Consider the following 143774-nt stretch of genomic DNA (forward strand, 5'->3'; position numbering starts at 1 on the left):
TTGCTTCCACTACTGCATAGAGCTGAATATTGACCCAAACCTTCTGGAGATTTTACATTTCCCACTTCCTAATGTTAGTTTTTCCTGATTTTGTATAATAGGAAAGTAGAAACAAATCACTTAAATAAGGCTTTCTTTTCTGAACAGTTCTTAAATTTACATTTTGTGGGAAACTTCCAAATTTCACCTTTTTATCTTGATTCAATAACAAAAGGAGCTGGGGAGTGTCAGAGCTTCTCCTACAGGAAATTCCACCTTCTGAGCAGCTCCCATTAACACCCAGCCTGACCCAGCTGCAACCCTTGGGTCTGTGGGAAGGTCCAGGGCAGATTTGCTTCCCAAGCCCAGCAACAACCAGAGAACACAACTGGCAAATCAGCCCTTTGTGAATCATCACAGCTCTGATGGAGCCTGTCCTCCGTGCAAGGAAAATGTACCTCAGCAACAGAAATAAGATCTTAAATCAAATCAGACACAGCTTGAAATATTTATCTACTGTTCTGGGAAGAGGGATTGTAGTGGAACAAATCCTCAGAGTTATTCTACTCCTAAGATGGAAAGAAGAAAAGAAAATCTGAATGCAGTTTTACCAAAAATGAGGGAGATGACACACAACTGTGAAGAAACTCTGGCCACTGAAGTGTCATATGACACTGAACAGGCAGCCTCCCCACAGGCTGAGGAGCTAGAACCCACACAAGATAGCTCCAAAACCAGAGGAAACACTTGCTGGTGTAAGTCACAACACAAGTGCTTGTGAAACACGAGGCTGCTCAATGCAGAGGATCAGATCTGGGTGAGATTTAGCCACTCTCCTCTTCCAGAGCAGCACTCTTGGGTCAGAGATGCTCCATTATTTCTGAAGGTGCCCAGTGACTGCTGGAGCTCATCTGCCATCTTAGCCCTGTTTCAGATGCTGCAGCTCCTTGCTGTGTGTTTGGTGATAACCTGGCAGGGCAGGAAGCAGAGGATGGGTGACCATACAGGCTGTGGCACCATGGGGTGACAGTCATCTGCAGAAAGACAGAGGAGCATGAGCTGGTAGGATGAGACATGATCCAAACCACTGATTCCACCTTCTCTAGAGGAGCCATCCCAGAAATCCAGTAGCACCCATGGGATTGTTTGCCTCAAAAAAGGCTTCAATCATGTTCCAGGGGCAGTTTCTAAGATCACCCATAAAATTACTTCACCTCTGCAAGGCAAACTGGGGGTTACAGTCCTAGGAGATGAAGAACCTGGCCTGTAAGACAATTTAAAGTATCAGCTTGGTTGATCTTGACCAAATGGCTCCAGTTCCCTCAGCCTTTGCTCCTACACCCACCAGCATTCTGTTGCACCTAAGCAGGTTACAGCCTTTGGATCCCATTCAAGAGAAATGTGTCCAGTCTGTGACTTGCTCTTCTCTCCACTTCTCTCCAGCCTTTTCCCTGCTCATCCAGCTGGAGACGAGTCCAGCTGTGAAATGACCACACTCCCAACACAAAGCAGGGACAGTGAGTTTTCCCTCTCATGGGTGCCCATTCCCAGCCAGAGGGTTACGAATTGCAAGGTTAGATCATAAGTAAAACAGGGTGGGAACTTCCTAGCAGAGCAAGGAAGCCTCTCAGGGCAGTCTCAGTGCAAATAAACAAACAGTATATTTCAAACGTGACTGATGTGGAGCCCCAAATATTTGAGGCTGGGTACCCTGAAGCAGAGCCCTGAGGACCAGAGGCCCCTCTGAAATGCAGTGATTGGATCTCATGTGAAAGCAGAGCGCAAAGTGACAGAGCCAGGCTGTGGTTTTGCAGCTGCACTGGCCTGGGCGATGAAATCAGGCCCAGACAGGAAGCAGTTTTCCTCAACAGTAAGCTGCTATTTTTACCCATCTCAGTTCTCCGATCAACGAGACATTTGGAGTCAGTGGACTCTGTTCTGCTGCCTGTCACGACAGCACCAATGTCTGGAGTAGGGCTGGGCAATGAGCACTGCTGGCTCCCCTCTCTATCAGTATCCCTCTGCTATCTCAACACACCCCTGATCATCTCAACACTCCCCCTGAAGATCTCAACTGCGCCCTGGTCATAAACGTTGTCTCCACAGGTCCGATCACTCCGGCCTGAAGTCCAGTGGCTGCATCTGCCCTGTGGAAGAGGACAAGTTGGATTTCCCATGGATCAAACGGCCCAGGGCGAGCACAAGAGGCAGCAGCAGCCTCATCAGCCACTGACCCTGCTGCTGCACCACCCAACACACAGCGTTAGCCTCCAGGAATTACGGAGGAGGAGCTGCAGGGCATGGATGTGTCCAGTGCTTTCCTATCTCAGCTGCTATGTGAGGATCTCATGTTGCTATTTATACTTGGAGGCGATGGTTTCCTTCAGCTCCTGCGTGTCCTGGCCCTGGTCACAGCCCTGGCTCCCACCTCGGGGCTGCAGCTGGGTTGGGCAGTGCAAGCAGCTCCATCTGCCACTTTGTGCAAGGTGACAGCTCTGTTTATTCCCCAGTTCTCCTTCTCCCCACCCCACAGCAGCAATGTGGGCTGAGGGAGTGGCAGCACTTCCCAAATCCCAGAGCAATAGATCTGGAGTGAAGTCACTAATAACTGCTGCTTCACAGGAACGAGCTGGAAAATAGAGCTCGGAAGGGGGAACAAGCTGTTTATGCCAGAACCACTGACATCCAGTAACACCAAGAAGCAATGAGGGGGAACATTACCATCCCCTTCTCCAATGGTTGATTTTCTCCCAGTTTCAGTACTTGTCTGTGGGAAATGTGAGCTCAGCTGGAAGAAAGTGAAGTGAGATGGGCAGGGGTTTGCAGCTCTGGCAGCAAAGAGCCCCTGGCCCCAAGTCCCACCAAGGGCTGAGGCAGCTCCCTGCGGATCTGTGCCATCCTCCTCCCCACCAGGCACCATTACGGGCATTCTTTCAGCTCTTTGCTTGATGTCTGTGCACATGCAGTGACCAGAACATCCCATTACTCCTCCCTAACACTGTCACTGTCCTTTTCAGCAAAAGTTTAATAGCAGAAAATGCTCTGTTTCCAGCTCTTTCCAACACTCCAGGCCCAGCTCTGTCTCCCTTGCTCACTGAGGACCCTGCCACACTGCACAGACAAATTGGGAAGCTGAAGACTAGACTTAATGAAAACATATAAATTAACATATGCCTCCTAGGGGGGTTGTTAGGCTCAGCTCATTAGTGGTTTAAAGCATATCCAATGCTCTAAGTTATTTATTTGTTTGTATTTTTGCAGCTGTCCTTAGTTTTCTTAGGTCAAGTAGAGGTGTGAGGTCCAAAATAGCATCGGGATGGCTGAGCTTATGTTTCCAGCCCTGAAAAAACAATGAAGTGCTAATAAAAAAAAAACCTTGTGAGAAAGATTTCGCTCCAAAGCTCTTTGCAAACAACACACACAACAACATGGAAATGCAGGAGCCTCTGCTCCCCGGGGAGGGGAGCTGCTGCCAGCTACTTTGGGAGGAGAAATGGAATCTCGGTGGCCTGGAGAGAAATTTTGGACATAGATACCAGAGTAAGAGAAGTCACTGGATCTTTGCTCTCTGAGCATTGCAGCTCAGCTGGGCAGCTGATGGGGTCAGAGGAGCCCGTCCATCCAACCCTGCTGGTCACTAGCACTGAAAGGCAGCTCTGCCTGCAGCAGCGCTCTCGGCTCTGGGAGCAGCCCCAGGCCCTGCAGTGCCTCTCCCGAGCAGGCACTTTAGCCCAGGCTCATTCTCTCAATACAAAGCAAGGGGTGCATGTTCCCAAAACACAGGGACTGTGCTTGGGCTGCGGGGAGCAGCTCTTCCTCAGGAGAGCTGCTTTGCGTCCATACCTTGCCCTCAGAAAGAAAGAGGTGCTTGAAGCAGACCTGTCCTGCTTTGAAGTGCTCCTCCCTTTTCCAGCTGAGCACAGCATTAGAGATCTGGAAGTGCAAAGGGATAAGTAAGGCTTAGAAGCCTCAAAAAATGCTAGAAGAGCTGTTACCCCTCTCTGGAGTGCACTGAGCCCAGCAGCTCCTGCACTTCCCTGTGCAGGCTCTGAAAGAGAGATCTGACTTTTCCTCCAGTGACAGTGTTGGAGTGGACCTGCACATTTGCATCCTGGAGTGGACAAATACTGAACAGTGGTTGAAGATTCCCATTTCTGCAGGGAGCTAAGACAGTTCTCCAGTGGGTTTGGTCTCATTTGGTGACAACACCACTTGTTTGAGATCTGCTGGATGAGCAGCAGCACTGAGGGGGTGCAGGCAGCATGAAGGTGGTGTAAGGGCACGGTAGCACGTTCCCCTTTGAATGACATAAAATCAGACTGATGGTTCAGGCAAAGCCTGCAAACCAACTGGGATCTTATGAGAGGACATTTTCACTTGTTTTGGTTAACTCCACCAGGGACATGCCATCACTTTTAAGCAAAGAAACTCCACTAAGAATAAATGACGCCTCAGCTTGTGATGCCTCTCCATTCCTGTGTATAAACACTGCTGGGAGGTGATGGAAGAACAAACCATCAAGCAACACTCTGATGGAAACTTTATCCCTAAAAATTGCCCTGAGCACAGCAGGAATTACTGCTGAGTGTCCTACCTTTGAGAAGAGGTCAGGGAGACTCTTCCCACTAGATCACTCTCTTTCTACAGCAGTCATTAATTGCAACCCTCTTTGCCATCAAGAGAAAAAACCACATCTTTAGAGCCTCAGAGGTCATAGCAGAGGCTTTATCACAGTATCCAGGGATGGGGTGACTTTTTGAGCAACACTGGGGCAGTTGGACTGTCCCTTCCATTTAACAGGAGGCTCTTAAAAAGCAAAACCCTTTCCTCCCCTGGCACTCCTGTCCCCACTTCCACCTCACAAATTTAATCTTAAAAGTCACTAACAGTGGTCTCAGCCCAGGCAAAACTATGACTCTATGAAAGCCACCAAGATTCCCTTTTTTTCGGTAGAGCCAGAATCCCACCAGCCAGATTTCAGATGGGCAAGAAGAGGTTCACTCTCAAGTAGGAGAGATGCTGTTTGGCTGCAGGAGCAGTTAAGGAGACCACAGGCAAAGCTGCACACCCAGGCAAAGGCTGAGCCCCATTCCTACAGGCAGGACAGGAGCTGGGGCAGCCTTATCTCACACTGCTCAAACTCAAGCTCATTTCAGGAAAGTGTTGTTGTTTTGATCCTTCTTTGAGGGAATGAGCTCAGATGAAACGGAGGCAGGTGCTAATTAAAACCAGAACTATTCTTCAAACTGGGATTTTAATTACTGTAAATATATGTAAAGGAAAGTTGCAAAGAAAAATAGTAATTTCTTGTGCTACCTGCCATTTTCACTTGATTACCATCACACTTTTCTGTAGAGCAAAAACATCAGTCCTTCATAACAAACTCCTCTCTTGGGGGCTAGTGTGAATTGAGAGCTGTGAGGCCCTGCCATGGGTTCCAAAACTAGCAGCATAATGTCTGTAACAGACATGCTACCTAATTAAATTGTTAGGGAACAGGCTTTTATATCTTTAACACCTAATTTACTATTGTTTCTTTGAAAGTGTTTGGCTTCCCTGTGGTTTTTTGTGCCTCCCTTCTCAGTTTTACGATAGCTTTTAAGTTTTTCGTGTGTGTTTCTACTAAATAACCATTTTGGAAGTTTTGTTAGGGTCCCGGCTCGAGTCGGACCGAGGGAAACAGGGGCCTGTTTTACTGTTGTTCATGCTGGGTGAGTTACCACTACTGTGCTAATTATGTAATTACCCTATTTTAATAGCTATTGTACACTACTTTATTGCTAACAAATCTGATTTCCTCTTTCTTTGCTCACTGATCGAACAGTAAAGGCACAGGGACACACACAAACATTATACAACTCCATAAACCTCAGCACCAGAGCTGGCAGGGCTCTAACCATAAACAAGCATCTTCAAGGCAGCAGGTTTAGCCAAATCTACTTCACACTAATAACAATATAATTCTTACTTATTGGGAAGACACAAAATTGAGTTAATTTCTCAAGAACCAAGTGCTCCACAGCTGTTGCTCAGGGAGTGTATAATGTGCTCACCACAAAAATCAGGGGCTATACCTGAGATGTTTGGACTGTGCTGTACCAAAAATGAATAATGAATGTGTTAATCAGCTACTTCCTCCCTTGTACTTGTGGGGGGGAAGGAAATATTTGGCCCCAGAGAGGTGGGGGAACATATGTTCCAAAATACTCCTGAATTCTGCACAGTCATTTGGAGACTATGGCTGACAGGACAAGGTAGGGTACTCAGGGATATCAGAATGCAGATAGGCAGGATGAAAAGGGGAAATGTTACCCAACGTCTATCCCATACAAAATTCAGTCATAATAGCAAAACCTTATTTTTCTGCTCTCCTTGTCTGTGCCCACAGCCAGACCCAGGTCTCATTCCCAGTTTATCTGAAGGATAACCAGTCTTCAGGCACGTAAAACATACATTAAATTCATCTGGACTTTCAGCAATAAATAATTTTGCCTGCTCCTTTCCAATGGCACTGATAGGCCCCAGTGCCCTCCTCTGCACCAGGAAGATCCCTGCAAACAGCAGCAAGCTCTGACACTTCACATTCCTCCTTAAATCCATCCGTTGCCAGCATATCCACCAAAAAATTGACAGCAAGAAACATTGCATTAGGCTGCTGGTGTGCTAAGACCACTGTCTATCATAGTGAGCAATATTGGCTCGGCTCTCCCTGCGCTCGCTCTCTGTCTGCACCCATCTGCTGCCTTTCCTCTCCTGCTCGTCACTGGGTCAAGGACAAAAGCTTTGGGATGCTGGGAGGCTACCAGTGAATACAGAGAGGCACACACATATGTGTATGTGTATGTGTAATGGGTGTGTGGCTGTGTGTGCCTGTATGTATGTGTTTATGGATGCACAGACATGTGTATGTATATATTTCTAGATATATTAATATCATGCATCAAAAGCAGTGTGGGCAGCAGGGCAGGGGGGATTCCCTGTGTCCCTGTGCTCAGGTGATTTCCCACCTGCAGAGCTGCCCCAGCCCTGGCCCAGCACAGGCAGGAGCTGGAGCTGCTGGAGCCAGGCCAGAGGAGGCTCCAGGATGAGCAGAGGGATGGAGCAGCTCTGCTGGGAGGAAAGGCTGGCACAGCTGCCATTGTTCACCTGCACAGGAGAAGCTTTGGGGGGACCTCAGGGTGGCCTCGCAGGGCCTGAAGGAGCCCCAGGAAACCTGGAGAGAGACAATTGACAAGGGATGGAGGGACAGGACACAGGGAATGGCTCCCAGTGCCAGAGGGCAGGGATGGATGGGATATTGGGAATTGGAAATTGTTCCCTGGGAGGGTGAGCAGGCCCTGGCACAGGGTGCCCAGAGCAGCTGGGGCTGCCCCTGGATCCCTGGCAGTGCCAAGGGCCAGGTTGGACATTGGGGCTTGGAGCAGCCTGGGACAGTGGGAGGTGTCCCTGCCATGGCAGGGGATTGGAATAAGGTGATTTTTAAGGTCCTTTCCAACTCAAATCATTTTGTGATTCTCTGATTCCAGGACTCTGGACTATTCCAGAACACCATCATGACAACACTGACTGAGATCCACCTACAACCTCTGCCTTTCAGACCCCTTGTTCATTTCTCAGCCAGGCTTTTAGGGTGTCCTTCAGAAGGGTCCAAACCTGATCACTTGGTCACAGGCTGTGGTCCTCAGGGTTGTACAGATGTCAGGTTGCTGAGAAGAGATACTATGCACAAGCTCCATTCCACCAGCTTCTGCCTCCCACCCTGAAGGAGTTAAGCAGAACTTACAGCATTTTTAACTTATATTACTCACTTGTATTGAATTATTCTTGGATCAGATATTAAATGGAGATTTTCCATATTATATCTGTCACAGATGGAAAAAACCCCATCATCTATGGATGAGTGTAATCCATTCATTGGTTTACGGATACAGTCCTCTCCAGGGATTGTCAGAAATAAACACGATGTCCCTGTTTGCTGGATTTTTGCATTTGGATTGCTGAGCTAGCTGAAAAAATGTGTGAAATCGCATGAAAGCCGACAGCTCCCTATTGACTCGGCATACGAACAAGCTCCCATGTGTTATTTATTCCAGCAAGCCCATGGACTGTGGCGTGTACATGAAATGCAAGCCCGCTCTGAAATTCGAGGGGATAATAATCAATAATGCTTTGTTTGGAACGCAGCTTTCATCTGCAGAGCCCGGAGCGGTGGGAGGGAGCTGGGGGAGAAGGGAGGGGCAGACACACAGACCCTCACTCAAAAGACACAACTGGCACCTGTCTCTCCACCCTGCAAACTCCAGGGACAAGCTGCCTGCTGACAAGGCACCTTTGGCATCTCAGACATGCAAAATCTGTGGATTTTTGTTTGTTTGCTTGTTTTTTAACAAAACAGTCTCTGCCAGAGTAGCTTTCCAGTTACCTGCAAAGACCAACTGCAGTGGTTAAAAACTACTTGTTCTTTTGGGAATTCCTGGGAGGAATTAGGGATATCAGTGTGCCCAAAGCAAGGGTACGGCAGGATGGGAAAAGCCAAGCCTATTTCCAGTCCTTGCTTTGATTCCTGAACACGGGATTTGCTGCAGCATCCTCTTGCCAGGCTGGTGGCATCTGGGTCACCCCGGACGGGCTCACCCCGCTCCCTCGGCAGTGCTGCCTCGTGCTGAGCGGCGTGGCACAGCTCCAGGACAGCATCACCCTCACCACACAGCTACCACTCGCTCGGGGATAATTAGTATTTCCCCCATCTGCTAGATGAGCCTGGGGAGGGGAGGCAGGGGAGCGCTGCCAGGGTGTGCTTAACTCTTCCATCCTCAGGCGTTTCGCTGCCGCTCCCACTCCCAGGCTCGTGGCAAACCCAGCTGGAGCCTCAGGAGGTCTGGGAAAGGTGGCTGGATCCTGCCTCCCACCTGAGCCTCTGAGGGGCTGTTGGAAGGGGAAGGGTCTGTCCTGCTCCCATGGGAGCCACCACCAAATCCCTGCCATTCCCTGTGTGTGGCAAAGCACCCGCTGCTGTGCCCAGCATGGGTGGCCTCCAGGTGAGCAGGTTTGGGTTCCTCAGCTGCAAACCCCTGCCCAGCTGTCCCCTTCTGCCCTTCCCAGCCAAAGCAGGGGCCCATGTGCCCGGGACAGTGTGTGGGCACCCCATGGAATGGGGCCCTCACGTCCAGGAGACAAAGGAGGAGGTTAACAACCACAGCCCAAAAGGCAGATGCAGGATTAGTGCTGCTCCCGGCAGCAGGCTCCTTTCCTGCATTAAAGTCAACACATCACCCGACACTTACTTCCCACCTTCCCTGGGGTGGCCAGAGAGCTCCCTTTCTAAGGTTAATGCCTCCTCCTCCCCCAACACCCTGAAAGAAACAGGATTATTTCCTAGCTAATTTGTATGTGTCTAATTTTCATATCAAAAAAGCAAAGTCATGATTTGAGGCTTTTTCAGCTTTGCTTTCTTTCTCACCACATTCCCGCTCTTACTGAGGCAGTTTCCATTCCTCCACTCCTTTCCCAGATTTCAGTATCCACAGGTTTCTGGGTTAACAACAAAATAACACAGGCTGGAACCTGTTCAGGTGACTTTTTTATTAATTATTTTTATTTTCTTGCTTGGAAAACCTTTTCCCCTCTCTTTCACCCTCCCCGCCAGGGAGTTCAAAGGGACATGTTCGCAAACAGGGGCAGGGCAGCTCTCCACACCCACACTTGCCACCTTGAGGGAGGGAGCGGCATAAAAACTCTCTGGTGAACATTTGTGCAAATATTCATTTGGCATCTGCTAATGTCAAGTCTAGCTGGATTGGGGCTCAGAGCTGCAGAAAAGCATAAATGAGTCAGGCAGACAGCAAAAGCCGAGCTCTTCGTTATGCAAACAGGAGCCTCTCACAGCAGCTCTTGTGCATAGGGAAGGGGCTCATGCTCCTCGTAATTTCTGTCATGCTTTGTCCTGCTCTTCAGTTACTATGACTTTTCTCGTGCAAAGCCCCTGATGTGCTAAATGCTGGACAAACCTCTAGCCCCAAAAAGCACAGCCTCAATAAACCCCGGTCCGACACAGAGAGCTTGGCAGCCACAGGCAGCAGCAGCAGCAGCAGGGACAGGGGCTGCTCTTGCTCCTGCCTTCATGGCTGTTCTGCTTTATGGCTGTTACTGCCACAAAACCCTGGCAGGACCAAGTTCCTGGGACATACACGGAGCTCCACGAGCCTTTGGTCCTGCCAGCTCCCTGGCTATGGCAAACGCAGCAGAGCAGGTAGCAAGGAAGGGAGGGCTCCCTGCCAGCATAAGCAAAATGCTCAAACAAGTGCAAATAACCCGCTCCATACAATGTTAAGGGGGCAGCCACAGCCGGGGCATGTGGCTTGTTAGTAAAGCATCCACATGCAAAAACAGACCCAGGCCTAAAGAATGGAGTCAGTTCCCACTCACTTACGTGGTGACAAACCTTCCCTGAAATCAGCAGGACCTCATGGGGCAAAGTAGAGCTCCCACAGCCACAGGAGAGTTTCACTGCAGGAACTTCATTCTTCCCTTGTAAATTCAACAGCACCAATGTAGTGGCTCATGGACCACATAATCTATAATTTAGAAGTAAATTAAACAAGGAGCAGGATTGCTTCCTGGAAATAATGCCTCCACCAAGCACATGGATCCTGGGAAGGAGGTCACAGCACACCTTGCTCTGGGGCCTCAGATACAAACTGGTCACAAACATTTGGATGGCAAGAGCTGGACTGGCCATGTCAACACAGCCCTGATTCACCAAGCAGCTGACCTCCTCCCTGGTCCCCTGCTCTGGCTCAGTGCTGCCCTGCCTTGGGTGACACAGGGCTGGAGCCAGGAGGACAGGGCCTGGCACTGCACTGTTAACCATTGGAAAATTGAGCACTGCCATTTCAGATCTTATGAACTGAATAATCAGTGTAAGAGCTGGCTGGAAATCTCCACACGTTTACAGGTAAACAAAAATTTTGCATTGAAGGAAGCCTCTTTTTTTGTCAAAACCAGAAAACCTGGGACCTGAAATGCATTCGTTGCACTTTTCAATATTTTTAGATTTTGTTTCTAGGCTAGAAAAAGATAAATAATTTTTCAAGAAAAAAAAGGTTTAAAAATGCAAAACTTAATCCATTTCCTTTAGCTGTACTTTCCAAGGCACAAAGGACAAAATTCCCAGTCATATTTCACCAGACCCCTGGCTGATTCCTTATTTAATGTTTAGTCCTTGTTCAATCATCCCAGTCCAGCCCCAGGTTCAGCATGGCCTTGGTGAAGGTGTCCCCTGGAGGTGGTGACAGGACCAGGCACAAGGGAGGGTGTCCCTGTGTGCCCAGGGCAGGTGGTCACTGGTGTACAGCGGGGAGGGAGCTTCTCCAGGGCCCCAGCTGCACCCACCATCTTTGCCTGGGTCACACCATGGTCAGAGCAGAAAGGGGCTCTGACTCTCCCAGCAGCTCCCACCAAGTCTGGCTCCCTTCCTGCTCCTTTAAACAGCTTCCCACTGCCAGAGGGCAGGGTTAAATTAGATAGCAGGAAGAAATTGTTCCCTGTGAGGGTGGGCAGGCCCTGGCACAGGGTGCCCAGAGCAGCTGTGGCTGCCCCTGGATCCCTGGGAGTGTCCAAGACCAGGTTGGACAGGGCTTCAAGCAGCCTGGGACAGTGGAAGCTGGCTCTGCCATGGCAGGGGGTGGGACTGGATGAGCTTTAATAACTGAACCAGTCTGTGATTCTGTGACACATCCCGGCTAGAGAAGCCCTGGGAGAAAACCCGAGCTCCTCCAGGGTGGAACAGTGTAGGTGTAGGTGTTGGTTGTAGGTGTTGGGTGTAGGTGAGCAAAGACTTGTTCCTTAATGACACAAACAGCTGATGAGTCCATGGAGAAGAACGGGCAGGTGAGTCAGGTCTCCTGCTTTCTCCATTGCACCCACAGCCTGAGCAATGATGCCTGGATCCCCAGCAGCATCCCTCTTCACTCCCAGAGCAGCAGGGTCTTGGGTTCCTGGGTTTGACTGAAAACACTGGGGAGATGAAACTGAATTCCTCCTCATCAGCCTAAAGACTTCCTTATTATTTATGACTGGGAAAGATTCCCACCAGAAATGTGAGCTGGTTATAATTTAAATGTTTCTTCTAACTCGGGAAATTTCCAGGAAGGTCTAGCAGTAAACACAATAACGTGCACACAAGTTACAAGCCAGATATTCTGTTTTTTAAATTCATTTGCCCAGAAAAATAATGAATACAAAACTGATGATGATTTTTTTTGTTCCCTAAAACAACATTATTGGTAACTGCCCTGGTGCAGTTTTACTGCAATTATAAAGGTTTTTCCATCTGGAAAGTGAGCCAGCTTAACTTTCTTCTTTTAAACTAATGACCATTTAATGTCAGATAAAAGGTTTAATGGAAAGGATTAAGTACCACTTTCAACAGAGATGGTGGGAGATAATTGACTCAATTTACCCCAGATATCCATGCAGGACACTGAATGCATGTGTCTGAGATACAGCAGAGCAAAGGACCTCACCGGAGGGAGGCCTGCACTTTCCCCGTGCAGGTGTGTGTTCACATTGTCCCCCCGCATCGTCACAGCACAACCAGCACTCTAGTGGGTGTCCCTGCGCCCTCCAGGAAGATGCACTGCCTGCCCAGGAACCAGCTACACCTTTCAAACAGCAGAGATGTTGCTTGGCAGATGTGAAGCTGATAATGCACCCCAAAAGAAGATAACAGAACAAAATGCTCCAGATATTTGCCAGCAGACAGAGGCACAGCCCTACCCTGATTCTCTAACCTCCAGCCACAGTCACATTTTCACCTGCACCCACCACCACTTCTCTGGATCCCAAACGACTTTTAATCTTTCATCCTGTGCACTCCTTTGATCCATTTTTTCTGCCATTTTCAAGGACTTGGGGTAATTCCTCCTGGAGCAATGATTTTCTGACCTCTTTGAGCAGGATAGACCCTACCAGCAGGGCTGCTTCAGGTGTCATTGTTCCCCTCTGCTCACAGCCAAACCCACCCTGGAGCTTGCTGTCTGTGTCCCAGGTGCAGTGTGGCCCTTTCCCCTGTGGCTGTGAGGCTGCCAGGAGAGGCTTTGATTGCTGCTCTGGTGTAGGAACCTCTTGGCTCGGGTGGAAAGGTGTTTAATGAAGAACAACTGTAAGGCATTCACTCCATCACTGCTCCCTCCCTACACAGAAGTCACCTATAAATTTACATGTCATGAATTCCACCCAAGGGCAGGGTTTTGGTTTATTTGCGAAGTCAGTCACTTCCTGAGAGCGATCCCTGCCTCCTGAGGTGGCTGGGAGCTGCCTGTGGGATCTGGCTTGCCCCCTGCCCTTGGAGAGTGATGCCCTGAGAGGAAGAAGGACTTTGCTGGCTTGTGGCTCAGCTGCTGGCAGGTGGTCCCAGCACCTGAGTGAAGCCACCCCATGTTTGGAGGAGCCACCTGGAAAGAGTGAGGGTCTGCCCTTGCTGTGTTGTCTCACAGGCCACAGTCTGGGTTCACACCTTGCACAGGTACGAAGCAAACCTCCAGCCTTGAATAATTTGGCTGCTGCAGCAGATCGGAGATTAGGGCACCTTGGGCCGCGTTCAGACCACCCACGGCAGCGTCTGCCAGCAGCATGTACAGCCGGGCCGAGCCCACAGCCAGGCCCACAGCCGGGCCCACAGCTGGGCTCACTGCCGGGCTAAGCCCACAGCCGGGCCCACAGCCGGGCCCACAGCCGGGCCCACAGCCGGGCTGAGCCCACAGCCAGACCAACAGCCAGGCTCACAGCCGGGCCCACAGCCGGGCTAAGCCCACAGCCAGACCAACAGCCGGGCTCACAGCCGGGCCCACAGCCGGGCTGAGCCCACAGCCAGACCAACAGCCAGACCCACAGCCGGGCCCACAGCCAGGCTCACAGCCGGGCCCACAGCCAGGCTCACAGCCGGGCCCACAGCCGGGCTAAGCCCACAGCCAGACCAACAGCCGGGCTCACAGCCGGGCCCACAGCCGGGCTGAGCCCACAGCCAGACCAACAGCCGAGCTCACAGCCGGGCCCACAGCTGGGCCCACAGCCAGACCAACAGCCAGGCTCACAGCTGGGCCCACAGCCGGGCTGAGCCCACAGCCAGACCAACAGCCAGGCCCACAGCCAGACCACAGCCGAGCTCACAGCCGGGCTCACGGCCGGGCAAGGCCCACAGCCAGGCCCACAGCCGGGCTCACAGCTGGGCAAGGCTCACAGCTGGGCCAGGCCCACAGCTGCGCTGCCCAGCCCAGCCCCTGCTGCTCCTGGAGAAGACACCAGCCACAGCAGGGCCCAGAGCTCTGGAGCCAGACTCACTCCCGCCCAGCAGCTGTTTGTGGTGCTTCCTAGCAAACCATGCCATGCAGCCATTTAGATTCCCAAAGCAAAGGGCCTGTCATGTGCAAGGATCTCCTCCTGAAATCACGGGAGAAATCTGGCTGTAAGGTGCCAAACAGATGGGAATTGAGCACCTAAATCCTCCAGGTCACAAAAGATCTCAGCCCAAATGTGTGCAAGGAACTTGTAGGATCAGGCTGTGAAACACGGAGAACAAAAGTTGCCATGTTCAAGAAAAACAACCAATCCCAACTTCTCCACCTCCAGAATGGGACCACTTGTGCTCAGTTGTCTGGCTGGCTGATGTGAAAGGCAGTGAGGGCTGGGCAAGGTCTGGGTCACCCTGTGGAGGGGTAGGACAATTCTCTTCTCCAACTCCATGCAACACACGGCCATACATCCCTGCCACATCCCACACTGGAGCTATATTGATGGTGAGCAAATGGGATGGTCCCTCTTTGACACAGGAAGGGCCTTGGAATCTAAAAAGCGCCAAGAGAAAAGGCAAGGTAGGGTTTGCAACCAGGATTGCCACATCGGCAAAGGTCTCAAAGGTCTCATTGGAAATAGGTGCCTGTGGAGCTTCTTGTGGAGATGGAAAGGTAAAAGAGTGAGGATGGACCATACAAGTGTCCTGCAAGGTCATCATGGAGCATCTTTGCTGCTCCTTCAGGCAGCACAGGAGTGTGAGAACAGCAGGCCTCTGTGACACAGGACAAGGCAAGGACTCAGAGTCCACACATGTGGAGTTATTCTTTCTCCAGAGCTATTTAACGTAGGTGAAACAAGGTTGAACCCCAATGGTTTTCACTGGGTGGGATGGGTGAAGCACCAGTCTGTAGGGGGGTGTGCTGCCCAACACCCTGCCTCTCTGAGGCTGCTCTCCAGGCTCCCACTGTCTGAGCCCAAAGCTAATTTCCATGCTACATGTTAATTTTCCCCAAGTCAAGAACCCCTCTCTTTCAGCAGTTTTGATATTTGCTGCCTTTCTTTGAATTTCTCTGTGTTGGGAGGGCAGGTGAGTGGGAGATCCCAATTTACTTTCTCTGCAGTCTAGACTATTCATTACTTTTCTGTCTCTAAATGAAGCAGGCACAGTCCTTTCAATACCTACATAAAGCATTCCCTCACCAGGCCTCTAAGTATTTTCATTGTCAGCCTCTGAACACTTATTATTTCCACTATATCCCCTTTTGAGATCAGGTATCCAGAGAGAAGCTCGGTGTGTTAGCAAGGGTCTCCTCCGGAGCTATGCTGTAAGCAGACAGGAATTAGGGAATATTTTACATCCCTCTCTTTAACCATCCTCATATTTTGTTTTACTCTCACAATAGCAAAGAGGAAAAAAAACCCCAGAGTGGCTGTTATTGCACTCATTTTGTGAGAATAAATGATTACAATTAACATGGAACCCGACAGAGTGCAGGCACAGCTCGAATTATTCTTTGCCATGCCTTGCCTTGCAGTTATCAGGGGTGAATTTTATCTGCCATTGTGCTGCCCATTCACCTAGCTTTGTGTGGTCTGACAATATCTCAACCCAAGGTGGTATATGGTTGCAGGCACTGCCGCTCTCGTTATTTACAATGGCTAATTAAGATCCTGCTACAACCTTCATCCCACCCTTAATTCTTATGAAGCAGCCAACAAAAGGTTTTGATTTCCTTTTTGGCTGGAAGACCTTTTGGCTTCTGCAAAAAGGGGATTAAGAATGAAAGCACATAAAGGTATGTGCACAATCACAAAGTCATAACAGCTCTCCCAGTGCAGTCTCCCAGGAATGAAACGCAGCATTAGCAAGAAGGGCTAATTGGGACCGGTTTAAAGAGTGCACATTGTGTAGCTCAGTCCGGTAACACTTTTGATCAGGCAGACAACACAGCCACAAATTGCTTTCTTCCCCCTCCAAAATATCTGACCCTGCAGGAAACGGTGTTTTACCTTTCCCAAGGAATCCAGACAGGCAGGCAGACGGATGGTGCACATGGAGCTGTGTGATCACCCAGCTGCTCTGCAGGGCACAGCCTGCACAAGCCCAGCTCTCTGCCAGCTCTGGGCAGATGCAGGGTCCCTATCCCTCGCCATCAGGGTCCCCAGAGGCTGGTGCTGGCTCTGATGGTGATTGCCACTGTCACTGTCATGGCAACTTTAAGATCAGATGGAGTCACACACAGGCAACTCACCCAGACTTTCTCTCTAGGGAGTGCTTCAGGCACTGCCATCAGCTGTGGATTTCCAAGCAATTGCTCAATTCCAAGCATCACCTCTTTGCCTTCCAGACGAGCTGGGTCTCAGATCCCTGGTTTCAGGTTGCTTCTAGAGAGCTCCCCATTGCACACCTTGCTTCAGAGCCTCCTCACTGCCCACCTTGCTCCATGGGGATCAGCCCTCCCCACTGCCCTGTCCCCCCGTGGCCAGGCACCCCATGCAGGCTCTCCTGTGGTGCTATGGTCCCCAGAGCCTGTCCCCAGCCCGAAGGCCTTCCCTCTCTGTCCCTGCATCCCCAAGCCAGCTCTGCAAGTCAAGCCCAGGAATCTGGTTCGTTAGCTCTTGGCAATGCCACCCCCCAAATGTCATGGCATGCAGGCATCTATGAAAACCAGAGGCCTGGCACATGTGTTTTTATTTGTTTGCATGTGCCAACATTTCCAATGGCTCAGAAATGTGTGCCTGTGAAAGCTGCATGTGTGTTATTCATTTAGGATTATTTTCAGTCCTCATAATAGGAGGCTCATTTTATCCTTTTGAAAGCTCTCGAGCAGAGATGATCACAGCCCGAAAGCCTGCCATGGCTGTGAACAACATCTAAGCTCCACATAGCTCTCTCCTTGGAAAATGGTCCCACCAAGGAGTGGAAAGGTTTTCACTTTGTGCTCATGTCAGATACACACATAAAGAGCAGCTCATTTCTCTAGACTCCTTTGTAAACCCCAGCCAAGATTTTTACATTCTGATTCATGCAAATCCGATCATCTGATCAAAGTAACGCGCTACCTCCCAGGAACTCAGGCCCTGCTGGCTGGTCCATGGCCCATCCCTCACACACCAATGCCTTCCCTCTGGTTCCTGGCCGCTCCCTCTGGCCTCACACACAAATCCCTCTGGCCAGCAGCAGCTCCAGGCCTGTGCCATGGTCACCTCCCAGCTGGCCATGGTCACCTTCCAGCTGGCCATGGTGGGCTCTGCTCCTATCCAGCTCCAAACTGGTCACCACAGGGGCTGCTGACTCTGCACAGCCTCACAAGACACTGGGACAGCCTTTCCGTGCACCCTCGCTGCTCCACCCATGCCAGAGTTTCTGGTGGCACCTATCTCCTGGGTAGTCATAGGGGTGTACCCCAAAATGGGCACGTCTCTGAATCCTCAAGCTGCAAAGTTTTGAGGTGAAATTTCTCAATTACAAATTTCTCCCATGATTGCCATAGCTCATTGCATTCACTTGGGACAAAAGCAGGTTCAGAATTTCCTCTTCAGCAGAAAAAAACTGGCCCTTCCAAGACTGGGATTGCACAAGCCACTGAAAACACATTCCAAGGGAGGAAGAAGCCCTCAGCTGGGAAGGGGAACATCATCATCACCTGCAGTGCTTCCCCCAGCTGGGCCACACTGTCCTGCATCCAGGACATCCCTCAAAACATACTGCAAACCTCAGGATGCCTGCGCTGCTTAACCCAGGAGGAAACTCCCATCAGAGGCTTTGGTGCGGTTACGTCTTCTGTTATTCCTGGCCGCTGCGGTTGTTTTTTTCAAAACAAAGGCAGTGTTTTCTATCCTTTAGGCCTGAGCAGACCAATTCATCTCTCTTTATATGGGTTTGATGTGGCTTGGGAAACTCAACCAGTTGTTTTCCAAGCCCAGCATAACTCAGTTATGCTTCCTGTGGCTCAGCCACGGGTCCTCCAGCCTGGCAGCCACTGGGATGCACAGACAGCTACTCTTTAGTCTGTTCCAAGGCTGGGAATCAGCCCTTGCCCAGGCAGGTGTCAGCCACCTTCACGCTGCACTGGTTGGACTAAACTTTCCACAATTCTGAGTAGAAACGAGTCCCACCCACAACAAACAGTCAGGGACTGGTGACTACGAGCCCAGAGCTCACAGCTTGGCTTGTCTGTGTCAGTAACCACTAAATTCACAGGTCTTGATGGCCACGGAGGCCCCAGTATGTGCCAGACCTTGCTGAGGGACGGGGGACTCTGGAGGATGCTCACAGTGTAGATCTCCTTGGGTTGGCACCTTAACACAGACACTTCAAATGCCACAGGAGAAAGAAAACAGTGTTCTGAGCTTTGCTCCCATCAGCCAGTATTCAGCCTCTTATAAAAGGTATGGGGGCAGAAGGAGGGCAGCAGGAATGGGTGGGACAGGGAGAAGGTCTGGGCTCTGCACCCATCTGTGGGCTCCAGAAAAGGTTCCATCCAGGGCCTCAGCAAGTGGAGAGAGGCAGCATTAGCTAAAGCAACAGAAAACTGACTGAAGGTTCAGTGGGGGGCTCAAACCAGTTTCAACTGACAAATAGACAGGGGAGACTATTTTACTCATCACATAATTGTTTTTTACCTTCGAAACTTCTATTTCTCTTTTTTTCCCCTATGAAATCACATGTATTTAAAGAAAGTAAATAAATCCTTAATAAGAGTGAATTAAATGTCTCTGGTAAACCCAAATCACTCCACTCGGAACTTTGTCTCACTTAAAAAGAAAAAAAGGATAAGTTTCAGTTTGACCTGGTTTTTCCTCCCTAATTTTTCAGCTCACACTGTTGGAAATAACAGTCTACATAGGTTACATCATTTGTGAGGAATCTCCTCTCATCTGTCTCCAAATGAATAACAACAAACATTCAAAAAATAATTGAAGTTTTATATATATATCCCTTGGCCATTCAGGTGGTATGGCTGGCATAAGACATAGGCACTTTAAACAGCTGTTGTGAATCTTAAGTATAAACTTCCACCCTTTGGCACAGCACCAGGAAATTCTGCATAGGAATATACCTGCTCTGCCTCACAGCAGACACAACCCACGGTGTTTAATACCTTGAGAGTGGACAGCAGAGAAAAGCTGTTTTCCCAGGGGACACCCCTGCTTTGTGTGACCCTTTTCCCTCTATTGGATGAGCATGACTGAGCAGGGCTTGGGGGAATGTACAGACCCCCCCACACACAGAGCTCCTCTTCCTCCTGCACCAGCAGATACTTGTGTTGCAGAGTAATGCAATGGCCTAAAAAAGCCCAAACACCACTACACACACACACCCCCTATTTCACATACATGTTTTCACCTATTCCAACCTTATTTCTCAAAGGCAGGCATGGTAACACAGTGTGCTCTGGGAGCCAAAGTAACCCATGTTTTCTGTTACCCAACCTGTCCCACTAGAGCTGACTCCAATTGCTCAGTCAGATCTTCCTTGGTGGACAAACTCTTCTAAACAACCATGTTCTCCAGCTGGAGTCTAAAATCATGGCTGAACTCCCATTCCACTGCTTTTGTGAAAATACAGAGACACCAAATTGAGCAGAGAATCAGGGAAAGCTGATGGACATCACCAGGCAGGTGGTGCAGAGCACCACCCCTATGGCTACATGTGTGCCTGTCAAGCCTGGCTTTAACAGCTGGTCTAGGCTGGTAGTTTGCCTAGGCCAGACCTAACTTCCACCTTGCCATGTTTCCATAAGCAGGTAAATAAACTGCTGCAAAGACCGAGGTGGTGCAGCAGGCACGGCTGGGCTGAGCTCAGGCCTCACAGCGCTTTTAGGGTCCTCCCCAAGCTCTGCCCCACTCCAACACACACACACCCACAGACACACAGGGCTCACAGGCATGAGGGCATCCAGCCTGTTCAGATTATGGCTTTAACTCCACAAGCCAGGGACATAGAAATTGGGTCTTCTTGTCGTTTACCTACTAGGGCAGCACCCCTTCCCAAAACGACATTATTTTGACCTGACTGCTTCCTTCTCCCCTTGTCCCACCTCATGACATTTATTGGAGGATGGATCAGCCATGCTCCCAGAAGCTGTTATAATTACAGCTGCACAGATATCACACATGTTGATGTGTAAGAGATGCAGCTGAAGAGATCAGTTTCTATCACAGGTAGGCTACACCTGGGCAGGTGCAGTAGGGCAGGGCTAAATCTGCAAACATGCTCCTGGAAGAGGCTGCCTCACTGCTTCACATCTGTGAAAAGTTCATCCAAACTGTCTGTGTGACCCAGCACCAGGGGGGTGATCCTGAGCTAAAGACTGCAAGGACAGCACAGGGAAACAAACATGGGTTTCCCATGCCTGTGCTCCCAAGGGATTGTTGCCAAAAGCCAGCTGCTGGCCCAGAGGGGCAGATCAGGCTCTGTTGGGCACTTCAGGTCAGAGCCTGCCATGGCACTTGCAGACACAGAACAGAACAACTCTGCTGCTAAGGAAGAAAGACCACACCAGCTTTGGGGCTCCAGCTGCAGGGATGTGAACTCAGTCACGCCCTGACAGCTCTGTGGCAGGGGGTAGGAAGACCAGGGCAGCTTGGCAGGGGGTTGGAAGGCACCTTGCACAGGGACCAGGACACTCTTTGTCCTCTTGGCCAGTGGTAAGCCGCAGGCAGGGCAGAACACCACCATGGTTGGTTGTGGGGTGGAGGTTTTGCCCTGCCTGGACCAGACACTGGGCCTAGCTGAGTGGTGATCACTGACCCTTCACCCTCACAGGGACAGCACAAGAGATCCAGCACCCAGAAGGTCTCATCAAACAGCTCTGGTTCATGCAACATGCTCAAAAAACTTGCACCCACAAAGTTTCCCTCCTGGGCTCGGTGGCTCCTGCACCCGACAAAGCCAGCCTGGCATTAGCAGCCCGTGCCTCTCTCTGATCTCAGCTATCACAGCAGTGTGATTAATCCAGCAGTGTTTCTGAGGCAGTATCTCCAATACACTTGTATTAATGCCAATTAAGCAGAGTACTGGTTAAAGTGTGCCCGCTCAGAGCTCCATGCACATTAATGCCATCACAGAGTGTTACGTCCCTCGCTCTTGAGGCGAATCCCAGAATAGCAATTAAATCCTCATTAACAATCTTCAATTATAAAGTAAATCAAATGCAAAGCCTCCATGGGAAATCTCAGCTCATATTCAGGGTGATTGAAGAGTTTCTGAAAGGACAAAATTAGGTTAAACACCACAGACAAGCTACTTCTCTGCTCTGGATGTCAGAAAGGGACCTGTCCAGCAGGGCTGCTGACAACCACCTCTAACCAGCTCCTGGCCCGATCCCTGAGCACAGCCCAGGCAGGAGTACCATGTGCCCCACGCACAGGGCTGTCCCTCACTGGGCACAGGATGGATTTCTCCTATTTCTGTTCAGTCTTTGAATGTCTCCTACCCAGAGCACCCTTCTGTCCAACATGGAGGTCCTCTGAAGGGGAATTCTCACCTTTGCCCCTGCTTTTGTTGTTAATAAAGCCTGAAAGCAGATGTTCAAATACAAACGCTTAATGAGCACCATCAGCCAACAAATCCCTCCAGCATCACCTAATCCAGGTGAGCATCAATCTCCTCACCACACGGCCTTTCCACAGCCTGAGGGACCTGTCCCACTGCTGTCCAGGAAATACTCCTGTAAACCGATGACATGAGAGACAGAGGCCCCAGTTGTATACCAGTTGTATGACCCCTCACTCCCATGTGCCAATTTCCCATTGTGGGATGGGGAGCAGATCCTCCATGGTTGCTCCCAGCCCCAGTCTGGAAGAGGAGATCCCTTCTGCCCACACTGCTCCAGCCTTTACTGCCCCCACCCCTTTAAATTTCTCCAATAGCAAATAAACCCTGTTGTTCTAACAGTGAAACCATCAGGGCCATGGCAACATTTCAAGGAGAAGAAAGGCACCCATAAAACCTTTCTCACTCTGGAAATCAACTGGGTGTCTTCTCTTGGAGGTACTAACGCAGTAAATCTCCAGTTGCTCCCAATCCTCCACCCCAGCACTCCTCTGAACTTTCCCCAAATCCTTCCCACATGAATCAATCTGGAGACAAAGCTGGCAAAGCCTTCCAGCCCCCACCAACCAATTCCACCCTTGGGTCCCACTCCTGTGCTTGTCTCCAGGTGCCCCAGGAGAGCAGCTCCCAGTAATCCCCTGGGACAGGGGCTGTTGAGTGACCTCCCATGTTTAGCTGGTGTGAGGCATCACCTGTACAGCTCTCCAGCTCCTCCTGGAGCAGCATGGAGTGACCCTGCTTAGCACTGCTCATTTTTCTCCAGGCTTGCAAGGTTTGGAGATTGGTTCAGATAAGCATCCTCAAGCTTGCATGCTTATCTGCCCCATCTCCCAAACAGCTTTGATCTGCAGGATTTGGCTGCAGCTCTCAAAGTTATCTTGGGAAAGCTTGTTCTGGGGAGAGTCTCCTGATTAACAAGAAAATCTTTCTTAGTGGCATTGAGCATTTCCAGCCCTGGCTGTACCCAGGGAATGTAGCCATGTCTGCAGACAGAGAGAAGGAAAAGCCAAGCAAGCTTTTCCTTAAAACTCCACTTGGGCTCCATCAGCATTCCAGCTAAAATCTGAGGTCAGATATTTCATCTTGCTTCTTTTCCCCATTTTCTGTTTGTGGGGCACTTTACATCACCCATATCCTGTGCAAAATTCCTGGAAGGAAAGCTGGCTGGACTGACCAAGGAAACAAGTTCCTGGATGAGCTAGGTGAACCATGCAGAACAAGGGAAAGGGATTTATCTGGCTGAGGGCAAGTTTTAAAAGCCGCAATTTTGCATTAAACAGCTGAAAGCAAGAGCCCCTCTAAAAGCTCTAATGAAGGAAACACAAGTCACACGTAAGTATGTGTTAATGCAGTCAGATACTCATTTTCCAGTTTACTTTCTGCTTGGCCACAGCTTTAGGAAATATTCCTTGGACTGCAAGGTATCAAATGTGCCGCTCTTGAAAAACACTGGCGTGGATTCCCTCACACTCAGCCCACCACCATCACCCCACTGAAACTCTTCCTTGTGGAAACAACCAGGGAGGAAGAGGAAGATGGTATTAAGGAACAGGAGGAACTTCAGAATCAGCAATGAAGTTTATAGTGGGGAAACTGCCCCGAACATTTCCTGCCAGCCTCGCATAAAGGATAAATATGCATTTAAAAAACACTACTCAGTGAGGGGAAAGAAGTGTGAACAGCAAAAATATGTACATATGTTTTAAATAATTTTTTTTAATTGTTGAGGCAGTAATACTTGGTTCATGGAACTGCAATATACAGAGAGGTGAAATAAATAGCTTATATATATATAATATATATAATATAGCTGGTTTTAAAATATTCCCTTATCATTGGTGTACTAGGTCATCTTGTAGTCACTTGAATGTAGTTAGCAGCATTCTCCAGAAGTGAGCGGGATGCAGGATCACGGAGCCGTGACTCCCAATGTCGTCAGGAGGGGTACAGAGGGTCGGTGCGCCGAGAGCTCCGCGGGCTCGTCCCTGCAGCCGCCGCCTGTCCTGGCGGGCGGGCAGCAGGCAATAAATAATTACTGCAACCGGCACTTGGCGGGGCAGGGTCTCAGTAACTTTGGGAAAGAACTTTGGTTTTCTTTGGTTTTATTTATTTATTTTTAATAATTTTTTTTCCCTCTGGGGATATGCTTGAGAAGTTGTCCTTTCCAAAAAAAGCAAAAGAAGCACCTGTGTGTCATCAACAACAAGAAGTCAATTTAAATAGAGCAGTTAATTTCATTTTTCAAGTCACAATTAATCCCGAACAGCTTTCCCCAGCATTTGCCATCTAGTCTTTTATTAATTTTTTTTTATTTTTATTTTTTTTAAACACAATGTACAAAAATAGAGCTTCTTCCTTATTTTTAATGTAAAAATATTCCTCTGGTGCAGTTTTTTTTTTTTTTTCTTTTTGTGGTTTCTTATTGTGACACTATTTTTGTCTGGTTTTAGCTGGGGTTGGTGGGTCGTATTCTCTTAGTCCTCTTGGTGACTGTTGTGTACTTGAAAGGTTTCTGTATTTCCATTTGACCCTTTGGGTATCTCTTCATAAAGTGTACATCTTGCTGATTTTCCCGGGTCTTGGGCCCTTTCCGCGGCCTCCCTTTTTTGGTGAATCCAACATACCAGCCTGAATATTTTGCAGACATCAGTGCTGTGTAGTTGTTTTCTAGGACTTTTTCAATGAAGACACACTCCTTACTGGTGCCATCAGGCTGAAAAAGGAAAAAAAAAAAAAAAAGAAAGAAAAAATAAATAATTCAAATGCAAGCTCAGTGACCAAAACCCAATTTGGCATAAATAAAATCATCACATCTGGACCTCTTTTTTGGTTCAAACATTCTTAATAAGAGCCATAACAAGCATCAGCTAAAATAGATTTTTTTTTTAAAGCATGAAAGCGTGAGGTCATAATTTCTTTTTTTTAAATGCTCTTATCCAAGGGGAGAAAACTTTTTCAAAGACAACAATTAAGTTTATCCAGTCCAGTGCCTTCAACTGCAAGCAAAGCAAGACATCCAGCTTTGCTTTCTTCCCTTAGGGAGAGAGGATGAATTGAATTCGTGCCAGGGAAACATCATACTTAGTCAGAAAAAAACCAAACCCCAGAATCTCACATGGCCCAAACAACAGCGTTTCCCCTTCTACCCCTCACTCCTGAAATACCTCATGGGCTTTCACCCCCAACTACCCAAATCCCACTAAAATTATGACAAGCTTCAGTCTAAGCCTCCACAGCAATTTGAAAACTCTCCCCCATGTGATCCCAGGGCAACCCCTGGCAGATGGACCACACATGGTGCTCCAGGGCTGCTGGAACCACTGGGGTCCCCAGCACCACTCCAGTCCCTGGGACCCTGGAGAGCCCTGAAGCCAAACTGGGCTCAGCTCAGCCTGGAGATCCTACCAGACCCAGAACTGGGCTTTGAATATGGCAGAACAAGGATCTCTGCATTCAGGACTCTCACCCAGCACAGGCAGCACTGGAGGGAGTGACAGCATCACACAACTGCATCTTCAAGTCCTTGAGCATAAAGGAAATTCTTCTCACCCATAACCTTCTGCCAGAAAACATTTTGCCCTTTAACTGCTGAGTCACTGGTACTGTACTTAGAATGTCACATGATTTGATTTATGCATCAGAAGATACTCAGGAGTAGATACAGGATAAGTAAATATAAACCATCACACAGGACTTCATTTAAAGCTCAGCAAACTCAAAGGAAGTATTTCCATCATAGGCCAATTCAGCTTCTCACTGATATCAGATGAGTTTTTTGGAACTGCAGGCCTACATATACTACTATGAAACCCTGCCCACCCAAACTAAACACTTTACCCATCATATCCTGGGGGGGCAGGGAAGCGTGAGCTGCTCAGCCACCAGCCCCTGCTCTGCTCAGGGGCCCCTCTGGGCACAAGGCTGGGGTGAGCAGCCAGACCCTGCATGGTCACCATCCTTTCCCCAAGGACAGCTCACCCTGCCCTTCCAGGGCAGCCATCCTGAAATGTGCTGCACAACCCCTGTGGAGTTTGCTGCAGTTTGTGGAAGGGCAGGGAATCATGGAACAGGAGGGAACCCCTCCAGGCCATGCTGCACAGGGTTCCCTGCACCCCTGAGACCCAAACACACACGACAGGGGAATCATCAGGCACCATGACCCAGGCTGGAGGCAGCAACAGAGGAAAGCCAGGATGGCTGGTCATCACCAGCCCCCAGGGCCAGCCATTCCTCTAGGACTCCATGCCTTTAGCAGAGCTTTGGTTCCATCTGTGTGACAGAAGGTGATGTTTGCTCTGAAGTCAGCACCTCGAAGCTTTCAGCACCAGGTAAGGTCTCATTAAGAGGGCGAATTCTGGCAACTCTTCCAACAGTTCTGCTAATCCAGGGGCTCTGCCTTAGGACCAGCAGTCTCCATCCAGGATAGGCACAAAGGTCCTCATTTTACCATCCCCAACTGGAAGCTCACAAATGCTTTAATGAACAGCAGAACTGGGCAAAGCTCAGTGATTCCAGTTCCTGGGGGTGTCATTCTACAAATCCTGGGTTTGATCAAAGCCACATGAGTGGCAAAGGGGGAAATCAGTCAACACCACAGGGTTCCACCAGATTTCAATGGGAAGCCATAAAACCAGCTCCAGGTTTCTCAGGGCCCAGCCCACTACAAACCCTTCCCCAGTGAGTGGAGAATTTTTAAACAATACCATGGCTGGGATTCAAATCCACCCAAAGCCAGGTGCCTGTGAACCGACCGGATCTGTACCGCAGGTAATTGGAAGGGTTGTTCCCCCCATGCTCGTGGGAAGGGACTGGATTTGAGCCCTGACCTTGTTGCTAGGAGAATTAAGGGTTTTTCATGCAATTTGGGAGGGTTCCGCTTCTACTGCAATGTCAGTTTTTCACAGAAAATGAAGACTGGAATGAAAAGAAAACATGTGTGTAGGAGGGGGGAACTTATTCTATTAATAACAAAAAAGTATTTACTTATACCTTCAAATTTGCCGACAGAGCCTAAGACGGAGACAGGAGGTGGAAGATTAACAAGGTGCAACTTCAGGCCAACCTCAGGGCTAATTTGAAGTAAACAAGGTGCATGAGATAAAATAACTTCGTTCTGGAAGAGGAAGAGCTAAATGGTTTGATAACATGAAATTACAGCAGCATTTACAAGTACCTAGAGATAAATCAGGATAAGGACCTCACTTCCCCAAACAGAGCATTCCTGTATGTGCTAAGACACGTCACAGACACACAAATGATTTTCAAATACTGACAACATAATTTTACAGTTTCTTTTATGATCCCCAACAGGATAAATCATTCACACAAGCTACCTACACCATGAAGAACTGTACTCACAGCAATCTATTAGGGGAAAAATCAATTTGTGAGGGTTTTCAGTAATTTTTAAGCATCAGGTGACCAACATTTAAAATTTAATCAGTTCCCTACTTGAGCCATAGCAAAACACTTCTTGGGTCTGTCAGCCATCCTCTCACACCTCCAAAGAGAGGGGGATGAAAGAGAAAAGGGAGACAGTTTTATCCAAGCATCATTCCCTGCTCCAGCCACGGGCTCACCCTTCCCCAGGAGCTCCTGGTGCAACTGACCCAGGGCTGCACCCTCTGTCACCAACGCAGGCAGGTGGGAGCTGCTGCCAAGCCACATTTCATACACACTGTGCTGGCAGGGATGTGCCTGGCAGAGCACTCACTCTCCAAAACACGGAGCTTTGTGTTTTCAACTGATTCTTGACAATAAAGAAATTCTTGAAAGCCTCAAAGCTGCACAGGGGCTGTCTGGCCCAGTGTAATGGCCTGGCCACAGGACAGAGGAAGTCCCACGCCCAGCCCCACATCCCTGTCCCCTCCACGGCAGGAATGAGGGCTTCCTGTGCCCCTCATGTGCCCCACTGGCTGCATCTGCCTTTTGGCCTCATCATCCCACTGGCAGCAGCTCCAGCCACGCTCCCTGCTCAGAGCAGGACACGGCAGAGGCACAACCCTGCTCCTGCAAAGGCCCTCTGCAAGTCAGAGACCAAACTGTTTGGGTTGGCCAAGGGGCTGCTGCCTGGCTATGCAACAAGGCTGTGCCACCTGGCAGGTCAGTTCTTTGCAAAGAAATCATTCAGAGCATGTTTTTGTTTAAACACAGCCCAAGAACTTTGGGAAGATGTGGTATCTGTTAGCCAAATTTCTGATAAATGCCTTATAAAATGCCTCATCTAAATGCCACCTTCCAGGGAAAGCTCTGGGGCGTGGCCCAGGTCTGTGCAGAGTGAGGGGAAAGCCCAGCCTGAGCAGCACCCAGGGCTGGCTCCAGCAGAGTATCTCCTAAACAAGGGCTGGGGAGCAGCCCCGCTGGCACTGGGTCAGTGTCCAGCGCCAGGCAGGGACCTGAGCGGTGCCAGGGTTTTTACAGGGCAGGGTTAGAGCAGCAGCAGCCCAGGCTCACCCTGCAGTAAGGGGTTCGAGCAGACTTTCTGCACCGCGAGCCGGCTCCAGCCCGCGCAGCTGAGCGCAGCAGAGCCGAGGGGCCGCGCTGGGCCGGGGCTCTCCGAGCACACGGGGCTCACCGAGGAGCAGCCCCGGATTGTTTGTGCAGAGCATTTGGTGAGGGGCTCTCCAGTCTTAAACGTGAAACGTTGAACTGACACTAAAGCAGAATTAAGTGCCAAAGCATTTGCTGCTTCTACAATTACACTCCGGAGCGCTTTGGTGCTCCTGCTCTCCTTTTATGACCCAACTTGGTCTTATTGTAGTTTGGCTTTCTCGTTTTAAGTTCTCCAAATGGAAAGGATCAAAGAGCTCTTTGTTGTCGTAGCAGGAGCGCTCCTCGGAGCGAGGCATTCCTGCCACGAACAGCTTGCGGCTCAGGGGGAATTCGCGGCCGCTCTGTGCCACCAGCCCGAGCCAAAGCATCAGCAGGTGCAGCAGCCGCCCCCGCCCTCCCCCGCAGCCACGCCGAGCCACCTGAGCAGCTCTTTATGGCACACGGGGCCAGGGCAGGTTTTCTCATTTACGCTTCACAAATCTGGCGCAGTGGGCACCGGGAAATCCAAACTTCCCTCGGCTTTCACAGCAACAATGAGCTCGCGGCAGCAACTCGGGTAACAGCGAGGAGCGGCGGGAGAAGCCCCCAGGACGGAAAAGAGTTTTTCTTTTGCAAAGATCGGGGTTAGCTAAGCTTAGGTTAAAACACTTCCCCTCCTCAAGTGCTGCTGTATTTAGGAGCTCTCTGGGTGAGCGGCTGGTAATGTGCTGCAAATAACAAAAAACCCCAAACACAACCAAACATCCCAGACATGCCGGGTTGGCAGAGGGCACAGCGAGTCTCAGCACTCCAAGTGAGAGGGAGCTGAGTCTCTGGTTTAATTATCACCTTTTTGGCAGCTCAGCCCCCAGGCTCGAAGTCAAACCGTGGTGACACCAGCCCTCCGTACAATGGAGAGCATCTCCCTCTGCGAAGGAAGTAAGACCCCACCTCCCAAAAATTCTGGAGTAGGGAAAGCTACCACCAAGCAAAAGGTTTCCAAGAGGTGCACGCACCCAGGCTTTTACAAGGAAAACCGCTGAAAAGGGACCCTTCCTGCACCCATCCTTCTCTCTCTCTCACACACACACACACAGACAGACGGGGTTCCCAAGCCCTGGCACCCTACCGTGCTGGTTTTCATGCCACCCCCAGGTGTGAGGCACACCCACTGAGCTCAGCAATCATTTCAAAGGACTGCTGAAATTCCCTCGGACACTGACACTGTTAGATTCACCCACTGCATTACACGGACAAAATCCCACCTTGTTGTCTCCTAGATTTCACAGCAGTGAGAGCAAGGAAGGCTTGGGTTTCCAGGAGCAGCATGGCTCAGAACTCCCCATGAGCTGCTCCTGAAGGATGCCCAGCTGAGGACTCAGGGCTGGTGCCCCAAACACCACTGATAACCCCTGGCAGCCCCAGAGCTGTTCCCCCAGCAGTGCCCAGAGACGAGAGGCTTTCAGGAAGCTCCTTCTCTGCAGTTTTGCACAAGCTTAGCTCAAAGCCAGAGGGCCAATGCTCGGAGCCTCCTCTAGACTTGCTCCACATGGCTTGGAAAATCCCAGGTGGAAGGAGGCAATACAGGAGCAGTGTTAATGTCACAGCTTTTAGCACTGCCCCTCTCCCCCTTGACGGGCATGCGCGCACACACACACACACACCTTCTAAAGGCAGGTTGGAAAACACGATGGGGAGGTGAGCACAGCACTGCCAGAGCCCACAGTTCTGGGGTGGCAGAACCTGCTCACTCACAGCAGTGAGCTTGAGTGCTCAGCCATCCCCTGCACTTTATGGGCATTATCGGGACAGATCCATCAGCAGCATCCTGATGCTCAGCATCTTGGATTTATGACAAAGCATCCTGACCACAGAGACACCTCTTGACCCAAATGCACATTCCTGCTCCTAGAGCAGGCTGTAAATCAGGGAAGCTGCATCCATAACTGCCAAGAGTCACTCAGCCTCATGCGCGTTTCCTCCAGCTTTCTGCCCTCTGAACCTGCACAATCCTCCGAGGAAAATACTTAGGAGTCATGATGGGCAGTTCAATAAAAGTGTCTGCCAGCACAGCGGAGAGGTTAATTATGTATACAGGACATCTAAGTGCATTCACGAGGCAGGGAAGTAACACAAAACCATGCAGAGGAGATGCTCCGTGGAGGGCACATCTCCCTCCAGAGGCCCCGTTCCAAAGCAGCCCTGCCCACATTTGCCCCCAGCTGCCCCCATGTGCTGGGAACACCCCATCCCTCCCGAAAACAGGCAAAAAAGGGCACGGTCCTGCATGTGTGGGTCAGGACATGCAGGCTTGGCAGAGCCCTGTGCCTGTCTGTGCCAGGCACAAGCTGCAGGAACCGAGGAAGGAAGAGAACAGCTTAAAATTTTTCTTTCCTTCCACCTTCCCTTCCAAAATTCCCTTTTTCTAACTAAGTTCAGTAATCCCCACATTGCCCTGGGAGAGCTCTCTGTCACAGGATAAACTGGAGGACACAGATGAAAGGAGTCTCTGTAGGCTGGACCAGGCAAGGCTGGGGTTACACCAGGACAGGCCTCCTCACCTGCTCCTTCCGTCACTGCCACGGCTCCTGCCAACACTGCAGCAGGGTGGCCACAGCCTGAATTAGGGTAAACCAGGTGGCTTCACCTGGAAAGATGCACATTTGCTTGACAGACATTCCTAACTGCATCTCAGAGAGCTGCACATACTTAATGAGGAGAAATATCAACTGCTTTTTAAACGAACTTTATTAAACCAAGAGAAAATTTAGGAAACTTAAGTCAAAACTGCAGGTTCCCTGGAGCAGGAAGCTATTGCTCTTCAGGAGGTCTGAATCCCCAGGCAGGTTTCAGATGTGATATCTGAGCAGATCTATGGCATCTCTTGTTATCTGCACCCACCAGGTCCAGTTCCATGGAAGCTGGGAGGGGCTGCATGTGGTAAGGGATGGGAAGGTGTTTTTACCCCTCTGTACAAAGCACAACCTGCTGCTGAAGGGCTCTGCTGGGCTTTGCTGGGAGCTCTTTTCCAGCAGTCATTTCCAGCCTCCATAGGCCAGTCCTGAATTTTCTATAAAAGCCATCTAAGAGCAGCAGCATATTTCATGTAGGCTTCAAATCAATATATAATTGTAGCAAGGTGGGAGTCACTCTTCTCCCTGGGAACAAGCGACAGGATAAGAGGACAGAGACTCAGGCTTGGGGAAGATTCAGGCTGGGCATCAGGCGGAATTTGTTAAACATGGGAAGGGGCTGCCCATGGAGGTAAAGTCCCCAACCCTGGAGGTATCAAAGGAAGGCCTGGAGGTGCTCTGGGCTGGGGACAAAGTGGGCACCAGGCAGAGCTTGGACTCAGTGGTCTGGGAGGGCTTTTCCAACCTCAGTGATTCTGTGATACAGAGAGTTGTGCCACTACAGGCATTGTTTTCTTAAAAATTTGTTTAAAACCCAGGTGTAGATGATAAGTGGAGCAGGATAACAAGACTAGAAGAGTTGCTGACCTCATAGGAAGTTGTGTTTGTCCCAGATTTATTCACATTAAACAAACATGCACACTTACTGTAAGTTATCATTGCAAACAAATGCAATTTCATCCAGCCAAGATTCCAGTAGTGACACCACTTTCCATGAAGCAAGCTTAAATGGGGGAAATTTAGAACCAGAAAGGTCATTGTTTGTATGCAGGATGGCATTAGTTCTCTTCACGTCAAGTTATATTACTAAGAAAAGAGAGAAATCCATCATCAAATCAAGTGCCATCCAGAAAAAATTATCATCCAGATTTGTTCCAGCCTGTGAGTGACCAACTTCCATCCCTATGCAACAAATGCAAGGCTTGAGATTTGTCCTCCCTAGGCAAAATTCCATATCTCTGGGTACCCAAAAGATAAGGCAAGAGAATCTCAAGAACAAAAATGTATTTAAGCAGGATCTACATTTCTTGGACCTCAAATATAGTTCTGTAACTGACATATCAAATAGACTCTATTTTGCTACTGTTAGAGCACAGGTTTTATTCTCCACCGCAAAAATAGCCTCTGTCTTCTCACCTCCTCTCCAAAACCAAGCTGCAAGCCAAGGAGAAACAGCCCTTGAGGAGCAGGAGTCCCCTGAACATGATCTCAGCTGCACCCATTTGAGAGAGACAAGGCTGCACTTCTTCCTTCCTTCTTGCAGTTAATCTAAAATAATCTTGCTTTTCTGGTGTTAATAATTAGAATGCATTAATAGAAATCCAAGAGGTCTCATTCCAGCTTCATTTTTGGTAACCCAACAAGGCCCTTCCCTCCTAGGTTTTTAATGGTATTAGCAGTATCTTCACATATACAGGCTTCTTGTTTAATCATTCTGCTCTATAGGAAACCCTCTACAAACTCAGTCTTCCCATCCCTACTTGCTTCCAGGCCATGGAGAATGTACCACCATTTCACACACCAGTATATTTGCTAAGTAGTGCTTAGAAGAAACATCACCCTCAGCTTAAGAGATGCTCAAGACCAGCAAAAAATTGCACTTAGGAGATTAAATGCTGTGAGGAAAGCAGTTAAATCCAACTTGATAACTGTCAGCACAAGATGCATTCAGCAGCACCCTCTCCACCCACACAAGACAAGGCATGACCAGGGCTCAGGGATCCCCATCAGTAATTTTAATTTACATTAAAGCTTAGGGAACTGAAATAGTCCAACAGGACACACAGCTGCAGCCACCACAAAACAGAGGACAGGAGGTCAGCAGCTTTATGGTGACACTTGCTTCCTGAGGACAGCAAGGATTAAATTAAATTATCACACAGCTTTCAAGAAGATGGTTTTCTTCCCTGGAAGGGCATGGACACCTTCCAGCCATCGGATAAGGAAACGATTCAGAGGTCAAGCTTACAAGTTGGGGCTGCAAGTGAACCTTGACTTTGCAAAGCTTAGTCTGAGAGAGAACTGGGGCTTCTTAGAAATATCCAAAGGAAACATGGCATTTCCTAAAGAGGAAACACAATAAACCTGTACATGTGTTACAGAGCTCTCTGGTGCCCTGACACAGCCAGGACATACAGTGCTCACATCCCCAGCAGAGTACCTGCGAGTCCTTATCATAAAAATAATACTATGAAGAATGTTTATTTTTTTAAATAAAATGACCATTTGCTTTATTTCAGGGCAAACACTTGAAGAATTAGGGCTGTGCTGATAAGCTTAAGGTAACTGGAGATGTTCACATATAGATAAAAGTAGTTTTGGGCAACAAAACTGCCCCAGCACTGGAGGTGAGGCTGCCCCAGCCCAGAGCAGAGCCGGACAATCCCTCCCTTGCCCCTGATGTCCCAGGGCAGGGATGTCCCTCCTAGCTCCAGGGCACTGCTGACTCAGATCCAACTGGCCATGGACCAGGCCCCCCCCAGGTCCCTTCTTGTAGCTCATCTCCAGCTTCTCAATGATGTTTGGGGTCTGAGAATGGAGGAGTGTGGTTTAGCTTCCACTTCCACTTTTAATTTCATGAGACTCTCAGCTTCTAAATTTTCAGAAAAATAATTCAATTTTTTTTCCACAGGTTGTGGGGAAAAAAGCCTGATCAGATAAACGCAGAAGATTCTGATAGCCCAACCAAAATAAAAGTGGTTTTGTCATCTCATTGCTTTTAAGACCTTCGCAATCCTGCAGGCTCTGATTCCAGATTTTTGGACACTTGAGACAATTCCGGATCAGGTCTCCCTGTCCTAAGTATGGCAATGTCCAAAGCTGGTTGGCTTCAGGGTCCAGTGCATGTGTTTATTTAGATGACTTAAACTAAAAAAACCTTACAGGAAAGCGAAGACCCAGACTGCAGTTCCAAACGAGATCTGAGTGAGACCCAGCAAAAGCCATGTCAAGTTCTGCTTTTGCATGAGATGCCAAGTTGGAATGGTTTATGGCTGAGCATGTCACAGAGAGATCCACAAAACATGTGCTATTAAACCTGACACCCCACCAATCCTGCTCATGTTTATGTTGCAAATTCAGCATTCAAAAACGTAAGGTTTTACAAGCCCCTTTCAAGCAACCCGAATACTGTGCAACTCCAGGAAAAATTCTGGATAAGAATTTAACTCCAGTGAAACTTAGAGTTCTGCCCCAAATCCAAGATGCAGTTAAGTGTGGTTTTAAATATACAAGCTGAGCAGGGCAAACACCTCATGTACTGCACCAGAGTTCCAAACTGCAACCCCAGGGTGCCCCTGCCCTCTCCACACACCTCCTGGCACCTTTACAGCACCCCTGGCTGCCAGGATGGCCCTGGCATGGCAGGCACAGGAGCACTGGCACCCAAATGTCACACAGGACTGGGGCATGTGGAGGGCACTGGGCTTGGGGCTCATCCTGAAGTGTCCTTACCTCAGCCCCCAGCCCTGCAGTGAGGAACTGATTCTCCACCAGTAGCTTTTCAAAGACAGCTTTTCAAGAAAGCTTAACCTCACTCTCAGCCAAAGCCAACTGATGAAAACCTGCTCCAGGTATACAGCAAAAAGGCTTTGGAGGATCCCCTAGTGTCTCCCACCTAGGTGAGTCTCCTTCCCTACAAAGGGAGGCTCCTGCTGAAGCCTCCACAGCTCCTTCTCCCATGGGGCCAGTGGGTTTCAGGGGCCAAGAGCACATTTACAGGCCACAGTGGGCACCTTCAGTCTTTGATGCTGTCAAGAGTTTTTTTAGCCAACTTTCCTGACTAAACACACACATGCCTCAAGAAAACCCCTATTTTAAAGCTGTAATGTAAACAACTCCAAATTATTACTATCCCCTAAAGGCTACTGCTGGCAGGCATCAGTGATAAAGCTCTGCCAGAGCAGTCTGGCATCTAGCAACAATTTGTTTGTTGTCCTGCAAAAATACAGAGAGCCTTGCCATATGGTATTAGCAACTTTCTGGTAACATTAAGAAATATATTGGCTTGGAAAGCAGTTATCACACCAGCAAAAATGCTGTGTTCAGAGGCAGGTCTCTGCTGTGAGTGGCACCAGCACAGTGGTGCTGGTCAGGGCTGGGAGAGGCACTGGTGGCCAGCCTGGCCGTGCCACCTCCTGTCCCCTGTACCAATGACATGGCCCTGGCACAGCCAGGCTTTGGCTGGCACAGCTTTTGTTCAGGAGCTGGGCTGTGCCTGGGGCCCAAAGCTCAACACTGCTCGTTGGGACTGCTGGGAGGGCCCCAGTGCTGCAGACGTGGTGTCAGGGGACACATCCCCAGGAGGCACCCAAATGATCTGTCACCTGTCTGGAGGTCTGCCTCAGCCACCCAGCTGCCCACAGGCTCCTACCCTTCACCAAACAGCTTTTCTCCTCTGCTCACATTCAGCTCAGAGAATGGAGGAATAAACAAACTCATTAAAATGCTTTTACAAAAATAATGCCCCTATATGTCCCCAATACTACCATGATTTTGAGAGTGTGTGGACACCAGATCACTGAGGATCTTTGAAAGAAGGTGGGAGTGTGAAGAACCCTCCCCATGGATACCTGCTGCAGCCTGAGCACCAGCATTGACCAGACTGCCTCATCCCACGGGGGGTGTCAGGGAACTTCCCTGGAGACAGTGCTGGGGTCAGGAGATGCTCTGCTCTGCTCCCCATGCAGCAGCCACCGACCCTGGCTGTCCCCAAAAGAATGGCAGGCTCTGGCCTTCCTTTGATGGTTCAGGCTTCACACAGACCCCTGACTGCAAATGTTCTCCTAGCAGAGGACAGGACAGGGCAGTGAAGGGCAATCTCTGCAGCATCCTGCAGTTCTAGGGAGCTGGATGTGCTGTAAGGACAGGCTCAGCAAGAGCAGCTGGAGCCCACCTCAGGTAAGAGCCACCTGCTCAGCCCAGGCTGCTCCTCACTCTGGGAGACTTCAGTGACTCACCCTTGCCAGCCTTCAGCAAACACAAATGGCCTCATCTCAATGCAAATGCATGAGATAAGAGAAGCTGAGGCAGAGAGAGAAAACACAGAAGGACTCCCCAGGAGAACCAGTTAGAAGCTCAAGAGCACCTCCAAAGAGACCATCAGCTCCTCTTTGCCTCTAACAGTGAATTACTGCCAATATTCAGAGTTGTTGTGTTCTAGATGACTTGTCACAAGTGGACAAGTCACATTGTGCCTCTCCTTTGAAGAACTGCACCTTTGAGTCCTTTTCTCCTTGTGTTTGTAAAAAACCTGATATAAATAAAGAGGTTTAATAATTTTTTAAAGACAAAAAAGTTTCTCAGAAAAGCAGCTGGCATTCTTGTTCTGAATTTTCCTATTTTCATCTCTCTCCTGATTCCACCATAGTGTGATTCCACCATAAAGCCTGGAGAAGAGAGGGCTCTAGGAAGAACTTATTGCAGCCTTTCAGTATTTAAAAAAGGTTAAAAAAACAGGGACAAACCTTTTAGCAGGACCTGATGCAGTAGAACAGGGAGTAATGGCTTTTACTAAAAGAAGATAAATTTGTACTAGATATAAAGAAGAAACTCTTTGCTTTGAGGGTACTGGCACAGGGTGCCCAGAGCAGCGGTGGCTGCCCCTGGATCCCTGGCAGTGTCCCAGGCCAGGTTGGACACTGGGCCTTGGAGCAGCCTAGGACAGTGGGAGGTGTCCCTGCCATGGCAGGGAGTGGAATGGGATGAGCTTTAAGGTCCCTTCCAACCCCCAAAATTCTGTGATTTTATAATAAAGTTCAATGGTTCACAGAAAACCTCAGGAAGACCAGAAAACTCAGGACCTACAATTTTTATGTAGCTCCAAAACACCATGGTCTAAGAAACAGATGGGCAGAAGTAAAAAGAAAGAAATCTAAATGTTTCTTGGGCCTTCTTCAAAACAACACCAAGAATCCACAAAAAACACACTCTAGTTTGTTTTCCCCAAGCGCTGCTCACCTGTAACAGAGAAGTGACTGCTGTACAACACATCCCCTGTCTCATTTTCCAAAGCATCACAGAGTGCCAGTGACTGCAGCAGCTGCTGTTATAACAGTCAGGAGCCTGCCCAAACCAGCTCTGAGCCCTTTGGCCACTGCTGCCTGTGAACACACACAGCAGCACCTGAGACAGGCAAAACCCACAAGGTTTGGGGCTCCTGAGTAGGCTCCATCAGAGGGCTCTGCTGGGAAACTCGGGTGGAAGTGCAATCATCAGAAATAAGGACACAAAGGCTGCTCTTCTTACCCCTGGGGAGTTAATCTACTTCCCTGCAACACAGCCAGCTCCAAGGTGGGGAAAAGCCCGGTCCACCTCTGGAGCTCTTGTGTTCCAGCTGAGAACAACAACCTGCTCCTGACCGTGGCACTCTTTGTAGGTGATTATGGGATACAAAAGGGGCTAAATTCAAAGCAGGTTTTCAACTGGGGGGGATCCAAAACTGCTGAGTGAGGAGGAGAACAGAGCCAGATGGCATGTGCTGGTCTGGTTGGGGATTCTGCAGTGCAAGGCAATAGGAAACGAGCAGAGGAAAGGCCTGGGTTGGTCCCATGGCTCCTCTCCTGCCAAATGAACATAGCAGGACAACCATGGAACAATCACTTCGTGGGCTTCATTCCCCTCCACCCCCAGACTGAACTTAAATATTTGTATAAGCCCAGGCGTAACTTTTATCTCATGTTTTCCTTGGGGTTTACTGGCTGTTTAGAGCATTCAGGCTAAAAAGCATTCCCTCAAACTCTTGCCACAAAGAGAGCTGAAACCATGACACTAATTAAAACCACACTCTTTGGTATCAAGAAGACATGCTATTGTTTTCTTTTGTTGCTTATGAGGAGCTGTTAATATGGGCAACACGTCTGGAACATTTTCCTGCCCAGCGCCGCGTTCCCTCCAGCCCAGCTCGGCTGCTTTGGGAAATTGTCATAGGCTGGGCTGGGAGGGCAGCAGTATTTACAGGAACAGACTTATTTATTCTTTGTAACAAAACATTTACCAGCTTAACACCATGAAAAGCACACGGGGAGGCAGGTAAAGGTCACGCTGCCTGAAAGGTGACAAGTGAAACAAGTGACCTGCCTCAGTGCCCAATGGGCCAAATCAAGGGATGAGGCTTAAATACACACTCCATATAAATTTATGGTATGTTTGGAAAAACTGAGTGCCCAGGAACATCCTGACTTTGCCAGGATGCTCCTGGGCACTCCATTCAGAACAGGAAAGGCTGTGGGCTGCCCTGTGCCACTGCTGACCCACCTGGGGCAAGGTCTGCTGAAGGAAAAGGATTTTTCTAAGATTTTGTGCTCAATTTACCCCACCTGAGTGCTTCTAAGGTCTCCATGACTGGTATCAGCACCTCATAAACATCAACAACATTATCCTTACAACATTTCTGGGGAAAATGCTCAGATCTGGGGAAAATGCTATGATCACATTTAAAGGATGGAAAATTAGGGCACAGAAAAATCTAAGGTAGGTTTGTGTCCAATGCAACCTTCAAAAGCATCCAACATGGTTTAAAACCAGTTAAAATAATTTCCCTGTCCAAGACCAAACAATGGGGTCCCATGCAGGGTGGTAACCCAAGTGGAGGAAGCAGAGACAATTGGCTGCTTTGCCCCAGCCCTCTCAGAGTGCTAATTTCCATTTCTCCCTGATTTTAAGCAGTGCCCTGGATGCCTCCTGCCTTGACAAGTAGCTCCAAAGCAGGTCAGGCACAGGGCCCTGGCTAGCAGCAAATAACCTGGTCTTAGCCTCCACAGAACATCTGATCCCCAAGGACGCACAAGTGGAAGAGGGAGAGGTCCTCCAGGGAAGGCAGTGTCCCACTGTGACCACAACAGTAAATAATTTTTTATCAGAGGTGTCACTCCTGTGACCACAACAGTAAATAATTTTTCATCAGAGCCATTTGGTTTCTGGTTTCTGTTTGGGAGCACGGCTTTCACTGCCTTGACTAAAAACAAAACTCTGCTTCCATTTTTCACGGCCACAAAGATGCTCAATTTGAACTCCTGGTGGTGCAAAGTGAATGCAGTTGAGGTTTGAAGGCTGGAATATTCTATTTGACATTTATTTTTTGGTGGCACTTCAGCTTTGCACAAGCCTCTTCCTGGTTAGCAAGCCTCCAGCCTTTCCAGCCATAAAGAAGGACTGTGTGAATTACAAAAATACTACTTCAGCACACAAGTTGGGCTGAAGGGGTGAACACACTGTAATTTGTTACATGCTTCCATTGGGGAGGCATCCCCCAATGTTCAGATTCCAGATTCCATGGCCCTGGCTGTGCCATGCCAGTCCCTGGCTCCTGGAGGGCAGGAAGGAGCCTTCTGCTGCCCAGCACAAACCACAGCACAGTGCTCTGCTTGTGCTTCTACACTGAATTCTTCCCAAAAGGAATTCTGGGGGAAATTCATATTTGAATGTCCCCCCAAAGAAAGATCAGATGAGGAAGGTGCTGTGGAGGTGGCCATGACTCTGGGATGCTAAGGTGACATCTCACGTGAGGCACGACCCCGTGCACACCTGCAGCAGCACTGGAGAGCCCTGTGAGGCTGCAGGGCTCCTCTGGCAGCCTGGGGGGGCTCAGGAGAGCCCCTGGGAGAGCAAAAGCTTCCCTGCAAACCCCACATCCCCCGTCCTGCTCCTCATTTGAGGCTGACAGACGAGGCTCAAACACATCATTACAGCCTTGAGGAGGCTGCTCAAGGTAACACTCAGGTTACAGATGAATTAATAGGAAACACTTACCTTGCCCACTAGCTTGCCTTTCCTGTTCATGCAAAGGTAGAAATCTGTCTCCTTCCCTTTGATCCGGACTTGACTTCCAAAAGTGTCTGTTTCCACTAGAAGCTGGGCTTGGAAAGGAAGAAGAAAAGAAAGCATTTACCTGTGTGGTCCCATGAAGGCACAGGGTGCAGATCTCCCTAGGCACTGTCCCAGTGCCCAGCTAAACCACACCATGCCCAGGTGCTCTGCAGGGCACAGCCTCAGGCAGCACCAGGGCCGAGCTCATGGCTCGGTGCAGGACTGACACCTCTCCACTCACTCCCACACAGATACCCCAGGTTTAAAGCTGGTTTACCACAGAATAACCAACAATAAACACAATATAACCACACATGTGTGGGCTCCATCTGTCACACCAACGCCACCACCACCAGCAATATTAGCTCAGTGTTAATAGAACCAGAGAATTGCTTATATTGGAAAAAACCTCTGAGATCATCAAGTCCAAAACTGTTCCTCCAGCACTGTTGAGGCCACCACTACACCCTGTCCCCAGGTATCACATCTACACGGCTTTTAAACACCTCCAGCGATGGTGATGCCACCACTGCCCTGGGCAGCCTGTTCCAATGACAACACTCTCCTTCACGCTGCAGGAGGGTTCTTGGAGGAAAAGAATGTGGATTTTATTCTCATGAAGATGAAAGATTAGCATGACGAGAAAGAAAATCCTTTCCCCACAGCCAGCAGCCTTCAAACACTGCACAGAAGTGGTTCAGCCACACACTCCAGTGCAAAACATTACAGTGACCTCCTGAAGGTCACCACAACAGCCAGCAGGGAGAAATTTGGCACTGCTTGTTCTGTCTGATGCACACCCACCCTGCACATGTCCTCCATGCCTTGTTGTGCATCCAGGAGGTCAGAAATTTCTTTCTGGCAGTCCAGACTGAGGTCTCCAGCTCTAGCTGGGAGAAATGTGGCCAATCTCAGTGTCTTGCAGGGTATTGATGCCAGAGCTGGTTTGCAGCAGGAGCCAGGGTAGAGGACAGATTTCTGCTGCATCTCCATAAACGCCCTGCTCTGCCACAGCTGTACCTGCAGAAGGGGCCAGGCTGCCACCCAGACAAGCAGCATGCCATCATCATGATCATAATCATCATCATCATCATCTCAAAACCCCAGACAGATCCAAATCCAGCCTTTTATTTCATCTCTAATCTAAACACAAATTCCAGTCATGCTCAAGATTCGGATTCCAGGAATTTCCCTAGAGAGGCAGGAACAGGCAGACGGGACATTTTGGTTCAGATCCATCCCCGACATGGAGGAGGAGAAAGGAGACATGGTTGAAACACAATGCAAGAATGTGTGAGTGTCAGCAAGTGCAGCTCCACGCTCCTGCTCTGGAAATACTCACGCCTGTGAGTGCTGAGCCCCACCGTAGAAATACAGCTTTTGCCAAACTCTGGAGAATGTTTGATCTGTGCTGCAAAAAGTCACATTCTTTTTGGCATTCATAGTTCAAACTTTAAAGCCCTCTAAGAGCAAATATGTTCATTGTAAGGATTTACCATGGGGATAGAAATAGGAGTTTGTTTCATTTAAACACATTAATATTTTTCCCACTTGTAAAGTCAGCTTTTGGCTTCTGCAGCAGTGCAAATATCACAGACCTTTAACTCACAAGGGCCCTAAACAATTTTCCCCTCACAGCTCAGTCACATCTGTAAGTTCAGGGGTTTCTAGTTACTAGCTGCTTACATTTATTTAGATCTATTTGTTAAACCTGTTATCACTGGGGATATTTAAATTATAACTGCCTTCTGACAGCAAGTGGGATAATGTCTGTATTACAGCAGGATATTACTTGCAATCATGCACAGATATGGATATTTATGGAAGTTTTTCAGAAACACCTCATGGGTTTAGGTACCTGACAACTGGGTGCTGTCCACTTTGTCCTTTCACCTGCCAGGTCAGTATCCAACCTGTGACCACTTCTGTGAGGAAGGGCCCTGAGCCAGAAATAACCCCTCAAAGGGAGGCTATCAAGGTGAGCCAGCCAGGAGGGGAGTGATGGCACAGGGCCAGGCCAGCTCCTCCAGGGCAGGCTGAGCAGCACGGCTGGAACCTGGTGAGTGCCCACTGCTCCAGGAAGCTTGGGGAGGCTGCTCAGGTGCAATGCAGCATTAACAGACAAGAGAACAGCAAAGGTGGGACTGTCTGCCTTTGAAGAGGTGATTCTGAAAGGGCTTCTCCTCACATGAGCAGAGGATGGAGGTCAGCCTCAGAGCGGGAGTCCAGCAGCCAGCACAAGAGCAAAGGTTGTGGAGCCAGCAAAGCCTGGTCCAGGAGCCATGGCTGACACCCAGAGCACCAAGGAGCTGCTCACAGATGTGCAGTGGCCAAACCAGCTGGGCATGAACACTGGTGTGGTGCCACCCAGCACAGGGGTCAGAGAGGGCTCCACACAGGCCAGAACAGGAGAGCACAGCTCCCTCTGAGCTGTGAGGCATTCCCTGTCCACCCCAGCCTGAGAGTAAAAAGCTGCTGAGAGTGACTCTGAACATCAGATACAGCCTCTGGCCAGCCAAAGGAGGAGCTAACACCGACAAAACCTTCCAGCATGAGAGCCGTGAGCTGCGGTCCCACGGGACAGGCAGCAGCTCCCACCCCTCTGACGCAGGTCCCCGTGGCAGCCCGTGCTCAGATGGACAAACACGGGGCACACTGGCTCATGCTCCCCACCCCCTCGCTCTGCAGCCACTATGACTAATATCCAAGCTGATTTTAATTTGAAAAATATCACCTTAAAAAGATGCCGGTTCCCTGCTGTGAAAATTAAAACCATCTGGATGGAGTGATTTCAAATAATTAATCTAGGACTCCTTTGGCACCACTACTAATTAAAATATGATACCTTCCTCCCCTTTTTTAAATAAAAAATTTAACTAAAGTTTAAAGATCTAATAAAATAATGTCATAATTTAGAACTAGATGGAAGTCACCTTTCCTGCAGGCTGCAGAGGTTACAGCAGCCTGAGATCCCTCCCAGGCAAGTGCCACAGCACAGCCTGAGCACCAGAGGATAAGCAGGCATCCAGGGAGACATTTGTGCTGGCAAACACAGCAGCATCCATCCCAGGGCCCTGAGAGACAGCCCAAACCCCCAGGGACCAACCTGCACCCCATGCCGAGGAGTGGGAACAGAGGCCAGGAGGTTCAGATGTCTGATCCCTGCTGTGACCTGAGCCGCCCTAGGACAGGCCAAGGCCTCACAGAGGTTTCCCACTTCTGCAAAATCTGAGTCTTAAGATGTAGGAAACATCTTATTTCTAGGGATCCCTGACCCCCCCTTTCTACAAGAGAGATCAGTGCAGCTCTAGGGTGGGTTATAACCTATAACCCAGGGGTCTGCAGCACCCCTGACAGCTGATGCTTCTTTGTGCAACAGGCATCTCCCTAAGTTCTCTCAGGAGCAAGGACAGGCACCTTAAATAGCAAATCTGAAATCCTCTGGGATGGATCCCAGCCCTGAAGGATGCAACCAGAGTTCCTAGGGGGTGGAGGCTGAGCCAGCACCCAGGGGCTGCTCATGTCTCCCCCTCCACTCACACACAGCAGGAGAAAAGCTCAGCCAACATATTTTACATTAATTCAAACTGGACTTGAATGCTGTCCTGTCTTGTGATAGGTATGCCATGGCACAATGGAAGTGCCAGGGAAAATCCAAGAGAATGTACAGGAGAGTTCAGGTGAAATGAGAGCCACCATGCCAGAGCAGCAGCCCCACAGCACTCTGGTGCTCAGCACCCCTGACTTCCAGCCCCATCTGTCCCTGGACACACCACACAGAGATTACAATCTTTATTTTCAAAGGCCCTGAGCTCCAATCTTCAGATCAGGTGTTATTGTTTAAATTCTTTGACAGCTAGATATTCTGATATGTTTTCCAGGGGAATAAAATAAAGAGCAAAAGAGAAAAGATGTCTTTAGAGGGTGAGATCTCCTGCTACATGTTTTGCCTTATTGGCCCATTTAACCTAAACCTTCCTGAAAACTCCCACTGGAAGAGACTGGAATTCCTCACAAGTCTAGGTGAAAAGAATTACATATGTATGTATATATATATATATATATATATATATATATATATATGTTGAAAAGCTATCTACCAGCTAAGGAAACATGAAGTCAGGGAGATATGTGAGATATGTGAAGGTGGCAGAAAATGTGCCAAATTATCTTTCAGATATTTCCTGGGAGTGGGAGGACAGGAGCCAGAAAAGCACAGGGAAAGAGAGGAGAAAGAGGGCACCCGAGAAGTGTAAGGTTTACAAGTACCAATCACAAAATCCTCAGGTCCAGATAAAGAAAGAGATAAAGGGGAAAACACAAGAAGGGTGCAGAAGGACTAGATACTTCAAGTCTATCCACTGGTTTGTGGTTTTTTTCAGGTGAAACCTCTGCAAAGGGAGCCACAGGGAGAAAGAACACAGCTGCTTACACTATCCACAGGCACCTTGCAGCTGGCAAGACACTGGGGAAAAGGATCTCAGAGGGGACAAAGATTATGTTGCTTTGGTTGCACTTCTTTTTCTGAGAAGTCAGGAGAACCTTCTCAGACTTGAAACCATTTCCAGCTAATGAAGAGGATGCACTGACACACTGAGGCTGGGAGCACAGCACCTGGGCTGGAGGGCAGCGTTCCCAGTTTGTAACCCTGGAGCTGTGAACAAGGACATTCCCATCTTTCACAGTGCATAGATCACATCTGATGGGAGAGCAAAATCCACTCTGCTGAGACTGAATCTTCCCCTGAGACTCCCAGCACGGGCAACAGTGCTTAAAATAGTTGAAATCTGTTCAAACGCTGCCTACCCCTACCAAAACCACATGAATCCCTTCCACGACCACAACATAGGAGAGAATGACCCTGTCTCCACAGTCATGATGTAATGATGAGGGAGTAACACCAAAATTAGGTAAAGTCTGGAGGGTCTAATGAAGCCTGCAGGCTGTGGCCCAGTGAGGGAATCAAGGCTGCATCCCCAAGTTTTGTCTGCACGCTTGCATCGTCCTGCAAACTAAATGGTATTTAATATTTATAATCCACAGAACCCAGCTCCCTTCTCAGATATTCAGGTGCAAATTAGGAGTAACCACCCCAGTCAGTGAGGCTGGTGCTCTGACCCACATACCACTGCCCTGAGCTCATCCTGTCTCTCCTGAGCACAGCATATGCACATCAAATTATTAAACGGTATGTTCATGGGGAGGAAGACTAAGAGCAGCTCTGAGACCCAGGCTCCAGATATTGTCTGTTTTAAGCCACCATGTTTCAGGAGCCAGGAAAGTGCTCGGTGTCAGCACAGAGGCTGCCCAGGGAGCAGCTCCCAGTCCTGCCCAGGGTTTGAAAGATGCTGTTACTCTAAATGAGGATTTCTTTTAAACGCTGTAACTTTCACTCGGTGAAAGCACCCTAACTGTTGCTGACGTGGGGACAAAGACTTTTTGGGGTGTAAGGTCCTCAGGGCACCAACACATCCACCGAGTGCCAAGTCCTGGCAGGTTTTCCTGCCCCATCGCGGGATGGGAAGAGAAGCGGGAGCGAGGGCTCTGTGTAGACAAAGGACAGGCTGCAGGCACAACCTGCCACCGCACAACTGCCTCAGTAGCTCTCAGGAACCAGACAAGTTAAATATTTGCATGGGAGACATCTGAAGAAAATCTATAATGCAGCAAAGACCTCAAAGACATTTCCACTGCAGCAACCTGATCTTGTAAATACTTCCACACAAAGGACTTCACACACATCGGAAGTCTCTCGAGTGCTGATAAAGACCCTACAGGCCGCAGGGTCCCGCCTCTGCCAGCGGCGGCAGGGTGGGAGCACAGCCTGGGGACAGGCTTTGGGGACAGCTTCCCCCGAGGGCTGTGTGCTGCCCGCTGCCCACTGCCCACCCCGAGGGGAAAGGTGCAGGATCCCGGCACGGAGACCCCTTCCCCTCCTGGCACCTCCCTCGGGCCTCCCCTCCGCAGCAGCCACAGCAGCTTCGGCCTCCGGGCTCTGCTTTCGGGCGCTGCCGCTCCCACAGCCCCGCCTCACGCCCGGGAGGCTCCCGTCCCACATCCAGCACTCTGAGCTATCCCTCGGCGCTCCCTGGGCTCGGCTGCAGCACTCGGGGCCAAGACACGCAGGAATCTCCATGCTGGTGCCAAGCACACCAGCCCGAGTGCCCAGCTGTGCAGCTGGGCAGGCAGGACACGCTGTGCTGCAGCCAGCCCAGCCTGCACGGCCCGGGATGGTCAGCACAGAAAGCAGCACTCTCAGGCTCTTTAGTATCATTCTCCACTATTAAATATCACTCCCTATTTAAGCCTGACACACCATTCCTAGAAACATGAAATCACATAGTGGTTGGGTTTGAAGAGATTTTCAGGCTCAGCCAGTCCCAATCCCCTGGGCAGGGGCACCTTCTACTGGACCAGGTTGCCCTAAGCCCTGTACAACCTGGCCTGGACCATTACAGAGCTCTTACCTGTAGTGATGCCCACCCAAAAAATTTCCCTACCACTTCAGCAGTAGCTAACAAAACACAGCCAGGAGATGATGCTTAGCTGGTGTTCCCCAGGTATCTCCCGGACCATCTCAGGCTGATTCTGCCTCCCCACCCTGTAGAGATGTGTTGTTTATGCCAGAATGGCACTATCAAGGTAAAAAGGAGGTTCTAAAACTTACAAGTCCTCTTCCCCAGACTGCCAGGCTCCTATAGGATGACAAAGCTTCCAAACATAGTCCCTACAAACTCACTCTAGTCACCACATCTTGAGAGAAGCTTAAATGAAAATGTGCTAATTTGAGATCTTTTATTAGCCTACACATATGAAAATTGTTTGAGAGTTCAACAGCTATAAGACCAGAATCAGACCAGAATAAATACCAAGGTAGGTAGGTAGGTAGGTCTAAAAGATTTTTGTCCAACTTAAATAAAACTTTAGTAAATCCCTGAATCTGTAATTCTGTGAAAAACAAAACAAATAAACATACCCAGAAACAACCCCCCCTATCGGAGCTGTAAGTACCATATTACTGGCCCAGGCTGGTACTACCCAGAGGCTGGTCATCCCTTAGCCATGTGATAAATGAATGCAAAATACTGTCATTCTAACAGGGAGCCATTTGCACCCTTTTGTATATCTAAGAAAACAGGACTAAGCAGTGGGAATCAGACTTGACGTCTTGCAGATGTTTTATACATAATTCACCATAAGAGACACTAAAAATATTTTGGTAATTGCTTCAACGATGGTGAATAAGTTTATCTAGACAAGATGCAGTAAAAGGGAGGTGGGTAGGTTGTGTGCTTTAAAAACGCCTGGGCGGGGACAGCTGTGAACAAATTCTGCCCTGAACTTTGCCACCTGCAAACTTGCCATGACTAAGAAATAAGCCTGGAAGGAGAAACGTTCAGAATGTTAGCACAGAAATTCCTCTATCTCACCAGGGTGTCCTGCTGCCTCCAAGCACAGCTCAAGTGGACAGTATTTCTACAGAGGCAGGAAAACTGCCTGACAAGCTGCCAGGCTCTGAGTCTGGAATTACTGAAGGATGAGCCTCAAAAAAGTTCAGAAGATCTGTTATGCTTGAAAAAGCACCTAAAATGAAAAATAAAGGGCCAAACCCTGATGTCTTTGATCATTCTCATTTGAATAAACTCCTACTGACACAGTCAAGCCCAACAGACAACGACCTCAGAACCTGGCCCTGAGCTCCTTGCTGAAACGCATCCAAAGCGCTGGAGTCTCTCGGGTCTGGAAAGAGTGTGAACCTTTCCCGTCCCCGCAGAGGGTTAGAATTACTGCAAGAACAAACCCCAAGGAAGGTATTTTGACTCTCTTGTTCCCAGTCTCAGCTGGACCCAATAAAAACACTGATGTACACAAAAATAACAATAAGGAGAGAATGACCAGCCCAGGAAACCATGTGCTCTCGTGTCTCTGCAGAGCTGCTCCGTGTGTGCCCAGGAACTCAGGAGAGAGCACAGGGACCCTGCAGCACTGCCCACCTCCCTCAGGCAGCTGCTGGCGGGCTGTTCATCCTTAGGGATGAAGTAGGAGTGATGTCAGCACCACCATCTCCTCTTTCCGAGGAGTCCCAAACACATAAATCTCTCCCACATCCCAACACCCAGATGGTTTCACCCACTCCAGCAGTCAGCCTGCCCAGGCTCCACTGCTGTGTTTTTCAGTGCTCCAAAAGGGGGCTGACTGGGACAAATGTGTCAAGCATCTGCAGTACAGCTTGAATTATCAGACGTGCCCGATACACAAAGATTAAGTTCTACCAAGCAGGGTTCTTATTCTGCACCAGTAAAAGCTGAAATTAATATAATTAATTTTATGGATCAGAGTAGAAGTGTGTCTATGCATTCTCTCAAAAGGGACTCATCGTAACATTCACTTCTTTCAGCAAGTGAAAAATATGCTGAAAATAAAGTTGCAGGATGCTCTGGTGTTTTAAGTGGGATTCTTGTGGCTCTGAAACCCAAAGGAGCAAAGGCAGCAGCGCAACCTACCAGAAGAAAATGTTCTGGCACACAGGGAAAATTCCTTTCTGTTTTAAGATTTTAAGCAGGATTTGCTCTTAGACATGGTCACAAATACAGTTTCAAAGATACCTGACTTCTTAATGCCTGTGTTGCTGAAGCTCCCTTTTGCCAGATAAAAGATAACTTATTATTAAATGAAGTACAGAAAATCGTCACTCTTGGGTCAGAGGATATAAGAGAGTGTGACTATTTTGGAGTAAGGGTTAAAAGACGTGGGCAAGGACTGATCTTCTTACAGTGCCTGGGGACACCTGGAACCAGCTGTACCCTGAAGAGTGCCTCAGGGGAAGGACCATGGAGAAAAGTCCTCTGCACCACCCCCTTTGGAGAGGTTTCTCCTTATAGACACAGCACAATTCTTACAACTGTTCTCAGGGCATGAGCAACAGAAATAGCGCAACGACCACCAAAAATCAGGTATCACATTAACTCTCCCTTTAACACCTTTGGTTTCACATATTTATTTTTGGAAACATTTATCACGGGACTTCTCTTAAACTGTTACCCCTAGTCCTCAGCATATGTAAGACTATATACTTCCCTTTTACTGCATTTTAATTGCATGAGAAGTTTTAAAAGTCTTTTTTTTTTCTTTCCTGAAGTCATTTGGGACAAAAGGCATCTGGCACTGGGTATTTAAATAAGACCTGTCAGAACTGTAAAATTAGTTTTACGTTTTAATAAAGGTACTTTAAAAATCTCAAATATAATTCTGCGTTCAAATCATAAGTGTTTGGATTAAGAAAAGCAGATCCCATGTTAAATCTTAATATAAAAAATAAGTCAAGTACAGAATTAAGCCAGTCCTCATCTATGGCATTATAAAGAGCAGCAAAGAGGTAATATCTCCCAATAGCTTTTTGGGGGGGACATTCTAAGTTTAGAGGAGCAGCATTGACAGCAGAAAATCTCTATTCTATTATATTATTTGCTATTTATTTCAGTTTATCTAGAGACGCAGGCTACCTTTAAGCTCAGACTCAGGCCCCTGTTTCCATCCAAAATTCTCTCCTCTTTCTTATTCTCCCTGGGATGGACCATCCTGCCCTCCTCTCCACACCCTGAAGGGGTTGGCCCCAAGGACCTGCATGGCAAAAGATCCCTGGAGGTACAGGTGCCACATTGGCAGGGGACATTTCTGCTGTAGGTGTGCAGCCCACACCCATCCAAACTGGGATTGAAAAAGCTCACTTAGCTTGGAGAGCTCTGTGATCAGCTCTGCAATGGGCACAGAATTCACTCCAAGGACCTGCAGACATATAGACAGAGGACAAACCCAAACCTCCTTCCAACACTCACTACCCTACACCAGTGAGCACATCCCTCCTCCCCACCAGGACACCTTCTGACTCCCCTTCTGTTATCTCCTTCCAGCCTTTGAAGTGCACAGAGAATTGCCCACTCCTACACCTACACAGACCTGAATATTTTTAGGCAGCCCTTGGCCACATCTGTGTGCCAAGCCCAAGCATCGGGCTGCCCCCACCTTTGGCAAGGGAGGACAAAGCCACCTTCAAATGCCACCAAAGTGACCAAGTCTCCCCATGTTTGCCACCACCTGAATTCAGCAACCACTGCTAGGACACTCATGGCCAGCACCACCAGAACAGAGGAACCCAAGGACACACCACAGTGGTGGGACAAGAGACAGCCCCTGGCCAACAACACCTTCTCCAAGGGCTTTATAGCCCAGCACAAAGCTGCAGCCTGACCTGTGCCAGAAGGGAGCCACTTCTCCATCCAGGACCCCAAAGGAGCAAAGGAACCAGCTAACACAGACTAAGGAGCTTCAGTGCAAGCTCCTGGTGAGGAACTGCCTGACCTTTACGATCCCTTCCAAGCCATTCTTCCCTTCCTTCACTGTTCTGTGACTCTGTGGAGTGGTTTTCCAGATGCTCAGCAGGCCTGGCCCTCCTCCGAGGTCACAGTGTGGATGAAGGGAGCAAGCAGGGAAGTGTCACAGGTGCAGACAGGCTCGGGACAGCCCCCATCCCCCAGCCATGCTGTCACCTCCCTGCCGCCAGCTGCCCAACCTGGCACTTCACCACAGGTCACCTCTGGTGTGAGGAGTTAACGCTCATCCCCCAGCAGGCGCGATGAAAAGGAGACAAAAAAGCAGGATGCTGGTGAATGACAGCAGTGGGTGGCCCAGCCCTGCACACAACAGGCACAGCCAAGTGTGTCTGGCACCAGACAATGCTTGGGCTGGAGGTGTGTGGGGCGGCAGCGCCAGCGCCGTTCTCACGGCGGGGCACCCGGCCATGTCGCCTCACAAATCCACTCCTCTCCTCGCTCCCAGCTCTTTCCCGAGGTTGGATTTGTTTTTTTCTGTGCTGTCCTTCCTGTTGGGACATTTGCAGCTCTGAAAAGAAAGCAGGTCAAACACCCTCAAATGGTGTATTTAGAGCTTCCCCTTGGGTTCCTGTGGCTTCCTTGCCATTTCCCCGCTGCACTGGGAAGTGCAGCTGGATTTTGGGGTAGCAGCCTGACCCCTGGCTGCTTGGGGCCTGATGTCAAGTGCTGCTAATGTGTTTTGCATTTGTGCCTGGGGGCAGGAAATCTCAACTTCCAGTGCCAAGGGGTTAATTATAATTTATACAGCAAGATCTCAGGCTGCGGGAATTTTTTTCTCCAGCTAATTAAGAAGTGCAATTACCTTTGAGAATCAAAGGGATATTCTGGTACCCAGCTCTGAGAAGCAGATTACAGGCACTTAGGACACAAGGACATCTTTGCTTTTCTACATGTTCTTAGTTTTTGATGTTGATCATTAACAAGAATTTGTCATATTTCTGATCCATCATCACAATGTCCTGCTGACCACACGCTGAAAACCACTGCAACAGGGTAACACAGAGCATTGCTGCTTTCCCTGTGATTACCTATCCTTCCAGCAACATGCTCAGCTGGCCTATCACCTGCTGCTCAGGACTCCAAGCAAAACTTCCTGCTTATTAATTAACAAAGCTTTATGATGACCTTCAGGTGGGCAATACCTAACAGCCCAGTCTGTGCTCAGACCACAAGCTCGGGACTACTTACTCCCAAAGCAAGCAGTGCATTGACGAATGTTGTATTAATTTAATAAAAATATTTGCCTTTATTTGTAAATATTATTATAAGTAATAATTATAACTTGATACAATAATTATAATAAGTATTGTATTAATTTAGTAATAGATATGACTAAACTGTCCCATGGCAGCCGCTCTGCATTGCCCTGTCCTACCCAGTGGTCCAGTGCAAACAGGAGGACACCATTTGCAAATCTACCCCCTCCCACAAGCTCTTCCCATCCGCTCCTTGTCCCTTGCCTTCGTGTTTGTGCAGAGGCTTAACAGTTCCAGCTCTCTCTTCTTACCACTCCCGGAGATGACTGCTGAGCCATTTGCAAGGGGCTAATGTAATTGAATATTCAGATGTGGGGAGTGGGGCTTTTGGCTGAAGACAGCAGTGAAAGGTTCTGGGGAGCTCTCAAAGTCCTGCTCTGGGGTCTCAGCAGAGTTACACATGCAACACAGGCTGCAGCCTCAGCCTGGCCGAGAGTGCACAAATAAATCCTCAGCCATTCATTGTTTTTTAGGGATGCACTGGGCCATTGCTCTCAGTGAAATGGAGTGCTTAAGTTAGAAACTGGTGCCATGCAGTTGTCAGCAGCCCACACACACTGCAGGGCTCACACACCCGCAGCAGCAGCCTCCACCCTGACCCAGAGCACAGCCAGAAGCAGAGGTGAGGCTGGCAGTGGCAGGAAGACCAACCCTTCCTCTGAAGAGGGGATTCCAAGAAGAAGCTCTGTCTGTGTGAGTTAGGAATGAAGCTCCTGCTGGCAAAGGCGACAGGGGAGCTCAGCAGCTGGTACCCAACATCAGTAACTCTCTACCATGACTCGATTACACTGTAGCAGCTTTATCAGGCTGCCCTTTGATGTGCTGACAGCAGCAAACTGCCTGTGTTGAACTTGTGGCCACGCAGGCTGAAGCACACACCCCAAACCCACACCACGTGAGGCGAGGCGTTTTGTTAAATGAGGAGGCGATAACACAGATAACACAGCTGACATCTCGGCATGGAGAGATGCCTACTGGCACTGCTCATCTCACAGGGAGCTCCAAGAAGCTCCTTTAGACCTGACAACAGACTTATCCCACAGGTATTGCCATTCTTGGAAGCCATCCTTTGGTAGGTGGCTACCAGAGAAAGGGCACATCAGTTGTCATAAGCCATTTTACAAGAACATCTACAAAACTACACAGACCTGTATCAAGCAGAGCATTTCCAATACAACCAAGTCCCCAGACAGAATAATCTATTTCTCTTTAGGAGACTAAGCAAAAATCAGGAAGGCTTTCCTCTGTAAAGGTTGAGAATAATCAGGGTAGAAGAGACGATGGCAGTTTTTAGAACATTTATTACTCTACACAGGAAGGTATTTTGCTCCTTGTTGGTGCAGGCAAGAGGTTGGGAAAGGACCTGGCTCAGCCCTGGAAAAAGCAAGAGAGGGATTACAAAACTATGCTTGTAGTCTCAGCTTAACCCACGAACCTGCACAGCATTCAATGAAAAAGGTTGTAAATGCTTCATCAGCAACATGACCAAGCTAAAGAAAGGAAGGGCAGATCCAGAGGGAAATAAATTTACTCCAGCGTTACCTTTCCCTACAGCTTGCTATTTATTGAAGAAGCAGAAAAGCTTCAGCGTGCTTCAGGATACAAACGCTGACACGGAAATTCAGAGCCCTGAACCACCTCCAGCAGGGAAAATATACTGACCGCAGTCTCTTTGGAGGTCAAACAAAATCAATAGCCTTTCTCTCCAGTCTGTCTCTAAACTAAGCTTCTTTCAAAGACATCCAGAGAAAATGGATCATCTTTTGTTGTTGTGTGTGGTTTTGGGTTGGGCTTTTTTTTGTTTTGCTTTTTTTTAAGTGGTCAAACATTCATAGAAGCATAAGAACTCCTTCCTCCCTAAGCATACTGAAAGGATTGTATAGAAGTCAACACTGCCCATCAGTTTTACTACACAATAGATGAGTTATCCACTTCTTGGGGAGGAAACCAAGCTGGAAGCTGCTTAGTGCTCGGCAAGAGAGGAAAAAATAAATCAATGCGTTTTGCTTGATTGGGGTACGTTTAAAGCTGGTTGTCAATTAGTTCAACACAGTTTGCTGTTAGAGAGCACAACAGTTTAGCCCCAGGAGCTGAAGTTTGCTGCATTTCCTCAGATTCCTCCTGCTGAGAGACAGATATTGGATGCAGCACAGAGGAGGAGAAGGGGTGAGGCTGAAGTCACAGCCACAGAGTGGGAGCCTGACATCAGATACAGCCAGCAGGGACTGTTTTCTTCTGTTCCGAGCACACAGCACACCAGGCTTGTGTCCAGAGAGGAGCCGAGATGAGAGCTGCTTCTCACCCTGGTACACAGCATGCCTCTCCCCTCCCAGCACACATCTTCTGAGATAAACTACAGCTTACACATCCTTGTGTACCAGATGGTATCATCCGTTCCACATGAGGGGGTCACCCCAAGCTGAGCAAAAGGGCAGAAGGACCAAAGCAGGAGGATGAAAAACTTTGCCTATCTCCAGTTTTTAAAGTCATTCTTAAAAATCTCAATACAAAAATCCCAAATGGGGACAAACCACAAAAGTCACTGCCCTAGGGTCCCTCTGAATGCATCCAAAGGAAAATCAGAGAAAGGGATCACCAATGCCTTTACCTGCCAGTTCTGTTCTGACAATCAGTGTTGAAAGACACTCATTCAGGCTGAGAAGGCTCTCAAGAGGTGACCCAGCTCAACCTTCTGCTTCGAGCAGGACCACTAGAGCTGGGGACCATCACTTCTCAGCTGTGCTCCAGCTACTCTGCGACAGGTCACTCTCTGAGCAAGTGACATCCTGATCTAAGCACACCTAAGGGTGGCATTACTGTGTCACAGGCATGGCTGGAGAGGGACAGACACATCTGCAGCTGACAAGGGTCCCAGCACCACCAGCAGGGCTGAGCACTAACCCAGCAGAGTGAGCTGCCCCCGGCCATGACCATGAGACCCTGGTGCCCTCGCAGGCACAGGGAGTCACGTTTACCAGCAGGCACCCATCCCACACTGCTGGGCTGTGCTGGCAGAGCCTCCACGGGCTGTGCTCAAGCTACGCTGTGTCTGCAGCCGCCCTCCAGGCACAGCACACCTGGCTCACGGCCGGCCTGCACTCACACCACGGGAAGGAGGGTTTGTTCCCTCAGCCGATGTAAGGGGCACCTCATTTCCGAGCGAACACATTTAGCATCCTATCATTAGGATCTTAGTCCCGTGCCCACACGGGTCTAATGGTGCTGGAAAATCCCGGGGAAGCTCAGAATAGGCTCCAGCAATGGTGACCATCAAACGTCCACCCCAGCTCCAGTAGCAGCAGGAACAGCCAAGGCTAGGAGCTAGAAACAAAAGCGCTGCTTCTTTGTAATGCTTTTTTATCTCCCCTCCTCCAGCCCCCCCAGGTGGGACAATTTACCCGGTGACTATAAAGCTCTTACATGTGCTTGTTAGCACCCCCAAATTAGTAGGTGTAAAGTCAATATCCTTTTGCCTATTTACTCCTAATGAGTCACCAGTCAGAAACTTCACTTGAAAAAAACGGTTACAAATGCAGATGCCGAAGCAAATGAAATAAAGGCAAGAATCACAAACGTTGCACAAAGGCAAGGGGCTGGGCACACCACACAGCACCAGGCCATTGTCACCGGCTCAAACCTAACAGCTTTGATTTGCCTCCCACGGGCTAAAATGGTTTGAAATGCAAGGTCTGAACAAAGGTGCAAGACACAGGAGGAATGGGAGGCACTGCTGGGCACTTAATCTCCTTTCAGTCTCACACAGGAGCTCCAGGAATGGCTCTGTTTAAGTCGGTGGAGTTTCGGGAGTGTAGGAAAAAGGATAATCAAGCCTTGGCTGTAACAGAGATCGAGCCCTGTGATCCCTCCATGCAACCAGCAGAAACCTTATTAGGGATTTATGCTGGTTACCTTTAGGCAAGTTCCTTTGGCACTGGAACCTGGGCCTACATCACTGATGCCAAGAGGACAAGACCAGCTTTTGGGAGCTGTGGTGTTCACCCTCTAACTAACCAAGTATGCGATTTGAAATCAGGAGCCTGAAGCATCCCCCAGTCTGCTTCAGCACTCACCCCTGCAGACTGTGAGACTTGCAGCTGTCCCTGGCCAAGCACTGGGGACACCTGGACAAATATTTTTTAGTGGCATTTCTGGTGCTTACATGCCATCCTATTCCTAGCCCTTCCCTGCTGCTTCTCTACTCTAAGGTCCTCACAGCCTCCAGAGGCTGGGGGTGACATCCCTCTCACAAAGTACCTCAGAGCTCCCCTCTCACATTCCAACAGCCATTTCCTCTCCTGCTTGTCCTTCCAAAAGCACTTGAGTACATCAGATATAAACCAAAGCACACCAGCTCGAAGCCAGGATCCCAAGCATGTCACCCACCATGTGGGTCAAACACCAAAGGTTCATATCACCATCGAGCTGCTCAGGAGCAATGTCTGCTCCTTCTCTGCCCCACCAGCCCAGCTGTGGGACGAGGCCAGAGCAGCTGAGCAGCGCAGGAGAACAAGGACTCCTCTCCACAGTAATACCTGGGGCCAGACCCCTCCAGCCAGCACAGCTGCTGTCCCTGCTGGAGAACACCCAAAACTCATCACAGCTGAAAGAGGCAGGGCCACAGTGGATGGTGGGGTTTTGTTCATATTGCTCTGGGAAGAAAGGCACCTTTTTTGGCAGCTGCAAATGCAGAAGAGGAGAAGGCCTCCAGGCACATGTTTCAGCTCACAGAGACAAGGGCAAAAATATCTGAGCACTACCCAATCACACTTCAAGCTCCACCATTCCAGGCAGCATCAGCAAAGGACAGACACATCCCAAGGCAGCTACAGCACAACTCAGGGACCCAAAGCTCAGGATATATTGAGAAGGTCTCAGCCCCTATGTTCACCATGAAAGCATGAACTGTCTATTATGGGCATTCAAAAATACTGAAAGCTCTTCAGGGACCAAAGTGGGCACTATTTATTGCTGACACAGCTTATTAAAAGGGATGCTTGCTGAGTGCAGCTCCCTTGAACCCCAATAGCCCCACACTTCCTCACTGGATGAAAAGTAGGTGTTTCTTATTTTTTACTGGGACTTCTCACTGCCTTTACATCCAGCTCACCTTCCACTTCTTGCGAGCACTGCGACCGCAGACGCTCCACACGTGTTCTCCTCTGCATCCGACTGGCAAGCAGTCTGGAAAATGCCAGTATTGGAACGGCCTGGATTCAGCGGTTTCTGAATGCTGATCGGACACTATTTCATTCAAGCCACAGATAGTAATTTTTGGGGGGTATTTTCAGCTCCCTTTCTGGACTCTTCCAGCTTTCCAAGCACCATGCATCAGCAGTTTCTCCTCTTCACAGCTTCATTATTTTTCACCTTTCTGCCAAACACCAGTGCAGTTCTGCAGGACCTGGGCTCTTCCCTGTTCCTGCAGACAGCCAGGCAGTGCTACTGGCCTTGTTAATGTTTGCTGTGCTCCACCTTGCAGCTGCGGAAATTCCTGACTATCTGTTTTTTCAAAGAGCTGAGGTGAAATCCGAGTGACTGAAGTGCCTTATTTTTTATAAATTTAGCACCTTTCTTGAGGAAACCCCAACCTGAAAACAGGAACAGTCTCACAGCATCTCAAAGCACCAAATAATTACTTCTACCCAGGCTACCAGTGTGGTCTCCGTTAGCACTGTCTCCTTAGCATCTCTCCATCTGCAAAGCTTTCATCCCGCTGCCACACCATGGGCTGAGGGGGTTCTGGGCTGAGGAGGGACACATGAGGACACTGAGATGATGAAATTCATGCTGCTTCATTATACATGAGGAACAAAGTTCCTTCTGTGTCCAGTGTCTGGAGGGTCCAGCCCCAGCGTCCCACCACCTCAGATCACCCTTCCTGGAGTAGGAGATGCTCCAGGTGAGGTGTGGCCAATGCCAACACCACCATGAGTCTCCAGGAATCTGACTTTAGGAATCTCAAACAACAGGCAAGTGAGGTTCCATGATAACTTCAAGGAGAAGTGTAATCTTCACATCAAGTTTTGTATTCCCCATCCTGTCTTTAGTTAGGCAGTTTTTAACAGGGTTATTGACATTTCTTATTCTTTCCAAATGTTTCTTGTGAAGAAAAAAATTCTTTGGCCACTTGACATCATGTATGGGAATGTACACAAAGCAAAATGTACAAGAGCATTTGTTGATGATGTTTTCCTTCCTTCTTCTTCAAAGTAAAAGCAATTAAAAACCCTTTTGGAAATGCAGACTAGCCTATTTGTAGGGTACTTTTACTTGCGCCCCAAGAACCGACTTGAATTAATCAATGACTGGCCAAATGCTTAGACATGGGAAAACCTCAGAAAGCACAAAACAAGGTTTGGTAATAGGCACCAACACAAAACAACTGCACTAAACCCAAAGGAGCTCTCAGCATTTGTGCACAGAATCACTCCTGGCCTAGAAATATACTTAAAATTATGCAAACTTCTTCCAGAACTTCATCACAGAATGATTTGGGTTGGAAAGACCCTGAAGATCACCTCCCAGTGTCCCCCCAGCGGTCCCCAGTACAGATTTCAGACAGAAGTAATCACTATACTGACAAGCATAGAGCATTTCTGGAGCCATGGAGGAGAAAGGAAAGCCCTAAGTTTGTTTCTGTGTTATTTCATCAGAGCCAGGGAAGAACATTTAACAAAGCAGATGCTTGACCTTCGTGGGAAAGCACCATAAACACAGCAAGGCAGGAGCAGATAACATCATATTGACCTGTCTTCAGGGGCTGGCATTCACATTTTCATAAAGTGTCTAAGAAGATAAATCACTATACTAATAATATTTGTATTGATTATCTAAACTGAAGCAGCAATCGACTCCATTGTCTCACTTCCTCTTAAATTGCTCACAGATGGGATCCTATTTCCTATTCTGCATTTCTAATGGGAACACTTAAATCACAGTGCGGAATTATACACACACACACAAACTGTTAACAAAAACCCTTTTATGACTCACATGAAAATAAAGATTTTTCACTTTGTAGCTCACTTTCCACTCTACACAAGAATTAAAAATGACAAATTATCAGCAGATCCCTAAATTACCTCTCCTCGTTATTTCTGAGTCTCTAATATTTGCTGACAGACAGGCTTATGCTTTCAAAACCCTGACCAGTGCTTGTGGAGACTTGTGAAGTATAGACACCCAGTTAAAAGGAGATTCTTTGTTTCCCCATGAAAGTCAAGGTTCTTCAAGCTATCTCAAGATCCAGCAGTAGGGAAATCTAAAATCAGTGCGGTGTCAGAGGGAAAATAAGCGTAAGGCTTTGCTGTTATGCGGGTACAAAACAAGGAATGGTGCAGAGAGACTCGGCTTCAGGTGTGATGCTGGTTGCAGCAGGAGCTCAGGAGAGCAGCTATCAAAATCAAAAGTAAAGGAAATTGGCAACAAATTAATTGTTCAAAAGAGGTTTGTCATGAATCAAAAAGGCTAGGATTTTTCTCAAACTTCTCATCCTGCCTAAGCAAGGCTTTTCCCCACACTGCCGCGAGCACAGAATATGGCAGAATAAAAACAGAAAATGTCTTCAATATACAGATGGTTTGTATAAGATGCTAACAGTGTGTTTCAAATAGAACTTTTCAGAGCCACCAGGAAGGTGAGGGCAACCAAGAGCCCTCGCTGCCCAGAGCAAGCTGGAAGCCCCAGCTCCATCCCCAGCCCCAGCTCAGGTTTCTGCCTCACACAGAAGCTCCTCCTGGCTCAGCAAAACCCTGAGCTGCCTGAAACTTCAGCTCATCCCCTCATCTGCTTTCAAGGAACAGCTTCACCGCTGCCCCACTGCAGATGAAAAGGGGAGACGTTTTAAGGAACAAAATATAATACAGCTCTCAGGGATTGCTAGGCAAGCAGGGAAAAGCCCAGAGCCACAGCACAGCAGCTGGAGGGCAAAGGCTGCTTGGCTCAGGCCTGTCCCCAGGACCCATCTGACTGTACAGCTGCCATGGTGAATGATCATCCCCTACGCTGAGGTCAGCTCTGCCCCCGGGCTAAGTAAGTGAAAATAAATGGTTTAGAAGATAAAAGGTCTTTTAAAAAATTTATTTGTCTTGTTGTGATGTCAAAACTGTAATGGGAAGAGACTGGAGGCAGCGATATGTGGGTTAAATGGGAAACAGCCATTCTGATGGGTCAGCACAATAAATTACAAGGCAGATCCCAGCTCATGCGGGATTTGGGGCTGAGCTGCACTGACAGACAAAACCTTGCACGCACCTGTTCCTGGAAAGAAAAGCAGCTTGGAAATACACGTGGAAAAACTGCGGAAATACAGCGATATTTCACAAATCAAAATTGATGTTCGGACTACATCTCTTATCTTTCTTGCACAGAAATTCTGAGTCTTCCAGCCACAATGAGTTTAGTTTTTTACTCCTGCTCTTTCCAGGAGATGGATCAAAATTGATTCAAACTATTCCAGGAAGGGAAAGGGTTAATCAGATTTCCCAAGGCAGCTTGCTGTTAAGGTGCCAGAAATACAGAGGGAAAGAATGACTTGCTAAAGATGGGACAATGGCACTGGTATTTTGCATTTGTTTCCAGGCTTTCAGATAGAACAAATGGGAGTCATTAGTGAAATGAGTTTAGGGAGTTCTAAATTAGCTGTCAGGCTGCCAAGCCTGAAGAAGTGCTATGTCAGCCATTAATTCTGGAGAGCACCAGATTACCCAAACCTAGGAAGGAATCCTGCAAAATTTAGAGTCAATTAAAGGAGGCTATTTTGCTATAATATTTTCCACACATATTACACCTCCTCATGGAACAGAGCCCACTTCTACCACAAATGAAATCTCTGGCAGGATGGAGTGTGGCTGATGTCTAGACAGCAGTAATGTGCTCTCCGTGGGCAGGTCCGCTGGCATCTCAGGGCAGCTCCAGCTCGAGCAGGAGGTGGAGGCTGCAGGGCTCAGCAGCCCGGCTGGAGCGGCCCCAGGAAGTGACACCCGTTTGCCTCAGCGCCTTGCTGTCTCTGTACCACCCAAAGCAGCACATCTGTGTGGGGCGTGATGTCTGTGCCCACAACGCCCTTGCCCTTCCCTCCTGACCCCACTGACAAACCCAAAGACCCCAAACCCGTCCCTCGGGAGTTCTGAGCCGAACCCGCTGAGCCGGGGGAGCCTCCAGGGGCTGGCACCGCCTCAGTGCCCAGTGCTGATGCCCCACCTGTGCCCTGCCCCTGCACAGGGTGTCCCCAAATAAAGCCTCCACGCTGTAGACGAGAGAGCTTATCGGTAGGACGGTTTATAAAACACAGGGTTTGTAACCTCCTGAGGGACTTGAGAGTGTTTTTGAAGCTGTGATGGAATGGATGCATGGAGCACACACCACCTGGAAGGTGCCGTTCAGGGATGTATCTCTGTCCCGAGCCCAGCCCCCGGGACACCCCCACACTCCGCAAATTAAAGTTCTCTCCACCGAGGGGAGCACAGGGCTCTCACACCTCTGCACTGACGGCTATCGCTGCTCCATGCCCCGTAGGACAGCAGGACTGGGAACAAATTAAACCAAAAACCTCTGAAATACAAATGAGGCAAAAAATGCCTTCACCCAACCAAGAGAGCTCTGCCTGCCCAATGCGCCGGATACACAGATCATGAACAAACAGGATAGAATGTCTTCTGCCTTTTGTGAAATGAAAATAAATGAAAGGATCTAAGGTTTCAGGTCACTGATCCCTCTCTTCCCTATCTGTACCATTTATCGGAGGTAGATTATAAAGGTTCCAGGTCTTTTTTTTTTTTTGTCAGCAATTTAATGGTTGTTTTTTCTCCTTCATCCTTTCATTTTCTGAATGAAAGGACCACTTAGAAACCTGTAAAGCAATAATAAGCTTATAATAGAAATATTGTTTTTCTGGGCCAGTGCAAATTCTTTCTGAATAGGTTCAAGGGATTAAAGTAAAAATGCAATTTGTATATACATCAGTCGTTTAATTAGTTTATAGTCTGTTAAGAGATAATATTTTGCTCACACAGATCATCTATTATCTAAAGATCTCAGAGCACTTTAGCAACATCAATTAAGCCTTTAAAAAAAACAACCTTAGGAGATAGGTAAGTGTATTTAGATTAATTAGTGTTGCTGTGAGCAGTAGGCATTATTATTAGATTTAATTTAGTCCAATAATTGACTTATCTGTTAATGGATTCTAAATCATCCGAGAAGGGATCAAATCCATCTGATTAAATGGATTACATCGACTCAATTAATTCTATTAACTGACTTAATTTGACATTTAATAATCCAACACACCGGACCAGATCTTGGCCCCAAAGAATGCATAAACCAAAAATTACACATTGGAATTGTTACGGCAGCAGAATTATGCATTGCAGAGCATGCATTTTGCCTTGCACATGGCATTTACACACTTGGATAAAACAATCAATGGGGATTCCTCCGCCCTGGGATCCCCCAGCCCTGCAGCAGCATTCCTCCCTGACCAGGGCTGGCTGCTCATTTTGCTGTACTTGGGGTGGCTGCTTGGAAAGCAGAAGTTCCCTGCCTGAGATCTGCCACCTCCCCTCTGTTCTGGGCATTCTCTGCAACCAAGAGGTGACAAGTTTTACAGAAGTCAATAAGCCTTGCAATAAAAGTAACCTCCCTTCAAAGGCAGGACAACCCTCCCATTTGGAAGCTGGATATGTGGAAAAAAAAAAAAAAAGGAAAAAAGAAACATTTGGACACTGTTGTGAATATAAGGGAAGACGGGAAAGAGGTGTTAAAACATTATTTATTCCGCTATCCTTAAAACGGGCTGGTGCTAAAGGGCTGGTGATGAGCACCAGGGACCTTCGCCCTGACAGAGCTTCCCACGTGAACCCTGAGCTGGCGTGGCCCTTGCCCGATGTCACCTTCTCCTAATGGGACCGGGCTGTTGAGAGGATGCAAGGCTGGAGCCAGCTCACGGGCACCTTTTTGCTCACGTCTCTTGCCTTTTCTCAGACATTTCTCAGACGTGTTTCTCCTCCTAAAACCTTCCCCAAGCTGCAATCCTTAGGCCACCAGCCCACATCATCCTCGCCGTGTGCTCCCCCAGCAGGGCCGGGGCAGGAGCCGGTGCCATCTGCGAGGGTGGCACAGCCCGGCTCTGTCACGGACAGGGAAAGGGCAGGGGGACACTCAGCCATCTGCTGCGTGGGAGGAGAGGTGTCCTCCTCCAGATGCAGACCTGATCGGTAAGACGGAGATGTGGATCAAAAGTTTACAACTGTTGAGATTCCCAGACCCGGTTTAAGCCTCTCTGGTCTTGATCAAAGGTTACTCCATAATAATGCCTCAGGGGGCGGGGTTCCTGGCACATAATGAACCCTGTGTCATTGCTTTTGTGTCCAGGTTGGGCTGTAACACAGATGGTTCTCACTCCAGTAACTCCGACATCTCTCCCCCCTCCATTATCCCAGACAGGAGCTTTGCGTGGATCCATCCCGGCCCGCCGTGTCCCACCTCACTGTCTTCCCGATTATCATGCTCCGAGTGTTCCATGCCAAGCAGCACCAAGAGCAGATTTCCATAACCTTTCACAGCGCTGGGGGCGAGAAGGCTCCACAGCCTCGGCGCGTTTGCTGAGAGGCTCTGGGGACGGAGCCGGACGGGGTCTGGGGGAGCAGGCAGGGATGGGGAGCGGGGTTTGGAGACAGGCGAGGATGGGGAGCGGGGGTTCGGAGGCAGGCAAGGATGTAGGAGTGGGGGTTTGGTTCCAGGCAAGGATGCAGGAGCGGGGGTTTGGAGGCAGGCAGGGATGCAGGAGCGGGGGTTTGGAGGCAGGCAGGGATGCAGGAGCTCCCGGCCGAGAATCTCGGGCTCTCACGGCAGCAGCGCCCTCGGCCACGAGCACGCTCCCGCACGCGGGGTTTGTTGTTCAGACACGATTGCATATGTATGAAGGGGACAAGATGGGCTTTGACACATAAATTAGCACTTGTCAGCTGCTCCCGGGAACACTTCCCTGCTGCACCCACTGTAAATGCCGCCTTCTTTCACCGAGAGGAAAACTCCATCACGGCACCTGACAGCCACCGCGGGCAGCAGCCGCACCCGGGCGGCGGCGGCAGCGCCCAGCGCCTCGTTTACACATCAGAGCTCAGGAGGATGAATGCCATAAAATGACACAATAATTAGCAGCCAAGTGGCACTTTTCATTCCTGTAATATCTGGGAAAAAATTTGGGAATGACAAAGGGCAAGGTTGATGAGACGTGAGGGCAGGGCTTTCTCTGAGAGAGGGGCTGACCCCACACAAGTGCTTTGGGGGGGTCACTCCCTACCTGCCCGGTGCTCTCTGGCTGTCGCTTCCCGTGGCACAGCTCACGCTGCTGCTGCACCTGCAGTGGCAGCAGCTGCCCTCAGTGCTCAGCGTGTGCCTCATCCGTCCTGAAGCTTCCCGAGGGAACAACCGCTCCCAGATTTTGACCTGCCCTCCCCGTAGCTCAGCTCCATCTCACCAGTGCTGCACCAGACAATCCCATACGAATGGTTGAGCCAGCAAATTCTCACACACACCTCTGCAGCAGCACAGGAACTCACAGGGCTGCACATCCCAAACATAGACAGGACCAGTGTTCTCAACAGCCCTAAACTCCTCCCAACAGCCAACTAGAGTAAAAGCATCTCAGCAGAAACCATCTCAAATGAACCAGCATTTTTCATAGCCCAGGCTCTAGCAGCGTTTCCAGCATGTTGCTTGTGTGCAAATCACAAGAAGAATAGTTGAATGTGCTGTCAGCACAGGGATCCTGCAAGATCCACACACTCGAGAGATTCAGCTTGAACTCTGGGGTACCCTCAAAGCTCTCAAAGTCTACTTTCAGTTTAAACCAAATATCCCACCACCCGAAAAGAAGAAAGGGCTTCATTCAAACACTGGATTCACCCAGACACGAGCTCAAGAGTTCATGGGGAAAGGACTTCCCCAATCACCAATTTAGGTATCATTCATGAATTGCAGTAAACACACTGTGAGCTCATGGCCTGGGGAGAAAGACATTTTGTTCAACCATATACTAATAAATTGGGACATGGCAGTATTGTTGGAACTGCCTGCAGCTGGGAGGCAGCACCAGCAAAACAAATCTCATGTTCTTAACCTGGAAATGTTATTTTTCCTTTTATTTTGGTTTTTATTGCTCTTATTACTTTTCTCCCAAGAGGTTCTTAGCACAACACCCTGGATTAAAGCCTTTGACCTGAAGTCTGGGGGATCCCAGTAAATATTCTTACCATATTTATCTCCATCTTCTCCTTTGGCACTGATCCTCCTGCCGAGCACTTGGATGTGCTTCCCACTTGTCCTGCTGTAGAGCTGATAGAGCCGGAGCTGCTTCCTGCTCACATCGTCCCTTGCTCGCGTCTGGTTCTCCACGTGTATCCGAAAATCCACATTCTCCTCAGCAGCAAACATCTGAGATGGGTGGGGAGTGGGGAGAGAGAGCAGAACAGAGCATGAACACAACAAGGCTCTGGGGCAGAGGGACTGCAGACTGGCCTGCCAAGGGCACTGGCACTGGGGGCCTCAGATTTGGCTGCCTTTCATTTGGCAGCAGTGTTAGCAGCCATCCAGAGCTGATTCTCCACTGTAAACCAAATCTGGGCCATTGCAATCAAACTGGGAGTTTTTGAATAAAAACTTCTGATCATCCCTGCTTTGTTTAAATCCTAGTCAGCCATGCTGACCATAAATTAGGCTCCCCACTGCATATGTGCAGCCTCTACCAGGTTACACAGGCCCAGACTGGAGAGTGGAGACAGCCGAACCCTTCTCAGAGATTTGGTGCATCTCCTTCAGCAGCTGCACTGATTCTCTGAGTTAACTGCAGGAAAACATCAAGGGGAAAAACTCTTTGTGTTGCCCTTAGCAGTATGGACTTCAACTTCACACTGGCATAAAGTCCACTACAATAGAAGTGACACTTGTACACTCTGCAGCTTAACTGTTTGACCAACTCTGCTCTGCAGTGAAGCCACCTCATGATCCCCAGCCATGGATGTGTTTCTGTCCACCTCAAAAGGGGTCACAGAAGGACTGGTGAGAGTCAAACCAGCTTTTCCACCAGTGGCTGTGATCAGTAGGGGTCTGACAACCTCAGCCACCTCATCTGTTTCTTCTGGCCAAGGGAATAAATTAACCTTAGTTCACTACAGCTTAAATTATTACCATAAACTTTTCCTTTTGTTTCCTATTTTAAGTATCCCCAAGAAATATCAAAACAGGAGTCCCACTTTTCCTTCCAAAGAGTCATCCTGACTTGCCCAAGGTCAGAGGACCCAATAACACCACTGTTTTCAAGATGCCTTCCCAAAGGAGAGACTGGGCAGCATGCACCCAAAAAGCTCTTCACACCCAAACAATAGGAAGCCCCAAAAATTGCTCCATGAACTGTCCATCTATGATCTGTGGAGCATTTGCACCACAACATCCACATCATCCACTCCAAACTCACAGATGGGCAACATTTTGGTGGCAGAGTTTACAGGACAACAAATGACATGAAACATGGCCTGCAAGCAAAAGTGTTCTGATGTATCAGTGTGAGGAGGGAACTGGCAATGAAAATGGAAAAGGTCAATAAATCCTTGTTCAGATCTGCTCCAGACTAAAACACATAAAGAAAGTGGCCACAACACACCAAAGAGCCCCACTTCAGCCTCCTGCACATCACCTCATACCAGCAAATACAGTGAAGCCTGAAAGTCAAAACCTCAATAGAACTTTGCAGCATTTCCAGTTATCCTGGGGACACCCAGGCCTGCAGCAGGAAGAAAAGCAGTGTTGCTGAGCACCAGACCTTCAGAAAGCACCCCGAGCCAAAGCCCAAGCTCAGCACAGCAGCAGCAATGAGGTTCCCAGTGATGCTGTGGGATTGCCTTCGGTGCTCTTAGTAGAATCTGGGATTCTGGTATTGATGTTTTGAGGAGAAAGTGATTTATCTCTGATTTGGCTGTCAGAAGCCCATAGGGAGCTGAAGGCACAGGCAGAGGCTGGACAAGGGAGGCTCAGGGCAATGCTGGGACATTCACAGCGCTGTCAGAGGTGACAGACAGGGGTCACAATATTTCACACTCTCAGAAAACAGGGTGGCCAGAAGCTGTGACCCAGAGCTGGGGAGTGGGAGGAGGAGCAGCCCCTAGCCAGAGGGCATGGCAGGGTGCCACATCAGGATGCTGACAGAGCTCTGGCCAGCAGAGAGCAGGGGCTGCTTGCCCTGCCCTCTCCAGGCACCACAGCTACACCTGAGCGAAGCACACAGCACTTGACTTTTGACAGAAATCATATTAATTTATTTTTCTCCTTGCTATGTCTTTTCTTCCTTTCTTTTCAAATCCCATTGCTGCAAAGGATGCTAAACTACCAAACCCAGAAAGGTTCCAGTCATGCTGACAGTCTGCCTTGTGCCCACAAAGCAAGGCTATTTGCAGCTAAAATTCTGGCTCCATTATTTTAAGATTTAAAACAGATTTTAAATCAAGATGACGTCGTTACATTGCTTTCACCACATGTTAATGAATTTCACATTTTTCTAGGAAAAAACCAAAACAGGTGGGATTTGAAATGGGGGGAAGGGCAAGTTGCTTTGCTTTTTTGGAAACTCCCAACAGAAAATGCAATCTGTTTTCCTAAACATGTTTTAATTATCTTCTAATTGTCTCTGGAGCACTCAGAGTGCAGAGGCTCTAGCCTGTAGCTGCAGTGCCTCGGTGGGCCCAGGAACACTCATGGAGCATCCTGCACAGTGCTCAGCTCCAACATGTCACCAACACACCTTTGTCACCACTGTCCTGCCTAAGATCAGCTAATTAAGCGCCCCTTCCCTTTGCAAGAAGGGCACCAGCAGCACAGGGGGTGACATCTCCTCTTCCCCTGTCCAAGGAGCTGGATGGCCCCACCCTTAGCCAAGACCTGAAGTAGCTGATGCAGGAATCAGCAGGTGATGCTGACCCTGAAATACAGCCAGCCTAGCCTGTATCACTCCACCACTTCCCTAGAAGTGCCCAGTTCTGCTCAGGGCAAAAATCCTGGAAGAGGAACAGGCTGCAGGTTCCCTTGCAGCTGAGCTGTCCCCTGGCCAGAAGCCGTGGTAAGAGCAGCAGTGAAACCACCCGGATTTAGCCACCTGCTTGAAGATAAGCTCACACTTAACCACCCTGTGGAAACAGGATGCTCTGCTGGAGGGTGGCCAAAGGGAATTACCCATGCCAGCCTGGGCTGCATCTGGCCTGCAGCAGAGAATATCAATACCCAAGAAAAAATTTCACGCAGTGTTGATTTTATGAGATAAAACTTGTTTGATCATTGATAAAATCCACTGTCACAGGACCCCTTCCCTACAGGGTACACTCCCTCAAGCAGCAAACCTCTCTGAGATAAGGAAGTCCATATATATATACCAAAAGAGAGACTCTTCTATAAATCTCATAAAAATTAGTAACATATGTCTCTTTTGGCAACTGATCGCCAACACTCAGTCACCTGAAACCAAGTACACTCACCCTCCAATACACTTGAATGCAGAAGTGTCTTTAAGTCCCTTAAACTGAAGGGCTTTCACTCCTGTTCACCAAAGCAAGTTTTCCTTCTTTGTTTTGACTATTGAAATGCTATTACTGCACATAACACATCATACACGAAATGAGGCCCTTTTTTGCCTTTCAGTCTGATCATCCACATCTCCACGTAGGCAGCAAAACAGACCCTGGGTCCAGAGCTCCACACAACAGGTCCTGAAGGGAAGGGCTGTTTGCACCTTCTAGCTCCTGAGCAGCACTGTGGGACACAGGAGACAGGACTCTGTCCTGTCTGGCATCTGTGCAGCTGGTATGGGCTGTTGTCTGTGCATGTCGATTTCAGCATCTCAAGACAGTGCTTTTGTGTAACTCCACCTCATTCCTTGGCAACAATTTATAACCTGCAAAATTCCAGCTGTTAAATCAGAGCATTGAATTTCATTTCATTTTCACTCTTCCTCTCTTTTCCTTTTCCATCAGTTTCTTATCCATTTTTTATTTATTTGTCACTACACCTTTCAGTGATAATATCCAGCTACAAGTACAGTTGGCTATCCAAAGTTTATGCAAAGGAATAAACAGCATTTACTTTAAAAATAACCATCACCTCCAGCCCCAGAAGCAACAAAAATGCCTCACTCATGAAAGGAAGCTGCTCTCCCTTGTCTGTTGTCCTTGCCCGGTCATTCAAGGTGGAGCATTCAGTTCTACCTCCTTTCCCAACAAGCCAAAGGAACCAGAAATTACATCTGTCTTCCAGCGAGTCCACAATGGGAGATTTTCATGTGCTTTTTTGCCAAATGAGTCTCAAATAAGAGTGGATTTCATTTTAAATGGCTTTACAATGATCCTTCAGCTTAAAGAACGACTGCCCTCTTTGTTAAATCCCAGACAGAGGGTGAGGGAAGGACCATTTTGCTGATGCAGCCTAAGGTTTCACTGTGCATTAATCCAAGAAAAGCTCAGGAGCAGCAGCAAAAGCCTCCAACAGCAGCTCTGTGATGTCAGCCCTGCACAGGCTTGTGCCCCATCTCTGCACTCACGGATGCCTCCTGTGAACGGAGCAATCCCAGCCCAGCCAAGGTCAATGAAAGCCTGGCCGTGCCAAGCCACGTTTGCAGGATTTGGCTTTCCACCCAACCAACCTCCAGCACTTTGGATTTTTCTATTTCAAGCTTTCCAGTAACGGGGGATGTTAATCTGTTATTGTTCATGTCATAAAGCGTTACAGCATGAGATGTCCAAGGCCCACAGCATACCCAAGTTAGCTGGGAGCTGGACTTGAGAATTTCCTGGTGTTTTGCTATTTATGCTACAGAGCACTCAATAGAGAGCTCCGTATGTCACTCAAGCATATGTCATTCCCCCAGCTGAACCAGGAATACAAAATCCCTCTAGCTAAGGGCCATACCAATTGCAAAAGATAAACAAATCAGGCTATTCAAAGTCCTCTCAAACCCCATCTGATAAGCAGGAAATACTTATTACCTTTCAGCCATCAAATCAAGCTAATATTAATGATTTTCTCCATGACCTTCTAAACACATGAAAGTTAACTCAATAAGGTCAACAAGAGGATATCCAAGACAGATCTCTCTCAAGCCCTCAAAGGCAAGTAACAAACCACTTTGCTTCCATGACTTTGGCAGAATTCCTGTATACAAATCACAGCAGGATTTGCTAGCTCCCCATGACAGCCACCCTCAGCACACAGTGAAACACAATGCACTCCTTTTTCCTCCATTTAACTGCAAAGTCAATCCACCACCATGATGTTGTTACCATCGTGTCACAGAGCCTCCCACAGCTAGACAGGAGCGCTTGGGTGTGGTCCCTTCTGTGGCTTTAGGAGCATGTTTGGAAAAGCAGCTCCATGCTCAGATATGCAAAGAAGGTACCTTACAGTGAAGCTCTGCACATCCAATGGGAGAGAGGCCGTGGTGCAACAGTGCCAGAATTCCACCAATAGAGCTAAGCCTTTCCAAAAAACAGAACTTAGAGCTTTGCTTTGGTGTTTGTTTCTTCCCGATACCCATGGAAAAATATTTTTGTCTTGAAAAATAAATATCCAAAAATTTAAGCTGCACTCTTAAACTGTGGGAGATGTCACCATGGATGGTGACTGTGCACCTTTTGGGATGGTCTGTGAGAAAGGGCATGCAGCACTGTGGAAGTGGTTGTTCAAAGTGATCAGATATGAGATTCCACAAAAAACTTTACCAATGGCATTTACATTGAAATGCTTTTTGGTATTTCTTTTTGGTGAGAAAGCTGGAAAAGGAGAAGGAAATGGGGTGATGCGGAGGTCAAGCCTGCCCATCCCTTTGGATTTCAGAAATGTTAAATAAGACCCAAGGAGAACACATTTCCAGGGCTTAGAAAAAGGGACACAGCTCCATGAGGTGACACATACTTGGATCCAAAAGCTGTTCTGCAAGCGAAGCCTCCTTTCCTCTGGAGAGCTGCCTTGTACATTCAGAAAGGCAGATTGAATCTCCTCGGGCAGTGCCAGACCTCTGTTCTCTCTGAAACACACAACCTCTGAGGAATGCAGCCATCACTCAGCCACACCTCCAGCAGCTCCAAGACCCCGCTGGCTGTCCAAGCCATGCACCACTGCAAAAGCAACGCATCTGTCGGCCTTGGAATGGCAGGCACAGTGTTACTGAGCCTGGTATGAAACCAGGAGGGAGGCTGGAGGGAGCGCCAAACAACTGGAATCTGAGAGTTTGAGGAAATTAATGTTTTATGGCCCATCAATCAATATTTGACCATTTTCTAGAGAAAGATGATGCCACCTTCAAGAAAACTAAGTTTCTCCTTTTGATGGTGGAATGAGCCATGGCCAGAACTGTGAAAATGCCCCATGTGTGATACGCTGAGATTCTAAACTTGTTGCACCCTGGGAAATGGTTAATCCTGGGGAAGAGCAGGGTTTCAGCCTTGATGAATGGCTTTTAGGAGCCCAGCTGGAGGCAGGATGTCACTCATGGCCTCTCATCACCCCCAGCCTCCCATCTCCCCCTGCACCTGTCTGTTCTCACTGGCTCAGAACAGGTTACTGCCAGCAGCTCCCAGGTCACGTTACTGACAATGTCACCATGAGCAGCAGCAGCTCAGCTGCCTGCACTGGGCAGCCCCAGTGAGCTGTGCCCTGGTGCTGCAGCACCAAAGGGGCCAAGACTGAGCCCCCTCCCAGCACCCAAAGGCAGCTCTTTCCCAGTGGGACCAGTTCCTGCTACCTGTGTTGACCAAAGCAAACCAACCTCATGTACCTCAGCTGAGGGAGATCTGCGGGACGCCACAGCTTGCCATGGGCTCTTGACAGTTCAAGTCTCCAGAAATACAGTTTAGACCTTAACTCTTTTTCTTATTTTTCTCCAATTCTGATATATCCTGATGATAATGATGGTGACGATTATTAGTTAACAGCTGGTATTATGTTACCATGCTATCCATCAGGCAAGGAGCAAGCAGGGCTTTTTCTTTCTTCCTTTCTTTCTTTGTCTTTTTTAATGCTTGTTATATCTCTGCTATATACTTCCTCTCCACACAGAAATATCCCTTCAAAGCTTGATATTATTGAGCAGCTTTCAACCATGCCCAGCAGAGCCATGTATTCTCTGCATTTGTCTGGCCTTTGTTTCTAGGAATGAAATACCAATGGCTGAACAGTGTGACTTCGTTTCACTCCTTCATTCCAATACTTGTTCTATTTCTATCCCACTGGGTCAAACTCACCTATTGTGAGACCTCACCGATTTCAATTACATCAGGGATTAATTTGTTCCATTGCGTTGAAGCTGTTAATACAATCCTGGCTGGCTCTAGATTAGAAAAGGCACGGTGAGACCTCCCTCACAGGCAGTGTGTTTAACAGCAGTCTTGATCTTCAGTTTTGTTCGGCGGTGGGGTGGGTTTTTTCTTCCCTTTGTGCCCCTTTGCCCCTCTTTTCACAATCTTCTCCTTCCTTTCTAAATTGCCCTTATCAGAACTGGGTGGTCCTTCTGACTTCCCCTGCGCCTGGCCAAGTGTTGCCTCCCCGAGCCGCTGCCCAGGGCTTGCGAGGGAGGTCGGAGCTGCAAGGTCTGAGCTGACACCACACAGGTGTGACCACTCCAGCTTTGGCACCTCATCTCTGCATGGGGCTCCAGAGGAAGTTTCTGTGTTCATCCATGTCCCCTGCACTCTGCTAACCAGTGGCAATGTCCTTCACCCTTCACATGGGCCACGCTGGACCCCGCATCCCTGAGAGGCTCTGTGCTGCTGTCCTCACTGCTCACTCCAGGACACGCAGATTTCTCAGAAGTCATTTCATGTCCCTGTCCCTCCTCACAGCATTGGTGTTGCTGCAAAGAAATCTGCAACAGGCTTTGCAGAACAACCCCAACCAACCCCTGTGAAACTGTGGGACCGGGGAGCTTGGCATGCTACAAATGCCTCCACTACCTTAACAAAAACCCTTATTTTCTTGATGGAGAAAGCACTCCTGCTGAAATAACCTGCCCTGGTATGCAGGAATTAAGCCCTTGCCCAGCACAGGTGGCTCTGCACAGGTGAGCACAGGGCCGAGGGGCTGCCTGCCCCACCCAAGCGTGCTGCTATCCCCAGGGCCCTCTGCTGCTCACCCAGGGCTGGAGGAGCCTGGGTGGCCACAGCAGTGGGCAGAGCTCCCAGTGGGGTGTTCCTGGGACAAAAGCTGCAGCACCCCACTAAAAATACTTACCAGCAATTTGTTCACCCCTTCAATTGGACCCGAGTCCAATTACTGAGAAACCTGCCAGGTTCAAAGCACCCCTGACCTTTTCTCCCCTTTCCCCAGGGGAGATGCTCCTGCTGCAAACCCGTTTGGCCACAGCAGCAGGGCAGAGCAGAAACCCCAAGCCCACTACCCTGAAACTGGTCAGGCATTTCCTAAACCCTGGAAAAAGGCAGAGTTCTTCACCACAAGGACTTAAAAATGTCAATTTGAAGCATGGGCCTGCCAGGTTCAAGGTGACATCTCTGCTCTTCTGCTTGATGCCAGCCCAGTTGAGACCGCCACAAAAACAGGAGCAAAGGCACAAGATACAGAAAACCTGAGAGATACTCAGGAAAACCCGAGGGATACTCAGGAAAACCCTGCCATCAGAAGGAGATGGAAGATCATCCAAGACCAACCTCCCCATAAGAGAATAAACATTTGCTGGGGCAGCACCTCAGCAGTGATACTGTGCTTATCCTAGGAGCTCCTTTCATCTGGTCCCCTGACATCCTCCAAGGAACACAGATCCCTGCTCCCACTGCAGAAAAGCAACTCCCTCTAGGGTAAAACACGGCAACTACCGAGCAGTGCACACCAGGGCAGAACTCACAAAATACCTTTCTGCATTGCATTTGCAAAGAAAACAGAGACTTGGTCAGCAACTGTCCCCACAGCAGCTCCCAAGTCCTGACCTCAGGTGAGAGGTGGCTTCTCTGCTGATTCAGCAGAGACACTTGGGGACCTAACTGAATTATCGCAGCATCACCTTCCTCTGTCAAATGTCCTCTCTGGAAATCTTTTACTAAGCTCCAGTCAGTTCCACTCCTGCTCATTCTGACAAGGTAACACCCAGTGACCTTCTGTGGGAATGGTGCCAAGGGGAAGGAAGGGACCTCCTCAGGAGTCCCTGCCATTCACACCAGCCTCGTACCTGCTAACAAAAGGATCCAGCAGCAGTCTGGCATCCTGATTTCCCTCTGTGACAGAGTCCCCTTCCTGAGGAACCACAGGATGAGTCATAGAATGACCTGGGTTGGAAGGGACCTTAAGGATCACCTGGTTCCAATGCTGCCATGGGTAGGGACACCTCCCACTGTCCCAGGCTGCTCCAAGCCCTGTCCAGCCTGGCCTTGGGCACTGCCAGGGATCAGGGGCAGCCCCAGCTGCTCTGGGCACCTGTGCCAGGCCTGCCCACCCTCACAGGGAAGCACTTTTCCTAATATCCCATCCATCCCTGCCCTCTGGCACTGGGAAGCCATTTCCTTTTGTCCTGGCACTGTATCACCTTGTAAATTGTCTCTCCATTTTTTTTGTCAGCTCCCTCACTGCTTCACCACTGCCTGCTCCTGCCTGAGGACTGATCAATTCTGCTTGCACAAGTCACCCTCAATGTTAGCTCCAGTCTGTTGTCCCAGGCCATGCTTGGAGCATTTTTGCTCCAAGTTATGAACTCTGCTCCAGGCTGTCCATGGAGTGCCCACAAAACCCATCAGCATTAACAGGGAGAAATAAAAAATATGCTGGCTGGGTTGGTCTGTAAAGGCTCTTCCTCCAGCACAGCCAGGATCACCCCATACCTTCCCTTCCCTTCCCCAAAAGCCCTTTGAAATACATTCTCAAGCCCTGTTATCTCTCCCATTTAAACCACACTCCCTCTAGAATTGAGAAATCTCAAAATAATTTATAAGCCCACAAGCTCCTGCACTAACAGGGCCATAAATCACATTTATAAAACCCATCACCTGCTGTTCCAGGGCTGTGGCCCCGGGAGCAGCTCCCCAGCTCTCCACAGCCACACGTTCCGAGGACAAGGCAGCTCTGGTTGCACCAGCCACAGGTTTGTTCCCAAGCATCCAGAGAGGATCCCAGCCAGTGTCCTGCCTCTCTGTGCTCTCCCCATCTGACCCCAACACAAGCACACAAAAGAGGGTTTTCTTTGCACAAAATCAAACCAAGAGAGGAGGATGTTTCTGGCTACTTTCCTCAAGGAAAAAGGTTGCCCATCTAATAATCCCTAAATGAGCAGTGGGTTGTTGGGCTTTCATGTTTGCCTTCGAGCCTCCCCTTGCCGTGCCAGGTCGCTGGTTTTCTTTTCCACGGAATTGCAAAACCCCTGAATAACAAGATTTGTGCATGGAAGTGCTGACACAACCCTTAACTACAGCATCCTGAACATGATACCAGAATAAGGACGCTCCCTGTGTGGCCCAGCCTATGGATAAATAAAGCATTTCAGCAGCCAGCACCGACAGATCATAAACCTCCACGAGCATAAATACCAACAACAACCCAAAAAGATTAGAGGGCTTACGGGCGAGGCATGCTGGGATGATTTAGAGTTGGGGTGGAAGGGTCATTATTGCTGAATAGGTGGGGGTGAGTGGGCCACAGAAATCAATAAACCATTCTGCTCCCAGGGAAGGAAGGGGCCACGCTAATTGTGCAAACACACATTTCCATGGCAGGCCAGAGCTCTCCAGCTCACCCGGCACGGGGGCATGCAGGGAACCCACTCCACGAGCTGAGGGACAAGGACCTCAGCCCAGGCCATGTCCCAGCAGCTGTCACTCAGGGCACAGCTCACCTGAGCCCCTTGCTGGGCACAACCTGCTGCTGGAGGCACCTTCAAATGAATGCAGATGCAGGCAACATTCAGCTCCACTAATTCCACTTTCAAGGGAGTTAATGTACAGCTGGCACAGGTATCTCACTTGCTTTCAGCATCACCATCAAGTCAGAGCTTTCCCAGTGTCCAGTTCTAGCACTGAACAATCACCCAATGAGTCCTGCCAGCACCAGTTACCCTCAAGCACCAAAGACAACTCTGGGACCCATTTAATCCTGATCAAATAATCCCATTTGGAAGTTTCCACACTGGCATCAGAGATGGAGGTGGCCACAGAATGAGCCACAACAGCTGTCTGGATCCTCCAGTGAGCACAGACCCAGAACTTTGCAGATGGGTTTCCAGGCACAGAGTTCAAAGGCAGTGAGCAATTCCCAGTTCCTCCTTGGGTCCTCCCCATTCCCAATTTTTCTACTGTTTTCCCTCACCTTCTTTCTAGGAAACACAGTAATGACAAAGAGACACTCACTTTGGAGAGTGAAGCTTATTTATAAACAGGATAAATCTATACCATACAAATACACAGCTGTTTGTACCCAAGGGGCCAAGGGTAACCAAAGCCCATTCTGGGGACTCACCAAGGAGGGAACCAGCAGCATGTGGCAATGCCTGTCATTCCCAGAAAGAAGCCTGAGCTCACAAGCACATACAGGTGCAAATGGTGGCAGTTTTTACTCCTGCTGGTTGGAACTAGGTGCTGGTGGTAAAGCACAGGGACCTGCTCTGCTCCCCCTGCATGAACCAGTCTCCTCCTCTCTGTCCTTCCAAAGGTATTTAAAGAAAACACTGTCTAGATCAGTTAATAAAATAGCTTGAAGTTTGCCCAGCTCACATCAAGCTTACAGCTTGCAGTTAATGGATTTCAACTTGACTTGGGATTTTAAGAGTTTTTAAAACAAGAAATTTCATCTTCCCTCCAGAAATAAATTCTTCAATAGCTTCACTGCAAAAATATTCCCAGGAATGGACAAGTCTACTACTTATGTACTAAAGACAGCCTGGAAAAAAAATCAGATTACTACTGAGCCTTATCAAAAATATGGCATAAACCATGTGTTGACTTTAATCCAAACCAAATTGTCAATCTGCCTTCAGGATCCCATATAACAAACATGAGCCTAGGGTCAGAAAAGAAAAGCAGAGTTTGTTTTCTAATAGAAGATTTGTTCTGATCTCTATTAGCCACACTTCTGCCTGGAAATATTTACACTGCAAACACCAGGCAAATAGGATTTCTTATCTTTCAGCTTTGTTGAGTTAGGGAAAAGTCTCATTTGGTATTAATTAATTTAGATTGCAAGTTTCCCATTTTCAGGGAACAATTCTCAACAGTTTAGGAAAATAAATCTGTTTTTTTAAATATTTTAAATAAGGGAAAAAATAAAGTGGTGTTAAAATCACTGAGGTTTGGGCTGCTGCATCCCTGCACAACTTGGGGGTACCAGGGAGAACCCCACACGTTTTGATCCGTCCATCACCAGTCACCAGCAGTGGGAAAATGCTGCTGGGGGAAAATTCAGGCCAGACATGGGCGGACACAGACATGAGACCTTGTGGCATGAAGCTGGGGATCCCCCAGGAGCCCTTTCTTTGAGCACTGGGGGGATGTAAGGCCCCGTGCCTCGTCCAGACACCCCCAGTCCCTGTCTGGTCTGGGGACACCTTCAGGTGCCACCCCCCAGAGCCACTACCCAGCACAGGGCAGCTCTGCCAGCTGAGCCTTGCTCACCTCAGATCAGACTTTGCACAAATTTCCTTTGGAAGTGAAACCCCACAACTGAACCTGATGGTGCTCGGTGTCTTGGCTCACACGGTGATGGTGCACACTGGGGAAATCAGGCTCCCACAAATGAAAGCTGAGCAAATCAATTCAATTTTCTTGTTTGCTACATTTAAAGAGCAATTAAATTCCTATTACCTACTCCTTCAACATAAACAGCACAAAGCAAGCTGTCTGCCTTGCTGGCAGACTTCTCCCATTTATTACAGGACAAGGGGGAAGGGGTTTAAAGTAAAAGAAGAGATATATAGATAAGATGTTAGAAAGGTGGTCAGGCACTGGCACAGATTGCCCAGAGAATCACAGAATATTCTGAATTGGAAGATACTCATTAGGATCATCCAGTCCAACCCCTGGCCCTGCACAGACACCCCAACAGTCCCACCCCTGTGCTGTCCAAACACTCCTGGAGCTCTGGCAGCCTCGGGGCTGCTTCATTCCTGGCAGTGTCCCAGGCCAGGTTGGACACTGGGGCTTGGAGCAGCCTGGGACAGTGGGAGGTGTCCCTGCCATGGCAGGGGGTGGAACGAGGTGGGCTTTAAGGTCCCTCCCAGCTCAAACCATTCTGGTTCTGTGATGAGCAGGGCAGACTCTCCATGCTGGCCAGAGCTGCCCTCACTCCTCCCTTCCAGCCTGAGATGTTCCAGCTTTGAGAATCCCAATGGAAACACACAAAGAGTCCCTCCCATGCCCACAGCCTGGGGTCAGGCTGGCACAGCCCAGCTCCCAGCACGGAGCTCCAGGTGGAATTGCAGGGGAAGCTTGAAGCACTGCCTGCTCCCTGGGACAAAGATGCCTGTGCCTGCAGCAGTGCTGTCTCTGCAGCAGCAGCGCTGTCTCTGCAGCAGCAGTGCTGTCCCTGCAGCAGCAGTGCTGTCCCTGCAGCAGCAGCAGTGCTGTCCCTGCAGCAGCAGCAGTGCTGTCCCTGCAGCAGCAGCGCTGTCCCTGCATTAGCAGCAGCAGCGCTGTCCCTGCAGCAGCAGCAGCAGTGCTGTCCCTGCATTAGCAGCAGCAGTGCTGTCCCTGCAGCAGCAGTGCTGTCCCTGCAGCAGCAGCAGCAGCAGCGCTGTCCCTGCAGCAGCAGCAGTGCTGTCCCTGCAGCAGCAGTACTGTCCCTGCATTAGCAGCAGCAGTGCTGTCCCTGCAGCAGCAGCAGCAGTGCTGTCCCTGCAGCAGCAGCAGCAGTGCTGTCCCTGCAGCAGCAGCAAGCAGTGCTGTCCCTGCAGCAGCAGCAGCAGTGCTGTCCCTGCAGCAGCAGCAGCAGCAGCAAGCAGTGCTGTCCCTGCAGCAGCAGCAAGCAGTGCTGTCCCTGCAGCAGCAGCAGCAGCGCTGTCCCTGCAGCAGCAGCAGCAGCGCTGTCCCTGCAGCAGCAGCAGCAGTGCTGTCCCTGCAGCAGCAGCAGCAGCAGCAGTGCTGTCCCTGCAGCAGCAGCAGCAGTGCTGTCCCTGCATTAGCAGCAGCAGTGCTGTCCCTGCAGCAGCAGCAGCAGTGCTGTCCCTGCAGCAGCAGCAGCAGCAAGCAGTGCTGTCCTTGCAGCAGCAGCAGCAGTGCTGTCCCTGCAGCAGCAGCAAGCAGTGCTGTCCCTGCAGCAGCAGCAGCAGTGCTGTCCCTGCAGCAGCAGCAGCAGCAGCAAGCAGTGCTGTCCCTGCAGCAGCAGCAGCAGTGCTGTCCCTGCAGCAGCAGCAGCAGTGCTGCCCCATCAATTGCTGGCGCTGCTCTGATCTCAGCTGGCCAGGATGCTCCCAATCACCGCAAGGTCGCGACCACAGGGTCAGAAACCTGCACCTACATACATCATAATTTATTGTACAGCTAATCAATACTGCACTGCCCTGTGCAGTCCTACAGTGCAGCCTCACACCCAGGGACTGAGGCTGCTCATGTAGGGTCGTAACCTTCCGGCCTGGGAGGGTAAGGGGGCCAAAAGCAGCTTCGTGTTAGAGCTGGAGAACACGGCTGTAAACAGAGCACAGACTCCACTCCCTGTTTGTTCCTACAATGCAGTCCAATTCCACCTGTGGTTTGAATTCAGCTTGGGAAGGCAAATCCAATTATCTGACCAGGATTGTACCCCATACTCCAACGGGAGAAGCGATGCAGCCACACTGTGAGGAGATCACCCAGGGTGTGACAGGAAGGAAGTGACCCCAGTCCTGGTGGTCACAGCACTGCCAGCTTTCAGACCACCCCTCTCCTCAAATGGATAAAAACCATCAGAGAAGCAGAAAAATGCCCTTCTATCAAAAATGTCCTTCACCCACTTTCTAATTTATCCTCCCAGGGCTTCCCATCCCAGCAGCCATGCCTACAGACACCCAGCACACACAGTACCCACAGTCATTGACCAGGCTAATCGCTGCTCCCTGCATTTTTCTGTTAATTCTGGATTTCTGTGCAAGAGCAGCTCAGGGTATTCCAAAAGATACAAAAGCTTTTTAACAAGCTTAAAGTTCTTAATTTCTCCTTCAAAATTATATCAAAGATAGTATTCTAGCAGGAAAAAAGGGATTTGAAATACAGGAGAAAAAGGAACTGGGAGGACTAAGGAGTGCTGGGAATACCTTGTAGGAAAAGCAATCCGTTATTTATTGCTGCATCCTAACATTTCTATCCACACAATATGCACTTCTCTGGGACCTTCACCAAGATTTAGCATCCATCCATTTGGATTTTAAAAGACAAGCAGAGGAATCACAGGGCACACTGGGCCCCTCTCCACCTTGCTTTCCCTCAGTGCCAGCTCCTCCTTGCTTCCAGATCCAGCCCCTTAGCCTGGCCACCATGGAGGTGCTGGGTCTGCCTGGGGCAAGTGCCAGCATCCCCAGCCTGCCCCCACTTCCATCTCCACATGGGTGAGCCCATGGGCTGGACTCTGCCCCACCTCCTGTCCATCTCCAGCCACACAACAGTGAGCAGGATGTGCTGGGCCATTCCTGTGCTGCCCACTTCTTATCACAGAATCATTTAGGTTGGAAAAATCCTCTAAGATCACCAATCCACCTGTTGACCCAGCACTGCCAGGCCCATGGCTAACCCAGGTGCTCAAGTGCCACACCCACACATCTTTTGAACACTTCCAGGGATGGTGGCTCCACTCTTCCAGTGCTTCACAACACTTTTGTTGAAGAAATTTTTTCCTAATATCCCATCTAAACCTTCCCTGGCACAACTTGAGGCCTTTTACCCCAGCGACCTCAGATCTTCCCCTCTTCTCCCACAGCCTCCAAAGCAACGTTGACCTCCAGCAGCAGCAGCAGCAGCAGCAGCAGCAGCAGCAGCAGCAGCAGCAGCAAACTCAGCAGCACCAGCCCAGCAGCCAGAGCAGCACCAGCCCAGGCAAAGAGCCATGTGCAGGACATCATCAGAGCTGTTCTGCACCCTGAGCTCCAGAGGTTAAAATTGTTCTGGCTCTCCTGGCTGCAGCAGAACCAAGGCAGTAACTCCATGAAAAGGCACAGTGAGCAGGGTGTGAGAGAGCCTGGCAAAGGGGAGGATGTGCTGTCACTGCCGTGTGGTTCAGCCTGAAATGCAGCTGTTTATGTGGGCAGAGCAGGCAGGGGCTGAGGCAGCACTGCCCAGGGAACCAGCGCCACATGGAAGCACCGGGGGCACAACCAGAGCCCAGCCCCTGGAGGGGGAAGATTGGAAGATTGGCAGCCGGCTCCCACCCGCCGCAGCCCCTGGGGCTGTGAGGAGGTAGCACAAAGGGAAACACACAGACCATGACAGGCTAAGCCTCCTCCTTCCTCTCTGTTCCCCTTTCTTTCTCTTCATGCTATGGCGAGGCTGCTGAATGGCAACAGCAAAATACTTTTGCAGAGCCAGACGGTCTTTTATATTTTGGGGTTTTTTTCTTACTTTCCTTCCAGCTGCTTTGCAGGATGCCTAATCCTCCATGGACATCTGGAGAGGCATCAGGACAGAGGCGACATGCTAGGTAGGCAGCACATTGCACAGCTCTGCATAATTTCTGCTTGTACCTGCTGTTATGGCACAGCAGGTGACCAAAACACAAAAACCCAGGGAAGGAAAGAAAAACAATATGTCTGGACCTTCCAGGCCACAAGTACCCAGGTGGAAGCCCCCTGGTTTCAGCATCAGAGCATAGGAAGGCCATGCCCTGCAGCAGAGCATCTCACAGGCAGGAGGGCATTTAGGTGCCTCCCTGGGCCCAGGGCTCCCAGCTCCCCCAGCACAACCCACCCCAGGCTTCCCAGAGCAGCTCACAGACCCCAGGCAGGGACCCTGGCAGGAGGTATCCCCATCCCTGTCCAGGCACCAACAGCAGCCATTCCTCTTTTCCCTTTTTAAATCATGTTCCATTAACACATTTTTTTCACTTATCATAATAAACTATCTAAATCTGTGGAAAAATAAAGCAAAAGAAGCTCTGCAAGGGAGAAGAGGAAAGAGCAAAACAGAGTCCTAAGGAAAGGAAGAGATACATAAAAATACTCCCAAGGATCTAGGAAGTAGCTTATATATCCAAAATAATGATTTTCAGTCCCAGATGAGTCTCTCTCTTGAGCTCAGTCTCACACAGCAGAGAGGCCTGGCTGACCAGCTCAGTGCTATCAGCTTACAGCAAAATCAAGTATTCAGTGTGGCTGCCCAAGCCCCCAGTGCTGCTCATCCTCCCTGAGCCTCCTGCAACCCTCAGCAGTCACTCACAGCACCAGCTGCATCCCACATGCCAGCCACAGCCACAGAGCTCAGGCAGTGCCACCCTTTGCCCATTCTGCTCTTTTCTCTCCCACCTTGGTATGCTACAGCCAAGCTACTCTATAAGAAAAACTAATTCTGAGTTTGAGCAGGAATTCCTCCCGTGAATCCCACTCCACTCCAAACCCAGCACCTCTCAGAATCCCACACTGCACTGAACCTCACACCACTTCAAATCCTGCACTACTCCAAACCCCGCGCCCCGAGCCCCCATCCAGTCTTGTACTTGTCAGGTGCAATAAGGAAAGCAAAAGCAAAATACAACACAACCATCACACTGCATCCAACTAAAAGCTGAACTTCATGATGTCCTTCTAGGCACTCTCCTCAACAACGCCCATGTCCATCCCTGTTCCTCTGAAGCACCTCACACATCTCTGGAGCTTTGGAAAAGCAAACTGCATTCACGCAGGGGTGCAGAACAAAGCCCCCAAGGAGCTCTGTTCTGCTGCCCATTGCCACAGCAAAGCCAAGCCCCCAAATGCTGAAGCAGCTCACATTTGTGTCAGCCTGGCTGGGGTGAGAACCTGGAAACAGCTTTGCAAATCTCCCTGCTAAATGTCTTTGAGGGGTCTTTGTGGCAGAGAACCCATCCCAGCACTTTGAAGGGCTGGGGACCTTCAGTGAAAAACAAAGGCATGGTGTGCCCAGGGCAGGCAGCCAAGAGCTGCTGGTGGGGCACAGGCTGCACATCCCCATGTGTGAGGAGCAAGACCCACAGCTATGCTCACCCAAGCTAAGCTGAGTCTCACCCCTCCCACAGCAGAACCCCAGCACACATCAGCACAAGCCCCAGCCCACTGCCATTCAGCTTCCCTGCTCCAGCCCAGACAACTGCTCCAATGTGTCTCCTCTTCCTCCACAAGCCCAAGCTCTCCAAAGTTCAGGAGGCAGAAGCAGGATACATAGGGCAGCTTCAGGACACAACACTTTGTATTCTGGTGCAATGAGTCAGCAGCAGGGAATAAAAATCCCTTGTGGCAAGCCACATGGTTATTTCCTGGAGAGCAAGGGCATTTGCAACTGGAACGAACGCTTTCATGTACAACAGGACCCTGCCTCTGCAGGCCAGCAGAGCCATACCGTGAGGAAGTGCATCCATCACTGGGAGTCCAGCACAGCACAGAGCCAAAGCCATCCCAGGGACCATCCCATCAGCTCCAGCCCATGATGGGGCCAAGCACTTTCACATGGCTGAGCTCCTCTGCTCATTAACTCAGGCTTTGCTTACACAGTTTCTCTGGTCTTCTCACTGCCTAGTAATCAAGGCAGGTGCAATCCGAAAAATCAACAGAGAGCTGCCCAGCCTTGCACTGACCACATTTGCCATATTCTGTCCTTTTCAGGATGACTTCTCCACCCTCATGGAGCAGGAGGCAGGTACTGGCACAGGGATGCTGTGCTGAGGACGTGGTGTTCCCAATCCAGGCTGAGCAGAGAGGGCAGGCACGGGATCACCCAGCCTGGGGGGCTCTCACCCAGCCTAGGCCCCAAGGAGTCTTGGCACGCAGGGCTTGACAACAAGGAAGGAGCAGCCCACGGAGGCACCACCTACCCCATCCCACAGCACTTCAGGAGCAATGTGGGATGCCCAAAGCTCCATCCCTGGCAGCACACTCAGCCTTGGCACCGCCTCAAGACAGACACTGTGCCACCCAGAGAGGACAAAGGCAGGTGGGTGCCCATCTGCAGGGAGGGGAGACATGAGAATAACCTTGTTGGTGATGTGCAGTCCAGCTACCTGCCTTTGGTGCTGTCACCAGGAGGGCAAGGACAGGGCAGGCAGGGAGCTGTGGCTCTAGCACTGCTGCACACCTGTAGAAGGAGTGGCCAGCCAAGGCAAGCTGGCCGGGTTGTCACCAGGACCTCCTTTGGCTTCTCCACAGTGAGTCCCCAGAGCTATTTGGTGGCACTCACCACCCGTCCTGCTTGTCCCCGGGAGGACAGCCATGGATCAGCAGGCAGGGAGAGGGGAGGGAGCTGCTCAGCAGGCTCACGCTTCTGACATGTGCTGTGTGTGGCTTCGCCAGACCGCAGGATCTGGCTCACTGAACGTGTGGAAGCAACGCTTCTCTGTGTCTCACTTTACAATGTCCCAAACAATAACTGTCTGTCGCTGCACAGGAGCTTAGGAGAAACATAAGTTGCTATTGGCATGGCACACAGCAGCCTTCCTCTTACACAACACCAGCAGATGTGAAAATAGCCTAGTGCTGCCTTGTGCATTCCTCTGACCTCCTGTTTGCTTCTAGATCAGATTCCAAAGCTGGATCTTAACCTACAAGAGCCATAAAAGCAAAGGATTTGGCCCTATCAGGGACCTCTTCATAATCTAAGACAGATGCACTCCGTGTAGGAGAACACGGCAAGGTTTATCAGGCAGGGAAGAGGCTGGGGCAGGACCACCCTCTGCTCTGCAGCACAGCCAGGGCAGCCCACGCTGGCATTGCCCTGTGCTCTGCCTGGCCATGCACTTGAGGTGGCTCAGGGACAGAAGAGCTGGAAGCTCTTGCAAACCAGGACAGCACTCAGAACCTCGGATCCTACTGCTCAACTTACACTGAAGCTGCCTCCAGCCCCCACCTGCCCTGGCAAAGGGGGCCCTCTGAGATCTCATGTCCCCAAATTTGTTATCCTCAGGGTCACTGGTGCTGCTAGAGCCAGCACAGCATGGGGCAATCCCCTCCAACCCTGCAAGGTGCTTCTGGGGTTTCTCACCTGCTTGTAGAGCAGAGATTGACTCCAAAGCCAAAGCGAAACCCAAAACCACTCTGGGGCATAAAGAACAAAAGCACATGGAAGAGAAATTGCTCCTGGAAGTGTGAAAAGGTAGGAGAATAAACTGAAAAATGTTAAAGACATGATATAGGGAGAGCTCAGTAACCATCAGTGAAAGAGCATTCCTAAGAACAACCTGCATAAATAAATTATTGTCTCCAGGGTCTGCAAGGGTATCCAGTATCCCTGCTTTGGAACTGTAGCAACTCCAAGCATCAGAGTGACTTCCTAAGAGGCAAGAGAAGAAAACAAGATAGGGTCATTGCTGTCGCAGGGGAAGGTGAATGACCTATCCTCCAGGCAGCCCTGTGAGGTCCAGGGCTGCTCCCAGGGCTGTGCTGCACCCATGCTCCAGCAGTGCTCCCCTCTGTCCCACCATGTGTTAATCCCTGCGCTTCTTGGTGGAAATGTCACACGATGGCAAAGGCCTGGAGGAGTCCAACTCATCCAGGGGTCTAAATCCTGCTTCTGGAAACTCCCAACCCTCCAACCTCCCTGTGGCCAGGGCTGCGGAACACTTCCCAGTGCTGCCATAACCTGCCCACAGGAGATACTACACCTGCCCCATCATCCACTGGCGGCTGCAGGGTGGCCTTGGGGTCTATGAGAAAGCTTTTGGCCAGAGCTGAGCCCCCACCACAGAACTGCAGCAGCTCACACGTCAATGCACCACAGCCCTTGCACACAAGGATCCACTCGAACACACAGAGCGTACCCAAACCATGGTGTTTTGTCTCAGAATCCCTCCAGCCCCACACACACTGAGGTGATTTCTACACAGAGCCACAGGTACCAGGCAGCAGCAGAGCAGAGTAATTCTAAGACCAGCACACAGGATGAGCCACAGATCATGGCTTGAACGCAGGGCGAGAGGCAGCCTTAGAATATAATCCCCTTCAGGAACTCTTAAATCTCCCCAATACAACACAGAGCCCTTTAAGCAAAACTAAACAACTTCCTTTAGACTAAATAAATATTAAACCTAAGTGATGCATTAATTTACTCCAGTTCACCAAAGGCTAACTCCTACCCAAACTGATCATTATTAAAGAAATCCTATAATCCCTTGGTCCCATTCAGGCTCAAAACATGTAATCCCATGAATAAATCCAGAAAGAAAGTGTAACAAAATGGGCAATAAAAACTTACAGCATTCACATCTTTTCATCTACCATTAATACTGTAAACACTCACTCGAAGGCCCTCGAGTATGACTAATCTAATGTTTTGGCTCCCCACACCAATCGCCGAAGGAGCTCGGCTCCGCGTGTGTCACCCAGTGAGCTCCGCCGCCTCTCCAGCTGCAGCCAGGACACCTCCGCAGAGCCCAGCGCAGCCATCCCACCTCACAGCCCCCAAAACGCTGCAAAATCAGCACAAAAGGTAGCAAGTATGGTTCTAATAGCACCAGAGCACAGAGCTTTCTCCTTTTTTTCCTGGTTTTTTTTTTTTTGGTTTGTTTTTTTTTTTTATTATTTTATTGCTTTGGAAGCCTGCAAGCTCCAACTGTATAAATGCCAATAACTTTGTTTTAAGGCTGCTGAAGTAAGAGATCAGATTTTAGCAAGTGCTTTCCAGGCAGCCAGCCAAACTTTTTCTGATTCACTAAAAGCACCAAAGGGAGGGGGAGAGGAAGGGGGCTGGAGGGCTGATTAACTTCAGTTACCGCACAAGCGCAAAAAAACCTCTCCCCGCTGCAAAGGGTTCCGGCGCTGCGAGCCCTGCGCAGCCTGTGATTCCTCGGGCTGAAAAAAATCCGCACCAGAGAAACAGAGCAAACACCTTCCAACGGCAGGGTAATTTACAGCTGCGGATCCTCTCCTGCTGGGGAGGCTGCTCCACCAGGGGAGGCTCTGCTGGTGTCGGGTTCGAGCTGCACTTTTTGGAGAGGATGAGGAAAAAAATGTGATCGGGCATTTTTCGGATGGGTGGGAGAGCAGGGGATGGGGCTGGTTCGGGTTTTAGCTTGGCCAGAGGGATGGAGCCCCCTCCAAGGCTGTGCTCATCCTTGGATGAGCAGGACCATCCCCTGCTGCCGTTGGGGATCTGGAGAGGCTGAGCAGGTGCAATCCCGGCCAAAGCACAACTCAGGGCCAAGGGTGTCACAAGTGTCCCCCAGCTCCGGCGGGAAGGTGGCCAGAGCCACCGAAGTGGCACCTGCTCTGCGCGGTCCCGCAGGTGGGTGCGCTCCAGGATGTCCAGCTAAAATCCCTGAGGCAGTGGGGCAGCTGCCATCCCCACCCCGCGGGCACCTGGGCTGCAGAGCCTCGCTCAGGGTGTTCCTCCAACGGCCTCATTCCTGCCGAGACAGGATCAAAGGCTGGAGCTGACTTGGACGGCGTTCTACTGAATAATGGGGAGGGAGCACGCAGCCTCCTTCTCTTGGCTAGGAAAACTTGTGTTTTTCAAAGCATCGGTTTTTGGGAGCGAGTTACCGAAGAGGGGGAGAAAAAAAAAAGAAAAGAAAATTTAAAAGAAGAGAGGGGCGAAAAAAAAAAGAAATGGGAAAAAAGGGCGAGCAGGAGAGCGCCTGCTCTTCCAAGGCAAGTGCATCAATCAACACTGTGCAAGGAGAGTCCAGCACTCCCTCTCACATCATTAGCCAGGCTAATGCACTCCAGAGGATGCTGCTACGGCAGGCTACCGGCGCACCCGGCTGCACCCCTGCCCGTACCGGCGGCAGAGCACGGCGGAGCACGGGACGGGAGCTGAGCACAGGGGAAGCCCCGGTCCAGGGCAAGTGACACTCCAGCATCTGGTGCGGGGCTCGGTTTAATACAGCTATAAAAACTAGAGGGAAACAAGTGAAAGCCCCAGCCAAACCTGCCTCGCACTCGAGGTCAGCACGCCGCCTTTGTTTCTATTTTACAACCAAAAGCGAGAGAGGACAGAAAGGACACGTACCTGTACCTGAAAGCACAGCAGCAGGAAATGTAAACATCTGGAGAGGAGAAAAAAAACAACAAAAGATCAAATGATGCGGTAGAATGATTAAAGTTGATTTTTGTTTTGTTTGGTCTTTTCTTTGTTTTTGTTTGCAATTTTTAAAGGGTTCAGAGCGATGCTCTGCTTATAAAAAGGCTCAGGTCCCCATTACCACCTGGCTGCAAGGAAAATGCAACCGGAGCCTCCAGAATGAAAGTTTAAAAAAAATTTAAATCTTTTAAAACATTTAAAAAAAATATTTAGAAATATGCCATAATCCTTACAGGCAAGTGCAGGCTGAGAGCAGTGAATACATCGCTGGGCGAGGACGGGGTTGGCCGGCGGCTGGTCGCTAGCGGAGCGCAGTCCCCCGCCGCCGCGCTGACATGGGAGCGATCCGGCCGGCGAGCTCCGATCCCCGCCGCGCTGCTCCGCGCCGCTCCGCGCCGCCGGGAAGTTGTGGTACCGCCCGCTCTGCCTCCGCCGAGTGACTCGTCAGGCATCAGCTCTCCTCTCCCCCTGTCTCTCCTCCTCCTCCTCTCCCTCTCTCCGCCTTTGGGGGGATGAAGGTGCTTATTGTCAGTAACTTCCGATCATCAGCAAGTGCCCCCCCGCGTCCCCCCGGGCCGGGCCAGCCCCGCCGGGCGGATGGAGTCTCTCGGCCGCGGCCGCGCCCCGCTCCGGGCTCCGCTCCGCGCCCCGCGCCGCGCTCCGGGCGGGCGGCATAGCGATGCGCGGGGCGCGGAGCGGGAGGCGGGACCCGCCCGGGCGGAGCGGGGCTGGCACCGCCTGCGCGGAGGGGGCACCGCCCGGCCGCGGGCAGCACCGGCCGGGGAAGCGTTTTTTACAGAGTAAGCGAGGGAGGGGGTCGGGCTCCCCCGAGCCCTGCCCGGCCCGACAGAACGGGCGGCGCCGCCGCTCGCCCGGGACGCGAGGTGCTCGGAACCCCCGGCACAGCGGCCGCTGCCCCGTTCACCGGCACGTGTGGCCGCGGCTGCCCGGAGTCCGCTGCGCCCTCACCTCCGACGGGGCAGGAGCGCGTCCCGTGCCCGTCGAGCCCCGGGCGGGCGGCAGCAGGGCCCGGCAGCCCCGGAGCGGCCCCTCGCGGGCCGGGACAGCCGCGGCCGCCCGGTCCATGGGCCCGGCACCGCTCCCCGGCGGGACGCGGACGGCGGGGTCAGAGCGCCGCGCTGCCGGCGCCGCTCCGCACGGCTCGCCTGCCCTCCAGCGGCCGCTCCGCCGCCCCGCACCTCCCGCAGCCCCGGGGAAAGCCCAGAGGCTTCCTCCGCCTCAGCTTTGGGGAGGTTTTTTTGTTTGTTTGGGGGTTTGCTTTTTTAGGAAAAAAAAAAATCACACGCTGATAGCGTGTGGTAACTCTTTCCTCTTGTCTGAAAGCTCGTTTATAGCAGACAAGATGCCAGGAACCGTTAACCTCCACACATAGCCGAACTCTCCAAAGAGCACCCAACGTCAGTTAACACCTTATTAAGTGAGAACATAACCCTAGCTCAGAGCTCTGAGCTTTCCAAATTCTCCACTCAAATAACAGCGTGCATCAGCGCAGCGTGTCGGGCCCAGCTGCTCCCACCTCTGCAGGGACTGAGGTGCTCGCTCCCCTGGCACTCTCAGCCACAAATCAAACAACATCTTTAATCCCTGGAGTTCATCACTGGGGAGCCTTCAGGTATCAAGTCACAGGGTTTTTTGGCCCATAGTTTCAGGCTCAAGAGGCACAGAAAACATTAAGTTTTAAAACAGTGATCAAAGCAAGTCCTTATAAAATTTCCAGCACTAGCACATGTCTGTGATGTATCTAACAGACTTCACACTTCTCTTCTTATGGATCTGCAAGTTAAAAAGAAAAAAAAAAAAAAAAAAACAAAAACCCAAACTTCTGTCAATTGCTGATGTCACCAACATCAGAGGCCCCATGCATCCCTGTCCTGGCAGTCCCATGGCACCTTGCCACAGCTGAAAGCATGGCCAAGAACATCAGAGCCACCATCCTGAGCCCTACAAGTTGAGCTCACCGAGATGCCTACACTGAAACAATTCAGAATTTGGGGACTCACAAGATCATAGTATTTAACTTAGATGTGAAAATATTCCATATATCCCTAATCATCACCAGTACCTCATTTCTTGGAAGAGGTTTGGGTGGCAGAAGCCCAGCCTGTGCCATCTTATGCTAGTAGGTGCTGCTCAGCCCCACAGGAAAGGTACAGGGTCATGCCCACCACCAGCCACTCACCTGGCTAAGTCCAGTATCTGCTGCCCAATGCACACAGGAGTTCTGCAAAGCCAGGGGCAGTAACTCCTCCAAAAGCCTCACAGTCACCTGTCAGCATGAGCTTTGACTGCTCCTCAGGCTTTTCCATCACTTGCCTCCAAGAAAAAGCTCCACAGACAGTCACTGATGGCTCTGCCCAATACCCAAGGTGGCCCAGGGCTGCTGCACCTGGCTGGAAGCAGAACAGCTCAAAAAGGAATTTGTAAAGCTGCTGCTAACATTTATCATTTTAATTGCCCCAACAGCACGTAAAATTACAGCAGCTACAACAGAGCTGTGAGCTACACATGGAAAAACTCATCCCAGGTGATGCTGGCCCAGACCACGCTGAGGAGCCATGTGCTGGTAGCACAGCTGCCCCCGCAGCCATGACCTGAAGGACTTGGATTCACACAGGCCAGAAGGACCTGGACGTGTCAAACAGCAAAAACTGCCAGGGCAACACGAGGGGTTGTTTTAAAGAGGGCACATGAGGGTTTTCTTCTTTCAATTATTGTATTTGTAATCGCAAAAGTTCTTTTATAAAATAGAGCCATCCTTTGTGCGTCAGTAGTCTGACAAAACCCCTAAATCTTCAATGTCCAAATAGTTACCTGGAGAATAATACCAATATTGGGTGAATTTCAGACTACCAGTCTTGAACAACACAGATGGGGCACAGAATAGAGGCAGCTCATACATGTCTCTGAAAAAATAGAAATATCATTTAGCAGCATGCTGTTATGAATATATACGAGCATGTGTGTATATGTGTATATATATTAAAAGCTCCACACCCAAACCTGTTGCTCCACTGCTGAAGGCTCCTGTGTGATCAGATTCCCAGCACAAATCTAGCCAGAGAAGCTGATGCCCACTGGAAAACCTTTAAGGGTGTTTATTTTTCTTACAGCACGCTCAGGGTGTGAAGGCTGGCACAGCAGTTCCTGAGAGCCTGACGTTCTCAACATGTTATAAACCAAGACAGGGCCAGGTAGGAGCATGCACTGCAGGACACCCTGGGAGCTCCTGGGGTTACTGCCTTCCAATCACCCTTGCAAATGCCTGAATTAAGGCTGTGTCCTACAGTCCCTCGCTGGCTTATTGGATTAGTGACCGCCCTTCAGCAGCTCAAATCAAAGTCTGAGCAGCCTGACCTTTCGCTTGCAGGGCAGTGAAGGTGCCCCCAGTGAAATGAGCTTCCCTCGCCCTGCTCCACTGGTCCAAATCCCATGAGGAGCAGGCATTTCACAGAGCATGGAGCCCATTCAATGGAGCCAAGGACTTAAGAGCATGCTTGAATGGGAAGCCTTCCTACCCCAGATACCCCTTTGGTATGTGAAAGAGAAGCCAGCAGGAATGGCCAGGATCTGGCCCTGCTGCATCTGGTATACCAAGATTTAAATTAAAATGAAAAACCTGGGCTGATATTGTACAAAGACCAAGTTCAGCTCTACATCCCAGCCCTGCTGCCAGTGAGCAAATCCATGTGTGGTTGCTCCTGTTATCTGCATTTCCAGCCTTGTGTTCTATAAGCAAACTTTTCCTAACAGAAAATCCAGCTGAGGAGGTTTTCTGAATCTGAAAGCCTTGGTAAAAGGAAAGACAACTTTCAGACTGACTGGGGTGCATGTTCTGCCTTTATCCAGTTTACACACAGAAAGACAACTTCATCCCAAGGTAAGGAACACTTCTGCCACATAGTGTGGACACTCAGGGAAGGAGGGGGATGCTTTGCAGTTACTGCCATTTGACAGAAAAGCCACCTCAAAATGACCCTGAACTGTCCAGGAGGACAGGACTTCAGCCTCAGCTCCACTACATTCAGGCACAGTCTTGCAGAAGGAAGATGGTGAAGAACAGTCAGGACTTGGATTCAGCCATCACAGCTTGGACTTCTTGGGAACAGAGGCAACTGCAGCATCCCTTCCAGCTCTCGACCACAGGGATGTCTCATGGCCCCTTGCAGAGGGAGAACCTAGCATGCTACAGCCCTTATTCTGATGTGCATCATTACTTTATAAGAGAAAAGAAACCCTGGAGAGGCAGGCATTATTCAGCAGGCAGGGTTTCAGAGTTTATAAAGTTTTTACTCCACTGGAACACCCCTTGGATTTTCAATGGGATTTGGGGACTGAAACCTCAGATTCCTCTAAAAGTTCCAGCATACTCATAAACAAATCCCAGTGTTTTATCAGCAGAGCAATGAGGGTAGTCCCTAACAATGATGGACAACTCAAGCTAAAGGGCAGACCAGTGGGTTGCTTCAACACCCTGCTCTCCTGGGTATCCAGCCCCTCTCCAGTGCCCAGAGCCCCTGAGCTAGAGCCTGTCCCCACCCTGTGTCCCCCAGCCCGGCCACCCTGCTCCAGTGTCTGGCACGGGGTGGACACGGACATGGGCCTTCCTTGATCCCAGTGCCCAGGAGCACGGCAGCTCCCCTCTGAAAGCATCAGACAGCTGCTAGAATGCTTTTGAAGGGAGGCAAGAACAGGCCAACCTCTGCAGACAACCCTACACAAACCAGTAGGAAATTCCACTTTTCAGCCTTTGCACTGCATTAAATCCGAGGGCTTGGCTCCTTGGATTTATATTCCTCTATGGTTTCACTTTTCCCTAAAAAAAAAAATAAAAAAAAAAAAAATCACAAGCTGTTAAGCTTCAAAACTTAATATTTCCTTAACTTAGAGCTTTTCAGCTCAACAGCTCTTAAACATAAACCTCTTTAACTGAAGTCTTCTGAATCAAGCTGTCTCCAGCAAGTCCCCATCTCAAGCCCTGTCTCTGGGATGACCCATCCCTCCCCACACCACCACCCTGGGCTCCTGCCCTCTGCCCCAGCTGCTGGCTCAGGGCAGGACCTCACACAACGTGCATGACCACCCATGTCCCCACAGCTGGCAGGGACACTGCAGGGGCAGCTCAGTGCTGATGCAGGCACTGACTGGTGACATCACAGACCTCTCAATGCCCTGTGTCACTGTCCCCACATGTGAATGAGTGACCCCGGAGGAACTCAGGGTGGGCTGTGAGACAGCTCACTTTCTGAAAACATCACTGGAAAAACCTGTGTTTCTACTAATCTTTCTGAAGAGGAACTGTAGCCACACTTTGCATCAGAGCAAGGATTTAGAAAATGTCATATGGGTGGATTTACACTAAAAAATATTGGAAAATGCCATTTTTCTGCAATGTCACAGATCAGTAAAGAGACATCTCTGGAAGTCCCATTCTCCTGGGGCATGCACAAACGTCTCCTGCAAGCAGAGCTCCACCCACTTGGAGGTACAGCAGCAGGGCTTTTATCAGTGTTCTCCACCATGGCCACAGTGAGGGCACCAGCCACAGCTGGGCTCTCAGGGACACTGCCAAGCAACCCAGACAGGGTCCAGATTCATGCAGGAGCACGTTTGCAATGGTGTCCCAGCTTTTCCCAGAGATCAGGGAAAGGCCATGCTGCTCCAACAGCAGTGGCTAGGGAAGACTGGAGGAGGAACTGAAAAGGATCCAGAAGACTGAAAAGTCTGAAGAGCAGTGAAGGACTAAGCAAGAAGGCTGAGGCAAGATGTAGAACTAGGAAGGAATTGGAAAGGACTATTTAGAACCATGAAGCCAGAGGGAACAAGTAGAAACATCTCTCCTAATTCAAGACCCTAAAAATGAAGCCAAGATCCCCCTATCTCCCTGTCCTGTGCTCTCTGGAGATCACAAGGACTGGCTGAAGGCCCTGCACTCAGTGGTCCAATTACATGTTATTGCTCTTAGCTACAATTATTGAATTAAAATCTATTTTCCATGTAGAAAATTGGAAGGAAAGGCTTCAAGTATGGGAAAAATATTTAAGAAACAGGGAAGAATGTCCTAAACACCAGAGGCGGCCTTATTATTAAATTGGAAGCTTTACTTATTAGCTGTAGCTGTGCACTGTTGTTGGTGTCCTCACACACATTTACACCCAGGGAACAGCTTTACGCCACTTACAGCAGTGCCCAGATAACATTCACTGCCTCAAAATAGCACGATAAGGGCTGCTAGGAGCCTTTTATCAAGGACATTCCTGGGAAAATAGCACAATTACAAGCTTTGGGACAAATGTAAGGAGCAGTGGGAAAAGTTTCATGAACAGGCACGGATAAAGGTGGCTGCAGTGGTGAAATGCCAAATACCTCAACAGCTACGATACATCTTTCACTCTCCCTGCCATTACTACTCATTAAGAAAAACCATAACCAATGTAAAACCTAAGGCTTAATTTGAAAACAGGGAAGAAAAACTGTTTTCTCTTAAATACAGTAAGTCAACAGAATTGGATGGGGCTCAGCAGGCTTCAGGCCCCAGCAATTGGTTGAGTAAGACTCCAGGACCCTTCTAACAAAATTGCCTTCAATTGTCTTCAAAGACTGTTTCTAGTACCAGTGTAATCACTTGAGGTGAATCAGGCACATCAACTGTGAGAGGCCCAGCTCTGTTCCTTCTCTTTGCCATTTGCAGTACAAGCAGAGTGGTGGCCATGCCCTGGTCCTGGACGAAGCTCTAGGCAGCAGCACAAGAGGTGCCCTGTTGAGCATTCCTCCCAGGGTCTTCACTTTTCCCATTCTCACTTTTGACCCTTGGCTACCTTTTCCCCCCTTGTTTTATTCATTGCCCTTTCTTGCTTGTTTTCTCCCAGGATCCTTTTCCCATAGAGGCTCTTATGGCTTGGTCAGGGAGAGGTGACAGAAGTGGTGGAAGAAAAGTTTTTGAAGAAAGGAGAAGAGCAAGAGTCATCTTTATAGAACCGGATGCAGGCCATACATGTGGTCGCCACAGCAGACATCTTAATTAACATTTGATATATTTGATTGATTTACTTGGTCCCAATTAGGCACTGCTTAAAATTCATTTATGTAAGACAATCCAAAGGCCAGTCACTGAAGAGCTGATCCAACAAAACACAGAATTGTTCCCAAAAGTGTCCATGCAGTAAACCAGTGAGCAGCCAGGAGGGTATTCCCTGTGCTACCTGCAAATGGGAGGACAAGTCAGGCCCCTTGAGGCACACCTGTAAATCCAGCATCACTTTTCCTGCACCCCATCATACACACTCAGCTCTCCGTGTTCACATTGAGAACCAGGCTCAGACAAAGCAATCCTTAATAAATACCAGATCACAAAACCTCCAAACCTCACTCAACACAATTGCACTTGCTGTTGCTTGCCAGAAACTACTGCCCACTAGCCAAGGGCAGGAATAAAGGCACTGTGCTCCATCCAACACTGAGCTCCAAACCACCCCATTCTTTTGTAGCTTTATCTGACATTTTTAAGTAGGAACCAGTCTGTAACGCCCTTTTGGGAAAACAGTGAGGAGAATAAGGATCTAGGTGCTGGTTCCACAGAGAAGGAAGGAAAAGTTGAGTTTGGCTGCTAGTCAGTAATGCACATGCAAAAGAGACAGGACATGGCTTGGGGTATCTGGGTAGGAGCATGAACTTAGCCCCTGAGGGACCGTCTGGGTGGCAAGGAGCCCAGAACCGCCACCCATCGTGGCCCTGTTTTCCATTACCTCAGCCCACACACACTCCCACCCCTCCTGCCAGCCATGCCTGAGTTGCTTCTCTCCAAAGGCTTCAACAATTGCTGAGCACAGGGCAAAGAGCCTTGCACTCATCACAGCCCCTGGACTCTAAAAAACCATTCTGGCAGGTTTGCTGGATCACAGGAGCAAACAGAACCCCAGGACAGACCTAAGGCGGCTACAAACATTTCTCTTGAACACCCTTAGGAATTAGGCACAGACTGAGAGCTCCTAACAGGATGGTGCCCTTCTGTTATCACCTCTTCTGGAGTGAGATGCCAAGAGAGATCTGTATGGAGCAGCTCTATCTGCAGCACAGTCACACACCCCCACTCAGCTGGGTGGCCTCCCCTTTGTCCTGCACAGGGGGACACCAGCTACCTGTTCACTGTAGGGAATGAAACACTTGCAGAAGGAAATGAAATATGAAAAGAGCTGGAACAGACAGGATCTGCAACAGGAACGGCAGCAGTAGGGGCAATTCATGTACAAAGGAAAGGTGAAGGCATCACTACCTGGAGAGGCATTTCATCATCCTGTAAAGTTTTTCCCCATCACAGTGTTAGGAAATAGCAATGCATCTGGCTGCAGAGCTCCATGCTCTCAAGTAAGCCATCCTCAAGGACCAGGATCACACAGAGGCTCAGAACCCTCAACACAGCTATCAAAACACTACAGCTTTGTTGCCATCATTACCATGGCAAGAACATGTTTCAACTACAGAAAGTCAAAAGCAGTACTTCAAAAACCCACATCTGTTACTTGTCTTTTCTCTTCAACAGGTATTTTCACATCTGAGCTTATTTTAAGATCAAACTTTGAGGCTCTGTTCAAAGTGAAAGAACTGGCAGCTGCATGTGAATATCCAAGAAGATACAGCTGCATCCAGAGTCACCAGATAGCCAGTCACAAAAGGAGCCAGGGTTTGGAGATGTGACCAGCACAACAGCAGAGGCAGGGAAAGGCCCCACAGCCAGAAGTGGGGCAGTGACCACCCCTCACTACTCCATGAACTGGCAGAGAACAGTGTGGGATCTAACCAGGGCCATGTGAAATTATTGTTATGCCACGAGGGTGCCTCAAAGATGCCTCATGAGGTTCAACAGCAGCTGACAACGACTTGACCTACACTATACCCCAGCATCAGCAGGCTCTGCCTTTTCCCTGCAATGCTTCTGCAGAGCATGGCTGCACCCCAGACCTGCTCTGGTCAGTCACCTACTGACAGACAACACCCTGGCTTTTCTTAAAACTAGCAATAATCAGAGTATTTTACTGGCTAGTAATTTCTTGCTGAAATTACTGCACAATTTTCACTTCTTTCAGCCAAAATTGAGGGCAATTTTGCTTAAATAAGCCTGTCTGTGCCATTAGCCCTGTTTCACCAGGGAAATCTGCTCTCACTTGTGAATGACATCATCTATTGACATAACCCCACCAAAACAGGCATTTCAAACTGTTATACTCTGCCATTTCACATGCTGCAATTATACTCAAGCTTAAATGAAACTTTGACACAAGACTTGCACAGTTTTGCTCGTCTACCATGCACTTCCCTTGGCTCTATTTTCCCCAAAAGAGCTATTTGCACTGCTTTCCATTTCACCCAGCATCTCAACTATAGGAACTAAGGGTTTTGTAACAGCAAGCATAAAAAATAAATTCAGTGGCAAACCAAATTGTCTATCCTAACTTAACAACTTGTAAAGAATGCTCAGTAAGACAGACCCCATGCCCAATCAGCACAACCTAGCGTGTGTTCACCACATGTCTTGCAAAGCCACTTGCTGCAGGACCTAAGTGTCCCAAGTCCTTCAAGTGGGGAAAACTCAACCTGCTTTACTCAAGTTAGGGGGTGTTCTGCTATGAGAACACAAGTCAGTTAATTCCCAAACACAGCAAGGATTAAAGCAGAGTTTGATAGTTACCATTCAAGTGTTTGAATGTTTTCTGAGTATTCTTCCAGTCTCCATGTCTGCAGTTACTGGACACAAGGTGGAACAGTCATGCATTGGAAGTGACAGCAGACAGGAGCCTTGACGAGTCTCATCCTCATGGCACAGACATCCATGCTTCCCTTCACCTGAAAGCCCTTACAAACATTGATGTTTTTACTTCATGTAACAAGAATGGCCCAAAATTTTAACTCTGGCTCTGAGCATCATGTGTAGGCCAGAGGACCAGAGAGGACTTCCTGCTCATCTAAGCTTTTGGATTTCTTGGAGATCAGTCTCAGCATTCCCAGGAATTTATCCACAGGCTCTGAACTCACTCAGTGAGCTCTCTAGGCACACCCTACAGCATTCAAGCTAATTCTTCTCTCCACAAAATCCTCACAGGAGTCATTATGGGAGGCAGCCTCAGACTCTGCAGCTCCTCAGAGGAACAGCACAGCCAGCAAATCCCAGATAAAAGTATTGCATTTTACAAGCAGAGTTCCAGGCCCTATAAACCCAGTAGTTAGAGAGAAACCATAAACCCAAGTGCAGTGAAGCAGGTCAGAAACTGAGATGCAGGAAGGGCTGTTTTAGGCAATTATGCAATTAGCGGTCACTTTCAGACAAGAATAAAGCCCCACTTGCCACTTCTGTCTTCTTCCCAATCATCTGCTCCATAGCTCCAAAGCTCATGGAACTGGAGTTGTTTTTGAAGCTGACAACACTCAATAGTTTGTGTACTTGCTAAAGAGAAGCAGCTAAAATACTCAAAGGTAGTTCCTCAGAGAACTTTCAAGCCCAATTATCTCTGGGTTCAGTATGCAGATTCCCCTCATCCATAAAAAAAGAAACAATAGTACTGTATCAAAATACTAAATTTTATTTTTTCACATACATTTAGTCTCCCCACCGTTTCCATTTGTCTGACCACCACCATGCCTTATCAAAACATTCCATACATACTTAAAATGAAGCTGAGGGTGGAGTCCTGTCTTTAAAAACTAAACAGGCATTTTGGACAACACATTCTTGGCAAGGTAATCTGGATGACATTTATCAGACACAGGAGGAAAAGCTCTTTCAGTATTTGTAAAAAGAACAGCCAAATAATGGTTACAGAAGTAAGACTGCAGATTTTAACGAACTGTTTAAACTGTTTTCTTTTCTTACAGAGTCTGTCTCCACTGCCAGAGAGCTTGAATGACCTGGAAGTGTACACAGAAAGTTAGAAATTGAAATCCATTTTTAAAAATTATTTTTAGCTTACTATCACCACTGAATTTCATAAAATACTGACAAGAAATTGTAACAAAAGTACATTCCTTTCAGAGAAAATCAAGTTGAAAGCATGACATTGGATCCTTCTGCTAGAAGATTATTATTCACACTAGGTCACAATAGTAAGAATTCAGTGAAGGTTGAGTGAGAGGATGGGTGTGGATCAGTGAGGCAAATACTGGCTGAACTCTGCCTACCCTGGCTAATGCCACAGCAGGTCCAGTAGCTGAGGCTGACTGCTTTTTAACATTCCTTCAGGAACATATCAATTTGTCCATCAGACAAGTTTACACCAAACCATTAAGGGAAGCAGGAAAGCATAAGCAATTCTGTCACTGCAAAACTGACTTGGTAGAATTTTGATAGGGAAATCTAAGATTTTCAGCTTAGTCTGTGCTAAGTAGTAACCAATTCAGAAACTTGCTTCCTGGTATCATCTTTTGGCTTGTGCTCTTTCAAGAGCTCTGTTGATTCTTGGAGAGAATGTGGCAAGAATGCCAAAATCTCCATCACAAAACAGCCCTGCTGTCCCAGACACCCTCCCCAACAAAGGGCTGAACACCAGACTGGGTGAGGTAGCCAAATTCAGCAGCAAGGGAAACCACAGCTCATTTCCTTAGCCAATATGATGCCAAAAGGAAAATTCTGTGGGTTTAGTAAGCAAGAGATAATTTACCAACCATATAAAAGCTGGAAAAATGTAATAAAATAGTAGCTTTCTCATCTTAGCCAACTAAAACCCTTAAAACCATTCCCATATATTTAACCTGAAGTATTGTTTGTGGTTTGCAACCCTTTAAAACAGTCCAAAGCTTGTAAAGATTAAGAAGTGGAAAAGAATCCCCAAGGTTATAAAACTTTTTGGACTATATCAAGCTCTGATGAATTCTGTTACCTTCTGGTCCTCTGTCCTGAAGCAATTCTTAACGTAGTTGGCAAATTTGGGCTCCAGCTTAGGAAGGGTAGTACCCTATTTGGAAAAAAAAAAAACAAGCTTTAGGGTCTGCAGATCACTTAATGCTTTCAACATATGATGCTGAAAACCCTTTGCAATACATGGAGTTTGAACTCACCTGGCAACTTCCCACACTAGTCTGCTTTAAACCATTTTAGGAAGTTTGTTTTTCTACCATGCCCAGCTATTTCTGACAGACGTGGCTACAAACTGAATCGATGTCCAAGATTCTTTGCTGATGCTGAAGAGCATAACAGTGTTCACCACTTCAAATCATTGTTTGTAGTAAACAGTCCCATGCAACTCAGATAAATTACAATTAATTCTTTATTTATGGACTCTTACTGCAACACACAACCTGAGGCCACCCTTCACAGGCAGATTTTTAACTTCAGCTCTCTAAAGCAAAACATGAACTTGACCTCCCATCTATCTTTTAAAACTCACTAATACACTACTCATTAATATGTGACTTTTATTAATTTAAAGAACTGTTCTAGAAACATTTCCTTGTAATCCCCGCAATTGTGTTTGCACATGCTCAAAGGTACAACATAGATTCAGTTATAAATCATACATACAGGGTTATCATCTTGTCTCCTAGTATCTCCAGGGAAAATAATACAGCATGCTATTTTAGGAGACACTGGTTTCCTTTCCTATGTCCCAAAAGAAATACTTTCCAATTTCCCAGGTGAATCAGTTGAAATATTGCATGTCAATTAGGACAGCACACTTAGCTGCTCCCTGCTAGACAGCACTTACCAGCAGCAGCACTATTCAGCACCAGGTAATGTATTTTAAAGCTCTTTTTGCCAGTTATCTGCTCTGCATGCTTCCCTCTGCACGAGTCTACTGTCTGCCCCCATGTCTACTGTGAGCAGCTCACGCACTTGTGCTCACACTGCAGAAGTACCACTGATCTCCTGAGTCATTCCCAACACCACAGAAGCTTCCTGGGTTACTGTGACCCACCAGGATGGGCCCATCCATCACGCCAGGCTCACAGGCCAGGGCTCTGCATTTCCATCCTCATCACAGCCTGTCATTGCTCATTCTGCATCCACCCTGTATTTAAACACTTCTGGTCTGATTTTGCATTCCTGGAAAAAAGCAGCCCCAAAACACTAATGGATCTAAGCAGAAGATGATCCTAATTCTTTAGGTGGCCTTTGTTTGCCATTTTATGGGTTTAAAAAATGTATTATCTTGAATTAAAAAACCCCATCAGCAAACCAACAATGCTTCCTAGCACTCACATCAGCACTTGTGAGCCAGCCAAGTGCAGCCACAGGCAGGCCCTCACTTCTATCTGCTCCAAGCACAGGGATATTCAGAACACAGCCCTTGCTGGCACATGCACTTCAACCCTGGCTCAGGAGGTAAAGAATCACCTGCTATGCCCAACCAGCCTGCAACCCGATTTTCTATTTTATACTTAAATAGCTGCTAAGAACACTACTGACATGTGTGACCACCAAGTGCTGGTCAAGCCTGGCAACAACTGGAGCAAGTGACTGGCCTGACACCTTAAAAGGGTGAAGCATCCACTGAAGGGAGACTCAAGCCCGGATCCCTCCAAAAAGCAAAAGCTTTCAGGTCTGCAGCAGTGCTTAAACTCATACCACAAGCACCTATCTCCCTCTTCTGGAAGTTACTGAGCCTTACAAGCATCAGGATATACTGTTTCAAGACCAAGGCATTCCAATCACGTGAAGAACTCCACTTGACTTAAATAGTGCATATACAGTTTGGGTTACTAAAGTAATCCTAACAGTAAGTATAGCCTAAATGGGTTTTTTAATTTGAACAGAGACAGTTCACCAAGAAATACCAAACTGCTAATCAGCACTACTGGAAAAATACAAACAAAGTGGTTTTGTTTCTCATGAGTAGAGGCTTTTCCCTGCAAATGTGTTTTCATTTCTCTGAGCTTCAACATCAACACCCACTCATAGTAACAGCACAGGAATCAGCAACATCATAACCATTTATTGACACATCCAATTCTTCTTATCTGTGGAAGTGTAAAAGAAAGGCTGAGAAACTTCATTCCCAAACACTCACCTTATCTACAGATGCTTGCATTTTTGCTTTTATCTCCTCTAATGACAGAGGGACTTTTGGTGTTTTTGGAGTTAGAGTTTTATCCTTCTTGGAATCTGGAGTCTGAAAATTATTTCATTAGTAACTTGCACATAAAGTTACAGAGAATATAAGATACATTTTACAAAACTAGCTATCACACTGATAGTCCATACAGTTTTCAGACAGTCACAAAACCTAAATTTATGCTTCCCTCACATTCCTTAGAAGCATGAAAAATAACCATTTTCAAATCTGAGTTATTAGAGATAGCATAGCTGGTGTCTCATGCTTCTGGGCAGGTGCCTCCACAGCTCTTTGAATAGAAATTAAACCAAAAATAGCCAAAATTTTTAGTGATTCAGAGTTTACTCCACATCTGTAGCCAGATTAGGTCATGCTTTAAAAGGTACACCTGCAGTGCTTCTCAAATGCTGTCCTGGCAAGCATCCCATGCTCATATCTGTATGAACCTTCCTGGCATTATCTGAGTACATGCAGCAAGGAGAAGCTGTACAAGGAATCAGGACACAATCACACAGCATTAACAAGGAAGGAAACTGCCAGTCCTGCAGTGGGTCATTGTCATGAGAGTCCCTTTTCCTGTTTCCACTGGAAAACAGCCTCCAGTGTTCTCCAGTGGAAACACACTTGGCAGTCACCCTCTTGTACCAGGTGCTGCACAAAACCAATAGATTTAGTGTTTCCAACTAAAGAATTACCAGTATTCCCAAAAGACAGTATGTCTGATTTCAGATCCTGACTGTTGTAGGTACATACTGATCACTGAAGAGTTTCACAGAAAACATGAAGCAGTGAACAGTACCTTCAACATGCTTCATATCAAGATCTGAAAACCTAATTTGAATGTTAGTATGTTGTTTGAAGTTACCATTAGGCAAGAAACTAGCTTCCCCAATAGAATAAACCTTAGTTTTACTCAGTTGTTTTCACTCACTTTTGATTTAGATGCTGGTGTGGATGGCTTAGAATCTTTTCCATTCTGCTTTGCTTTCTGCATATTTTTTCCTGCAACCTCACGAACAGGCTGAAAAGCAAGCACACAAGTTCATTTGTCAAATGAACTGCAAGTAGACTCAAGATAGCATGTTACAGGAACCCAAAGGAAAACCTCTTCGTGCAGAACAGTAACACACCCAAGAACAAGTTCTGTTACATCATTCAGTGCTGTCTTTTTTCTGAAACACAACCGTTATCTTATTTGGCATTTCATCCAGAAATATTGTCTGGGATGTGCATGGGACATGATACCACATGCCTATCTAAGACACAGAGTCTAAAATTCCTGTATCAATCAAGTGACCATTTTGTTTAGTCACCCCAGATCACATCAGATGGCTGGAATCTGTGTTTCAGACTTATTACCAGGCCACTGTGCACTATCATTTATGGCAATTCAGTAGGGACAGAACAGCACATTGTGAAGTAAAACTATAAATCTCTGTTTTTAAACAGTAGGCATGAACATAAAAATTCAAGCTGAAGTACACAAGTGTGAGAAAAAGAAAAAAAAAAAGAAAAAAAAGCTGTCCTGCCGGCGCAGCTGCCCTGCAGCACGTTCACAGCACCACCAGATGGCCCTCGAGGGCCGAAGGAACAGCACCTCCCGGCACGTCCCTGCCTCAGTGAACCCTGCCAGAGGCTCACATTTAAAGCCTTTTGCATCAGAAGTCGCTGAAAACTCCTTTCCACAGCATGCAGGACTAGAACTGCGAAGCACAACCCCCATTGAGCAGGATTTCATTTGCTGTTTAACAGCTATCCAGGCCCACACCGTCTGACAGCTGCATTCCTGTGCTGGTAAGACCCAGTCACCCCTTTGCAGCCAAGGAAATAGAACATGGACTGGATGGGTGCACATTCACACTGAAGTGCTTTCTTCACACAGGCTGACCTAAACCTAGTGCATCCCCCATTCACACAATCCAGAGAGCTGTGATAAAACTCATTGATTTAAGGGACTACCTGCTGGATTACTATCGTATCACAGGATTAGCCACTTACTTTCTTTATTGGTGCTTTAATTTCTTCCTCATCATCCTCTAAGTCATCCTCATCACTACAATTAAAAAGGAAGTCACTCACCATAACTCAAGATCCACGTTAGGAATTGATCTTCCCCCTCCCTCCCAATAAAATGTTTTATTCATGAAAGAAGCAAGCAATCTTTTCAAATTTACTTTATACCGTAACACATGGCTAAGTGCTAGGGCAAGCATTACCTCTGAAGCAGTTAAATGCACTCCCTTCCCTTCAATACTGAAGGGACATTTCCTAGGGACTTCCACTACTACTTCTAGAAGTTAGTGAGTAACAGGAAGCCCAGTATAACATATCTGAAGAACATTAATTTACATAGCATTGTAGAGATAAGTAAGACAAGGATGCCTTTTCCCCAGTCAAGATACAGGAGCTTTTTCACTTAGCATCCAGTTGTGTCACACAATTCATGTTCTGAAAGTTAGCCCTTTATTTTAAAACACATTATCAAAACAGGAATACATACTCATCATCGTCATCCTCATCTTCATCGTCATCCTCATCATCTTCTGCTAATTTTGGTTTTTTCTTTAAGAAAGAAAGTCTGTTAAGTGTTGATACCATTTTTTGGTAATAAAGAGCAACTGCCATACAAAACAACTACGGCACAAGTACAAGGCTACTTTCAATCAATTTAGCTAAACCCAGGAACTTACAGCTGCCAAGCCCAAAGCTATTGACTAGTTAAGTGCATATGCTCTGAGCCTAGGAACCTTAACCTTTCCTCGTTAGGAAAGTCCAGTGCTTTAATCAGCATCAACTCTTACAGTACACTGATGTTTATACCAGAACCTGCTGTCACTACAGGAGACAGAATTTTCACAAAAGTAGCCAGTCTTAACTATCCCTTCAGCAAAGTTTTGGGACCTTCTGCAATTTAGTACAAAATAATCATGTCCCACTTATAATAGCAAGGCATCTAACTATCCTAGAGGCAGCACTAATACCAAACTAGAAGAAAATGCTTCGAACAAAGTAACTGCAAGTCCATATACCTGTGGTGTTTTAGCTCCTCCTCCACTTGCTGGTCTCTTTGTTGAAGCATTAACAATTTTTGCATCATCTTCCTCCTCATCTGATTCTGGTTCTTCTTCTAATGCTGATAAAGCAAAGGCAAAGTGTAAAAACCTCACTTCACTTAACAATATAAAGCAAGACTGCTAGTAAGAAACAAAGAGCATTACCCACAACTGAGTAGGTTTGGTCTGGCTGAGGTGCTGAATTGATATCAGGAAGCTTCCCACTAGTGACTTAACCACTGACTAGGAGGTTTTCCACCTGACTGAAGCAGGTACTACTACAAGGAAATCCCAATCAGGTGAACTACCACCCCTCACACTGGTCACAATGCTTTTCACACACAACACAAAGTCAAAAATAATGTTTTGTCCAATCCTAAGGAGACACTTTTGTAAACTAGTAGAGAAAGATCAAAGACAATTTCTTAAAGGAGAAGACTAGTCCTGGGTTAGTTTAGTTAAAGACCAGAACTATTTCATGGGCAGTCTTCTCATACCTACAGTGGGACAACAAGGTCCACTTCTAAGGGAGAAATTAGAACTGAAATTCCAGGGATGACAAATGCCCCTTATCCATACAAAAACCAAGTAGCAAGCAAAGGCATGCAAGCACTTCTCCCAGCTTCTGCCCTACAGCCCCTTTCTGCTGAGGATGTGCCTTTAAGATTCAGAGGGTCATTACCAGCAAAAGCACTGCTTGCAGCACCAGCTGCACATCCTTTAGTTCTGCAGGTGCTGCCAGGTGCCAGGACACAGCAGTGAGCAGCCATACATACCTACGAGGTGCTGACCACTGACGTAAACAGGCCCTGAACCACATTTCAACCTCAACACCACTGGTGGTGTGATCTCGAAGCCACCCAAGGAAACCTGTGAGACAAAGCATTGGTAGTCAGTTGCATATTCCAGGCAAAGTGTATTTAACAGACATTCCACCCCAGTGGAAACGAGCATTAACAGCTGGAGACTCCATGGCTAACAGCTACTCCAAGTTCCCTTTCAAAGGAGTGTTCTGCAAGTGTTAAAAGGTCAACTCAGTGTCAATAAGCCACACACAGGGGTTTACGACACTTGTTGCTTATCCCAGTTAAAGCACCCCAAGGCCAGAAAAATACACATTTGTTTCTACTCCACTTGGCAGCAATGTCGATTTGAACATCATCCATCCCACCTGCCCCAGCATTTTGTCGTTGTACACTATCAGCAGCTGAGTCAAACTACATTCCAGATAGCAGAAATGACAACAAGGCGCCCTTCAATCAGAGAGGAGCAATCATCTTCAGAGTGGCATTAGAGCTTGGGACCTGCAGAAAAGATGACTTGTTCCCATCCCAGGTTTAAAGAAAGCAACACAATCTAAAGATGCATCTGCTTGCATATGCCTGGACCTGTCTGTCTATAGATGGCATGAATAATTACGGTCGCTTAAAAATGTGTAATTTGAACATGTCTGTTATCTCCACATGACTCAAGTACTCTTCTAGACACAAAAAAGATGTATTTACTTCATGCAGTACAGCTGCATGAACAACTGAACACACTGTTCAGTTTCACTAAAATTCAGTTGACTCAAGCCTTTTTTAACTTTTTTCTTACTAGACACCATATTTACAGTAGATTCTCTAAGTTTTTGCACTTACTGTAGGCTGCACTGACATTTTCAGAGATGCCAATACTACTTTAGTAGGGTTGCCTTCATAGTCCAGTGCTTCTGCTTCTACAATGTGTAATTCATCTTTGGCTCCAGCTCCTAAAGTAACCTGTGAAGTCAAGAACAGGACACTGTCTGAGCATCCTAAATATTTTTAAATCTTCTAAACTCCATTCACTGTTCTGCATCATTAAATACTGAAATTTGCATTTCTGACTACAAATTATTCCATCAGACTCCATCCTAAGCTGACACCCTTTCTCCACAACACTGAAACTTTCAAGGGGTACCTCCAGGCATGTTCTGATGACAATGAAATCAGGTCACTTGCTGCTGGATCACTGCACCAAAAAGAGGCAGTGGCAAGTTTAGTCAGCTCTACAGCTGGTCCAAGGAGAGAAGTATGAACACATTATCTCCTCTACAGAATCACACCTATAGCTTTCCCCCTCCTGCCACATTTTATCTGCCAACTGCTCCTCTTTACCACACTGTGCACCTTTTGCTTATTTGACATTCACTTAGGACTCTAACAGCAGCTTAGTTGAATACTGTGATTTATGCACATGCCTTTTGCTGTAATTCACCATGGACTAGGAACTGCTGTCCCAAGGCATTTCTAAATTGAAGTACCTGGATCCCTTACTGAATCTGGCACTTTCTGAAGAGTCAAAACTCTGTAGGGAGATGAGTGACAGACAGTGGTCAGGCCTGAAACTCCCGTTCACTGAACTTTGGGCCCCTCAAACAGGAGTACATGCAGAAGATGTGAAAACCACAAATCTTTCAGACTACAACTCTTCCCAACAGCAGTGCACAAGGTTTTGTGCTTCCTTCCCTAATCCCCAAACAAAGAAAGCTTTCCAACCCCCCCCCACCCGGGAGATGTGGGTGTGTTTCTATTCTTCAAGAGATGAAGAGCTTTAATGAGGCTGTAATAGTCCACACTTAAGATGTATCAGACTGAAGGCTGGAAAATAGAACACTGGATTCACTACTTCTGGCAAATTTTGTTATTAGCAATTCAGAGAGGTGAAATTGCAGCTCTGATCTCACCTCTCTAATGTGTTGTCAACAACACTGAATTGCTCAGCTAGTGGAACTAAAATTTTAGACCATGTCCTGTCATTTGCCCCAGTTCAATACTATAGCACTATTTATTTAATTCTCATATGTTTGTCAAGCATCCATGCATGTGCTTTAATTTCTACATTGAAGGAATGAACACCAAATAGGTCATGAAGCAGTGACCATCCCTGTTCTTAGCTGCCATTAGTAAGACATTTACAGAAATTCATGGCACTTTTACCTCCTGCATCTATCCTCTTTTTTCCTTTTTACTCCCTTTCTCCCCATCTTGCTGTACCTCATGCCCAAGTCCACCACCACACTTGGTGGTGTAAAGATAGACATCTGGGAGCATAGACCAGCCCCCAGGTATTTGCCGCCTTTACACCTTTTCTTTAAATCCTTCCTCTTCTCAATAAGGTCTTTTTTGTTTCAACCATGTCCCACACCTTTTAAGTCTTAAAGTCTCTTATGTATTTCCTAGTTTGTCCTTTGATACGTTAATCCTATTTCTCCTGTGCATCACCCCTTTTAATTCTATGAGAACAGGTTACTGACATTAAGACTTCATTCCCCCCACAAGCCTAACAACAAAATAGTGGTGTGGATTTTTACTTCATCCCTCAGAGTATATCAGAAGACAAGCTACAGTTAATTTAGAAAATATAATTAGAAAAAGAACTTTGAGTAAAACAATACAATTAAAGTATCACTAATTTTAACTGCATAACAAACATTCAGACAGAAGAAATCTGCATGTGGACTTGCCCTAAACATTGCTATTCTCCTCTATCAAAAGGAATTGCATTTAAGAACGAATTACTCGTTGTCAAGTCCAGGTGGTAGTTTTCATAATATACAAGGATGAAAAACACATGATTCACAGAGCTAACACAGAAGTGTTTCAAGTAACAGCATGAAATGTTTGGAGATACTTGTTATGCAAGGTACCTCCAGGAAGCAATTCTCCTGTAGGAATTAGTCCACAGTTTAAAGACTCTCTTGCTTCCAGGTATCAAAACATTTCCATGCATATAAATAAACACAGCAATATGCCATAAAGATGCTACAACTCTTTAATTTCTTGTCTGTTAGGATGGGGCACATTACTGTTTTGCTATTCAAAAAAACCATGCTCAGTCGAGAACAAAAACCTTGAAATATTACGTCTAACTTGTGTGGCACCAGAAAGCCCTAAGGACCCATCCAAGAACTCCCTGGGAGTCTGTCAGATGAATTATCTGAATGAAAGATAGGGTTTCCCACTTACATCCTTGGAGAGGGCAAACCAAGGACAATAAATCAAAAGATAAACTTTCTGTTCTCTTATTTGGATTTACTTATTATCTGCTTCTAGGAAAGAAAAAGAACCCTACCTATGTTTGTGAACACACAAATGATTCTTAAAAATCAACTTTCTAGTAATCTACAAGAGAGTGCCTATGTATGACTCTTACAAGTCTATCCTTCCCCTTCTGCTCCTGTAGTACCTGCACTCGTTTGCCTTAGGGATGCCTCAGTGTATAGTCTTTAATTCCATTTAGCATATATTTATTAACCCACTCCAAGTTGATATTTAACCTTTTCCAGCCTTGCATTTGCTTGCTGTCTACAATGAAATATCAGTGGAGAAACGTTTTCAATACAGAAAATATCTGAAATTACAGAATATTCTCCACTGCCAGTAAGAGGTGGTTATTTTAAACAGATTTATGTAACAATTATCGTCTGTATTATAACTGGAGAAATAAACGACACGTAAAAAAACCAACATCACAGCACAGCACTACATTTAAAATGGAAAACGTAAAAGCTAAATACTACTTGCCGTTCTCAGAGACAACTGATGTTCATTTTCTTCATCATCTACTTTAAACTGAAACTCTTTATCCGCTTTAAGCTCGCAGCCTGAAAGAAAACAGTTTAATTATAAGCTTACTGTTTTACTCAAGACACAAGTATTTGCTAACTAGTTACTTGGCAGCTTGCTGCTTCCAGGCCTCATACTTGCAGGGAACTAGCGGCACACTCCAAGCACGCACGGAGCGGAACACGTGGGGAGAGGAAACCCCCAGGCGAGCGCGGCCTGCTGCCGACCACGCAGCTCCCCGCGCGGCCCGTTCGAGCCCAGCAGTTTTAAGACCATCCCCGCCCAGCGTCCGCCGCAGTGCCCGGGGCGATGGCAGCTCCGCACCTGCCCGCCGTGGACGGCCAGGCCTCCCCCGGAGCGATGGGCAGCACGGCGCGCGCGGCCGCGGCGCTCCACGTGCTCCGCCTCCGGCCGCGCTGCCACGTGCTCCACGGGCGCTGCCGGGGCGCCGCGTCCTTAGGAACGGCGGGAGGCACCGGGAACAAAGCGCGGAACAAAGCGGGACGGGCCCCGCCACGTGCGGGCCGCGCGCCACGTGGGGAGCGCGCGGGAACGGCCGCTGCGCGCCCCCGGTCCCGAGAGAGCCCCCCCGCCCCTTCCCCGCGCGCGGAGGGGCGGCGCTCGGCCGGCACAGGCCGCGGCCCTGCACGGCACCCGCACGGCGCTCGGCCCCGGGGCCTGCGGGGGCGACGGGGCCAGCGGGCCCCGGGAGAGCGTGGCGCGGCGGGCGTTACCGAAGAGGAAAGTCTGCGGGCGCAGTGGGCCCATGCTCTCCATGTCCATGGCGCTGTCCTCCATCGCGGGGCTGGGGCACGACTGAGTGAAGCTCCTGCGCTGCGGGCGGACGCGCACTAAAGGAAGCCCCGTGCCCGCCCACTCGCTGATATAGCCTCGTGCTCTCGCGAGAGCTGCGCGCCCGTCCCTCGGTCCCCCGCGCCGCCCCTGCGCACGCGCGCACGCTGACGGTGGTAGCGCGCGGGGCCGGGCGGGCCGCCAGGGGGCGTCGCGGGGCCGGGGCCGGGGCCGTGGAGAGGGGGCCGGGGCCGTGGAGAGGGGGCCGGGGCCGTGGAGAGGGGCCTGAGAGGGGGCCGGGCCCCGCGCCTCGCGCGGGCCCGGGACTGCCGCGATGGAGCCGGGGCCGCGGGAATCGCAGCGTTCCGCTCCTGGGCCGCATCACACGTGGGGCAGAGCCATGGGTGGGGATCGCAGCGTTCCGCTCCACGGCCGCGCTGCACGTGGGGACAGCGATGCGGGGCGCGGCCACAGCCCCGGGCCTGGCACAGGGCTTGCAGCCCTAGCAGCCCGAGGGGCTCCGCTGGCCGGAGAGCCGTGCTGCAATGGAACGTGCCCTCCTCGCTCTGTGACGGGAGCTGGTTGTTGATGTCATCTTTCGCTAAAATAATAAATGAACGAAAGCAGCTCCCTTTCTCTGCATTACCCGTTAGGATGAGCACCCACCCCGAGCTACTGCTCCCTGTGCCACTGGCTCTGTTGCCAGGGACAACAGCATTGTGGGAACCTCCTTTTCAGCTGGCGTGCGATGGGAGCAAATCACTTTTTAATGTGAATTGGCACACGGGGAAATCTGTCACAACAAAGCTTAAAGTCACAGGGTTATGTGATACTGTAGAGCTACCAGTCCTGGAAAGACTTGTTTGCCTAAGCAGTGGGAGCCCATCAGTGGCCCTGGGCTGGGCTCACCATCCACACATTCCAGGCCATGGTGTCCCGGGGCTGATCTGCACCAGTCAGGTCCCTTGTGTGCTAATCTCACACTTACCTGAACACTTACTCTGCAAAAATAAAAGCGTATAGGCTCTTGGTACACTTATCTCTCCACTGATTTGAAATGTGTAACTGGTAGTCATGTTACCTTCATTCACATTCACAAGGGAACAACATTAAATGGTGTTGCTGAAAATGAGACAAACTGAAGAATAACTGTCACAATGGGAAAATGAAACTTACCCTGTCAAAGATTCCTCTTCCTCACTCTTCCATGAAGCTGGCCCCTTTGCAAACAGCAAATGCAGTTCCACAGGATACACATGGTTTCATCAGGATATGATCCCCTACCGTCCTCTTAACTTTAGAGCAGGTTGTCCAGTGAGGTGTTTCAGGTGGGGTGCCACAGGCTGACTAAAATTCAGTAAGAGTTAAATTGTGTGTGAAAACAAGGTACAGAAATAAATTAAATCGCAGCTTAGCATATGAGTGAGGATGGATATTCTGTGATTCTGTGATTTACTCCCCTTAAAGTCTCACAAGGAACCAATGAACAAACAGTGTTTATTTCATTTTCTAACATTTGGTTTGGTTAATTTCTTATTATCTTTACAAAGTAATTACTGCTGAGGGTGGCCCTTAGGGTAGGAAGAGTGGCAACTATGTGAAGATACACCCAGGGGTCTGTGGAGCAGCAGAGGCAGAAATCCCACCAAGTGCAGTTGCTGGTGTCCCTGGCAGAGAGAGGCATCATTAACTGATCGGACACCTCAGCCTCAAAAGCTGCAAAAATGCAAATGAGGCATTTGTTTGGGTTGGATTGAAAATGGGAACTAGTATCAAAATTTCAAATGAAGTTATGGCATGACCCAGATGTCAGACAGGAGATGGAAGGCAAATCCTACACAGTAATAGTGGAAGGGAGTGAATTACATTTACCTGTAATGCCAACAGGAGGACATGGCTGCTGGTCAAACCTGCCCAAAGCCCTGCCCCCAGGGCACTGAGCAGCTCACAAACTGCAGCTCCAGAATACACCCCGGTGGATTGGATCCTGCTGCAGGGAACAGTGCAACCACAGCATGTCCTGTGTGCAGAGTCACTTTTAATACAATTACAGTCTTCCATTATGGAGGAAATAAATGTGGGAGGAAACAAAGGACAGACACAGAGAAGCAAAACAGGGGTAGGAAGTAGGAGATATATGCTTACTGCGTCTCATTTGGCTCCATAGGGCTTTAGAAGGGCTGTCATATATCATGACATTTATTATTTCTGCCATGGTACTAGGATGTGAAGTCCATTATAATATCGATCATTTTACTTTGCTCGGCTCTGTGCTGTGTAATACTCAGCATGGCAGAAAAGGCTTACAAGTGATTTAGAAACAGCCATACAGGGACAACTAGGGGAAAATCAGAGCTTCCCTTAATGGAATTCTCTTTTTAGTGAGCTTTTACAAAACTTAGGAAATTGTATTTTAAGCATGGTTAAAACCACAGCGCAGTTGTAGCCAAATAATCAGAAGCTATAGAGACAGTAGAGATTTCCTATGCAACCTTAATTTACATTCTGGCATAATGAAATAATCTTCAGCTGCCCTGTCCCATGGCCGTCACATAACCTCTCCACCAGGCTCCTCCTCCCTTCACTAGCCAACAGTTTCTGTCCCAGTGAACTAAGGGCCAAAATCTTAGCTGGCATCAAAACACCCTTCTTGATGTCAAAAAAAGATCACTTGCACACCAGAAATTCCGAATATTTCACTTTAGCCTGAAATAACTGCATATTGCCATCCCCAGATAGGGCAGCAAGAGGCAGGTGTTAGCTGTCCTCACCCCCATGAGCTGGGGGTACCTGCAGGAGCAATGTGCTGGCTGGGCACTGTGCTGACAGCACAGACAGAGCACCCTACTAGGTGCCAGGTGAACACCCTGAACACAGGTGAGAGCTGCATCTCCTGGGGCTGCTTTGAGAGGGTTTTGCCTTGTGTTTGTAATTGCCCCTCACCTCCAGGCTGGTTTGCAGCCAGCTCAGGACAGGGAGCTGTGATGGAGGGACCATCCTTACCTGGTTGTCTTCTTTCTTACCCACAGTCTGCTTTTTGCTGCTGACCCTGCTGTAAGTGGCACTAGAAGTTTTCTTCATCTTCCCTCTTTCTGTAGTGCCTGTTCTATCCCCAGCTTCTCCTGTAGCATATTATTCATGCAGAGCAGCATAAAGAGCTGCATCAGAAGGTCCTTCAGCACCAAAGAATGCTGCATAAGGGGAGCAGAGGGAGGCTGGTGACCCAGCTTCTGCTTATAGCAGCACAAGCTGGTGCTGCTCCATCTCTTCTATAGTTTTGCATAGACCTTTCAGGGGATCCTTCTCCTATTAGGGCCCAATGTCAGAAATACAGCTGGGGAATGGGAGGAAAAGGGAGGAATGACAGGTGAGCCAGGATGTCCACAGGGGAGTCACTCAGGTATTGCAGTGATGAAAAGAAGTAAGGTTACACAGATAGATTACAGGTGTCAGTGTCCCAGTGTCCACAGCAGTAAAAATTGAGATAGCCTGAAATTTATCTCTCTCTGTTTTTTTTGTTTTGTTTTGTTTTTGTTGTTTGGGTTTTTTTGTTTTTGTTTGTTTGTTTGTTTGTTTTTTCTTTAAATATTCAGTACAGAATAGCCTCTGGGTCCTGGCCAGTTGGCCATGACCCTTCCTGGCTACTGCAAAAATTACCCTGTCCTGACTGAAACTGGGTGAAAAGCCAGGATACTTTAAAACTTTCTGTGTCCTGCAGGTCCCAAAGGTGAGGCCACCTCCCAGTAGGAGCAGTAGAAGTTTGGAGTAGGTGGTGCTGACACGGGTCAGGAAGGGGGTGGCAGCAAAGAGCTCCATCAGCCCTGTGTGTGTAAGGCTGGTGAGGCAGAGTGCACCTAGCGTCCTCCCCCAGCCATGCCAGATGCCCTTGTCCCATGAGCCACGACTGCCCCTGCAATATCATTTGCTGCTGTGTACTGATATATACCTGCTGCCAGCCCATGGCACTGCTCTGCTTGTTACACCCCATGAGCTCAATCCCAAAATTATGTTCTGCATCACTGCCAGGGTACATGAGTTCTGCTGACCACCCACAGGCAGCCAGGACTGTGGAGATAGGAGACAACACCTGGTACTCCACATCAAAGTAGCCTGTTCTGGTGGTCCCTTTTCACATCTACTCCTACAGCAGCACAAGCTTTGAAATATTGTCCCTGTGCCCCATGGTTCCTGCAGGGTCTAGAAAAGCAGACATAAGGCCACGGAGTGGGGCACAGCACACTCGTGTCCAGTTCCTGATTTTCCTGTGTTTGTTATGCTCCATTTCCACAGCTTCACTGCCAGGGCCTGAGGGGCAGGTCCATTTGGTGTTTGAGTAACACGCAGGATGCTGTTAGTCAACCATAACTTTGTGAGGACGCTCTGGCTCTAAGTTCAGGAAAGATGTTCCCTCATCTCAGCACTGTCAGTTCCCATTTCAAGGTCGACAGCACCATCTAGTGATCCCTAATCAGCTTCCTACATGGCTGCCTGCCTTCTCTCAAGTTTTATCCATGCCCCAGGTGTGCCAGGTGGGCTTTGCCTGTCTATGCCTGCCTACTACACCCTTCCTGCTAGAGGGTTGTTTACTGGGAGGTCTTGCATGGGGAGGCTGATTGCCCTTGGCCACAGTCACGGACCTGAGAGATGGGATGGCAGGATCCAAACTAAATCCCCGGCCAGAAAACATGGCAGAGCTGTGTTCCAGACCCCATCTGGCTCAGTGAGAATCTTTCCTGCCCTCCTGGGCAGATTCCACATTTAAAATAAATCTGCCCAGGGAAAGAAAATAATCCCTCTCATTCTTCCCTTGGGTCTCTGCTACATTTGACCTCAGCCAACATGTTGTGTAAGGACCTCAAGCACACCAGTCAAAGGTGGCATTTTGTCTCCAGGGTCCCACTGGTATGGACAGTTCATAGCACAGATGTCAGGAGAGTCAAAAGCTTGGCCAACGTTATTTCTGATCTCTCAACTTAGAGCACAGGCAGACAGGCAGCTCCACACCTCCAAAGTGCAGCGGGCCCTTCTGTTCTTTTCCCATTACACCCCTGCAAAATACCCTACCAAAAAAAAAATTCTGCTGGAACCATAGACAAACCTGTAGAGGTTGATGTGTTGTTATCATCCTGCTCCTGCACTGCTGCATTTCACCCTCTCCACAAGAGTCTCTGGGGCCCCTGTGGTGGATAAAAAGGCAGAAGGGTATCATGTTGATGGCAGTATCAGATTGTGCCTCTACTCTTCCTGGGACAATGTGGGCTGGGACAATGTGAAAATTTCACTATTGCCTTCTCTCAATCCCTTGGAGCTTCATCAGGGCATCTTGGAGGCTCCAGGTGCTACAGGGAAGGAAACAGAAGGACACCAAGTTTCTGACTGCTCTTGCTAGGGAATTTTGATGCATCAAGCACCTCCTCCATCAACATAGTGCCAGGAAAACCATACTATGTGGGATTCATGTGGCAAGCTCTTGTGTTTCTACTTGACTGTTAGGCTACAACGGTTCCATGTTCCCAGTTTGGGCTAGAAAACACTCTTGGAAACCAGGAATCTGAAGCCAATGGTTATATATATGTGGATGTGGATCACAGCTCTCAAATTTGCAGAGACAAACCTGGCAAAGTTCTTTCAAAACCATTCCAAAGCCATGCAGAACATGATGTATATTTAAAGCCATACGTGTGAATCAATTTATTTCCTGGACTTTCCTGAGCTTATCTAATGTGAGCAACAGTATGAAACCGCTCTGCAGGCTAGGTTGAGTGTGTCCAGCTGGGGCAGCAGGATGGGGTTTTATCATCACAGCAGCATTCCAGGGTGGGTTACTGGCTTCTGCACAAAAAACACCTGCAGATCATTTGATATGATTTTATGTATATCAATATGTATATATATGTGCTTATAAGCTTCAGCAGGCTTTTGGACAAAGATATTTACTGAACAAATGAACATTTACCACATTTTCAAACTACAGTTTTGAAAATCTTACAGATGAAATAATGAGCTCTGGTTGGATCTCTGATCACAAGTGAGTTTAGAGATGTAATATGTAGCTGTATGATCTGTGTGAAGCACTGCAAATATCAAAAATCAAATTGAATTGTAGGAATCTCTGGGAGATAAACAGCAAATATCATTAGGTCAGTGTATGAGTGTGGGGTACAACCACATCTTGACTACTGTAGGTAGCAATAGGCATGTTAGGAAAAAAAAAAGACAAAATAAAGGGCTATTCAATAACAAGAAGCATGGAGAACAAGAAACAAGTGCCTGATGTCTCCCCTAATACAAGAAATAGAGGACATAAAATGAAACTTGTAGGTGGCAGATTAAATATAAAAAAAATAAAGAGGCAGATCCTCAGCCAACACGTAGCAGAGCTGTGCAAGCCACTGCCACAGGATGCTGGGGACGTCAGAATTTCATGAGCATCAGACATGCTCATGGGAAAAGAAAAAGCAGCAAGGGAGAATAGGCAAAAGGCACTGTTCTGTGGCTCAATAAATCCTTGAACAGCTTGGAAGATATTCTGGGGGAAAGATCACTGTAATCTTAGTCTGCTCTCACACATTTCTTCCAGGCACTGTTGGAGACACTGGGCTGGCTGAGCACTCAGTGTGACCCGGTGCCACAGAGACAGATGTTCCCAGCACCTGCAGCTCAAGAGCCCTTGGACCCAGGCTGGGCTCCAGCCCAGTGGGCCCCACAGTGTTGGGTGCAAGACCCACATCCAGAACAGAGTCCGGTTTTGAGGCTGGTCACACAGAGCAGAGGTTTAGGATATTCTGGCCAGCTGTTTCCATCCAGGCGCAGCCAGCATTGGCAATCCCACAGTGGAAGGCTGTTCAGTGATAGCAGAAGCTCCTACATGCTTGTACTGTCACCTGCATTGGAAACCTACTTCAGATGAAGTCTCTGTTGTACTGCTGGTGGTAATCTGCAGCAGGTAAAGACAGAAAGGTGACAAAATATTCACACAATTATCTCAATGTTCATCTCACAACTCTATCCTATAGTGGGGAAAACTAATTCCTGGAGGAAGGTTACCTAGGGCCCTGGTTCCTGGATGACACAAATGAAAAACACAGACCCCATATTTAATTCTCTGCATTTCCCAAACCAGTTGGGAACCTGGTCATGAATGGCACGTGTTTGGGAGATGTAGGCTTTCAAAAAGTGGGTGGTGGGTTTACCAGTGGTTGGGGCCCTGTGGTACGTTAGCTCACAGAATAACCTATAACTTCCTTTCAGAAAGGCTTTCCAGCTTCCTCAAGAAGAAATTCTTCAATTTCATCTAAAATTTGGAAGTCTGAGTGCTGACAGCAACATTAAAATAAGAGTTCCCATCTGTCTTGTACTGCATCTACATGCTGCCACTGTGTCACACCCACATGCTGTCACTGTGTCACACTCACCTGCATCATCTTGTATGTTCTGGTCTTGGCATGTGGCTGGAACACCTCCCATGTACCCAGGCATTCCTCAGAGCAAGTGGCGCATGGCAATGCTGGAGCTGAGCAGGACACCAGATGGATCAGCTCCTGAGGGTCCACGAGGTCCACAATGCCATCCCTCCATGTGCTGTCATGGTCACCGTGGTGTCCACAACAGGTTGTATCAGACACAATCTAAACAGATGCAGTTGCAAACCCACAATTTATATGTTGGCCATAGAGGAGCAGAAGTCAACTGAGGGGGTCTCTGACACTCATTTGTTAGACCTGGCACACTTTTTTATTGCCACCTGCTGCCAGCATCCAAGGTCCCTGCAGGACCATCGCGCTCCTAGAACCATCCCATAACACACCTGCTCCTCTCTGTAGTGCTGAGGCCTCTGGCCCACAGAGGTTCCTCTGGTTTTACTTTACAGCACATAGCATTGTTGAAGACTTATGTTTCCAAAACTAATAGACCTTTAAAAAAGTCATTCCATGTAATGAAGAACAGATCAGAGTCTCAGCTAATATAAATGTCATTAGTCTCTGTAAGAATATCATCCTCCAGATAAACCCACTGGATGTAGAGCAAGGATGATTTTGGCTTATTGGTTTCTTATTAATATATTGGAATACTTGGATCGGTTCTGCAGCCCCATTCTGCCCCGGGATCTCCACTGAGTGGAGAACAGTGTCACCACTGAGACAGCCCCCTGCTCTCCAAGGTCCCGTGCTCCAGGTCTTCTTCTCATCAGTAGCAACATGAAACCATTTTCATCACAGCTCTGGGCTCTGATATCATCATCATATCAGCAGAATTCTTCCCTAACTAATGCAAAGTCTGGGAGCTCCCGGGGACTCATGCCGAGTTCAGGCTGAGGAGTCGCACCTGCGGCCCCTCGTGGGTCCGTGGGCCGCCCGTGAGTCCGTGGGCCGCCCGTGGGTCGGGCATGAATGGGTTAAAACCGAGCTCTGGGGCAGGGCCGGGCCGGCGGGGCCTTGGCGGGGTCCGGGCGCCAGAGGGCGCTCTGGAACCGCAGATCCGGCACGGAGCCGCGTCCAGAGCCGGGCGGGACGGGCGGGAGAGGGACAGAGCGCCCGGGGGGACAAAAACTGGGGACAGCACTGGGGACAGAAACTGGGGCCAGAGAGCCCGGGGGGACAGAACCTGGGGACAGCACTGGGGACAGAAACTGGGGATAGCACCTGGGACAGAAACTGGGGACAGCACCTGGGGACAGAAACTAGGAACAGAACCTGGGGACAGAACCTGGGGACAGCACCTGGGGCAGCCCCTGGGGACAGAAAATGGGGACAACACCTGGGGTCAGAAACTGGGGACAGCCACTGGGAACAGCACCTGGGACAGCACCGGGGACACAGCACCCGAATTGTATCCCCACGGGACCGTGGCCTGCAAACACTGAACCCTGTGCTAGAGAAACACAACATTGTGCTAACAAAACATTGCCAAAGTCTTGAACTCAACCTCAGTCCTTGCAGTGTTCAGGTTCTGGCTGGATTTACCTTGCTTTTATGAAGGTGTAACTTATCAGCAGCTGTGCTGCATTCAGGCCGATTTAATCAACATTAAATTTGGCCCTTTGGGTATCTTAAGCTGTTACAGATGACTCTTATTTTCTGCAAAACCAAACTTCCCAGTACCATCATCTATCCTGAGACTCTATGGAAATACAGTCACCTGAACCAGGCAGGGAGCACCAGGAAATTCCTTGGTAAAATCCCTGTGCTCTCCAAGCAGGCCTGAATAAATAAATGGCCACGATTGCAGGGACTGCAGCAGCCAGACCTTCTCTGGGTGGTCTTACTGCTAGAGAGCAACAACAAATACACACAGGAGCAGATGACTTATCCAAAGCATCTGCTTCGAGCCCTGGAAACCCTTCCTGGAGCACACGGCATTGCCACCCTCAGCTCTGCCAGAAGACTTCTCCTCTCATGATGAGCACAGTGTCACACACTGTCACCAGCGTTAGCTCTTCAGATGATTTTTTGCTTGTATGCAAGAACTGAACCGTGGAGCAGCAAACACAGAATGGAGGAGGTTTGAGTAACAAACCCAGAAAGGATTAAATCTGCAGCAAAGTGCAGGGCTGCCCAGTGGGTTCGGGTGAGCTCTGGAGCAGGTCAAATCCTGCAGGTTTCCTAGGGAAGGGAATCCTGGAGCTGGAGGGATCTCTCTATGTCATTTCAAGGATCCCAGCTCAATAACAGAGAGACAGATAATAGCATTTGAACACTATCTGCTTCAATTCAATTGTATTGATTTATTGCCTGTCCAATGAAGCCATCAAGTGTACAAAATGGTTAATCTTATTTTTTTTCCCTGCTGTCTGTTCAGAGGAGTGAAGTTGTAAACACTGATCCATGCAAGGAGGGTAGCAGGGGAGATACATTGAACTTTTTTCAAGGCAAATGCTGATTTGTCTCTGTGCAAAGCGAATCCAATTTTAGCACAGGGCAAAAGAAGGACACAAGCCCTTCCCACTCCAGACTCCCAATGAAAAGCTGGTCCACCTGAGTGGTTTGGACCCACCTTGCTGGCCCACCTCCCTGGCATCACCACACTCACTCAGCCTCTGGGAGGTGGCAAGAGTCCCAACGTCACCAGCCTGGGTCAAGTGACCCCAAACCCACCTGGGGGCTGTGGGGCTGCCTCCCTCCTTTTCATACACAATGACCTCCATGATTTACCTAACTCCCAGCCTTCCCCAGCTCAGGGAGGGAAGCAATGGTCCAGCCCATCCCAAGCAGACCCAAGTCAGGTGGGACATGTCTGTTGTTTGAAATGCACCACTGCAAAACAGAGAGTGACGTGTACAGTGTGGCCAGCGGGTCCCTGCTCCAGTGCCTGACGCCCGGGAGAGAAGGAAAATGAGGGGTTTTTTTAAATATTTTCTTTCAAAATGTACATTTGCAATTAAAGGCTGAGTATACTCTATATTTTATTAATGATGTGGGATGGCAAGGCATTTTAAAGCTTTCTATTTTGATGATTTTTATAGGAGGAGGAAGGGAAGGAATTGAAATGGAAAACTTAACACTTATGATTTCAAAAATTTGGCTTATATTTTAGGTTCTGGTAACATGCAATTACAGGCACTTAGAAAGAATTCCCTTTTTTATACTATGCCCTAGAGCATAAAATTAAGAGGCCAATTCAGGCTTTGTACTGCTTTCAGAGGCAGTTTGCTGCAGCATAGATCAACACGGAGACTGACTGTCGCCTTTCTATTGAATTAGGTCTATATTTTTGACAAGTATGGCAGCAGTATCATCACTTTAATCACCAACAATCTGTTGTGTCTCTTTATGCTAATAAATAAAACATTCTGTGTTAAATATTTCCCAGTAAGCACTTGAAGACCTGAAATCACCATTCCTCCTATATACTTTCCCAAGTAAAATAATATAATGGTAATAAAATCAAATGATGTCTAGGAGTTTTATAGACAACTAATAGCAGTTATTGCAAAGTGCACATCAGATACCAATTGAAGGTTACATTTCTCTTTAATATAATATAGCATGCATATTTCACTAACTGTCTCTGTATATCAAATGAATTAAGCAGTAGGATGATATCAGTCAAAAATGGAGTTCTTAAAGAGAGGTCTTTAGGCAGAAGAGTTTTACTGGAGATGTGTTAAGAGTGGGAACACTGGCTGCAAAATATGGGAAAATCATCCCAGGTTACTGAGGAGTTGCCCAAGAAAACCTCCTGACAGTTCCAGCCAGCCCTGTCTATGCACTGGGGCTTTGCTCCAGGGATTGATGTGTGCTAGGGTCTCACAAATCATCATGGAAATGGCTGGGAGGAACCCCCAGTCCACCACCCATCCTCTACTCTGGAAGAGCACACTGGGCTCAGCCCAAGTCCTGGAGCCATAATGGCAAAGCAGAGGTGGAGGTCTTAGAATATACACACACGGGTGTGTGAGCCCACAAAGACACCCAAGCTCCTGCCATGTGTTCTCCAGGGCTCTGGCAGCCGCTCAGCCAAGCTCAGGGATGGGCTCCTGCAGCCCAGGGTGTACCATGGGGCCACTGTCTGCCCTCTCCCGTGGCAGCATTTCCCTTTCTCCCACCATCCATGAGGCCCTGGACTGTCCAGATCCTCCTCTCCCTTGCTGCTTGGCCATCCCAGGGCTCCTCAAGCCCTGTAGCCCCTTTGCTGCTGGAGCAACTCCGCAGCAGCACTGGAAGCATGGCACAGTCCGGGAGACCCAGCACAGCTCCAAAAGCACACCTTGTCCTCAATCTCCTTGATTTCCCTGGCTTCATTCCCATACTTCACTCTGGAGTCTGAGAGCCTTGGAGTCACCCTAAAGAAACTCTTTCCTAAACTTCAGATCTGCTTGTTGAGAGATTTTTCCCATACCCGTTACTAAGATAGCTAATACATTCAGGCGGCCCCGCCTCAGTCAACATGAATTGTAAACCATTTCTCTAATCCCCTCAACAATACCCTTCCCCAAACCTTTTTTCTATCTTAATTAGATATTCTTTCCCTTCGGTTTAAAATAGTATTTAATTTCACTTAATGATTTCAACAAAAAAATATTAGGATTCCCCAAACAGACATGTTCCCTCTGAATTCTCTCATTCTTTTTTCCAAGGGCTTCAGTTTCATCTTTTTGTTGCTTTGTCAAAACACAGCTAATTGACTGTCCTGAAAGTACAATTTTAGTAATTTCTCTCAATGAAGCATTGCTGCCTCCTCTATTAACACTGTCTAATTGGACTTTGAATCCCCAGCCAGCGACTTCACCCATGCTACAGGCCCGGATCACTGCAACAGTAAATATCAGCATCCCAGTTAAATGTAGGTTGGCTCACATTCCCCCAAAATTGGCTTTCTTCTCCTTAGAGTCCAATCTGATGTAATATTACATTAACCATTTTTTTCTCTGGGAACTGGAGGGAGGGAGGAGAAGCTGCAGCGCAGATCTGTGTTTCCTCTGCTCGCAGAGCGCGTTTACTCCCGGCGCCGGCGGGGAGGGAGCGCTGCGGGCTGGCAGGAGCTCTGCAGCCTCCCAGCGCTCATTTCCACCTTCTCTGTTAGCAGCTTCAGCTGCAGACACCACAGCAGGCAAGGACACAGCACCGCTGATCCCCACGGGCCCCCAGCTCCAGAGGGGTACCTGCCACCCAACCCCATCACCCAGCAATGGACCCCAGCACAACTCTGCTGTGGGCAGCAGAAGTAATTTCTCTTTTTTTGCCCTCCTTCTCCATAATACAGGCTGTATGACACGTGGCTTTCAACCATCGAGGGCTTGGCACATACTGGGGGGCTGGGAAGGTTCAGTGGCCGTGCCACACTGCAGCAGCAGCAAACCACCCCCGGGGTTCATCTGCAGCCGCTCTAATTATCTCAGAGCATCTGCCATTAAATGCAAGATCAGGCCAGCTACAAGTAGGAAACAGAAACAGAACTCTTCACTGATGCCTGTAACAGGCACCAAAGGCGTATAACTCTGCATAATTGCTAATTGTTATTACTATTGCAGTTGATGCCAGAATTGCCCAAAGATGCCTCTTGCTCCTTGTGCCCCTGTGGGATTTGGGGGGAGGCTGAATCCCACCACAGTGGCAGTGGCAGTGTCCCCAGCAGGGACCCCCCATGGCGAGGCGTCGAAGCCACCCCTGGAGCCTGCAAAGCCCTGTCAGAAACCCTCAGCAGGCGCCGCACCAGCAGCCAAAATCGCAAGGGACAGAGTTAAGCGCGAGTTCAAGCGCGATGAGGGCGAGCGAGCTCTGCCGGCCCGGCCCCGTGAGGGCCCGGCCCCGTGAGGGCCAGAGCCGCACAAAGCGCCTCCGCTGCGCCGCCCTCCGCGTTCAGCTCTCGCCGACGGAGTTCCGGGGCCTAATGAAGCCACTTGACCTCTTGCTACCCCCATTCTCCGATCTCCAAAGAGGGTATTAATGCTCCTGACACACAGGCAGTCAGGGGGTGGGGGTGGGTTTGACACGGTCTGTTCCAGCCCTGCTCACAGCTCTGCAACAGCGCAGCCTAAAAACACCCTAAGATTCCCCATTCTGTTGTCTTGAAGAGCTCCTTACAGTACACAGCACTATCAGATGTTTTTTCCCCTTTGCTACTGCATTCCTGCGCCCCCAGCAGGGTTCAGCTAGGATCTAATTTTGTATTTCTGAACTGGATTTCCATTGCTCACACTCAGACCACTTCACCACCCACACTGCTCCAGGTGTGAAACCCTCATAAACCTGACCAAGCAGTGCTGTTTCTACTCTGTGCGTGCACACCCCACTTGCAAACATATAGCTGAATGATTCCTTTGCTCCCTGCAGTGACTCACCAACTGCTTCTCCTTGCCCAGTGCCCAGCCTAGAGGCCCAAAGCTCCAGTGTATGGTTCAGAGTCTGGTCCAGGTTTGATCCCAGGACCAGGCTGTGGAGCAAAGCAGGACCCCACTTTCAAAGATGTTGGGATCAGCTCTTTCTGTGCTGCAAGAAAACACTCCAGCAATTAATGTTTCTTGTAAACATACCATAGGTGGAGGTAAAAGCCCACAAATTGAGAAGCCAGAAGCTTTTTTTGTGATTTAGTTTCTTATTGGAATATGCTACCGAGGAAGAAAAGACATCTTTGATAAGACTGACATTAGAAGCAGCCAGTAAAATTAAAACTCCAGGGAATGGCCTGCCTTTTTCTTGTCAGGCAGGTATACAGATTCCCTGCTGAACACTTCAAGATACTCATAAAGATACACTTTAAGATACTCATAAATATTAGGGACAAAACTTTCAAATAAAGAAGGGAAGGGCTTCTGCTGTCTTCAGTTTTGGCAGACCAGTTTCAGATGCTTTAAAGGGCCTGACTTCAATCTGAGTACTCCTTCTCCTGCCCCAGAAGGGGATCCAGCCCCAAGAAGGCACCAACACACCTGGTTTTGGGGCTGGAGCATCTCATGTTTCTGCTGCCTTCCACAAGCTCTGCTCTAAATGATGCTAAAGAAAACCAGTCTCAGAACCCCACAGTGAGCTTGGAGCTGCATCCAGAACTCAACAGCACATGTACACAGAGGATTGATAGATAAAAACCGTTCAAACCCATCCCCCCTTATATCTGCAGGCTTGTGGGGCTGGAGCAGGAGGACTCATGAGCTCTAAGCTCAGAGATGCTGGGAGTTTTGTTCCTGGACAAATCTCCAGTAACTTCTTGGAGCTCAGATAAATGCTTTGTTTTATTCTCATTGGCCTCATTCTCTTCTTTCATTTTCACAGATTATACCTTACCCTGAAAGCCCATTTTTTCACAATGGTGAACAGCCCATTCTGTGTCTGGGTTCTTTATCTCAGGGCAGTGGGGATCAAGCTTTTCAATTCAGTTGTCTTATCTCCAGTCCTGCTCCCAGCAGCATCTTCCAGCTTCCACCAGCCCGGCACAGAGAGCCCTGCTCCCATGAGCACCTTGCCAGCATGCACTGCGCACTCATGGATCTAAATGAGCACCATTCCTTGTGCTTCCACATTTTAGGAATATGTTTATCTTGTTTATAAGAAGATAATGATCTTACAGCAATCTTGCAGTAAGCACTTAAATAATGTTACAAATAAGCAGTTGTGTATATGTTCAACCATAAGCACAAGGGAGGTGAGGTGAAATAAACCTACCCCAGATTTTGCAGTAACAGCCTGTGGCCCACATACTGGGCCATGAAGCCATAGCAGCAGCTAGCCAGGCTCACAGGAGGGCTTTCCTAATAAATTCAGATTAATAGAGAACAAGTTCCTCTTCCCCACCCCTTTCACAGCCTCTAAAACCAGACACCCAGGCCCTCTCTGACACGTGTGTACCACCTGAGCCTCACACCAACATTACATGTCATTAACAAAACATAAACCAGTGGTCACATCTTAACGGGAAAAGTGAAATCTCTTTATGCGGTTAAATAAAGATACCTTGTCCAGTCATTAAGAAGTGATTAACTTATCTAAGAAATAACAGCACTAGGGCTGTCAGACTGGCACACAAACACTAAAAAGAGCAGGGATCAGATATCATATTAGGCTAATTATAAAGAGAAGAAAAGACAGGCAGAAGCATAAAATAGCCATGTGGACAGTATTTTGCTGGAGTTTTTCTTTACACAGAAAAGGCTGTGAACATGTTCTGCAAAAAAGATATATGGGTATTAAAACAATTTCGCTCCTGGTTTCCCTAATTTAGTGCTGTATGTGAGGAGGCAGTGCATGTTCAGACAACCTTCCAGGTTTGTGAAGCAGTGGCCAAATCTTCATACGGACCAAGCTTCTTCAAACAAAAAGAAATCCTTAAATCTCTGCACAATCAACCTGGAGCACAATTCCAGGTCCTGGAAGCTTTGCAGAGCAAAAGTGAGGCAGCACAGCCCATCCCACCCACCTCCTGCTCACCCCCCTGCCATGGCCATGTTCCTCCTCTGGAGCAGCCACAGAAGCCCCTGAGATTCCTGGAGCCTTGGTGCACTCAGTTCCTTATCAGCCTAGTGTGTTCATCAGAGTCACACAGCCCTGATGTCCAAAGATGCTTGATTTCTCTCCAAGAGAAACTGAGTGCCTTTCCTGCAATTTATGCCCTATTAATACTTTCAGAATTGAGGTTTACCTCTCTGACCTGGTTTTGGTTAGGCTATTCCATACCACCTCATGTCATTGTTGGGGCCAGGGAAAAGGGACACTCTGGCTTCTGAGAAGAAGCACATAGCTACCAGTGGGAAAACGTGGCGGCATTGTCCATGCTTCTTCCTTGCTTGGGGTCCATGGATGGATGCAGCCTGCTGCACACAACCAGAGTGAGGTTATCTGTGACAGCCTTTGGCACCTGCCAAAATCCTGGCACCTGAGAGACTTGGGAGGCAAAAAGCAGGGAGCACAGCACTGGGAGGAATCTCTAGAATTAAATGGAGGTTGTGAGCATCTCAATTATAAATTTAGGTTAACATCAGTTAAGCATCAGTTTAGTGGGAGCAGATGAGTTGCAAACCCATCTTTGGGCAGGAGGCTGCCCACTGTGCTCTGACAGCCATCCAAGCACAGACCTGCCCTCCCCTTCCAACCATGGACAGCTACAGCCCCTAGCTCTGCAGGGATGTGCTGATACTGAGGGATATCCAACCCCTTGTCCCATTGTGCAGGACATCATACACAGCAAAGTTTTCCAACACAACCAAAGTACTGACCTGACAGTTCAGGACCTGGGAACAAATGACTGGGACAGCCAGAAGTATCTGGTCACTGTTCAGGGAAAAGGGAGGTGGGTTTCCATTTTTAACACTTGCATCCTCTTTAAAGCTTTTTTCCCCCCACCTAAAACCTAATTTTAATAATGATGGCTGATCCTACTTTCCTTGAAGTAATGCCAATTTTAATGCATTTTTTTAACATAACTATAGTGCTATTGAGGAACAAGTAGTAAGTGATAGATACTTTAATGCGAGTCAATATGTACTTGTATGTGCTTTATGACTTAATCAATATTGCTACATTAGCAAGAATAAATATAGTGTTTCCTTTTCTGGCCTTGGAAAGAACAAATTAGGAAAGTCACATGCTGAAGTTTAGGAATGAATAAAATCTCCACATTGCCCAGACAATTCAGTAAATTTCTTGACATTCATTTGTTCTCCAGAGCAGAGGAAATACATCCTAGGCTGCACAGGCAACATTGAGGACTCAGCCTGGGACTCCAGTTCACGTTTTTCACAGGGAACTTCCTAAGAGGAATTTTAAAAAGGGAAACAGGCCCCAGTAGACAGTGCAGATCCACTCCAGCATGCTGAGTGTCAAGGGGAAGGGCTTGGCACCCTGTGCAATGAAGGCTTTTACTGCTGAGGAGTGAGAGGCGTTCACCAACCCTTCCCAAGCTGTGCCTGGCCCAGCACACTGGCAAAAGGAAATGACAGAGTGATCCTGGTTTACTACTGCTTAGCCATTTACTGCTCCAAAAGCAAAGGTTGTGACATGGATAAGACATCCAATTTTGTAATTGATACAAACTTTTCCATCAATTATTTGTTCTGGAGTACTGGCCTCATCCAATGCAGCAAGGAAGCCCAGCCCCAGCAGCAAGACATTCATCTTGGACTCAATGATCCCAAAGGTCTTTTCCAGACCAGTTAATTCTGTGATTCTGTGATCTTACACATTCTACACATTCATCCTCCAGTGGCAGGCCTTCAACTGGAGCAAATCTGCTGGGAATGCTCATTCCCAGCTCCCATCTGCCCTTGCTGCCCCTCAGGTCAGAGTCACACTGCTGGCATGTGCTGGTACTTGCCCCAGGTAAGGCATTCACTGTGCACCATGCAGAGGCTCCGCTCCTGCTGGACCCACACAGGGAGGGAGATCCAGCTCGTGTCGTCTGAGCTTGAGCACCCTGATGGGATGCAGCACAAGACTGGCTTCTGATACTGGCTTTGAGTATCCCCAAACTGTGCCAGAGAAGTCCCACTCCTGTCAGTGCTGCTGGGACACAAATCCAGGTGACATTCAAGAAAACAACAAAGATCACAGCACTTGTTTCTACTCCAAAATCCCCCAATCCAAGCAAGCAATATCCATTTCTGCTCAGAATCTTCATGTTTCCAATATCACATTTTGGGGCTTCATCTTGAAGACACCGGTGAGATGTACCCCCCAGGCACATTCCAGGGGGTTTAAGGCAGGATCTTAATTTATCTAATCTGACTAAATACCCTCAGAGCAAATCTCAGCAGTGACCAGTGTCCCTTGATGTCCCCCCCCACAGTTCCTTTCCCAGCCACGCCATCCATGCAGTTCCAGAGGGTCTCTCACTTGAGATCCTCATTCCAATGTTCAGTGTTGGATGGATGCTGTGGTGCCTTCCCTCCCCAGCCCAGCTCTGCGAGGGCTCCTCCGTCTGCGCGTCTGGCCGGCTGCAGGCTCAGCCTTTGCCAGGGGCTGTCCATGCTCCCCACGAGCAGAGCTGCAAGGTGCATCTGAGATACTTGGCACTTGAGAGGCTTTTTGGTGTGCTCCTCTTGAGGAAATAATCTCTGAAAATTCAGCCACTGCTTATTCCATCTGCCTTTGGCTGGACCCAAGTGGGTTCTGTCTGCATCCTCCGCCGCTGGCTTTCTGAGCTACTTAGAAGAAGGACTACTTTCCTAGAACTGGGCTAAAAGGTTGTGCCAGTGATGCTGGAGCTCTACTAAACCCACCTGGGGCTGGCTGCTTCAAGCCCAGTGGCACAAGCTGAGTTAAATGCAGTCTTTCCCCCTGCACTTGGTGTCTCCTGCCCTGCTGTCACACAGGATAACCCCCATGGCTATCGTCCTGCCATTCTGGATTTACTCTGCTTTCCAGGGGGTCAGAGCCTGACCTTACATATCATTGAGCCAGGACTCACATAAGGGCAGGAGAAGAGAAAAAAATCTCCTCTATCGTCAATTTGGAGAGTTTGGCAGCATTTGTTTATTTTTAACAGATCACCGCCACCACATTTCAGCCCTTTTCCTGTTGTGATCATTAGAACTTTTAACTGGATCATAAATCTTTTATTAACATTTGGTATTATACTAATTAAAACTGTTCCATGTATGTATTATTAATTTCTCCAGCACTTCTTGTGAGGGTGATGGTTTTAGCTGGCTTAGCAAAATTCACCATAGTAAATAAGGAGAAACTAATTTCCAGGCAATTAGGCTTGCAGAAAAATATGTTTCTTAATGAAGGGGATGATCATTACAAATTTTACCTAAATAAACAGGGTTTCTTAATGGTAACTCTTCAAGCTAAGTAAACAGATTGGTGTGGTAATGTCCTAAGCAATACTTAAATGTAACTGTTTAATAAATTGGTAAATTACTCATTTCATCTTAGAACAAAATGGTAATACTGCAGTAATAACCTAGTATATATTCTGTAAATATGAAGCATTATCACTTTAGCTCTGAAGAAATCACCACAGTGATATGTCAGCATTGATCTAAAACTGCAGCATTTTATCTCAAGTTTATTACCCATTTTTGAGAATTGCTGAGATTTTCAGAGCATAATGGCAATAAAAGAAGATTTTAAAAAGCGCTTAAATGTGCATAAGTTAATCAGAGGTATCCTCAGGGGGAAAAGGAAATTTGGTAAAACATGAATTATAAGCATCATTTAAACTTACTTTGGACACTAGAGATAATAAATGGCACCATAATTTAGAAATAGCTTTTAACATCAATGACTGTAAGAGGCACTTTACTGTTCATAAGAATTGCAAAGCAACGGTGCTGAGGCCAATTTTATTAGCCATTTTTTCCTTGATAAAAGCAATACAACCATTTCCAAAATGAGCAGACAGGAACAAGAGTTACGTGTTAATATGCAAAATGCATTTGAGTTGGTTTTTTCTTTTTTTTTTTTAAATAGCCAGCAATAAATTTACCAAAAGATACAGTCTGGAGACAATTGAATGATCATTGAAGAAGAATAAAGCCTGCTCAGAGTTTACATGTTTGGGAAGAGCGGATAAGAGGAGGGAAAGAGAATCGTTCATACATCCCTATTTACTGGGGAATGTCGCAGCACTTCCGAGCTCAGGGGAGCCGCCGTAAATCAGCGGAGGCAGCGCGGGTGGAACAAGGCTTCTCCTTGCTAACTTTTCCCAGCCGACGGCGCATGCCAGGCTCGGGGGCCCGCACAATGCCCTATTAACGCGCCCCTCTCCCTCGGCAGAGCCCCACAATGCAGCTTTCAGAGCCATCCCTTATCAGCCCTCGCACCAATAAATTTTGGCGAGGCAGGACAAGAGCGCCTTTGAGGAGCTGCAGCCCGCGCGTTACCGGGGTCCGGCTGTCCCGCCGCCGCTCCCGGGGAGCGGGAGCGGCCCGGGTGAGCTCAGACCCCCCTGCCCGAGGAGCGGGACCGGCCCGGGTGAGCTCAGACCCCCCTGCCCGAGGAGCGGGACCGGCCCGGGTGAGCTCAGACCCCCCTGCCCGAGGAGCGGGACCGGCCCCGGTGAGCTCAGACCCCCCTGCCCGGGGAGCGGGACCGGCCCGGGTGAGCTCAGACCCCCCTGCCCGGGGAGCGGGAGCGGCCCGGGTGAGCTCAGACCCCACTGCCCGGGGAGCGGAACTGGCCCCGGTGAGCTCAGACCCCCCTGCCCGAGGAGCGGGACCGGCCCCGGTGAGCTCAGACCCCACTGCCCGGGGAGCGGGACCGGCCCGGGTGAGCTCAGACCCCCCTGCCCGGGGAGCGGGACCGGCCCGGGTGAGCTCAGACCCCCCTGCCCGAGGAGCGGGACCGGCCCGGGTGAGCTCAGACCCCACTGCCCGGGGAGCGGGACCGGCCCGGGTGAGCTCAGACCCCACTGCCCGGGGAGCGGGACCGGCCCGGGTGAGCTCTGAGCCGCTCCCGGGGAGCGGGACCGGCCCGGGTGAGCTCAGACCCCCCTGCCCGAGGAGCGGGACCGGCCCGGGTGAGCTCAGACCCCACTGCCCGGGGAGCGGGACCGGCCCGGGTGAGCTCAGACCCCACTGCCCGGGGAGCGGGACCGGCCCGGGTGAGCTCTGAGCCGCCCCCGGGGAGCACGGGCCGGTATCCCCCCGAGCTCTGACCCCGCTCCGTGCCCGGCCCAGCAGCACAAAACATCCGGACTCGGCTTTACCCTGAGGCGCCACGCGTATGCTCATGGAACTGGCAAACAAACCCAGCTCAAGAATTAAAATTTAATTTAATTGGTTTCAGACTACCCCCGAGTCTCGAGAATAAGAGAGATTAATATTCTTGAGACTTTCCATGTCTGAAACATCCAGGATCCTTGACACGTGAAGTAGCCCTGCTTGGCAGATTGGGCTGTTAACGCTGAAACTCAGGAGAAAGCAAATATCTATATTTTAATTATTTTACTCCTGGCCACTTAGCATAATCAAGATCTAACTACAGTTCTTATCCCACACTGCCAAAACGACTCCTTCATGGTCTCAGAGCTGCTGGGAGCAGTCTCAGATCTCCAGTTTGTCCCCCACTAATTTCTGGGTTGTGATGTGGTTTCACACCATCCCAAGATAAAAAAAGGTCACTTGTATAATTTCCTAGGGAACCAAATTTAAGTCATTCTGGTAACAGACTAGTTGGCTAATTTTCGATGTTGGCAAGATTAATTCAGCCACTGGAAGAGCCACAGGACAAAACCTGAAGCTGTTCAAGAGAATATGGGAGGAGCAGGGAAGCATCACACTTATTCCTGAAAACATCCTCTGCTCCAGGACTTTGCCTTGGCTTCCAGCAAAGCACATTTCCAGCGGGAGAGATCCCTCTGGAAGTAAAGACAGAGGATGGAAGCAGTTTGTTAAGTTGAACAAAGAGAAACGAGGAGGTGATGTAAACCTGAGTCTCCTGTACTTTACTGCTCCTTTACTCAGCAGCATTGAGTAAACAAGTGTGCCATTGATTCCAAGGGCTAGAAGCTAGAATTATACAAATCTAGGGGAAAAAAACCAAACCAAACCAAAACAAACCAAAACAAAAACAACAAACAAACAAACAAAACAAACAAAAAACCCAGGAGCAATATATTAATTTTTATTGTGGCTGTGATTAAGTACTTAAATTTTGAATCGATTCTTCATCATTAGGGATATTTCATTCAAGACTGGATTACTATTTAAATGAATTATCTTAGCTCAAATAAGGCTTTATTTGGGAGAAATTTAATACCTGTATAATTAGACACTGAATTAAGATGACCTTGCCATGGAACAACTACATTTTAATTTACTCTTCATAATTAAAAGCAAATCTCTAAATACCTAAGGCTGATTTTTTTTTTTAACACCCATTTAAATCTTCCTATTGTTCTAGGCGAACATCTTAAAACGCCGGAGGTTGGTACCAAAAAACTTGTAACACTGAGATCCCTTGAAATCTGGAAATACATTTTTAATTAGAGAGCTCAGGTGCTATACTCCGTGAGCTGGGCAAGCACGGCTGAAGAGGCAAGCCTTGCAATCCTTTTTAGAAGCAGTTTAACACCGGAGGCATGGGGAGACAGGAGGATGGACAGACAGGCTGTGCCCCCCTGAAAGGTGCTGCACCCCCTCGAGCTCCCAGCAGGAGGAACAGCTCCTGTTTCACAGCTGGTTCCTGTGAAACCAGCTCTGCCATACCGTATCTGGCATCAAAAACAGCAACGTGGAGCTTGGCTTTTGCGCGAAGACAGCAACATTTCCAGCCTCTCTTTCCCCTCCCCATTAGCGGGGGGTTTGGCTGTCGCACTAGAAGCAAGCCTGCTATTTTAATGCCACCATAGAAGAAGGATCTGCGCGCTCGGGTCTGTGTTTGCTCCCTGCAGCTGTGTGCAGCTCAGCCCGAGGACATCCTCGGCAGCACCGCCCTCGAGGGCGCACGGAGCCCCGGGGAGAGCCGGAGCCGCTCCCGCCGGAGCCGCTCCCGCACGGCGCTCGCTCCAGACCAGCCTTTGGACCCGCCACCAGTGAAACCGAACGCATGCATTTATGAAGATGAAAACTCAAACTGAAACGTGCACTGAAAATTTGGCAACCAACGGGATTGTGAAATGGGGCCCGTGAGCCAGATTTTCAGTAAATCAGAACAGCTCTATGAACGCTCTATCCCAGCATACGAGGCATCGTCGAAGGGCTCCGAAAAGACCTGGGCAGCAAACATCACGACACAGCGAGTTCCTCATCTGCCCCGAATTTGACAGACCCTGATGTTCCTGGCACTTAAACAGAGAGAAGGGGGGAAATTCCCTCCTGGCTCTGCCTGGGCTACGGCAGGACTGATCGGGGGTACACAGCCCGAGTTTATTGGTGTTACTCAGAATTCACTTTGGCCTCTACACCAGAGCTGACTGTTGCTCGAGTACTTACTGAGCTCGGTGCAGAGGGCTGCATCCTCGGCTGCTTCAGTCGCTTTCAGCCCATTCACTCCCTGGCAAGAGCGATGCCAATTTCGATCAAACCCTATTGTACACTAATGACATTCAGGCGGCACCAGCCAAGCGCTGGGAGCAGCTGAGCTCTCCCACTGCCTGGTGGGTTCAGGAAGAGTTACAGGTGTAGGATTTGGCTTGGCTGCTTTGTTTTTGCCTCATCTATTTTCATACATGTTTGAGCCTTCCATGACACGTCACTGAATTCCAGTCACAAAAATTATCTTAAAGGAAATTTATTATTTTGGGATGAAGAAAAAAAAAATGCTGTTCTCTACCCAAGTGAAACCTATAAAAGGTACGAGCTTGACCCTTCCGCAGCTACTTTAAGAGCCCTCCTCCAGCACAGCCCGCATCAGTGGGTGTCAGTCTCCCTCCCTACCTGGGGGCAGCACTGGCCACCCCCCAGGGCTGGGCCACCCCTCCGGGGCTCGGATGCGGCGGAGCTCCCGCGGCAGCCGCGGGGGACGGGCACGCAGGCGGCCGAGCAGGTGGCTGCACATGCTGCCTCTCCCACCTGCTGCCCCGTGCCGAGACACAATGAACTTGTCAGGCCGTGCTATTGTCACCGAGAGCAGATGTCGGCTGGGCAGCGCGGCCCCGCTTCGCCCGGCCGTGCTCCAGCCGCTCGCTGCGAGGCGCTGCTGGAGCCGCTTCTCGGCGCTTCCTGTGGTTCGGGGGGGCTCGCCTGCGTTTCCTCGGGCCTCATTTCTCTCTCTTGCTTCCAGCCACTTTCTTCAGCTGTTCTGTAACCCCTGCTTACTTCACTCTGCGGGGTTTTTGGGTCCTTCTTGCCGAGTTTTACCCTGTTTGCTGTTTTCTGTCTTGCCCAGTGGCATGGTGATTTCTCCACGGAGCTGTCCCAGTGCTCGCTATCCAGTGGGACCCCAAAACACTGCACAGTGCCCTGTGCACTCTCTCCCTGCCCCTCAGCAGGAACTCATGCCGAGCGATTTCCATTTCTAAGGCAGTACCTGGTTGCTTGCTCACATACAGCCCCACTGCACTGAGGTTTTAAACAAAAAAATAAATTCCTTTTCCACCTGAAAGTCCAGCAGAGCCCCACGGCGCAGCTTCCCATTGCTCCAGGCATCCTCATGTCTCTTCCTCACCACTGCAGCTCTGCACAGTGCTTCCCCTGCTCTCTCCCAGGTGTTCCCATCACTCCCACTTCCAGCTTTGCTCTTGTTCATTCCTGGCTTTCTCCCTGCTTCTCAGTTTTCTGTGCACGCTCAGAGGTCTGGGATGTCTCCTTTCTCTGATCTCCCCCTGCAGCTTTCCCAGTTGCTACATTTCCATCCCTTCCTGCCCTCCAGTCCCACCAGCTTGTGCTCCATTCCCCTTCAACCCATCAGTTTTCTCACCTCAGTGCCACAACCGATGTGGTCAAAGTGTGGATCACACCTCGTGCATTTCTGCCTCTGCCCCATTGTTAATTTGAATTGATAAGAAGGAAAAGTCTTGGCCAGAGAAGAAGACAAGAGCAAAGCAACAAACTCCTCTGAGAAAATGAGCCAGCACTGTGGGAGGTGTTCCAGCTGCAGCTGGGAAACTGTGGCCTGGCATCCAAAGCAAGTGAGGAAGCAGAAGTAAACAGAGATGGATCAGACTGAGGGAGGGTCTCTTTTTTCCATCTGAACTAGTGAACAGTGATTTACGTTGTGCACATCAACCCAGTTTCCTCTGGTTTCGCTCCCAGCCATGGAAGTCTCATCTGTAGGACCACAAGTCTGGATGGACAAAGGACTGACAGACTCTGCTGTGTGTGGTGTGACAAAGGCCTTTGCAGACCTATCTGGGACTCTGCAGAGCAAACAGGGAAAACCAGTTGTTCATGTGAACCTTGAGCAGCACAGGGAGGTAAAAGCTTTAACAGGAAAGAGAGATTTGTGCCAGAAGGATCTCCCTCAGAGCAGTTTGACAGAGTCAGTCACACAGGGGTTGGAAGCTCCATCTAAGAATGTTTTTGGAAAACTGCCTGCAGTTTGAAGGAAAATCCTGATGTGAGGAAGGGTCACAGGCTGCTTTATTTTCCTGCCTTATTCCTTATGGCAGGGAGAAGGGGCAGTGGTTTCACCCAGCCCCTCCATGCAGCAAAAGTACATCTTTTCCCCTCTGAGCACTTGGCTGCAGACAGAGAAGGTCAGCTTCACAGAGATCAATGTAGGAAAGCCACGAGCATGACAAGGCAGAAAAAAAAACCCTAAACCCCTACAATTTCTACCCTTGATTTAGAGAAGGATCACATTTCAGATTTCCAAAAAAGGTCCTCCAAGCATTTATATCCTGAACACTTCACTTATTTCAGGTACTCCAAAATATTTCATCCCAGAAAGGGTGGAAAAAGCTTTTTCCCTGCTCAGGCTTTCAGAGACAGTCTCCTTTTTCACACCCACCATTGACCTCCTGCTGAATAAAGGGGACAAATTCGAGTTGAAAGCATTCCTGATGAACAGTCTGAGGATAGGGGAACCTCCACAGCCCATGACAGTCTGGAAGCAATGCTGGGTACAACAGCTGCTTCGCTGGAGCACCGAAAGGCAAAGCTCCCCAGTGCAACACGACAGCTTCAGCGAGCGAGTCCCCAACTGTGCAAACTGCTTTCAGAATCAATTACCCATCTCAGCTTCTCTGGGCAAGAAGCAACATCCCACTTTTTTTCCCCTTCCAACCCTACAAAAGAAAACAGAGCAACATTAGGGTGCCGTTTGAGCCCTGAAATGCTGAGGGGGTCTCTTGGCTCCAGGCAGAGAGCAACTATGCACCTGTGCAGAGAGGAAAGCTGGGAACAGAGGAAAGCTGGGAGCAGGGGACTCAGAAGCTGCCAAAGCTGATGGAAAATAAAGGCTGGGGAGCTGCACAACACCAGAAGTAGGCAGGCTGTGACCTGAGAGACAACAACATGTGCCTCAGCCAGGAGCAGAAAGGCAACATGGAGACAGGATGCCCACAGAAGACATGTCACAAGGACGAAAAAGAGTATTTTTAGAAATTCCAGGAAAAGCATGACTAAGTACTGCTTTGAAGTTCTACTCAGGAGCACAGATTAGGGTAATCCATGATGCAGGGTGCAGGACTGCAGCTCCCCATGTGCCAGAACCAAAACAAGATTAATTACCACAATTTCTCTGTTGCCTACAAAGGAACCATCTCCTACACATCACCCTGCAGATGCATCCACCTGCCTGCCCATGTGTCAACCTCAACAGTATAAAAGACATAAGAAAAGGGATTTGATGAAAGATCTAGAAGGATCACTGTTTCCTCTTCCCAGTCTACAGTATAAAAGACATAAGAAAAGGGATTTGATGAAAGATCTAGAAGGATCACTGTTTCCTCTTCCCAGTCTACAGTATAAAAGACATAAGAAAAGGGATTTGATGAAAGATCTAGAAGGATCACTGTTTCCTCTTCCCAGTCTACAGCTCTGTGACAGCTAAAGCATCCCCATCTTCTCTGTGCTGCTAGAGCCAGAATTGGGCACATCTCGGGGGGCAGGAGAAGAGCTGGCATGGAGGAACAGCACAACCTGGAGCCTCTGCCTGTGGGCTGCAGTCAGGAGGCTTCATCCCAGGTTGCCCTTGGAATACCTTTTGTCCAGATATAGAAACATTTTAGCTGTGCTAAAATTCCCTATTTTCCAGATGTCCAAGGGAAACACAGCTCAGGCCATGGTTCATGACATACCTACCTGCAGCAATGGCATGAGAGAAGCTACTGTCCCAGCCACTCCAGCCTCATGCCCTCCTGGCAGGGTGCCCACCTGGTGAGGCCCACAGCACATGCCCAGCCCTCACAGGTGCCCTCGGAGCTCTTGCTCCATTCCACCAGTCCAAGGGAGCTGAAGGCTTCTTTAATTATTAACTGTTTTGCTTTGGTTTCCCACTTTACTTGAGAGCATGGGCTCTCTGGAGGCCAGGAGCAGCCTAAGAGGGCAGCAGCCCTGGTGGGAGTAGCCCAGGACTGGCACCAGCCGTGCCCACCTGTGGCTGGCATTGCCCACAGGCTGCTCCCATCACCAGTAATGGGAACGGCATGTGCAGGTGAACAAGAGGCTGGAATGTCTTTACATTATTCCACCAATTGAGCTCTCAGGGTCGTGTCCTCAGCTGATGTAAAGCAGGGGAGATGCACAGAAGTTAATGGATCTTTGCTGATTTACACCCTCTGAAGGGCTGGCCCTCTGCCTTGTATAAAAGCTGCTGAACCGTTCCAGCAGCCCTGGTGTTTAACAGCTCCATACTGAGCCAGCCTTCTCTATCACTCCAGTCCATAAACCACAAGCTTTATTAACTAATAATTAGTCCTTCAGTTAAGTTTCAGGGTCATGTTTTAAGAACTGCTGCCCTTAGAGCTAGTGTGGAGTTTTGAAGAGACCTGAAGCAGTGGAGAGAAGCAGAGCAGAGGTGCTGCCAGGCTGCCCTGAAGATGCAGAGGGTCTTTCACAACCACGTTGGCACCCACTGCCCTGTGGAAGTACCTGGCAGTTCAGCACCTCGAATTCAAGCTGAGGGATCACTCTCGCAGACACAGAGGTGATTTTAGCCCCTTAATTTCAACAAGGCTCCTGAGCTGTGCAAAGATTAGTTTGGGTGCAAGTCTCTGCCTGACCAGGGCACAGTGTAAATGCTGGGGGACATCAAGCTATAAAGCAGGGCCCAAGTGCATGGAGCAGCTCTGGCACAGGTCAAGCAGGATGATTTGGGAGGACAGACTAACAGCTACCCTCATTTTTTTTTAGTTGTACATAATGACTAGTCAGAAAAATGCTGTGAAGCTGAGTCACATCCTTCCCTTGTGTGCTGCTCTCTGGACACCCTGGTGTCACAAGTGTCCTGAGATGAGTAACACACTAGTCCAGTTAGGAGGCTAAGCTTGGGAAGAATGGTGGATAAAGCTATGAATAAAATAAGACTTTTCTAATCATAGATTAAAACACAATTTCCCAAACATTAGCTTTAGCTAATGCTCCTCTTCTTCCTTCTCGATGTGAAGAACATCGAGTGCCTTTCTGCCACCAGAAGGAATAAAAGTTCTGTACAGAGCTGGGGAATCACAACAGCCTAGCACACAAATGTTCTCAACAAGGAATGTAATACGGGCAGCTCTCACTGAGACGGTTCTTGTGCAATAACTTAAACAGTACAGATTACTACTTGGGGAAATAAAAGAAAACATAACTTTGAAACTTGAAAAGCTCTTTCTTTGTTGTAATCAATTGCAATAATCCATGTCAGTGATTTAGATGAAGATCAACTTTACCTTTCTTTGCTGATGACACAAAACTAAGAGCAATAAAAAACTTAAGTGCATTTGTGCACAACTAATGGATTGGATGTGGCATGTGCCAATGGAAGTCGGTATGTATAATGCAGCATATACTGGATGCCAAATTAATGGTATCATTTGGGCATTCTGGAACACTTGTGGCATTGAGTTTAAGTCATTTAAGGAGTCTGGCAGGAATTGATGGCCTTCTGTTTTCAAAAGATTGAGGAAGCCTAGTACTTCTGTAGGCAAGCCATGGTATGAATTTTATCCCCGCTGTCCAGCTGCTACTCAATCCAAAGATGAGAGACAATAAAACCAAGGCAGTGAGATCATGCCTGGGATCCCTATTAAGAAATACAAGAATGCAGATTCACCTGAACAGAGAGCTGGGGGTTCAGGCACACAGATGATGGGCCAGATGGTCCAACCTCCTGCTAAATGTGAGGACCTTCACCAGGCCACAGGGCTCACACCAATTCACCATGGCACTGCTTCCTACTTGGATTAGTTCATTTAGGAGAAAACTGGTCATAGCACGGAGTGAAATGCATCTCACTGCCAATGTGCACCATCCAGAATTACCTGATGAGCTGCAGAGATTCATTCAGGGAGCTCAGATGTGCAGCAGAGTTGGAGACAGGGCAGTTTTCTCCCACCTGCCCATTCCAGCAAACTGGCCTAAGCTAGGGTGAGGCACAGGGACAGAGGAAGCTGGGTCTGATCCCTTGGTCCTGCCACTGGGCAGAGCAGCAGAAAAGGACCCAGCAAATTTCACATGCTGGTAATAACAAAGGTCCTGCTCTCTCTGCTTCTTCACGTGGAAGTGGGAGATGCTCCACAGAGGTGCAAAATCACTCCCTTGAACTCCCAGGAGGAAAATATTTGCAGGCTCAGCTCAGAACATCCATCAAGGACCAGCTCAGCACCCTTGATATCTGTGTAGATACTGCAGATGTTACAGGGAGATCTCTGGAATCCACTATCCACAGGCAGATTTCACTATTTGCTTTATTTTTATCTTTTGAAGAATGACCTAAGGTCTGAGCTTGTGAGGCTGTTTAGAGTCTGCCCAACTCAGCACAGCAGCAAGCTCAGGCTCCACTCAGTGAAGCACAGTCTGTGGATACCCAACACCACCTACACCAAAATGTCCAAGGCCAGGCTGGATGGGGCTTGGAGCAGTCTGGGCTATGGAAGGTGTCCCTGCCCATGGCAGGGGGTGGAACAGGACGAGCTTTAAGGCCCCTTCCAACCCAAACCATTCCATGATTCTGTGATCACACAGTTTGTGGGGCTGAGGTGGAGCACAGCTCACACCCCTCCTGCAGAAGTGTGGAAACTTCCATCTGTGCTGCCTGAAGAGCACAGATCCCTCTCAAATGTCTCTGCTTGGCACTCCCAGCATTTCCAGCTCTGGGCACAGCCTGCAAAGGACATGTGGACAGTTCTGAATGCAGAGATGCCTTTAGGCAGCTGGCTTATTTTGTAACAATGATCTGGGAAGACTATTTTATTTCTCATACTAAAATTAAATTAATGGGAGTATTTATCTAAATACCATTACTGCTCTGATCTTAACAACAGATTTTTAAGATATCTGAAATGTTTAGAAATGCTGAGACCCTCTCAAAAAGGGGAGAAAAGCACATAGGGGCCAAACTGCCACAAAGTGCACTATAGCTCTGCCCATCAAAGCCACCTGGGTGCCAATCAGGAGGCAAATCCAGATACCCAAAAACAAGTGGGCACCAAGTAGAAATATTTATTTTGCTGCTGAGTCACAAAAAAGATAGGAGCTTAAAAGACTCAAAAGACTGGGCAACGCACAGCATTGAAGGGAAATGCTCCAAATAGCCTAAACCAAGGGTGTAAATACCTCTTCCTCAAAAAATGCCCACCTGCACAGAAGCAAATACTTCACCCACCTGGTCCAACTCAGGCAGCACATAATCTACTGACTGAGGAGGAAGAGCTACATGAGCAAGTGCTCACCTGAGTGAGTCACAGCCCTTAAATTATTACTCCTCAGCAGAGGGGATGATTTTGGTGCAGAAATAAATGCTTCGGGGAAAGTTCAGAGGTGTGATGTAAATCTCAGTATTATTTATGTCATCTATAAATGAGCTAAATTATGACCTAGCTGAGCAAAACACTTTTGTAAACCAAGACATTGAATATTGTGTAGTTTGCATGTTTAACAGGACCAGGCTTTCATCACGGAGTGGAGGAGAGCTAATAACCCATTGATTTTAGGGCCCATTTAGGAAAAGAATTGCCTATACAGATTTGATCACCACGCATTACTTTGTAACATCTAATACCCTGGGCACAAAATAATGCTGAGAGAGGCAAATTGTGGAGCCATTTTTATCCAGAGTGTTTTTGCATGAGGGCATGGCACAGGGGCTGCTTTGCGCTGGGGCTCACAGCAAAGGCAGGAGGAGCTCTGAGGAGATGGTTGATGTTCCTCCAGTTTGCCAAGCTCTGCCTTCTGCATCCACCCACGGAGCTGCTCAGCCCTACCCGGGAGATCATTCACACAAACAATTAAGCAAAGCTTGGAAAACCACCTGTCCAAAATTAAGTCCCACTGACAGTTCTATAATCCTTAATTCTCATTGTATTTTTCCATCCTTGTTCAAGAAAGTGTTTCTGGGCTTAAAACTTCCAAACAGAGGAATTTGGGTACATAGAATGGGCTTTTCAAAACATAAATTCACAGAGGTATTTCACTTGCAGATTTAAGACTGCTTGGGAAAGATCCAAATGCTACGAATTATCAATTTCATAGCAGCATCAAGCATCAACAGATTAAAACTCAGCTTGATGGGAAGTGCAGCATCTTCAGCACTCTCAGACCACATCTCCATCATGACTTTCACTGCCTACCCTGAAACAGCCATGCTGCAGTACAGCTGCAGGAGCTTCTGCTGCCCTCACCTTGCCTGCACACCACTGATCTCTTCCAAGGCTGACTGGAGCACTTTAAGGAGTCTCCCACAGACGTAAAGGAGCATTTAGTGATGAGTGGGGGGGGGGGGGGGTGTGAGAGATAAACCATGCTCCCCACATGCTCCCCCACAGCTAGCCAGTGCCTGTGCTGCCAGAAGGGTGTTTCAGAAATTGGGAAGTCAAATGGCTGCCCATACACAACAGCTCGACTTAAGTTGTCGAGCACAGCCCAAGTGCAAAATGTGGACAGGACAATCAACAGGATCAGGACAACAGCCAGCCCACTCCCAAAATGTGTCCTCTCCTCCACCTGGCACTCAAATGCTTCACAATTACAATTCCTGGGATGAAAAGGCTCAAGCTGGTAGGGTCTAAAGTCTGTGCAAGTCCGTTCAGGCATCTCTCTCTCTCTCTCTATTGACAGACCTTCAGAGAGACACAGCAGGGATCGTCAGACAATCCTGTCACACCTGAACCAGGCCGGCAGGGAACACTGCTCTCATCCACATGGACAAATACCCTGTGTTTGTTCCAACTGGTGTTTCCCTGAGGCTCCTGTAAACACTGGATTAACTGGGCAGAGTAATTGGAGGTAACCCCCACTTGTGTCCCCCTCAGCACGGCCGCACACGTCGAACCCCTGTACCGCCCACGCACTCGTCGTAGGAGACACGGATGCACGCGGCAGCCTGCGTCCCTCGTCCTCAGCACAGCTCAAAATTCACCTCGAGACAGCTCCTCGGGAACAAAGACACCAGGCACAAACACCAGCAAGCCCAAGGCAGCTCCCGGGACATAAATCCTGCTATTTGATGACTACTCAGATGGTTGAAATGGAAGTTTGGTTGTGATTTATGAAATCCTTTGACAAATTGGGGTGCCCTGAGGCTCAATCTCGCTGCCTGTGGCACAGCCCATGGGCAGCAGTGGCGAGGGGACCTCCTGGGCTGTCCCTGCCGAGCTCAGACCCACTTGGCACTGCCGTTCATTACAGGGCTGTAAGCATCCCGTGGCTTTGCGCAGGATCCTCGCCCGTCACAAAGCCGGTTCCTGAAGAGCGCAGCAGCGTTTTGTTCTCCGCAAATACACTGCTCCTGGGCTTACAGCAGTTTGGGAAAAACTGCAGGGAAATCGGGAACGTAGAGGCTTGTAGTTGTGGGATGTTCGAGCAGTAAAAGAAAAACGATGTATTGAACTAAACGCACTTTACAGATGTTCGACGGTGCAGATAGAACGCAACACCAATACACACGTGAATATGTGTGCCCGTGTATTCCATCCCCATTCAGAGCCGGATTCTTCTCCGCTTTCACTGACACTGGGGGTTCTCGGGCTGTTCTGTGTACCGTACCCGTGGGCTCTCTCCCTCTGTGCCCGCATTGGGTGCTGATGTGGAGGGGAAGGCCGAGGGCCGGCAGCCCCGGCATGGCCGCGCAGCGAAGGGCGGTGGGATAACGAATGCACCGAACAGGGCCGGGCTGGGGCTGGGGCGCAGCAGTGGCGGGGAGCTGCTGGGGACAGAGGACCGGAGTGCGGCGGTCCCTCGCACTCCGTCGCCCGGTATAGATTTCCCCGTTGTTTTTAATTTTTTCCCCACCAGAGACCTCCCCTCGATCGGTGTTTCAGCTTAGGCGGCATATTCTGGCTGGCGGATGGCACCGGTCAGGCCCAGCACCATCATCCTGGTGTGACTGGATTTGGCCCTGCCGTGGGCCCTCCACAGCCTGCCCCCGACAAACCAAATCGACCGGAGCCCGTGCCCTGGTACCGCTGAGGAAAGAACCAGTTAGGGAAATTAT

General features: G+C 48.8%; 2 protein-coding genes across 2 annotated transcripts; both read right to left on the reverse strand.

The window, feature by feature from the left end:
- Positions 1-23528: 23528 nt before the first annotated feature.
- Positions 23529-88529, reverse strand: FGF18 (fibroblast growth factor 18). The gene is made up of 5 exons (XM_054642994.2): positions 88125-88529; positions 87820-87856; positions 64984-65164; positions 40024-40130; positions 23529-24545 (listed from the first exon to the last, which is right to left on the reverse strand). Exons 1-5 carry the CDS (start codon positions 88154-88156, stop codon positions 24279-24281), a joined length of 624 nt encoding a protein of 207 aa, XP_054498969.1. The 5' UTR covers positions 88157-88529; the 3' UTR covers positions 23529-24278.
- A 9931-nt stretch (positions 88530-98460) lies between these two features.
- On the reverse strand, positions 98461-110483 carry NPM1 (nucleophosmin 1). Its single transcript, XM_054642942.2, has 11 exons — positions 110325-110483; positions 109549-109628; positions 106642-106761; positions 105778-105871; positions 104978-105081; positions 104449-104510; positions 103947-104001; positions 102880-102969; positions 101904-102005; positions 99777-99851; positions 98461-98808 (listed from the first exon to the last, which is right to left on the reverse strand). Exons 1-11 carry the CDS (start codon positions 110386-110388, stop codon positions 98770-98772), a joined length of 885 nt encoding a protein of 294 aa, XP_054498917.1. The 5' UTR covers positions 110389-110483; the 3' UTR covers positions 98461-98769.
- Positions 110484-143774: the final 33291 nt, after the last annotated feature.

This window comes from Agelaius phoeniceus, chromosome 15 (assembly GCF_051311805.1).
Source record: "Agelaius phoeniceus isolate bAgePho1 chromosome 15, bAgePho1.hap1, whole genome shotgun sequence".
NCBI lineage: Eukaryota > Metazoa > Chordata > Aves > Passeriformes > Icteridae > Agelaius > Agelaius phoeniceus.

What these genes read in the sequence shown, in the direction of transcription:
- FGF18 (XM_054642994.2), bottom strand. Translation starts at nt 88,156, where the DNA reads ATGTATTCACTGCTCTCAGCCTGCACTTGCCT. An exon ending in TGCTGTGCTTTCAGGTACAG is followed by an intron (nt 65,165 to 87,819) that starts GTACGTGTCCTT and finishes CACCCATCTCAG; the next exon opens with ATGTTTGCTGCTGAGGAGAA. An exon ending in AGAAGATGGAGATAAATATG is followed by an intron (nt 40,131 to 64,983) that starts GTAAGAATATTT and finishes TTCCTTTCCAAG; the next exon opens with CCCAGCTTCTAGTGGAAACA.
- NPM1 (XM_054642942.2), bottom strand. Translation starts at nt 110,388, where the DNA reads ATGGAGGACAGCGCCATGGACATGGAGAGCATGGGCCCACTGCGCCCG. An exon ending in CAGTGGTCAGCACCTCGTAG is followed by an intron (nt 105,082 to 105,777) that starts GTATGTATGGCT and finishes TTGCTTTATCAG; the next exon opens with CATTAGAAGAAGAACCAGAA. An exon ending in CACCAGCATCTAAATCAAAA is followed by an intron (nt 102,006 to 102,879) that starts GTGAGTGAAAAC and finishes AATAATTTTCAG; the next exon opens with ACTCCAGATTCCAAGAAGGA.